This window comes from Lagenorhynchus albirostris, chromosome 14 (genome assembly GCF_949774975.1).
Source record: "Lagenorhynchus albirostris chromosome 14, mLagAlb1.1, whole genome shotgun sequence".
In the NCBI taxonomy this organism is placed as follows: Eukaryota; Metazoa; Chordata; class Mammalia; order Artiodactyla; family Delphinidae; genus Lagenorhynchus; species Lagenorhynchus albirostris.
The window spans coordinates 204,268-348,446 of record NC_083108.1 but is presented as its reverse complement, the minus strand read 5'-3'; the positions used below and the strand labels follow the sequence as shown (position 1 = coordinate 348,446).

At 48.2% G+C, this 144,179-nt stretch overlaps 1 protein-coding gene across 1 annotated transcript; it reads right to left on the bottom strand.

Moving 5' to 3' along the window:
* Nucleotides 1-27,162: 27,162 nt before the first annotated feature.
* On the bottom strand, nt 27,163-133,530 carry PARD6G (par-6 family cell polarity regulator gamma). The gene is made up of 3 exons (XM_060122086.1): nt 133,317-133,530; nt 97,064-97,286; nt 27,163-28,121 (listed from the first exon to the last, which is right to left on the bottom strand). The coding sequence occupies exons 1-3, from the start codon at nt 133,386-133,388 to the stop codon at nt 27,301-27,303; spliced, it is 1,116 nt and encodes a 371-aa protein (XP_059978069.1). The 5' UTR covers nt 133,389-133,530; the 3' UTR covers nt 27,163-27,300.
* Nucleotides 133,531-144,179: the final 10,649 nt, after the last annotated feature.

Sequence of the window (144,179 nt, the reverse complement as noted above, 5' to 3'; positions counted from 1 at the left end):
ACAGTAATTCAGGAGTGCTCCAGAAAGCTTTTCATCCACCAAATAACAGGATAAGCACCTTCACCACCCAAACCTTTGGTTATTTCTTCTTTTGATCACTGCTCTCCCACGCATCCCTCAGCATGCTGCTTCCAGAGTGAAACTGCTAGCAAATCTCAGTCTGTCGGATTTTGCCTTAGCAACTCAGCTGAGGAGCAAGTTGGCTTTGATTTCACCTTGTCCTAAGGCCCATGAATGTTTTCTCTAGAAAGCTGCAGGCGAATGAAGTAGGAAGGGCTGAGTGTGGACCCTACAGCTCTCGAGGACAGTAGGCCTCGGAGTCCGACACAACGGCAGGAGTACCTGCCTTCAGTTTCTGTGATGTGGGCCACAGGGCTGGCATGAGGGCAGGCAGACAGCAGAGGTGGCCGTGTCGAGGACAGTGCTGGGTACAAGGGCAGTGTTGGTACCACAGTAGCTTGAAGACTACATGGTATAGGTGGTGTCCGCCCACTCTTCCCCCTTCACCCTCATCAATGAGATCAAACAAAACATAGCCAATCAGTGAAGAGGCCAGGCCGGTCCTGAGAAGCCCACAGGGGCCAGAAGACCCTCATCCACGTACCACCAGGTAACCACAGAAACTAGGCTTCTGCACCACCGCATTGGACTGGCATTCCCGGGCCAAGGAGCTCTCCCAGGAATTCCTGGTCTGGGTGGTTCTCAGGAAAGGGCTGTTGCTCATATGAGACTTGTCAGTTGGCCTCCCTGGTGTTGTGGACACATCATCCTCTCCCTCAAGCTCAGGCCGGTTCAGTCTCCCTTGCAGAAGCCATGTGGTTCTGGTTCTTCATTCAGTATTGAAATAAGACCTCTGGAAATCCTATGCTGTGCTGTAGTTGGGCAGCAGCTGGGCCAGGCCTGCAGTAGACAGTTGCTCTTCTGCCCCCGAGTTCCCGGGGGTGTGTGGCCAGGGAGGGCAGTCGCCCACCTCCTGTTACCCTTTTCCAACAGCTCTTCACATATGATGATTATGTGCAACTTTCTAAGAGTTCACTAAAGAAAGCAACAACCCCGACCAATTAAGAAAAGAAAAAACAGCCCCAAAACTAACCTAGTTTTTACATTGTTTTTAAACAGACCTTCCTAGTAGATAATAAACATTTATCCACAGTTTACTATTGCTAGGAAATGGGCTGAGTATTTTAATGACAATGATAAGGATCTATTTAGTGCTTACTCAGCTGTGCACAGCTGACATGCATTTTAACTCTCAACCATCCTACAAGGTAAATGGTAGTATCTCGTTTTGCCTAAAAGGAAACCGAGGCATGGAGAGCTTAAGTAAGTTGGCCAAGGCAGGGAGCTAGTTAGGTGAAAAGAGCTAGGGCGATACCTGAGGGCCGAGCGCCATGCTCTTAGCTGGTATGATACATTCCTATGTTCACGTATTTCCTCATTTAAGCCTCATAATACTCTTATGATGTAGGGTTTATTTTACCTGCATTTTAAAGATGAAGAAATGGGATCCAAGGTAGAGTTACCAGCTGTACCAGTTTACTCAGGACTGAGGGATTTCTCTGAACTTTCAGTACCCAAACTGGGAGCATCCAGGCAGGTGGGGATAAGTTGGTCACCCTACTCAGAGGTCAGTTCACCCCCCACGGTGAATGTCCCTTAACTGATGCAGTACTGTCTGTAATAAATCTCTGTCTGCTCTCTCTAGACGCACACGTAGCCCTTTAGGGTGTCGAGATATACAGGGCATCCTGATCCTAGATGGTTACAGCACCAACAGTAACAGTGCCCTCTGTGTGCCAGGTATTGTTCTAAATGCTTTGCGTAATGAACTCAATGACATGATGTGTTGTGAATGAAAAGTGAGAGGAGGGAAGTCCTGGTTAGAACAACAATAAAAGAAGTACACACAGATTTGCTATTTAGATATCTTATAATGTCTCCCCATGTTACTAAATAGAGTCCCTGCTGAACTATCAACTAAGGAATAAAAATTCCAACTATGAGGTACTGCCAGAAAACTTCTCTTTAGTTTTTTAATATTTATTTATTTATTTATCTATTTGGCTGGGCCAGATCTTAGTTGTGGCATGCGGGATCTTTGTAGAGGCATTTGGGATCTTCAGTTGCGGCATGCGAACTCAGTTGCAGCATGAGGGATCTAGTTCCCTGACCAGGGATTGAACTCGGCCCTCCTGCATTGGGAGCGCAGAGTTAGCCACTGGACCACTAGGGAAGTCCCACTTTTCTTTAGTCTTAAAAACTTAAACTTAATTTCATTCTCTTACTGATAGTTATAATTTTAATGTTCTCAAACCAATTCCTTTTTCATAGGTGCTGAGAGTAAATATCTAAACATGCATTCCTTAACATAAAGCTTCACCTTGTAGCACACCTGCTGATTTATACTTCTGGAATCTATTTTTTCTGTTATGCAGTTATTAAATCTCAGCTTTAGAATTTTTCTAGTTTTTGATAACCTGTCCTAATTACTACTTAGTTTTTAAAATATAAAAGTTAAAAATCAGATATCTGGGAGGGTTACCTTGTAAAGTAGATTAAAATCCAAATCCAAATCTGTTGTATCTGACAGGGATCTCTTAAGGCCACCATATTGGCAGGTGGAAAACAAACACTAACGCCATTCACTCAGATGACCTAGCTCACTTTTTTTTGTTCTAAGTCCTTATTGAATTTGTTACAACATTGCTTCTGTATTATGTTTTGGTTTTTTGGTCAGGAGGCATGTGGCATCTTAGCTCCCTGACCAGGGCTCAAACCCTTGCATTGGAAGGCAGTCTTAACTACTGGACTGCCAGGGAAGTCCCCTAGCTCACGTTTTGAGAGGGAAAATGTATATAACGCTGCTAAACAGTAGCTAACACGTTTTCCACAGCCCATTAAAGGAGGTGCTTCCCAAACCACTTTTCTTTATCCGACTCATAAAATCATGAGCAGTGTTCGTTTACTTTTAAACAAACAAAAAATTACATAAATTCCTTTTCAGAAGGAAAACTTTAACAATTAAAATTTAGAATTTTATCAATATTTAAATTATAAATCAAACCAGCTATATAGGTATGTTTGCTATGAACAAACTAAGACAGATCATGTGGTCATACTATCAAATGCAAATTCAGAATTAGTTGTCATAAATGAATATATTTTTTCAGAAATTAGTTGCTTACAGTTTACAGTCCACGATATGGAAAGTTTAATATATTAATTTACCATTTGCCTAAACATAATCTGGAGAAAATTGAATAATAGCAACGAATAATGGTTCGGTAGTTTTTCTTAAAACAATGTTTCTATATAGATCTATCTTGAGCGTTAGTTGAGTTGTAAAATCCGTAAAAACAACAGTTTTGCTAGAGTTTATAGATAAGTTGACTCATTCTGCCTCCCCAGTCCTCTGTGGAGCAGCTTTCAGAATTGTTAGACTGAAGACCCGGAAAATCCTACATTGACTATGAAATAGTGATACTGACACACATACACACACACAAACACACACACAAGTTAATATGATATCAAACTTGGACTACATCTCACAGATTCTAGAAGGAGTTTCCATGCAGACTTAGATTTAAGGTCTTCTCATTACAAGGAAAGCACCTTTGGTCCTGAAAAGGACAGGAGATTTATCCTCAGTTTGCTGTTGTCTTGTGGAAGATGACTTAAGAATTCTTAACACTGGGAAAGTCATGAGATCATTTTAAAGAAATTATGCGTTTTGCAGGGAAGGTAATTTTTGGTTATTTTTAAAATTTAATTTTGTCTAGATTTTATATGTGCTTTCAAATAACTAACTGGAGTGGCTACGTACATCAATAAGACAACTTACACAAAAGAAGGAGGGCAGCTGATGCAGGAATTTCTGAAGCTCACTGGGGAAGCCTAAGTTTAGCCGGGCCAGTGGCTCCTCCCCACTCCAGTCACATGACTCCAGGCATGTTAGCAGAGGCCTTTTCACTACGTTCAGCTCTAAGGTGAGTGCCCTTCTCATAACTAATCAGAAGATCAATAGCCTTGCACCAGAACTCACATTGTTATCACAGTAGTTCTTGGTGCCCTGTTTCCTTGTTGCCTTATATTTCACTGCTGACCTTGTTTTTCTTCACAGGTGGTGGTAATGACCATCTTGGTCCAATAAGCCACTAATTTAGAAGTAAGCAGGATACACATATATCAACACCCAGTATGTAGAGTTTTCTAACCATATCCTAGCTATTGGCATTGCCAATTTTTTGGCCTCTACATAACATTCTGTGTTAGATGATTTGATGACTAAAGGTGAAGCTGGGATACTGAAAGTAGATGTATTGTTACAACATGGAATCAACTAAGAATTTTAAAAACGAAAATGGAAAATCTTGGTAAATTCATTATGAGATCTATTCAGTAATCAAAGTAGATTGACATTACTGTGATTACAGGTTCTTATCTGAATCCCACTTAGAAATGAATCTTTAAATATATGTTTAGAACTGCACACTTTTTTTTTTTTGGCTGTGCCGCGCGGCTTGTGGGATCTTAGTTCCCCGACCAGGGATTGAACCTGCGCCCTCCGCAGTGAAAGCCACTGTACTGCCGGGGAATTCCCAGAATTGTACACTGTTGTCCAAATGAAACATATCTTATTTCCAGGATCAAAATACCCATAATGTCTGAGGGTTGCAGTGTAATTAAATGATATCCTCAATCTAATTTCTCAACACTTAAGAAGTTCAGGGTGTGAACTACTTAACCTTACTCTGCCATCTGAGAAGCTACGCCGGTTCTGGCTGTACTTTGCTTGTTTTTCCATTCACAAAATGGCAGGTGGGGAGAGGTGATTCCTTCTGTGTTTCATAAGAAATGGCCTCAGTATAATCATATGTTTTATTTTCAATGCACTAGAAATAGAGAATGGGTCTTTGCCAATTCCTGGACAGTTAATTAGTAATTAACTGCTTCCTTGCAATGACTTGTGTAAGAATAGATTATTAGTTTGGCATCAATGCATTCCTGCCCTACAGGGTTGCCAAAGTGTCTACAAGAAAAACACTAGACACCCAATATCTTGTAATAACCTATAATGGAATATAATCTGCAAAAAAGCCTAGTCACTGTGCTGTATGCCTAAAACTAACACAGTGTTGTAAATCAACTATACTTCAATTAAAAAAAAGACTAGACAGATTCAAAGAGTTCAGAACACAGTATATTCTTGAGGGTAACCATAAGAGTCTTTTGCCTTCTGATATAAAGTCCACCTCAATCTAGGTCATTTGGTTGTAACTCAAACTATGTAGACTAGCATAAAAGTCTAAGAGATTGTCTTTCATTACATTTCTCCACGCACCCCGCATGGTCAGGACCTTTTGCCCATGAGGATAAGCAATGTGAAGGAAGACAGTGCCAGAATGATTAATTTTCTTTGATTTAAAATTTAATATTCATTTATTTAAAAAATTAAGCTGCTACCTACATTTGGTAATGTTATATTCTTCCAGTAGTGGTTTCTCACTGCTAAGACACTATTTGTGTGCATAGTCTAAGATTATCAGCAACATTATTTTATAAGTATTTCACTATCGGGATAATATTGCAGACTTTTCTTCCTAAAGCAGTAAAGTACCTTTGGACCAGGTTTTCCTGGGTATGTGCTATATATATCTGTCTGCCTATCATAGTTTATATCGATTGAGATGATATGTCCAGTAGTAGAAAGATGCTAATAAAAATGCAAAGGGCAACTTGAGTCGCAGTAAAACAAGGTGAAGTGCTTTGACTGTTGAGTTCATCTGAAGCTGTCAGAATATGTTACACACATCAAGTGTGTCTGCCTCACTTCAGGGGCTTTAGGGAAGTGGGAGGTGCACTTTCACGTACAAGACGTGCAGAGTCCCTACAAACCTAAAATCTAAAAGAAAAGGGTGAGGCTAGAACAAGTTACTCTGATGACATGATCTTGGATAAATGTGGTCTTCATTACTGTATAACGTACTATAGGTTTCCAAAATTTGTCAAAATCAGCCTTTCATGTTGGACCTTTTGAGTTCAGTGGTTCAGTCCCTCGTCACTGGAGGCTCTGGGAGTTTGTACAAGCGTGTGTGACTTGGGTCTGTGTTTACATTGCTTCAGCCCCTTCCCCCTGATTCGTTCTCATATTTTCACCTGAGCCCACCTGTGAGTTGGCGTTAAATTGCCACAGACTGAAGCGTGAACTGCCCTAGAGATTTAAATCCTAACATTGATTCCTTGCCAGGTGCTAGTTACAAAATCATAACCTGAAATGAAAAGATGGTAAATAGATCAAAGAGCTTTTTTTTTCTGTTGCAAATTCGGTTGGCATCTGAATATTTGGATAGATTAGTTAAAAATCCAAATATCTTGGTAATTTAATCACTATATCTTAGTGTTTAAATCACAGCAATGTCTGAGATATAATCCAACATACCCGCAAACTCATCAACTGTCCTTAGAAGTCTTCAAGACTCCTGTCTGAATCTTCGTTCTGTAATAAAGAAACATTAGTTTAGGATTAACTGAATTTGTGCATTTGATTTATGAATAAAATTTATTTTTAAGTTTTTAACGACTGTGCAAAGAATAGTGTTGGTTATTAACTTGGTAATTTGAATTGCAAAACTATTTTTACATGGAATGCTTATGTTTTTAAGTTGATAGCGTTGCTTAATAGAAGTAACTGTTTATTCAATTTGATTAACTTCTTGTTTCCATTATCGCCATTTGTAAAACCTGACAGGAATTTTACAAATGAGCAGGGGCTGAGGTGCTTTCTGACTTGTATTAATTTTAAAGGATACATATTCAAAACCTCTTGATCACGTGCAATGGTGGCATGCTAAGTATGCAATGCAGCCACTGAAGATGGCGACCAGTGTGGTTGTAGACGGGCACTTGTAGCCACGAGGTACCTCACTCATCCATTCGTCATTCCCAGCTACCTCAGTGGTGATGCCAGAGGGAGCAGACTTGCCTCAGGTGTGACCTGAGCCCGAATCCAGCACCTGTGCCCTGTCGACTAAGAAACGTGCCTTCCTGAGCTGCTTCCTTAACAAAGGTTCATACTCCTTGTGCCTTATACGTTGTTTGATGGTAAATGAGGCTTTCTTTAAAGGCAAGTTTTGAGAGTTGCAATAAGAAATAGGTGTGATTTTTTTTGGATGTTTCAGTAGAAAATGTTTCTGAGAGTATGTATTTTGCATTTGCTTAGTACCTGCAGTTTGCTCACCTGAGTCTGACAATCCTGTGGAAGAGATAAGTTAGGCTTTGCTTCTTGCTGATGAGCAAACCGGCCCAGAGAGGTAAATGACTTTTCTTAGGCCATATGATACAGTGGTTGGCAGAGCCAGATCTAAGTTGGAGTTACTGACTTATTTTCTAGCATACAGTACCTCTCCATGAAGATAAGTCTTTAAAAAATGTTTTAACGTGGGATAACAGATGACCTCAGTGAGAGAGAAATGGGGAAGCTGCTCAATCAACCCAAGTGCAGCCGAGGTTGCCCACTGGTGGAGGGGAGGGAGAAGAGGCCGGCAACACCTGCAAGCACTTGAAGCAGCACCTGAAAGTGGGGTCCTTGTAACAGGAATCCCACAGGCCTGCTGCTTTAAACTGATGTGATTCCCACAAATTGAAGGAAGCGGCAAACTGACGCAACTTATGTTTGACTTTCAGATTCTCCAGCAGCGTTTTTCAACCTGGGAAGGGCCGAACACCCTACAAAGGTTAAGGAGCGTGAGAAAGAAACACTTTCAAAGCTGGACAGCCCTAAAGCCCAAGCGAATCGCAAGCTGCTAACAGCAGTGCACGTGACGGCGCTATCTCCACCCCCGGCCCTGACGTCAGCAGACCTTCCCGTGGGCTTCAGCGAGGACGGATTCTGCTCTGGACAGCCCAGAACTTACTTGAAGAAAGCGTTCTGCTGTTTGAAGAGGTCAGGATAAGTGTTGTCTGAGAGGACGTGAGTGATTCCATGGCCCTGGAGCCTGCCTGCTCTGACACCTCGGCCTTACCTCATTTCAGGTTCAGAGAAAATTAAAGTCTCCGGCTCCACCAAAACCCTAGGACACTAGCCGCACCCCTTCAGCAGAGGCACAGCCCAGAGGCGAGGACGAACACCTCCAGGGCGGCTGGAGCACCTTCTTCTGACACTGGCTGCCCTTCCAAGGTGGGTGGTGGTATCTCACTCATCGCCGTGCCAGCTGGGCTTGTGCAGGGCGGTGCAAAAAGCTTCGTTCTTTAGAACCTGTAGAGCCTGAGGGGCACGTGAGTCCTGTCTTTGCTGCAAGGGTCTGGGGTTCATTCCGTGCTTTTCCTTTGGGTACTGAATTCTGCATTCAGTTAGGGATGCATCACATTCAAGTTATTCCTTGTCCCCAGACCTCACTGCCCTCACCTTTCTGCCTGGAACGCTCCAAACCACGCTTAAAGCAGCTACTCCTTTTGTTCCTCAAACTAAGACCAGCATGATCCTTAGATGCATTGTCGAGAAATTAATGTAATCTGGGAACGTGTCATGTGACCTTTAAGGCCCGTTCATACACGGACCCCAAAATGGTTCATTGCTCCACATATTCTTGGCTATCAGACCACAGGTCAACAGGGCAGTGTGTGTGTGCAAAAGGATGTTTGTACACAGGCACCTGAAGAGAGAGGGAAGGAGCCTGGATGAACAAATCAGCTAAGAATCCAAAGCGTTATTTCTAGACTGCTTATGACCAGAAATTTGTACTCGTTTCCTTTTTTCCCCCAATTTAAAAAATTGTTAGAATACACGTAATATAAAATTTACCATCTTAACCATTCTTAAGTGTACAGTTTGGTGGCATTTAAATACATTCACATTGTTGTGGAACCGTCACCACCATCCATCCAGGGAACATTTTTATCTTCCCAAATTGAAACGCTGTCTCTATTCAACACTAACTCCCATATTTCCCCTCCCCCAGCCCCTGGAACCCAGCGTTCTACTTTCTGTCTCTATGTATGATTTTGCCAACTCTAGTGATCTCCTTTAAATGGAATCATTCAGGATTTGTCCTTTTGTGACTGGCTCATTTCACTCAGCATAATTCCTCCAGTTTCATCCATGTTGTAGTGTGTGTCAGAGTGTCCTTCCTCTTAAAGGCTGAATAATATTTGGTCATATGTATTTCCATTTTTTGTTTATCTGTTCATCCTTTGATGGACACTGGGGTTACTTCCACGGTTTACCTATTGTGAACAAAGCTGCTGTGAACATGGGTGCCAAGATGCCATGCTCATTTGCTTTCAGTTAACGCTCAGCATGTCTGGGCTCCCGTGAGGCTCAGCTGTGACCTCTACATGTCCGGGGAGATGGGCTGTGAAGCCCTTGCTGCACCTGGTGCAGGACGAGATGTGACTCCCTTCTTTGTGTTTTTCTGTATTTTACAAGTTTTCTAAAATTAAAGTGTGTTTATTTAGTTCTTTAAAAATACAAGGAGTGTATCATCGAACAGTGCTACCAGTTGGGAAAGGTGATTAAATCCAATCGACCCACACATAAGTGAGATCACTGTATTTGTCTTTCTCTGACTTACTTCACTTAGCGCGATGCCTTCAAGGTCCATCCATGTTGTCGCAAATGGCAAGAGTTTATTCTTTTTTATGGCTGAGTAGTATTCCATTGTGTGCATGTATGTGTGTGTATTTATGTAAATATGTATTAATGAAAATTATATGTATATAATTACACTAGGCCTGTCAATATTTTCTTTATATACTTAGGAGCTCCTGTGTTGGCTGCATAAATATTTACAAATGTTATATCCTGTTGTGGATTGAGCCCTTTATCACTATGTAATGCCCTTTTTGTCTCTTATTGCAGACTTTGCTTTAAAGTCTCTTTTGTCCGATATAAGGATAGCAGCCACAGCTTTCTTTTGGTTTCCATTTGCATGGAACATCTTTTTCCATCCCTTCACTTTCAGTCTGTGTGTAATGGAGACAGCATATAGATGGGTCTGTTTTTTTAATCCATCAGCCACTCTGTCTTTTGGTTGGAAAATTTAATCCATTTAAATTTAAAGTTATTATTGGTAGGTATGTACTTATTCCCATTTTGTTAACTGGTTTCTGGCTGTTCTGTAGTTCCTCTGTTTCTTCGTCTCTTGCTCTCTCCCTTGTGGTTTGATTACTTTCTTTAGTGCTGTTCTTAGAGTCCTTTCTCATTATCTTTTGTGTGTCTGCTATAGGTTTTTGTTTTGTGGTCACCCTGAGGCTCACATCTAACAATCTGTATTTACGACAGTCTACTTTAAGTAGATAACAACCTAACTTTGAACACATTCTAAAGCTCTACATTTTAATTGCCCCCCAACATTTTATGTTGTTGGGGGTCACATTTTACACCTTTCATCTTGTATATCCCTTAATATTATTGTAGTTATCGTTACTTTTACTACTTTTGTCTTTTAACATTCATATTAGCTTTGTAAGTGATTAATGCAATACCCTTACCTTTATCAGTGAGAATTACACTTTCATATGTTTTCTTCTTAATAATTAGAGCTTAAAGTCATCCTTTTAACATTTCTTGTAAGGCCGGTTTAGTGCTGATGAACTGCATTAGCTTTTGCTTGTCTGGAAAACTCTATCTCTCTTTCAATTCTGATTGATAACTTTGCCAGGTAGAGTATTCTTGGTTAGAAATTTTTTTCTTTCAGCACTTTGAATATATTGTGCTACTCCTTACTGGACTGCAAAGTTTCTGCTGAAAATACTGCTGATAGTGTTATGGGGGTCTCTTGTATGTAATAAGTTGTTTTTCTCTTGCTGCTTTTTTTGGAAGTGTAGTAGATGTACAATATTGCATTAGTTTCAGGTGTACAGCATAGTGAATACATATTTTTATAGATTATACTCCATTAAAAATTATTACAAAATCATGATTATAATTCCCTGTACAATATATCCTTGTTGCTTATCTATTTTACACATAGTATTCAATAGTTTCTATAACTTAATCCCATCCCCCTAACATGCTCCTCCCCACTTCCCTCTCCCCAGTGGTAACCACTAGTTTGTTTTCTATATCTGTGAACCTGTTTCTGTTTTGATATATACATTCATTAGTTTTATTGTTTAGATTCCACAAATAAATGACATCATACAGTATGTGTCTTTCTCCGTCTGATTTATTTCACTAACATAATATTCTCTAGGTCCATCCACATTGCTGCAAATGGCAGTGTTTCATTTTTTGCTTATGGCTGAGTAATATTCCGTGTGTGTATCGTTTATCCATTTGTCTCTTGATGGACACTTAGGTTGCTCCCATATCCTGGCAATTGTAAATAATGCTGCTCTGAATGTTGGGGTGCATGTATCTTTTCAAATTAGTGCTTTGATTTTTTTCTGGATAATACCCAGGAGTGGAATTGCCAGGTCATATGATAGTTCTATTTTTAGGTTTTTGAGGAAGCTCTGTACTATTTTCCACAGTGGCTGCACCAATTTAAATTCTCACCAGTATGAGTTCCCCTTTCTCCACATCCTTGCCAACATTTGTTATTTGTAGACTTTTTGATGATAGCCATTCTGACAGGTGTGATGTGATATCTCACTTGTTGTTGTTTTGGTTTGCATTTCTCTAATAATTAGTGATAGCATTTTTTCATGTGCCTGTTAGCCATCTGTATGTCTTCTTCGGAAAAATACCTATTCAGGTCTTCTGCCCATTTTTTGATTGAGATGTTTGTTTTTATTGATATGGAGGTGTATGATGTGTTTATATATTTTGGATACTAACCTCTTGTCAGTCATATCATTTACAAATATTTTCTCCCATTCACAAGGTTGTCTTTTTGTTTTGTCAGTGGTTTCATTTGCTGTGCAGAAGCTTTTAGGAGCTTCTTAAAAGCTTCTTAAAAGCAAGCAAAAGCTTTCTTTTGCCTTAGGAGACAGGTCCAAAAAATACTGTTATGATTTATGTCAAAGGATGTTCTGCATATATTCTCTTCTAGGAGTTGTATGGTTTCAGGTCTTATATTTAGGTCTTTAATTCATGTGAGTTTATTTTTGTATATGATATGAGGAAATATTCTAATCTCATTCTTTTACATGTAGCTGTCCAACTTTCCCAGCACCACTTATTGAAGAGACTGTCTTTTTTCCATTGTATATTATTGCCTCCTTTGTCATAGATTAATTGACCATAGTAAGTGGTTTTATTTCTGGGCTCTCTATTCTGTTCTATTGATCAATGTGTCTGTTTTTGTGCCAGTACCATACTATTTTTTTTTTTTTTTTTTGTGGTACGCGGGCCTCTCACTGTTGCGGCCTCTCCCGTTGCGGAGCACAGGCTCTGGATGCGCAGGCTCAGCAGCCATGGCTCACGGGCCCAGCCGCTCCGCAGCATGTGGGATCTTCCCGGACCGGGGCACGAACCTGTGTCCCCTCCATCGGCAGGCGGACTCGCAACCACTGTTCCACCAGGGAAGCCCTATCATTCCATTTTGATTACTGTAGCTTTGTAGTATAGTCTGAAGCCAGGGAGCATGACACCGCCAGCTCTGTTTTTCTTTCTCAAGATTTTTTTGTTATTTGGGGTCTTTTGTGTTTCTGTGTAAATTTTAGGATTATTTGTTGTAGTTATGTGAAAAATGTCATGGGTATTTTGATAGGGATTGCATTAAATCTGTAGCTTGCTTTGGGTAGTATGGCCATTTATTTATTTTTATAGCTGTTTCAGCTTTTTAAAAAATTTTTTAAAATTTATTTTATTTATTTTTGGCTGCGTTGTGTCTTAGTCGCAGCATGCAGGATCTTCGTTGAGGCATGTGAGATCTTTTGTTGCAGCACGTGAGCTTTTCGTTGCGGTGCGCGGGCTTCTCTCTAGTTGTGGCGTGTGGGTTTTCTCTTCTCTAGTTGTGGTGCGCAGGCTCCAGAGTGCGTGGGCTCTGTAGTTTGCGGCACACAGGCTTTCTAGTAGAGGCGCATGAGCTCAGTAGTTGTGGTGCGCGGGCTTAGTTGCCCTGCAGCATGTGGCATCGTAGTTCCCTGACCAGGGATCGAACCCGTGTCCCCTGCATTGTAAGGCGGATTCTTTACCACTGGACCACCAGGGAAGTCCCAGTAGGATGGCCATTTTAACAATATTAATTGTTCCAATCCAAGAGCACAGGGTATCTTTCCATTCCTTTGTATCATTGTATCATCTTCAGTTTTCTTCATCAGTGTTTTATAGTTTTCAGAGTATAGGTCTTTCACCTCCTTGGTTAAGTTTATTCCTAGGTATTTTATTCTTTTTGATGCAATTTTAAATGGGATTTTTCTTGGCTTTCTCTTTCTGATAGTTCATCATTAATGTATAGAAAAGCAACAGACTTCTGTATATTAATCTTGTAACCTGTAACTTCACTGAAATCATTTAGTGGTGGAGACTTTAGGGTTTCCTATGGATAGTATCATATCTTCTGAAAATACTGACAGTTTTACTTCTTCCCTTCCAATTTGGTTACCTTTTATTTCTTTTTTTTGGTCAGATTGCTGTGGCTAGGGCTTCCAGTACTATGTTAAATATCAGGGGTGAGAGTGGGCATCCTTGTCTTCTTCCTGATTTTAGAGGAAAAGCTCTTAGCTTTTCATCATTGAGTGTGATGTTAGCTGTGGGTTTGTTGTAATGGCCTTTATTATGTTGAGATATATGCTATCTGCTGCAACTTTGATGAGAGATCATGAATGCATGTTGCACTTTGTCAAATGCTTTTTCTGTGTGTATTGAGATGATCATGTGATGTTGATCCTTCCTTTTATTAATGTGGTGCATCTCATTGATTGATTTGTGGATGTTGAACCATTCTTAGGTCCCTGGAATAAATCCCACTTGATCATGGTATATGATCCTTTTATATATTGTTGTATTCAGTTTGCTAATACTTTGTTGGGAATTTTTGCATCTATATTCATCAAAGATACTGGCCTGTAATTTTCTTTTTTTGTATTGTCTTTGTCTGGTTCTAGTGTCAGGGTGATGGTGGCCTTGCAGAATGAATTTGGGAGTGTTCTGTCTTCAGTTTTTTGGAATAGTTTGAGAAGGATGTGTATTAGCTCTTGTTTATATGTTTGGTAGAATTCCTCTGTGCCACTGTCTGGTCCTGACTTTTGTTTGTTGGCAGGTTTTTTTTTTTTTTTTTTTTTTTTTTTTACTACAAACTCAATTTCACTATTAGTGTTTCACAGATTGTCTATTTCTTCCCCATTCAGTCTTGGAAGATTGTATATTTCTAGAAATGTATCCATTTCTTCTAAGTTGTCTTACTTGTTGGCATGTAAGTATTCTTAGTGTTCTTTTATGAATTTTTGTATCTCTGTGTTATTGGTTGTTATTTCTCTTCTTTTGTTTGTTTGTTTCTTTTTTTAGCCTCTATTTTTATTTGTTTCCTCTCTGATCTTTATTATTTCCTTCCTTCTGCTGACTTTGGTCTTTGTTTGTTCTTCTTTTTCTAATTCCTTTCACTGGTAGGTTAGGTTGTTTATTTGAGATTTTTGTTTGTTTCTGTATCACTTTAAACTTCCCTTTTAGAACTGCCCTTTTGCTGCATCCCATAGATTTTGGAAAGTTGTGTTTTTATTTCCATTTGTCTTGAGGTATTTTCTGAATTCCTCTTTGATTTCTTCATTGACCCAATGTTTTTTTAGTAGCATGTTGTTTAATCTCCACATGTTTGTGCTTTTCCTATTTTTTGTCCTGTGATTGATTTCTAGTTTTATACTGTTGTGGTCCAAAAAAAAATGTTGATATAATTTCTATCCTTTTAAATTTGTGAGGCTTTTTTGTGGCCTAGCATGTGATCTGTCCTCAAAAACGTTCCATTTGCACTTGAAAACAATGTGTATTTTTCTGTTTTTGGATGGAATGTCCTGTAGATATCTATTAAGTTCAACTGGTCTATTGTGTCATATAACCACTGTTTACTTACTGATTCTCTGTTTGGATGAAATATTCATTGATGTAAGTGGGGTGTTAAAGTACACTATTATTATTTTATTATTGTCAGTTTCTCCTTTTATGTATTTCAGTATTTGCTTTATATATCTAGAAGCTCCTATATTAGGTGCATTTATGTTAACAAATGTTATATCCTCTTCTTTTTTTATAAATTTATTTATTTTATTTTTGGCTGCGTTGGGTCTTCGTTGCTGCGTACAGGCTTTCTCTAGTTGTGGCGAGCGTGGGCTACTCTTCGTTGTGATGCGCGGGCTTCTCATTGCAGTGGTTTCTCTTGTTGTGGAGCACAGGCTCTAGGCGCGCGGGCTTCAGTAGTTGTGGCAGTCGGGCTCAGTAGTTGTGGCTCGCAGGCTCTAGAGCGCAGGCTCAGTAGTTGTGGTGCACAGGCTTAGTTGCTCCGCGGCATGTGGGATCTTCCCAGACCAGGGCTCGAACCCATGTCCCCTGCATTGGCAGGCGGATTCTTAACCACTGTGCCACCAGGGAAGTCCCTATATCCTCTTCTTGTGTTGATTCCTTTATCATTATAAAATGCCCTTCTTTGTCTTTTGTATAGACATGGTTTTAAAGTCTGTTTTGCCTGATATGAGTATTGTTACCCCAGCTTTCTTGACATTTCCATTTGCATGCAGTATCTTTTTCTATCCCTTACTTTCAGTCTGTGTGTGTCTTTAGCTCTGAAATGAGTCTTTTGTAAGCAGCATACATATGGGTCTTTGTTTTTTTGGCTGTGCTGTGTGGCATGTGGTATCTTAGTTCCCAGACCAGGGATCAAACCTATGCCCCCTGCAATGGAAGCGTGGAGTCTTAACCACTGGACTGCCAGGAAGTCCCTAGCCAACCTATGACTTTTGATTGGTGCGTTTAGTCCATTGACATTTAAAGTGATTACTGATAGGAATGTACTTATTGCCATTTTGTTACTTGTTTGCTGATTGTTTTTGTAGTTCTTCTCTGTCTTCCTTTAGTTTCTTCTCTTGTGGTTTGATGATTTGCTTTAGTGTTCCTTTCTCTCTAGTTCTTCTGTATCTATTGTAGGTTTTTGATTTGTGGTTACCATGGGGTTCATATATTTCGACCTATAACTATATCTACCTGTTTTTTTTTTTTACCTGTTTTAAACTTGTAGTCATTTAAGTTCAAAAAGATCTAAAAGATTCTTCTAAAAGAGCTACATTTTTCTTACTTTCACATGTTACGAGTTTTTGATGTCATATTTTACATCTTCATGTTTATCCCTTAACTGTTTATTATAGTTCATTTTATAATTTTTTGCTTTTTAATTTTTGTACTAGCTTACTGAAGTGGTCAATCACAGCCTTTAATATACATTTGACTTTACTAGCGGGATTTTTCCTTTCCTATGGATTCTTTGTTCTTGTAGCCTTTTGTTTTCCGCTTTAGCATTTCTTTTAGGGTCAGTTTAGTATTGATGAACTCTTTTTGTTTTTGCTTATCTGAGAAATTCTTGATCTCTCCCTCAATTCTGACTGGTTATTTTGCTGGGTAGAGTATCCTAGTTTGTAGATTTTTCCCTTTCAGCACTTTATATCATGCCCTTCCATTCTGGCCTGCAAAGTTTCTGCAGAAAAATCAGCTGCTAGCCTTTTGGGAGTTCCCTTGTATGTGACTCTTGGTTTTTCTCTTGCTGCCATTAGAATTCTCTCTTTAACTTCTGCTGTTTTCATTATGACATGTCTTTGTGTGGGTGTCTTTGGGTTCATCTTGTTTGGGACTCTTCTTCCTGTACCTGAATATCTGTTTCCTTCTGCAGTTTGGGAAGTTTTCAGCCATAATTTCATCAAATACATTTTGACTCCTTTTTCTCTCTTCTCCTTCTGGGACCCCTATAATTCAAATGTTGGTATGCTTGATGTTGTCCCAAAGGTTCCTTAAACTGTTTTCTTTTTTATGTTTCTCTTTTAGCTGTTCTGAATGAGTGATTTCCATTACTCTATCTTCCAGATCACTTAGTATTCTTCTGTATCACCTAGTCTGCTGTTAATTCCTCTTGTGTATTTTTCATGTCAGTTATTGTATTCTTCAGTTCTGAGGGGTTCTTTTAATATTTTCTAGTTCCTTGTTAAATCTGTCATGTGTTCATCTCTTTTTTTTCAGTCAGTATTCTTATTCCCAGTGCTGTGAACTCTTCATCTGGTAAATTGTTTTTCTGTGTTACATTAGTTGTTCTCACAAGGGTTTTTGTGTTCTTTCATTTGAAACAAATTCCTTCTCATTTTGCTTATCTTTCTCTGTCTCTGTGAAACTAGATGAAGCAGCCACCGACCCAGCCTTGGAGGGGTGGCCCGGGGTGGGGATGGCCCGGCACAGCCTGCGTGTGCCGGCTGCTGTGCTGGGAGAGCTGGATCTGGCGTGAGCGTGACTCACCTCTTCCCCCAGGGTGTGCTGGCTCCTACCACCTGGGTAGGAGGTGGGGCTGGGTGTGGAGGTGGCAGAGTCAGGTGTGAGCTGGGTTCTCAGACCCTGAGGGTCAGTCTGAGCTGGTTCGTTCCCTGTAGGTGTGTGCCCTCCCTCCGAGCGTCAGCACCTTTGCTCCAGAGGGGAGTGCACTGGAGCGGGCGCCCAGGGCTTGCTGGGGGGTGCCTGAGCAGCACGGGCACCAGTCACAGTTGCAGCCAATCCTGGCCTGCTATGAATGCCAGTAATAGCCATCCTCGCCCTGTTCAGGTGCCGTGCTGGGTTGAGTCAGCTCTGGCTCCTCAACCAAGCACTCTCCTCAGCTGCAGCGGCCTTCACCCTCCTGAGTGCGGTGCGGGCTGCACCACAGAGCGAGAGGGGCCACAGGGGGTGCTCAGTGTGGGCCGGGCCATGGCCCGGGTTGGTGTGGAAACTGACCAGAGCCCGGGCAGTTTCTGTCTGCTTCCTCCCCTTGGCCCGGGAGTGAGCAGGCATGTGCCCACTCTTCACGAGTAGAGTCTGGGTTTGTCACATCCCCACTGCTGGTTCCACTGGTTTTCAAACCAGCTAAGGGGACTTGGCCTCCTCGTGTTGGACCCCAGGGCCGGGGTGCCCAGAGGTGGTTCCAACTGCTCACTCCCCAGGGAGGGTCTCCCGAGTCAGTGTCATCCCCCTCCTTTGTGACCCCTCCCAGGGGTGCAGGTCCCGACCTGATCGCTTCTCCCCCCTTCCTACTCAGCCCTGTAGGGCTCTGTCTTACAGCCTTGGTTATAGAGGAATCCTTCTGCCAGTTTCCAGTGAGAATTGCTCCACATGTAGATATATTTTGATGTGTTTGTGGGGGTAGGTGAGCCCCGTGTCCTCTTCCTCTTCCATCTTGATGTCCTCTGGAAAAAGCTTTTTTAAAAAATTGTATTGAGGTATAGTTAATTTACAATGTTGTGTTTAATTTCTGCTGTACAGCAAAGTGACTCAGTTATACATATATATATTGTTTTTCAGTTCTTTTCCATTATGGTTTGACATGGGATTTTGAATATAGTTCCCTGTGCTCTACAGTAGGACCTTGTTGTGTATCTGTGGCAGTAGCTTTTACAGTATAGAAATATGTAGTCCTGTGGGACTGCTGTGGAGGCCTTGCTGGCCACCAGACGGGCGATCTGAGGTGTCCCCTGGGCAATAGTTGCAAAAACTGGGGCTCTAGACGAGTTTATAAGCTGCTTTCTGGAAGATACCACTGAGCGGGAGTGTGAGGCAGAGGGGGCGCATAGGATGGTGTCCCAGCCCGCGTTCCCTGAGAGCACCTCTGTTCCAGGGCCTCGGGCTGAGCCACACCTGGAGCCTGACCCTCAGGCCGAAGCTCCGGGACAGGAAGTAGGCCTCTTTCACGGAGAGAGTCGGGGTGTGTTCCGGTGTGGTGTCTGTGTGGTGTCCTGGGGTGGGACCCTGCCAAGAGCTGTCTCTGACCGTCACAGTCCTGTGGGCCCAGGAGCACAAGCCCACTGGCCGCCAGAGCCGGGTGTTCACGGGCATCCCGGGGCAGCAACAGTGGGACACCAGCGGTGTGTAGGAGCTCCCCCCGAGCCGTGGGCTCTGGACGTGCTGGAGCGAGGATGCAAACACCCAGCTCTCGAGGTCTCTGGAAAGGTCTGCGCTCAGCCCTTAGATGTTGTGTGTCAGCCTGCTCCTCAGGCTTCTGCCTTGCTGGTGAGCCAGTAGGGCCTCTTTCACGGGAAGACTGAGCTCCTGGGCCTGCTGCCTCTTGTTGTGCCCTGAGGGTGGCAGCTGTCTGAGACTCCGCCTCCACTGGTTATGGTGCTGTGGGGCCTGTCCGTGTGAGGCCCACTGGCAACTGGAGCCGGGTGACGCGGAGGTGTCGCCTGGCAGCAGCTGCAAAAATCAGGGCGCCAGAGGGTATAAACTCCTCTCTGGGAGATACCAGTGAGGTGCAGCAAGGCAGGGGGTGGGCAGGAAGATTGCATCCACCAGCCTCCATTCCCTGGAGCACCTCTTGGGCCCCTGCAAGCCTGCCATTTCAGAGGCCTGCCCCTCAGGCCAAAGCCCCTGGACAGCAAATAGGCCTCTATCTCACAAAGACGGGCGAATGTTTTGGTCTGTTATCTGTGCAGCGCCCTGGGTTGTAGCCTGCCAAGAACTCTCTCCAATGTTACAGTCCCAGGGGACCCAGAAACGCAAGCCCTCGGTGTTCAGAGCCAGGTGATCAAGGGGCATCCCCTGGGCCGAAGCCTCAAAAACCAGGCACCTGACGTAAGAACCGGGGCACTGGTGTGTGTAAGAGCTCCCCTCCCAGAGGTGCTGGTGCTGTGGGCGTGGCAGAGAGAGCGGTGAAGACATGCACCCTCCCAGGAGACAGGAAAAATGATGGGGCTTGCCGGCCCTCACGAGGCAGAGAGAGAGCCAGGATGGCTCCACAGAGACAAAAGGAGAAAGGTCTCAGTTAACCAACAGGCCACCCCCAGCTTTAGCAAGAGGGAGCACAGTGGCAGCGCCAGCGCCCTGTCCCTGGAGAGTGTCCCACCAGGCCTGGCTCCTCGGGCCGAGGCTCTGAGATCAGCCAGTGAGCCTCTGCCGTCAAGTCTGGGCCCTGGGCTGAGTGAGCCTGCGTGTCAGGGCGCCTCTGGGCCTCCTGAAGCCTGCTGGGTCTCGCGGATGCGGGGCTGGGTGGGCTGCAAGCCAGATGTTTTGGGGGCCCGTCTCTCGCCGGGGCGCCCTTTGTGGGGTGCAACCTCTGGCTCCTCAGGGAGAAGCTCCAGGTTTGTGATTCCCTCCTTGTGGTGGGCAGCTGTGCCAGGGGTGGGTTTATGGGGAGACTGCGTCAGCCTCTCCTACCCGCTTCCACGTGGCTCTTGTCTCGTTTGTCAACGTGAGGTAGCTGCTCGGCGAGTTGAAGGTCTTTTTCAGAGGAGATGGTCGCACCTGCAGCTGTAGACGTGTGTCTGGAGGAGGGGAGTTCAGGGTCTTCCTGAGTCACCCCACTCTGGGTCCCGATGGCTGCAGTTTGGGGCATCAGTTTGGCAGCGTTTCAGCTTTCTTTTTCCTGCTGTGCTTGCAACTTTTCCGTGAGATTGTTTCCAAAGAGAAAGAGAACTTCAAAAATGTTCATACCCTTTGATTCAGTGATTTCATCTAGGAATCTATCCTAGAGAAATAATCAGAAATCTAAGCCACGATTGATGTATAAAGCTTCCACACTTTTTGTAATATAAACACTGTAAATAACCCAGTGTCTCAGGGCCTTTGTGCTTTTCGTGTGTCTACGCTTTGTTACTTCAGTGCTGAACTGTCTAGACGCCTACGGGGCCATCTTTCTTCAGGGGTTATATTTTTGAGAGTCACACTCTGTGAAGCACCTTGTGGATAGTTTGGGTTGGTACACTTGAAGACAAGGCGGAAGGAAATGGCTCTGTGGGTAGAGATCTAGGTTCAGTATTTGAAGGTGTCTGATGTGCACTTCTGAATGGGCTCAGATACTTGTGGCGTTTCAGGGCTCCCGCCTGAACACCCAAAGAGCCCGAGTGGAAACAGGTGCAGCAGAGGCTTCCGATAGCACCAGGTCTGTGCAGGGGCAGGAATATGGACGTTGAGCCGGAAGCCTCGACTTAGTCTCGGTTGGCCTTGCACAGCCGGCGACTGGCCTCGCTCAGCCGGGCACTGAGGGAGGCGTCGTGAGGGCCGCGAGGGGTGCCGCTGTCGGCTGTGAAGCTGCTAAGGGGAGTGGGGATGAAGCGTCTGTACGGACGGAGCAGCTGCAGTGGGCAGGCGGAGGCTTGTCCCGGGGTCACAGTGTTTCTCAGTGGAGCGGCGCTGGCAGTGCAGTCCCAGCAGCACCATTTCCGCGCTCCCAGCACGGCGTCATCCACGGGGGTCTCACTCGTTGCCAGCAGCCCCGGGAGGCACTGTTTCCGTCACCCCCACCCCACCGCCAGCCTGAGGGTCCACAGGGACCTCCAGGTTCCCTGCCAAAGTGTCTTCACTCTGCCAGGCATTTCAAACAGAGGAGGTTTCACGTGGGGAACTGATTACAGCTGCCCCCCAACCCACCGCCAGCCGGGGCTGGTGGAATAGAACAGGGGTGATGACCAGTTTGGCTATAGAGGCAGGAAGCCAGGTGACGAGGACGGGAATGCTGGAGAGGCTGCCCTCCCTCCCACCTGCCAGAGACCGCGTGGAGGCCGGTGTCTTGGGGGCCGGCGCTGTGGCTGGTACACTTCTCCCCCGGCACCGCAGAGCGTGGGAGGGCGGGCCTGCATCCGAAGAGCGGAAGGCCAGCCACTAGCAACTTGAGGTGTTGTCAGCTCACCTCAGATTGTGGCACTGCTGCCAGGCAGCCGGTGTGATACGTCCCTCTTCGCTGCCAAAGCCCCAGTTTTGTCTGGGTGGCCATTCCTCCCATCGTGGTGAAGATGGGCTCCACATCCAGGGTCCACGCCCACTGCCCTGGCTAGTGCTGGATTTGGAGCGTCACGTGGCCTGGAGCTCCACTATCTACCCGTGTGGACAGAGCTGGCCTTTTCTCACGTCTAGTGAGGTGTCGCCAGTCCTGGCGGGTGAGCGTCCTAAGTCAGGAGCAGTAAGGTACTGCCGACCCCACATATGCGTTCTCATTTACTGTGTTTATTTAATGCATATGTGTTCTTTGATCTTAATTTGTACCTGAACCTGGATTTATAGTCTGAGAACTTTCACGTTGCACAAGGGCGGGGCTGGGAAAATCGGGCTCTGCGTGGTTCACCCGCAAGGTCAGACTGATCCCAGCCCCGAGCTGTGGCCGCAGTGGGATGATGTTTCGTCAGCACTAAACATCCTGACCACGAACGTAGCCTTTTCTGCGTTTTGAACCCGAGTTCAACCTGGGATACTGACAAGGGGCCGGGATGGTGGGAGTGGAAACCATGCAGCCCCTGAGGGAGCAAAGAGAATATGAGCACACAAATTAGGAACAACGTACAGGAGTCCAGGGAGTGCACTTTGTTCCTGTCTAAGAAAGTTCTCACTAATAAACACACCTGTCCCATGCCGGGGAGCCTGACCCCTGACCCCTGACCCTGGGGCATGAGGAGGAGCTGGGGTGAGTGAGCCAGAGGAAAACGGGCTGTGGTTAGGGTAAGCTGGCTGCTGCTGAGCACGGCTGGGTCTCCCAAATAGGCTACCATTCTAGCAGCATTCAGTTCTCTAAGGTGCTTTTAAACACAGAAATCATGATTCTGAAGAAAGGAAGAGAAAGGATGTTTAGGGTCAGTGGCCCAGAACGGGGAAGTTTCCCTTTGATATTTTCTACCTGAGTGATCCTGGTATGAGCAGCCCTTCAGTGTATATTCTTGATGTCATTTATGCTGGATGACAAATCCTGGAACCACTATTGTTAGATGGACTGGAGGTTTATGGCTCAGTCCAGAATAATTCAAGGAGGAGACTGGTGTTTTTCCTTAGTGGGAACTGTGTGGATGAATGTTGCATTTCTTTTTTTTATAAATTTACTTATTTATTTTTTGGCTGCATTGGGTCTTCGTTGCTGTGCTCGGGCTTTTTCTAGTTGCGTTGAGCGGGGGCGACTCTTGGTTGTGGTGCACGGGCTTCTCACCGTGGTGGCTTCTCTTGTTGCGGAGCACGGGCTCTAGGTGCGTGGGCTTCAGTAGCTGTGGCACACAGGCTCAGGAGTCGTGGCTTGTGGGCTCTAGAGCACAGGCTCAGTAGTTGTGGCACACGGGCTTAGTTACTCCGCGGCATGTGGGATCTTCCCAGACCAAGGCTCGAACCCATGTCCCCTGAATTGGCAGGTGGATTCTCAACCACTGCATCACCAGGGAAGCCCCGAATGTTGCATTTCTGGAAGCAGATAGATGGGGCGGGAAAAGTACTGGATGTCAAAAAATATGGGTGTGAATTATGGCTCTGCAAATTACCATGTGATCCCGGAAATATCAGTCTACCTTTACTTCTTCGTTTTATAAAGTAATGGTAAAAATTTACAATATCCTCCTTCTGGTTTTGTTTTTATTCATAGCAGTTACTGGCAAACAAAATATTACATCTTATACTCATTTTTTATTATCTGTTTCTAAAGTACAAGGTCCATGGAAACATTTGTATGCTCCCACTCACTAAATAAAAAAACTAAGAGAATATAACAACCTCTGAACAAAGAGCTTATGCTGGTTTAGGAGACAAAACACATAAAACCAAAACAGCAACCTGAGGATATTGAGTAGGGTTTGCAGTGCTTCCCTGAGTCCCTGGAAGCTGGTCTATGGAAGCTGCTTCTCACCTGTGCTCTGGGCTTCGGGTGGGGTTCATATGAAAAATGTAACTCGGGGGGCTTCCCTGGTGGCGCAGTGGTTGAGAGTCCGCCTGCCGATGCAGGGGACACGGGTTCGTGCCCCGGTCCGGGAGGATCCCGCGTGCCGCGGAGCGTCTGGGCCCGGGAGCCATGGCCGCTGAGCCTGCGTGTCTGGAGCCTGTGCTCCGCAGCGGGAGAAGCCACAGCAGTGAGAGGCCCGCGTACCGCAAAAAAAAAAAAGTAACTTGGTCCTGGAGCAATCAGGCAGACGACTCAGTTTGCCGTGAAACACCTGTAGTCTCGCTCAACAGATCACTGGGGTCCCTACTAGAAGTAAAACTTGTGTGCAAAGAGCTCTTCCCCCGGCACGCTGGCTTGGGGTCAAGAGCGTTCAGGTTAAGAAATGTGTTTCCTGTCAAAGCTCCCTCGGGAGGGAGCGTGGAAAATGGCACTGGTTTCCTGGGCTGGGGACACCAATGGTGAATCATTCTGTTTGCTTTTTAGTAACATAGGAACAGTTGATGCCACTCCTTGGAAATGTTGTTCAGTAACGCAATGTTCTCAATCCCTGAAAGTTATCTTTTTGTGAAGGTAAAGAAGAAAACAAAATAAGTGAGGAAACGTAAGAGGGTAAAAGAATTTGTATGTTGACTTGGGATGTGTTTGGGATACGAAATACTTAGCAGACTGATGTCAGAGGCAGACAGGAGGAACAGGTGTAGCTGGAATAAAAAGTAAACCACAGAACAGTATTGCTGCCCATCAGGAAATACTTTTTGCAGGCTACCTGATATTAGGGTCTCAGTACCAGCATTATCCAGGTATCTTTGCGACTTGCAACAAGACCCCGCTCCCTGTCTCTGGCTACTTTGTGTAAAACTGTGAGATACTATATAACCTCACTGATTCGTGGACAGGGTCTCCCTATCAGCTGAAAGGTTGGCCCTCCTGAGATGTCACAGGCTCTGGGGCTGGCAACGTGCATTACTACGAGGTCAAGTGACCTGCGCTCCCTGGCAGGTTAGCCAGGTATCTGCCCCTGCATCTCCGACTCCATCACAGGAGCTAACTCAGAGCATGTATCCAGCTTCAGTACCTGCCTGCCTCAGCTCCACCTCACAGGCTGCGGGGGTGACTGTCCCAATGCTCGAGTCCCCCCAACTCTAAATGGAAAAGGGCTGCCTGCAGCTCAGCGTCAGTGAGGGGATTCAGCGAGGTGGTGCACACTGGTAAAGCTGAGATAGTTGCGCCTCTTTCTTCCAGGAGTTATTGGTGTTTGCTGCTGTCGTCACCTTGACATTTGTAATTTACTGAATGAGATCTTGATGTATTATACATTTAGTAATGTCCATGATGATAAAGTGTTAATGGAGGTTTTGCAAACCAGGGTATATTTTGAAAAAGCTGTATAGTAAGTATTCAGAAAAGCTTTTTCAAAAGAAGGACTTCAAAAGAAGGTTCTGGACCTACAACACATCTATCTCCTATCAAATACGAGTATAATTTGGTTACCTGAAATGCCTTACTACCTGCTTGAGTTTGAGCCCATTTTTCCCATCTGTAAAATGGGGCTACTACTACTTGCCTGTGGAGGAAGTGTGAGGATTACGTGAAAAAAAAAAAAAATAAGGCACACAAGAGGCACTTGGTAAATATTAGGTATTTCATCCTGAGGCTGAGTTTCTCTGCTGATCGTTAACCGACATTCTCTCCAGTATTTAGAACACAGCTGAAAGCAGCAAAGAAAAAGTTTTATTCTTTGATATAAAAGAAAACTTTAATGTGTATACAACATAGTTTTTTTTGTCCTTTTTTTTTTAAAAAAAGAAAATCGCAGAAATATAGACCTGGATAGAAAAATACACTCAAGCAGCTGCTCAAGACAATTCATAACTCCTAAAATAATGAACAATCGCACACAAATCTCAGCGTAAGCCTTTTTTTCCTTTAAAAAAGTATTCACATTTACTTAAAAACACACCTAGTTATTTGACAAGATATTCAATAACCAGCAATAACTTAATAAAAGAACATTTCCTTTGTGATAGTAAGTTAGCATAAGAGTTTTGGTTCTACAATACTTGTCATAGTAAAAAAACACTTCTGACTCCTGGTGCCCAAAAATGCTCATACAGTTCATTGGAGCCCATAAATTTGGGGGTCCTAGACCTCAAAGGGGAGCATCTTTGGTCTTCCCTGTACTTAGGACCAAAACAGACAGTGATCCTGGCATACAAATAACAAAAACAAAGGTGCAGGAGACCACAACTACTCAATAAAAGCTATTTATGCCCAATAAATAGTTTCCAAAAGAAAACTAATTTGCTTTTCACTGAATGAATTCAGGAGAAATGAATTCAGGAGAAATGAACACATTGAGATACACTGTTTTCCACCTGTTATCAACCTGCCATCCATAAAGTCAGTTCTGCCACTACCAGCAGGGGGTGCCTGACCACAGGAGAAACAGCCACATAGTTTCCCAAAAGGCAACCTACAAAAATACGTTTACCTGTATTTACATGAAAACTTCTTTGGGTGAAAGTTTAGTTTTCGAAGTACAAGTGTAACATTTTCTCCTCGACACTGGATTCAAGTAGAAAATACAGGTCATATAAAGTTTGATTGGCTGAAACATGAATAAACCTTTAAAATTACTAAATATGTGAATATTGCTAGAATACCAAAGGAAGTGACAATGAATTTAATCTGTGTTAGAAATCTTTACATTCCATGTGACTTGTTATTTAAAATCAAAGATAACAGAACCCATACATCCAAATGACTGACCTTTCAAAGGCCTGTGTGAAGTGTTGGAAACACTTCAGAAACTGCCCTCAGAGTCACAATCCACAGGAAAAGACTGGTTTTTACCTCAGAGTAAATGCTGGCTTTTGATCACAGACGGTACTGGTGAGCTGTGCCTTCCACTCTCTTCCCAAAATTGAATTCACCTCAAAGGCTAAACAGGGCACCTCTGACGGCCTCACAAAACTGCCTGTCGGGGCCAGTCCACCACTGCGGCCACCACGACCACTTCACGCTATGTGAGACAGGACTGCAAACAGTGCAACGTTCTGAAATTCATCCTCTACCGCCATGCTTATTATTCCAGGTGTGGGTGCATTTGCTCTTGAAAACCAGCCTCTACCTTCCTGCCACGTCCCATCTTCATAGCCTCTGGCCCGTCAGCAGAATCAGTGCAAGTCGGCAGGAAGCACAGTGAAAACATGAATTTGACTATTTTAAAAAAGTAATTTTAAAGCTTCATTTTAAAAAGTATATTTTTAAAATTTAAAAACGAAGTATTTTCTGCACTTGGTCGGATTCTTTCTACCACTTGACAAAGGTGCTAGACCCTCACCCAGCCTCGTACAGACGGTGCAGGTATTTCATGTTCTGTGGAGAAATTCTACAAAAATACAATATGCTTTTCTCTCCATAAGTTGGAATAAAGAGTAGGGTGGTGGGAGAAAAGGGAGGGATAAGTAAAAACAACAAAAAGGAGGCGTGCAGTATACAATTTTTTCTTATTTTAAGACTGGAATAAAACTTGAAGAAGTATTTCCCCTCGGGAAACTGACCTGTCTGACGCCTGGCCCTACAGGGTGACTGCCGGCCCGTGCTCTTCCACCCCTCCGGGGGGCAGGGCCAGGCTGTGGCGGGGGTCAGACCGGAGGGAGCTGAGCAGCCGCTGGACACTGCCCTCCCGCCCAGGGCTGTGCAGGCCGGGCGCCAGGCCAGCGCCGTTGACCCGAGCGAGGCTGCCTGGTGGCGGCCTGGGTACCAGCCGGGGCTCCAGGACGCCCTCGAGGACCACGTCGGCCTCTTCGTCGCTCTCCATCTCGTCAGGGGGCAAGTTCTGCAGGACGTGGGCTGTAGGCAGGCTGTGGCGGCTGGCCGTGCTGTCCGAGGAGCGGCCGGAGCTGCCCAACGCACGGCTGCCACGCACCACGTTGTTCCTCTGGTTGGCCGGCTTGACCGTGACGATGAGGTTGTGGCTGTTGGCGATCATCATGTCCGTGACCTGGTCCAGTGTCTTCCCGGCCACCTCAATCCCGTTCACCTCCAAGACCTCATCGTCCACGGCCAGCAGCCCAGTGCTCTCGGCCAGGCCGCCAGGCACCATACGGGAGATGAAGATGCCGGGCACCTTCTCCAGCCCCTGTGGGGCCACGCGCACGCTCGTGCCGTCGCGGATGTAGAAGCCCAGTGGCTTCTGGCAGCCATGCCGGTACAGCCTCACACGGCGGTGTGTCTCGGGGAGGATGTCCACGTCGATGATGGAGGACACGGGGCGGAAGTCATGGGGCAGGCCAATGTGCAGGTGTGTGCGCCGGCGAGGGCCGTCCTCCCGCAGGGCCAGGGGGCGCCGCCGCCTGGACAGTGAACCCACCCCGAAGCTGCAGCGCTCGGCCTCTTCTGGAAGAGCACAGAGGAGTCAGTCAGAGGAGAGACCCGCGGGCAATGGGGAAGCACAAGTCGAACAGCATCGAACACCCAGAGCCTGAGGCTGGCCGTCCAGGTAAGGCCTGGCCTCCTGCAGCTCCCTTCCCACCACTTCTCTGACTTGTGGTGTGACCCCAGGGAAGTCTGAGGCAATGGGCAAATCAAACCGTATAGAGAACTGACTGAAACACAAGTCTCCCACACAGGCCCAGGAGCTGAATGATCGATTCATTTTGTCACACTTCAGTTTTGGGGAAAGTCTCAACCTCCTGGATGATATGCAAACACAATGCAGTAACTTTATGGGTTGTTTTGCTGAGCCCACAGCAATCCTGGCCTCAGGTGAGCTGGCCCAACAGTATTCACCAGGCAAAGGTTTGATGCCGAGTTCAAGCACAATCACCTCCTTAACATTAGCTCTCCGGGCAACCAACAGAATGGTTGAAAGGTTAAGAGGATTAACGATAGATGAAAGGTTTAAAAGTGCCTGACTGGATTCTGCAATGACAGTGGAGCGGGAAGCACCAGGAACGTCTTCCAACCTGGACCACAACTGCAGGGGCAGAATCTGTCTGATGTAACTAATTTGGAACTTGAGAGTCTGTTGAAGGCTCAACTTCCAGGGGAAGAACTGGATGGTAATTGCAGTCAATTTTGCTCAGTTTCAACTCTCAGCACAGTAGCAGCTGCCTAGCCCACCCCCCAGCACCCTGGGAGGCAGCTGTGCACTGTTCCTGGAGAGTATGTGGGCCAGGGTGGGCAAAAAGGACCCTGCTCTCCAAACATCAGGCGTCTGTGCCCTGATTACGGACTGCTACTTCTGATCACAAAGGTGTAGACAGAGGTGGGTGGCTATTGTACCTCCCTGCATTGTTGCAAGCCCCTCTCCTCCTACCTGAAGGAACGTCCAGGAGAGTTAATGGACTGGCACCCTTTCTCTCCCTTCATTTTTCACCTTTTTTCATTTTGGGAGCCAGACCTTAAAGTCTAGGACAGTAAAAACAACTGCATATATGGGGAAAGTTAGAAGTGACTGTGCATGCTCAAGGAAAGACTCAAAGGACCTTAGAAAACCTTAAGTTCACACCTTAATGTTGATACTCAGCAAAGAGCCTCCAACAATTAAAAAAAAAAACACCCCAAAACAGTAACAAAAACCCAGCAAACCCTGGGGAAGGGGTAGAATCTGATTTCTAGAGCTACCATGTTATTAGCTTAATCTCCAGTGTTCAACAACAACAAAAAAAGTCACAAGACATACAAAGAAACGAGAGTGTGCCCCAAAGGAAAACAGTAATAGAAACTGTCCCTGAAGCAACCTGACGGCAGATTTACTAGACAAAGACTTTAAAACAATGGCCTAGACATGATCAAAAAACTAAAAAAAAAAAAAAAAGAGATGTGGGTAAAGCCAAGAAAACAATGTATGAACAAAATGGAAACATCGACAGAAAACCTAAAAGGAAACTAAATAGAAATTTTGGAGATGAAAAGTACAATAATGGAAATTATTGAACAGGGGACTCAAAGGCAGATTTGAGCAGGCAGAAGAAGGAATCAGTGAACTTGAAGACAGGACAGTAGAAATGATCATATCTGAGGAACAACAAAAACAAAAGGTTAAAGAAAAGAGAACAGAGTGTAAACAATCACTGGGACACCATTAAGCAAACTGATATATGCCTTGTGAGAGTCTGAAAAGGAGAAGAGAAAGGGGTGGAGGGAATATGGGAAGAAATAATGGCTGAAAACTCCCAGACTTGAGGAAGTGTGCAAATGCAAACATCCAAGCTCAACAATCTCTATGTAAGATGAAGTCAAAGAGACACAAGATTACAAAATAATCAAACTTAATAAAGACACAATATAGGGGGCAGAGTCAAGATGGTGGCATGAGAAGATGCCAAGTTAGCATCTCCCCACAACTAGGGCTCCTGCCTGCCACTGATGGGGGACCCTGATGCCCAAGGAGACGGGAGGAATCCTCAAGTAAACCGGTAGGAGGTGGGGGGACTGGGGGGGAGGAGAAGTGGAAGCCAGACAGGATGGGGCCCCTGAGGCCGGGGAGATCAGGAGAGGCAGGGGGAGGGGCCCTGTGAGAGGAGCAGGAGAGGAGTGGAGGGCAAGTGCCCACCCACTCAGGCCTGGGGAGCCTGCTGGGCTCCCAGGCTGATCCCCGCCCTCCAGGACAACCCCCCCACCGGCAGCATTCGTCCTGGAGGCATAGGAAGGAGGCCGAGAGGAGAACAGGAGAGGCAGGTGGGAGGGGCCCTGTGGGAGGAGCAGGAGAGGAGGGGAGGGTGTTTGCCCTGCCCACTCAAGCCCGGGAAGCTTGCTGTGCTCCAAGGTGAAGTCCCCCGCCCTCTGAGACCAGGAGTGGGGGGCACGCCTTGGCCCCTTCTGTTCCGTTGAGCCTAAGCCCCACCCTGCACAGCCCCCAGGGCCTTTTCCAGCCCTGTGGGTCCTAAGCATAGGCCCCGCCCACCACCCAAACCTCGCTCTTGCTTAGGCCCCGCCCTCCACAGCCGGGGCCTTTTCCCCCCTTTTTTCCTCCTCTTTTTTTTTTTTTTTTACTATTGTGGTACTGTTGTACCCTCTGGTTGTTGATCCATCTATATTTTTACTCATATGATTTCTAACATATCTGTTAGGTTCCTAGTCTAATTCTATTTTGGGCTTTGTTACTGTCCTCTTTTTTTGTTTCGCCACCCCACATGGCTTGCAGGCTCTTGGTTCTTGAGCTGGGGGTCGGGCCGAAGCTCCTGCAGTGGGAGCTCCAAGTCTGAACCACTGGACTAACAGAGAACCTCAGACCCCAGGGAATATTCATCGGAGTGAGGTCTCAGAGTTCCTCATCTCAGCACCAAGACCCAGCTCTACCCAACAGCCTACAAACTCCAGTGTTGGAAGCCTCAGGCCAAACAACCAGTAAGAAAGGAACACAATCCCACTCATAAAAACAACAACAACAACAAAAAACATGGGACAGCAAAAAAATATTTCCAGATGAAGGAGCAAGGTAAAAACCTACAAGACCAAATAAATGAAGAGGAAATAGGCAGTCTACCTGAAAAAGAATTCAGAGTAATGATAATAAAGATGATCCGGAATCTCGGAAATAGAATGGAGGCACAGATTGAGAAAATACAAGAAATGTTTAACAAAGATCTAGAAGAACTAAAGAGCAAACAGAGATGAACAACACTATAACTGAAATGAAGAATACACTAGAAGGAATCAATAACAGAATAACTGAGGCAGAAGAACAAATAAGTGACCTGGAAGATAAAATGGTGGAAATAACTGCCGAGGAGCAGAATAAAGAAAAAAGAATGAGAAGAATTGAGGACAGTCTCAGAGACCCCTGGGACAACATTAAACACACCAACATTTGAATTACAGGGGTCCCAGAAGAAGAGAAAAAGAAAGGGTCTGAGAAAATATGTGAAGAGATTATAGTTGAAAACTTCCCTAACATGGGAAAGGAAATAATCACCCAAGTCCAGAAAGCACAGAGTCTCCCATACAGGATAAACCCTAGGAAAAACACACCAAGACACATACTAATCAAACTAACAAAAATTAAATTCAAAGAAAAAATATTAAAAGCAGCAAGGGAAAAACAAAAAATAACATACAAAGGAATCCCCATAAGGTTATCAGCTGATTTTTTAGCAGAAACTCTGCAGGCCAGAAGGGAGTGGCAGGATATACTTAAAGTGATGAAGGAGTAAAACCTACAACCAAGATTACTCTACCCAGCGAGGATCTCATTCAGATTAGATGGAGAAATCAAAAACTTTTCAAACAAGCAAAAGCGAAGAGGATTCCGCACCACCAAACCAACTTTACAACAAATGCTAAAGAAACTTCCCTAGGTGGGAAACACAAGAGAAGAAAAATACCCACAAAAACAAACCCAAAACAATTAAAAGAATGGTAATAGGAACATACATATCGATAATAACCTTGAATGTAAATGGATTAAATGCCCCAACCAAAAGACACAGACTGGCTGAATGGATACAAAAACAAGACCCATATATATGCTGTATACAAGACACCCATTTCAGACCTGCGGACATATACAGACTGAAAGTGAAGGGATGGAAAAAAGATATTCCATACAAATGGAAATCAAAAGAAGTTGAGTAGCAATACTCGTATCAGATAAAATAGACTTTAAAATGAAAACTGTTATAAGAGATAAGGAGGGACGCTACATAATGATCAAAGGATCAATCCAAGAAGATATAACAATTATAAATGTTTATGCATCCAACATAGGAGCACCTCAATACATAAGGCAAATGCTAACAACCATGAAAGGAGAAATCGACAGTAACACAATAATAGTAGGGGACTTTAACACCCCACTTACACCAATGGACAGATCATCCAAAATGAAATAGATAAGGAAACACAAGCTTTAAATGACACAATAGATGAGATGGACTTAACTGATTATTTATAGAACATTCCACCCAAAAGTGGCAGAATACACTTTCTTTTCAAGTGCACACGGAACATTCTCCAGGACAGATCCCATCTTGGGTCACAAATCAAGCCTCAGAAAATTTAAGAAAATTGAAATCATATCAAGCATCTTTTCTGACCACAACGCTATGAGATTGAAAATCACTTACAGGGAAAAAAACCTGTAAATAAACACAAGTACGTGGAGGCTAATCAGTGAGCTACTAAATAACCAAGAGATGATTGAAGAAATCAAAGAAGAAATTAAAAAATACATAGAAACAAATGACAACGAAAACATGACGACCCAAAACCTATGGGACACAGCAAAAGCAGTTCTAAGAGGGAAGTTTACAGCAATTCAGTCTCACCTCAACAAACAAGAAAAATCTCAAATAAACAATCTAACCCTACACTTAGAACAACTAGAGAAAGAAGAACAAAGATAACCCAAAATCAGTAGAAGCAAAGTAATCATAAAGATCAGAGCAGAAATAAATGAAATAGAAATGAAGAAAACAATAACAAAGATCAATAAAACTAAAAGCTGGTTCTTTGAGAAGATGAACAAAATTGATAAACCCTTTTCCAGACTCATCAAGAAAAAAGGGAGAGGATGCAAATCAATAAAATTAGAAATGAAAAAAGGAGAAATCACAACTGACACTGCAGAAATACAAAGCATAATAAGAGAGTACTACAAACAACTATATGCCAATAAAATGGACAACCTGGAAGAAATGGACAAATTCTTAGAAAGGTACAATATTCCAAGACTGAACAAGGAAGAATTAGAAAATATAAACAGACCTATCACAAGTAATGAAATTGAAACCGTAATTAAAAATCTTCCAACAAACAAAAGTCCGGGACCAGACAGCTTCACAGGCAAATTCTCTCAGATATTTAGAGAAGAGCTAACACCAATCCTTCTCAAACTCTTCCAAAAAATTGCAGAGGGAAAAACACTCCCAAATTCATTCTACGAAACCACCATCACCCTGATACCAAAACCAGAAAAAGATACCACAAAAAAATTATAGACCAGTATCACTGATGAACATAGATGCAAAAATCCTCAACCAAATACTAGCAAACAGAATCCAACAGCACATTAAAAGGATCATACACCACGATCAAGTGGGATTTATCCCAGGGATGCAAGGATTCTTCAATATACGCAAGTCGATCAATGAGATACACCATATGATCATTGAAATAGATGCAGAAAAAGCTTTCAACAAAATTCAACACCGATTTATGATTAAAAACTCTCCAGAAAACGGGCATGGAGGGAACCTACCTCAACATAATAAAGGCCATATATGACAAACCCATTCAAGCATCATACTCAATGGTGAAAAACTGAAAGCATTTCCACTAAGATCAGGAATAAGGATGTCCACTCTTGCTACTCTTATTCCATGGCAATCAGAGAAGAAAAATAAAAGGAATGCAAATTGGAAAAGAAGAAGTAAAACTCTCACTGTTTGCAGATGCCATGATACTATACATAGAAAATCCTAAAGATGCCACCAGAAAACTACTAGAATTAATCAATCAGTGAATTTGGTAAGGTTGCAGGATACAAAATTAACGCACAGAAATCTCTGGCATACCTATACACCAACAACAAAAACTCAGAAAGAGAAATTAAGGAAACAATCCCATCTACTATTGCAACAAAAAGAATAAAATACTTAGGAATAAACCTGCCTAAGAAGGTAGAAGACTTGTACTCAGAAGACTATAAAACACTGATGAAAGAAATCAAAGATGACATAAACAGATGGAGAAATATACCATGTTCTTGGATTGGAAGAATCAATATTGTGAAAACGACTGTACTACCCAAAGCAATCTACACATTCAGTTCAATCACTATCAAACTACCAATGGCATTCTTCACCATTGAATTAGAACAAAAAATTTTACAGTTTGTATGGAAACACAAAAGACCCCAAACAGCCAAAGCAATCTTGAGAAAGAAAAACGGAGTTGGAGCAATCAGGCTCCCCGACTTCAAGCTATGCCACAAAGCTACCGTAATTAAGACAGTATGGTACTGGCACTAAAACAGAACTATAGATCAATGGAACAGGACAGAAAGCCCAGAGATAAACCCACGCACATATGGTCACCTTATCTTTGATCAAGGAGGCAAGAATACGCAATGGAGAAAAGACCGCCTCTTCAATAAGTGGTGCTGGGAAAACTGGACAGCTACATGTAAAAGAATGAAATTAGAACACTCCCTAACACCATACACAAAAATAAACTCCAAATGGATTAAAGACTTAAATGTCAGACCAGACGCTATAAAACTCTTACAGGAGAACATAGGAAAAACACTCTTTGACATAAACCACAGCAAGATTTTTTTTGACCCACCTCTTAGAGTAACGGAAATAAAAACAAACAAATGGGACTTAATGAAACTTAAAAGCTTTTGCACAGCAAGGGAAACCTTAAACAAGACGAAAAGACAACCCTCAGAATGGGAGAAGATATTTGCAAATGAAGCAACTGACAAAGGATTAATCTCTAAAATATACAAGCAGCTCATGCAGCTCAATATCAAAAAAACAAACAACCCAATCCAAAAACAGGCAGAAGACCTAAATAAACATTTCTCCAAGGAAGATATACAGATTGCCAACAAACACATGAAAGGGTGCTCAACATTACTAATCATTAGAGGAATGCAAATCAAAACCACCTCACACCAGTCAGAATGACCATCATCAAAAAGTCTTCAAACAACAAATGCTGGAGAGGGTGTGGAGAAAAGGGAACCCTCCTGCACTGTTGGTGGGAATGTAAATTGATACAGCCACTATGGAGAACAGTATGGAGGTTCCTTAGAAAACTAAGAATAGAACTACCATATGACCCAGCAATCCCACTACTGGGCATATACCCTGAGAAAACCATAATTCAAAAGGGTCATGTACCACAATGTTCATTGAAGTACTGTTTACAATAGCCAGGACATGGAACCAACCTAAGTGTCCATAAACAGATGAATGGATGAAGAAGATGTGGCACATATATACAATGGAATGTTACTCAGCCATAAAAAGAAACGAAACTGAGTTATTTGTAGTGAGGTGGATGGACTCAGAGTCTGTCATACAGAGTGAAGTAAGTCAGAAAGAGAAAAACAAATACCGTATGGTAACGCATATATATGGAATCTAAAAAAAAAAGAAAAAGAAAAAAATGGTACTGATGAACCTAGCTGCAGGGCAGGAATAAGGATGTAGACGTAGAAAATGGACTTGAGGACACGGGGAGGGGGAAGGGTAAGCTGGGACGAAGTTAGAGAGTGGCATGGACATAAAAACACTACCGAATGTAAAACAGCTAGCTAGTGGGAAGCAGCCACATAGCACAGGGAGATCAGCTCGGTGCTTTGTGACCACCTAGAGGGGTGGGATAGGGAGGGTGGGAGGGAGGCTCCAGAGGGAGGGGATATGGGGACATGTGTATGCATATGGCTGATTTGCTTTGGTGTACAACAGAAAGTCCACACCATTGTGATCAATTATACTCCAATAAAGATGTATCAAAAAAAAAATACTAGACTCAGTATAATCTTACATGCTCCAGGACACAGGGCAGGAGCAGTAATTTGAAAGGAGGCTGGGTCACACCCACCTGCTGATCTCAGAGCGCCCCCTGGAGTGGCAGGAGGCATCTGCAGCTCACCCTGGGGACACAGACGCTGGTGGCAGCCACCTTGGGGAACTCATCCTACCACATGGACACCCGTGATGGAAAGTGCTGTTTTTGAATTCTCCCTATAGCTTATCAGCTTCAGGACCCAGCCCTGCCCCGCCCAGCAGCCTGCAGGCACCAGTACTGGGAGGCCTCAGGATAAGCGACTAGCCAGGCAGGGACACAGCCCCACCCCCACCAGCAGGCAGGCTGCCTTAAGACCCCCCCCAGCCCCCAGCCACTCCTGCCGACAGCCCCGCCCACCAGAGGGCCTAGGCCCTGGCACCACACCCTGGAACTAGATGCAAGACCCCCACGGCCTTGCCAGAGGGGGTCTTTGGATCTAGCCAGAGACTAGAGACTAGATCCACAGCCAGAGACTGCAGGACCCAGCTCTGCCTACCAGTGGGTAAGTACCAGCCCCAGAACCCCCTGGGCCCCCAGCCCTGACCAGAAGCAGGCAGACACCAGCCCCAGGACCACTGCAGCCAGAGACTCCAGGACCAAGCTTCACCCACCAGTGGGTGGTCGCTGGCCCGAGGATCCCTGCCGCTTGCCTTTTCAGGTGTCAGGCGACATGTCAGCAGGCTGGCAACAGTATCAGGACACCCCAGGACTCAGCCCCGCCCACCAGTGGGACGACACCAGCTGTAGGACCCCAAGGACCCTTCAGCCAGAGGCCTCGGGACCTGGCTTCACCAAGCAGTGAGCTGGAACTAGCCCATGGACCCCCCAGTCCCCAGAATCACCCACCAGAAAGCCAGACCAGCTCTGAGATAACCCTAGAATCCTCAGCTAGCTGCCCAGGGATACAGTGGGCCAGCACCAGCCTTGGGATACTGTAGAACCCACAGCCAGCCATGTCAGGAGCAGGACCCACCCACCAACAGGCCAACACTAGATCCAGGAACCCCGGTTCCGCAGCCATCTGTGCCAGGACCAGGCTCTGCCCAACGGTGAGCACCAGATCTGGGACCACCCTGGGTTCTGCAGCCAGCCACCTTGTGACCTTGTCCTGCCAACCAGGGGCCAGCAGCCTCCGCACAAGGCAGGGCCTGCAAACAACCAGACGGGGCCCGCTGCACCTACCAGACTGCCCACAATAGTCATCCTGCCACAACAGAAGGACCAGCGCAGCCCTCATATAGCCCTAGAGCAAACAGCTCTGGTGACTAGAGGGCAGTGTGCCGCAGGGAACATAGGACATCTCCTAAAAAAGACTACTTCTCTAAGATCAGGAAATGCAACCAACATATGAGACACACAGAAATAAAAACAGCAAATTAGGTAAAATGAGGCAACAGAGGAACATGTTCCAAATGAAAAACCCCCGAAGAACCAAGAGAAGTGGAGATAAGCAATCTACCCAATAAATAGATCAAGGTAATGATCATAAAGATAATCAGAGAACTTGGGATAAGAATGGATGAGCAGAGTAAAAAGTTAGAAGTTTTTAACAAAGAGTAAAAAAACAGAAGGACCAGAGACAAAGAATACGATATCTAAAATGAAAAATACACTAGAAGGAATCAATAGCAGATTAAATGATGCAGAAGAATGGATCAGCTAGCTGGAAGATAGAGTAGTGGAAACCACTGAAGCTGAACAGAAAAAAAGAATGAAAAGAAATGAGGACAGTTTAAGAGACCTCTGGGACAACATCAAGTATACTAGCTTTCTCATTATAGGGGTCCCAGAAAGAGGAGAGAGAGAGAAAGGGGGCAGAGAACATATTTGAAGACATACTAGCTGAAAACTTCCGTAACCTAGGAAAGGAAACAGACGTCCAGGTCCAGGAGGTAGAGAGTCCTAAGCAGGATCAATGCAAATAGGACCACACCAAGATACATTGTAATTAAAATGGCAGAAATTAAGATAAAGAGAGAATATTAACTGCAGCAAGGGAAAAGCAACAAGTTACATACAAGGGAACTCCAGTAAGGCTAACAGCTGACTTTTCAGCAGAAACTCTGCAAACCAGAAGGGAGTGGCACCATATATTTAAGGTGATGAAAGGCAAAAACCTACAACCAAGAATACTCTATTTGGCAAGGCTCGTTCAGATCTGATGGAGAGGTCAGAAGTTTTACAGCTAAGCAAAAGCTAAAAGAGTTCAGCACCATGAAACCAGCCTTACAAGAAATGTTAAAGGGGGGGCCTCCTTGGTGGCGCAGTGGTCGAGAGTCCGCCTGCCGATGCGGGGGGCGTGGGTTCGTGCCCCGGTCCGGGAAGATCCCACATGCCACGGAGCAGCTGGGCCCGTGAGTCATGGCCGCTGGGCCTGCGTGTCTGGAGCCTGTGCTCCGCAACGGGAGAGGCCACAACAGTGAGAGGCCCGCGTACCGCAAAAAAAAAAAAAAAAAATGTTAAAGGGACTTCGTTAAGCAAAGAAGAAAAGGCCACAACTGGAAACATGGAAACTATGAAAGGAAAAAGCTCATCAGTAAAAGCAAGTACACAGTAAAGGTAGCAAACCTACCATGTACAGAGGTAGTAAGAAGGTTACAAGACAAAAGTAGTAAATCACCTATATCTGCAATAAGTAGTTAAGGGCTACAAAAACAAAACAAAATGTAAAATATAATATCAAAACAGTTAATTGTGAAGGGAGGGGAGTAAAAATGCAGGGTTGTTTAAATGTGTTTGAAATTACGAGATCAGCAACTTACCATCCCTCATGGTAACAACAAACCAAAAATCTATAATAGATACACACAAAAGAGAGAAGTTTCTAAACATAACACTAAAGATAGTCATCAAATCACAAGACAAGAACAAAAGAAGAAAGTATCAAAAAAGAACTACAAAACAAACAACTAAAATGGCAATAAGTATGTACCTATCAATAATTACTCTCAATGTAAATGGACTAAATGCTCCAATCAAAAGATACAGAATGGCTGTATATGGATACAAAAACAAGAGCCATGTATATGCTGCCTACAAGAGACTCACTTCAGATCTAAAGAGACACACAGATTGAAAGTCAGGGGATGGACAAAAGTTATTCCATGCAAATGGAAATGAAAATAAAGCCAGGGTAACAATACTTACATCAGACAAAACAGACTTTAAAACGAAGACTGTAACAAGTAACAAAGGACTTTACATATTGATCAAGAGATCACCCAAGAAAAAGATATAACAACTGTAGATATATATGTACCCAACAGAGCAGCACCTCAATACATAAAGCAAATATTAACAGATATAAAGGGAGAAATTGACAGTAGCACAATAATAGTGAGGGACTTGAACATCCCACTACCATCAACAAACAGATCATCCAGACAGAAAATCAATAAGGAAACTGGTCTTAAATGACACATTAGACCAGATGGACTTATATATGTGTGTGTGTGTGTATATATATATATATATATATATATATATATATATATATATATATATATTCCATCCACAAGCATCAGAATATACATTCTTTTCAAGTGCACGTGGAACATTCTTCAGGATAGATCACATGCTGGGCCACAAAGAAGTCTCGGTAAGTTTAAGAAATCATATCGAGCATCTTTTCCAACCACGATGCTGTGAGACGAGAAAATCAACTACAAGAAAAAAAGTGCAAAAAACAAAACCATGTGGAGGCTAAACGATACTAAACAACAAATGGATCACTGAAAAAAATCAAAGAAGAAATGAAAACATATCTGGAGATAAATGGAAACGAAAAAACAATGACCCAAAATCTATGGGACATGGCAAACACAGGTCTAAGAGGGAAGTTTACAGTGATACAAGCCTACCTCAGGAAACAAGAAAAATCTCAAACAAACAGCCTAACCGTACATCTAAAGGAACTAGAAAAAGAACAAACAAAACCCAAAGTTAGTAGAAGAAATAATAAAGATCAGAAGAAATAAGCGAAATAGAGACTTAAAAAAATAGAAAAGATCAATCAAACTAGGAGCTGCTTCTCTGAAAAGATAAACAAAATTGGTAAAACCTTCAGCAAGACTCATCAGGAAAAAGAGAGGACCCAAATCAATGATATCAGAAATGAAAAAGTTACAACTGACACCAGAGAAAAACAAAGGATCATAAAGAGATTACTATGAACAGCTGTATGCAAAGAAAATGGACAGCCAAGAATAAATGGACAAATTCCTAGAAGTGTACAATCTGCAAAGACTGAACCAGGAAGAAACAGAAAATATGAACAGACCAATTACCAGTAATGGAATTGTTGGGAGGTTTTTTGATTACTAATTCAAACAAAAGTCCAGGACCAGATGGCTTCACAGGTGAATTCTACCAAACCTTTAGAGAAGAGTTAACACCTATCATTCTCAAACTGTTCCAAAAAATTGCAGAGGAAGGAACACTTTCAAATTTGTCCTATAAGGGCAGCATCACCCTGATACCAAAATCAAAACCAGACAGAGCTATCAAACAAAAAAGAAATGTATAGGCCAATATCACTGATGAACATAGACACAAAAATTCTCAACAAATTATTAGCAAACCAAATCCAACAATGTGTTAAAAGGATCATACACCATGATTAAATGGGGTACATAGGATGGTTCAACACCCACAAATCAATCAGTGTGATATACCACTTTCACAAATTGAAGAATAAAAATCATATGATCGTCTCAATAGATGCAGAAAAAGCTTTTGACAAAACTCAACAGCCATTTATGATAAAAACTCTCTACAGTGGGTATAAAGAGAACCTACCTCAACATAAGCAAGGTCATATAGGATAAGCCCACCGCTAACATCTTACTCAACGGTGAAAAGCTCAAAGCATTTTCACTAAGATTAGGTGCAAGACACCATCGCCAATTCTCACCGCTTATATTCAGCACAGTACTGGATGTCCTGCCCACATCAATCAGACCAGAAAAAGGAAGAAAAGGAATCCAAATTGGAGAAGAAATAAAACTGTCACTACTTACAGATGACATGATACTATACATAGAAAATCCTACAGATGCCACCAAAAGACTACTAGAGCTCATCAACTAATTCAGTAAAGGTGTAGGATACAGTTAATAGACAGAAATCTGTTGCATGTCTATACACTAACAATGAACTATCAGAAAGAGAAGTTAAGCAAACAATCCCATTTATAATCATATGAAAAAAGAATAAATTACATAGGAATAAATCTAACTAAGGAGGTAAAAGACCCGTGCTTGGAAAATTAGAAGACACTAATGAAAGAAACTGAAGATGACACAAAGAGAAGGAAAGATATACTGTGCTCTGGATTAGATTAGTATTATTAAAATGACCATACTGCTCAAGGCAATCTACGGATTTAATGCAATCCCTACCAAAATACCCATGAGACTTTTCACAGAACTAGAACAAATAATTTAAAACTATATATGGAGGGACTTCCCCGGTGGTCCAGTGGGCAAGACTCTGCACTCCCAATGCAGGGGGCCTGGGTTTGATCCCTGGTCAGGGAACTAGATCCCACATGCATGCTGCAACTAAGATCCTGCCTGCCACGACTAAAGATCCCACGTGCTGCAACTAAAGATCCCATGTGCTGCAACTAAGACCTGGTGCAGCCAAATACATATGTATGTATGTGTATTTGTGTGTGTGTGTGTGTGTGTGTGTGTGTGTGTGCGTGTATATATATATATATATAAACACGAAAGACCCTGAACAGCCAAAACAATCTTGAGGAAGAACAGAGCTGGAGGAATCAGGCTCCTGACTTCAGACTATTATAACCTACAGTCATCAAAACAGTATGGTAGGGGCACAAAAACAGACACATAGAGCAGTGAAACAGAATAAAAAGCTCAGAAATAAACCCATATGCTTATGGTCAATTTATCTATAACAAAGGAGGCAAGAATACACAATGGGGAAAAGACAGTCTCTTCAGTAAGCAGTGCTGGGAAACCTGGACAGCTACACGTGTAAAAGAACGAAAGTAGAACATTTTCTCACACTATATAAAAAAATAAACTCAAAATGGATTAAAGACCCAGATGTAAGACCAGAAACCATAAAAATCTTGGAAGAAAACATAGGTAGAACACTCCTTGACATAAATTGTAGCAATAATTTTTTGGATCTGTCCCCTAAGGCAAAGGAAAGAAAAGCAAAAACAAAGAAATGGGACACCATTAAACTACAAGGGTTTTGCACCGCAAAGAAAACCATTGACAAAATAAAAAGACAGCCGACTGAACAGGAGAAAATATTTGCAAATGATATGATTGATAAGGGGTTAATATCCAAAATATATAAACAGCTCACACAACTCAATAAAAAACAAACAACCTTTTAAAAAATGGGCATCAGACCTGCATAGGCACTTTTCCAAAGAAGACATACCGATGGCCAACAGGCACGTGAATAGATGCTCAACATCACTTATCATCAGAGAAATGCAAATCAAAACCACGATAAGAGAGCACCTCACACTTGTCAGAATGGCTATCGTCAAAAAAATCGCAAATAACAAATGTTGGTGAGGATGTGGAGAAAAGGGAACCAGTGTTCACTGTTGGTGGGAATGTATATTGGTGCAGCCACTGAGCAAAACACTATGGATTTTCCTCAATAAACTAAAAATAGAACTACCATGTGATCCAGCAATTCAACTCCCAGGCATATATCCGAAGAAAACAAAAATATTAACTTGAAAAGATACGTGCATCCCAATGTTCATTGCAGCATTATTTACAATAGTCACAATATGGAAGCAACCTAAGTGTCCATCAACAGATGAATGGATAAACAAGATGTGGTATATATATTCAATGGAATATTACTCAGCCACAAAAAGAATGAACATTTGCCATTTGCAACCACATGAAGGGATGTAGAGAATATTATGCTTAGTGAAATAAGTCAGACAGAGAAAGACAAATACTGTATGTTCTCACTTTATGTGGAATCTAAAGAATGAAACAAACTAATGTATATAACAAAACAGAAACAGACTTACAGAGTCTGACTTACAGAGAACAAAATAGTCGTTACCAGTGAGGAGGAAGAGGGGCAAGATGGGAGAGGGGATTAAGAGGCGCAAATGACTATGCATGAAATAAACTACAAGGATATATTGTAAAACACAGGGAAAATATCCGGTATTTTATAATAACTTTAAATGGAGTATAACCTATAAAAATTTTGAATCACTATGTTGTGTACCTGAAACTAATATAATTTTGTAAATCAACCATGTAAAAAATATATTTACATATACATGAAGCAAAAGCTGACAGAATTCAAGGGAGAAAGAGACAGTTCTTAGGAGTAGTTGGACTTCAGTACCCCACTCCTAAAAGTGGATACAATGACTGGACAGAAGTAAGGAACTAGAGGACGTAACACAATAAACCAATGAGATCTAACAGACACACACAGAGCACTCCACCCAACAGCATAGAGAGTCTTTTCAAGTACACACGGGACTTTTTCCAGGGTAGACCATATACTAGGCCACAAATTAATTCTCAGTAGATTGAATAAGACAGATATCACAGAAATTATCTTCTCTGATAACAAGAGGATGAAGTTAGAAATCAGTAACATAAAGAAAACTGAAAAATTCACAAAAATGTGTACCTAAACAGCACAGTTTTAAACAAGAAATGGATCAAAGAAGAAACTACATGGGAAATTAGAAAATACTTAGAGATGAATAAAAATGAAAACACAACATACCAAAACTTAAGGGTCACAGCAAAGGCAGTGCTAAGGGGAAAATTTATAGTTATATGCTTGCATTAAAAACCAAGAGATCTCAAATCTACAACCTAATTTTACAACTAGGAACTAGAAGAATAAGGACAAAATAAACCCAAAGCTAGCAGAAGGAAGGAAATAATAAAGATTAGAGCAGAGATAAATGCAACAGAGAACAGAAAAACAATAGAGAAAAATCAATACAACAAAAAATTTGTTCTTCAAAAAGCTTAACGAAATTGACAAACCCTTAGCTAGGTGAACTAGGAAAAAAGACAGAAGATTCAAATTATTAAAATCAGAAACGACTGTGGGGCATTACAACCATTTCTACAGGAAAAAAAAAAAGGATTTTAAGAGAGTATTATAACTGCACACCAACAAATTGGAAAACCTAGATGAAATGGACAAATTCCTAGAAACACAAAACCTACCCAGACTAAATTATGAAGAGATGGAAAATCTGAATAGTCCTATAACTAGTAAGGAGATTATACCAGTAGTCCAATTTCTTCCCACAAGGAAAAGCCCTGGACTTGATGTGTTCACTGGTGAATTCTACTAAACATTTAAAGAAGAACTAATACCCAATCCTTCTCAAACTTCTCCCAAAATTCAAGAGGAGGGAACCTTTCCACCTCATTCTATGAGGACTGCATACCCCTGACAAAGCCAGACAAACACACTAAGAGGAAAGAAAACTACAGACCAATATCCCTCATGAACATCCTGGGCAATTCCAAGTGTGAAGGATTTGGGGTGGGGTGAGGGGGCGGGCGGATGCTCTGAGCGGCAGCATCCGGTCCTCCACAGCCCAGAGCATCCGCCCAGAGCATCCTCTCCCCGGACTCAGGACCTGCGCTGTGATTCCATCAGAGCCGCTGGCCTTCCAGCCACCCCATTCCCCCAGGCTCCCTTCCCCGCGTCCCCAGGCTGGGTGGCCCCAGGGCAGTGGGCACTCCAGGCGCGGTCACCGGACGGAGGCCCAAGGGCTGCGTCCCTGTGCGTCCACCCAGGACTCGGGGGACAGAGGACAGCAGGGCTCCCCACATACACAGGTGGACGAGGCCCCCGCACGAGACGGGGTGGGCTTCTGCCTCCCGGGGGGGGGGAATGCCCACCTGCCCACCCTACTCCGGGTTCACCGACGTCACACAAACCGCAGGACGACCCCGAGGGTGGTGAGCGGAAGGCGGCCCCAGGACCGTGGCCCCAGGGACCACTTGCTGTCCAGTGCCTGGGTTTTCTGTTTCCAAGGCCGCAGCCTGAGACGCCAGTGTGCACAGACCCCGAAGCCTAGCAAAACCGCTCTTTCCACCCGAAGCACCACGAAGGGGCAGCCTGAAGAGACAGCACTTTTAGGAATCTCTTCCCAGTCCAAGTCCAACAGCGAAAAACGCCGCTTTACCCGCATCCGACAGCAAAGGCGGAGGGAGGAGCCCCCCCAGCCCCCAGGCCGGAGAAGCCCCCGCAGGTCGGTGAAGGCCGAGCCCGGAGGCTGGATGTCCACCCTGGGCGGGGGCGTCAGAACAGGACCCGCCCAGGGTCAGCTGCAAGTCCAATCCAATGTCCTAATGTAGGCGGGTTAAAAGGACGGAGGAGCCCCTCAGACATAAATCAGAGGAAAGCAGAAGCTGCGCTGATAGGTAACGTATACCTCGGGCAGAGGGACAGACGGGCCACACGCAAGACGGTCCACCCGGGAAGCCCCAAGTGCCCCAGCGGGGCCGCAGCGGGGCGGAGCAAACCAACAGAACGAAAACCGAGCAAAACGCCCTAGAAGAGCTGCAGGAGAAACCGACAAGTCCCGTCACAGCTGGAGACTCGCCCTCAACGCTCCTGACCCAGCACAGGACCCAGCAGGACAGCCTCTGGGGACAGCCCACGCGGGGACACCCACGCTTCCAAGCGCCCAAGAGCTCCGTGCCGGGACGGCCGCGCCCCGACCTCAACAAACTCTTCACACCTGGAGTCACACCGAGTGTGCGATCAAAGCAGAGATCAGCACTGGGGAGGCCACGGGAGGGTCTCCAAACGCTGGGGAGATAATCCAAGGTAAATGGCCGTCTCTAAGGAGAAAACCCGGCACTGGCTGGAGTGGAAAGGAAGCGCAGCCGTCCAAGCACATGAGACGGGGCGGCTGGGATGGCCTGGGGGGAGAGGAGTGCGGGGTGCAGGGACGGGAGAGGCACCCAGAACACGTCAGACAAGGGGAGCAGCCTCTGGTCAGCAGTCAGGGCCCACACCGGAAGGAAGGAAGGAAGGGATAAAGAGAAGAAGTGACTCAACAAGCCTGAAAACAACAGAGAAAATCCATGACGCTAGGAGCCGAGTCCGTCACAGTCTGATGGGGGCGCTGTCACCCTGTGGTCCTGGGCCCTTGCCCTGGGCCGCGTCCCCATGTGCGCTCCAGGCCTGCTGGGGCTCACGCACCATCGCGCCGCACCCCCCCCCCGCCCCCCAGCGCTCAGCTGCCTGAGCGGGTCCTCCACAGCTCTCCTCCCTACCTGCCTTACATGCTCTTGACACGTTCACCCCACCGTCATGCCAAGTCCAAACTACAGCAACCGCACGTCCCCCCTCCTCTGGAACCCAAACCCTTCAGACTCCAAGGGCATCCCCTCCATGACGTGTTCCCTTCTGGTCTAGAGGGCTCCAGCTTTCCACTTTCCTGTCCGAGTGTTTTTTGAAGGGTCCGTACTGTCCCCACTAGTGTCGTGTGTGAGTGTTGTTCAGCGTCAGAGCACAGAACCACTGGTCCTGGGCCTCCCCAGACCCTAACAGAGAGGACAGGTATGAGGGGGCCTCGCTGGCCCACAGACAACAATATAAAAATCCCAGCCAACTTCACGTTGATAAATGTTTTTAATGGTGTTGAATGACTAACCTCTAGGAAGTTGCCAGAAACCATCATTTATCATTGCTACTTACTTCCTGAGTGAAAAAGCTACCCCTGTCACCATCTGGACGTGGAAACAAATGCTGTGACGCTTCCGCTTGTATTTTTCCTTCTGAAATGAAGGCAGGCCCGCCTGCAATGCTGCCCACACAACACAGCCTCGCTACCTGAGGCTGTACGGCCAGGGGGGCACTAGGCCACACGCCGCCCAAGCGTCACCGCTGTGCCCCTCCACCCAGGGGCGCCCACCCCAAACGAAACAAGCCCAGGAGCGCGACTGCGAGGTCTTTCCGCAGCAGTCCTGGCCCCGTGCCCTGGATCACCCAAGGAGGCAACACAGCCTGGGCCACCTGTGTGCGGACGGACGCCCCTGCTGATCTGACCTGCATCCCCAGCCTGCAGGCATGAGGAGGACTCCTCAGCTTGGTGGAATGTTCTGGAATTAGATATTTTTTGAGAAGGGCGGAGCGCTGGCAGGAAGGCCTCAGAGCTGCACCCTCTCGGCATGGGTGAACTATTAGTGTGTTCAGGGCTGGAAGTCGTAGCTGGCGTGCTCAGTCACTGATGAAAACGTAGTTCAGGAAATGGGAGATTTTCCCATTTGTTGTTAAGTATTTCTCATATTTGCCTAACCATAAGTCAGAAAGTTCCTGTAAGAAAAAGCAGCCCTTACTTCCAAATAATACGCCACAGGTTTTTTGTTCAAATCGCTGGTAATTCCATCCGGGAAGCGTATCAGCCGGGTACGGTTACTTCCTTAATGACCCTGACATTTTGGACACAGTTTTTGTTTTGACACCTTCCCGTGAACATGTTACTGTTATACACTAGTTTTTCAACATTAAGGTTGTCAGTCTGTTTCAAATGATAAAATTCTCACGCTGAACCAGATGAACGTTTGAAACTGAATCTCGGTGTTATCAAACTGAAGGCACATAGCTACACATACCACCCCCTCCTTCAGAATCCAAAGAGTTCAATACGTTTATGGTAAGCAATTAATTACAATCTCCCTGGTCAGGGCAGGGCCTGGAACCACGCTTCCACCGTGAGGTTTAATTAGCTGCCAGATGAGAAAACACAGCTGCTCAGTGGCCGCTTATTATTTACAAACAAAACAGTATTTTCCATTTTCTGCTAAATGTCCTCAGTAGAGATCATCAGACAAGTGGGAGGAAACTTGCTTATTTCAGCCCATTCCTGCTTCTTGCAGCCACATGTGATGATTTACAAGCCTGTTCCCATCTTCTTGGTGACCTTGGAGAAGCGACCAGGAGTGTGAGGTGAGGGCTGCAGGCCCACGGCCAGAGGGGGCGGCCGCCTCGTGGGTCCTGATCACACTGTTAGCCAGACCGGGTCCCGGCTGCAGCACCTTCTTGCCTTTCTCCATCTGCTGGCGAGGAGGCCTGCTCACCTCTGGGGATGGCAGGGGAAGCGGGAAGGGGGTTAGCCGGTGGGGCTGGAGCCTGGAGGCTGACCCGGTCCCCTCTCTACCACTTGGCCTCCTTCCTTTGAGGAGCCTCTGAACACAGACACTGGAAGGCCCAGCATCTGACCCTGATCATGCTGGCTGAGAGCTGACACTCCATGCTGACCCTACCCTGTGTGCCCAGCTGCCCTGGTTTATTTAGCAGTGCCTCCAAAGGAGTGTCAGCAAATCTAAAGGGGACCAAGGCACCATACCGGGTGCTCAGTCCTTCCAGCGAAGACCCTGTCCAAAGTGAGCAGCTACATCTGGGGACCTCATGGGCCCTGTGGGTGTCAAGGAGCAGAGGACATTCTGTTGTGTGGTTCCCATCCTGGGAGTGCCCTGTCTACCGGGAAACACGTATGAACACGCATGGAAGCACGAAGACACGGGGACCTGGGGGCAGGGCAGTAAGCCTGGGTCCAGGGGCCCTGAGAAGTGCCCCCTGGAGGGTGGGACGGGGTCCAGAAAGGCCTGGGGGAGGCGGGTCCTGAGTGGAGCCTTCACCACATTCCCGGGGGCTGGGAGAGGATGCTGGTGAGAATCGGGTAGGAGTGACCCTGTCCTTTGCTTTGTCCAGCACAGATCCCCTCTCTGGAAGGGAGGCGTCTCAGATCCCTGAAACTATAGTGGCTCAGGCAATTATGGAGACCGAGAAGTCGCACCATCTGCTGTCTGCAAGCTGGAGGCCCAGGTGAGCCAGCAGTGACCCAGGAGCACTGATGTCAAAGGGCAAAGAGGACGATGCCCCAGCCCAGCAGAAAGAGGGAGAATTCTCCCTCCTCCACCGTTTTGTTCCATCCAGGCCTCCGGGGACTGAATGCAGCCCAGCCTACTTCACTCAGTCTATTGACTCGAATGCTCACCTTTTCCGGAAACGCTCCGAAATGCCCACCCTCTGGGCGCCGTGGCCTGGCCAGGCTGCCACATGCAGCCAGCCGTCGACGTTTCCTCCAGGCTCGGGGACCCCTGTCCTCCTTTCTCAGGTGTGGCTGGCGGGGACTCGCAGCGAGAGGTGAGGTGGTCCGGGCCCGACCCCGGGTGAGCGCGTTCGGGGTCCTGGGGACCTGCTGTTCAGGCAGGTTGACGCTGGGACTTGTGCCAGGCAGGTTCTGTCCCTGGCCTGGGACGCAGCCCGAGAGCCTCAGGTGATGCACGCGGTTCACGGCTGCTTCTGAACGACGAGGGGGCTGGCGCCAGGCCGGCAAACAGCGGTTTGAACGGAAAGGCAAACGAGTCTCGGCGGCGGCGGCATCAGAGCAGGCGGCTCAAGGGGGAAAGAGCCGACGCCCTCACGAGGAGGCGGGGCGCCCAGGCTTCACCGCGAGTCCCGAGGCCAGCGGCCCCGCGCCCGGGTCCCAGGCAGCTTCCCTCCGTCCTCCCACGTCCTAAGCAGCGCGGCAAAGCTCCGGCCAGACGCCCGGTGCCGACACCGGCGGGGCAGCCCTGCGGCTCCGGTCGTTTCACACAGAAGCCGTCGCACGGGGACCAGGACCTCAAAAACGAAACTTGGTGTCTAGAATGTCCCACTCCTAAGATCCCGGCTTTGGTTCCTGGAATTCCTTTCCGCAAGAGCAGCACGGTCACGGCTTCTTTATCCCGCAACGTGTTCGATCTTGTTTTCCACGAAGTCAAGCATGAAGGGAGGCCCCCGTTTTCTGGGCGCATGGCCACCGCCCTCTCCCGTTTCACCTTTCCACTCACGTGAAACTATGTTCCCTTCCCCACCTCTGCTTCCAGACGCCCTCGGCAGGAGGGGAGACAAGCCTGCCCGCTTCCCGAGCGCGTCTCCCTCCTCGGCCCAGGTCCAGCCGGGGGAGGGCAGGCCGACCGCTCCGCAGTCCTTCCTCACGGGCGACAAGGCCGCTCAGCGCGCCGCGCGTGACACACGTTCGTGGCGCGAGGGGGCTCCTTGGGGCCGTCCTGGGTCCGAGGGCCGGCTGACCGGCCTGTTTGCCAGCAAGCAGGCGCCGGAGGGCCGCCACCTGCACGTGCTCCACTTCTGCCCATGTGGAGCGCGCTCAGGCCCCGAGGGCCTGGCGGATGCGAGGACACGGGTAGGTGGGCGCGGGCCCCGTCGGGAGCACTCGTCAGGCGGCGGAGAGGAGACGGGCAGGGCGAGGGAGAGCCGTGACCTGAAGTGCCTCTGGGCGCTGGGTTAGGGACCGGCCCTCCCCCGCGAGGAGGGAGCCGTGTCCAGGAGACGCGGGGGCGCAGGCCAGCTGAGGGGAGGCTGGGCAGGGGCTGACGGGGGGCCCAGGCGGAGGGCTGCGCGCCCCCCGGGGCAGGGTCAGTAGGAGGAAGGGGGGCCGGGCGGAGGGAGGGAAGCGGCAAGGCGCCCGCGGCTGGGGAAGGCGCCGTGTCGTGGGCCGCTCCGCTGGCTCAGGTCTACTCTGGAAAATCGACCAAGTTACATGAAAGGAACTTTAAAATTTTTAAACTTGAAACTTTTAAATTTGGAAAACGCAGAATCACGTAGGGTATCCGTGATATTTTCCATGTTATAAACACGGGAACTTGTGGACGGATAGTACTCCCTTTCAAGCAAATTGTTTTTTGGCAATTCACTAGAAACTGGACATTGAATTGAAATTTTATTTTAAAAATTCCCTGAGAATTTTTTTAATCCAGATGACCAGTAAAAATGCTTAAAAAACAATCCCGGAGTTCATAAAGATTAGCGGCTCCCCCTGCCAAAGCCCCAAACCCTCTGATTCTGAAGAACAGGAAACAACGTCTTGAAGTGTAAAAGGCTAAATCTTCATGGGGTGCATACGTCAAACCAAGTTACTCCCTTAGTGTAAGTAAACATTTTACTGTGTGGATGTCAACAAACCGATTTAAAGTTTACACAGAAAGCAAAAGGACCCTGAATAGCCCGTGAAATACTGAAGGAGGAGAACAGGGTCGGAGGACCGACGCCCTCGACTTTAAGACTCACCGTAAGGTTGTGGTGAAGGGACAGAGACACAGCAACTGAACAGAATAGAGCGCTCAGAACAGACCCGCATAAAGACACTCAACTGATTTTTCTGACAAAGGGGCAAAGGTGATTCAACGGAGAAAGGACAGTCTGTTCAACAGACGGAACAGCTGGATGTTCACACGCAGAAGGTGAATTCAGACCCAGACCTCACAACCCTCAAAAAACTAACTCAAAAGGGGCCACGGACCTAAATGTAAATGTGAAACCGTAAAAGCCCTAGAAGCTGACAGCGCAGAAAATCTAGGTGACTCTGGGCTGGCAGCAAGTTTTTAAATACGACACCAAACATGATCCAGGAGAGGAAGAATGCATAAATGGGACCTTATGGAAATAAAAACTGTTCTGTGAAAGACACAGAGAATGGAAAAAAAAAAAAAGAGGAGCCGCACACTGGGAGAAAATATTTTCAAAACACACATCTGATAAAGGACTTGTTTCTAAAAAACACAAAGAGCTCTCAAAACTCAACAATAAGAAAACAAACAACCCAATTAAAAAAATGGGCAAAAAGTGTGAACAGATACCTCGCCCAATACACAAATGACAAATCAGCACTGAAAAATGCTCCACGTCACATCATCAGGGAGACAGAAGGTAAAACAACGAGATACCACCACACCCCTATTAGTTCGGCCATTCTAACAGAAGAGCCAAACTCCAGAACACTGACAACACCAAGTGCCCATGAGGACGCGGAGCAACAGGAACGCTCACGCGCCGTTGGTGGGAACGCAAAATGGTGCAGCCATCGCAAGACGACAGTTCAGTGGTTTCTAACGAAGTTAAACACAATCTAACTGTATGATCCAGCAAGCGCACTCCTTGGCATTTGCCCAAATGAACCGAAAACTTATGTCCTCACAAAAACTGACCCGTGATGTTTACAGCAGCTTTATTCGTAATTGCCGAAACTTGGAAGCAACCAAACTGTGAGGAGATCACCCGTGGTAAAGCCAGACAATGGAGAATCATCCAGCAATAAAACGAAACGACCTATCCAGCCATGAAAAGAGCAGAAGGAACTTTAAAAAGGTCTATAACTACGTGAAAGAAACCAATCCGAAAAGGCTGCGCACTGTGTGATTCCCACTAGATGACACTCGGAAAAAGACAGAACTGTGGAGACACTGAAGAGACGGACCCGTGGCTGCCCAGGATGGAGTGGGCGAGGGGGGGCGGGGGAGAAACAGAGCACAGATCTTCAGCACAGTGAAAATACTCTGCATGATACTGTTGTGATGGACACGGGTCACTGTGCACGAGGCAAACTCACTGAACACCACAGCACCAAGAGGGGGCCCTGATGTAAACTACGGACTTTAATTAACAGTACCATATCAATACTGCTCATCGGCTGTAAAAGTGTAACGCGTTAATGTGGGATGCTATCAGCAGGGAGAGAGGGCGATGGGAATTCTCTGTACTTCCTGCTGCATTTTTCTATAAGTCTAAAGCTGCTCTAAAAAATAAAGTCTGTTCATTTTTAAAAATGCCTTAAAGCATAAAAGGCTAGAAATCAGTCTATGGTTCCTACACAAAACAAACTACTCCCTCAGTAGCACTGACCGTTTTCTTTAAAAGTAAACTAGGTATTAGTGGTCGAAAAGCCATCAAAGCAGCTAGAACTGCCTGGAACCATCTCCCCTTGGCCCTCGCAGCCCCGACTCGAGGGCCAGCCCTGGCCAGCTGGCCGGGCGAGCACCCCAGACACAGAGCTCAGATGGGGGCTCAGCCTGGCAGGTTGAGGAGACCTCAGGTTGCCCCAGAGGCCGGGGCATGGTACCTCACTCCCCGCCACCTGCCCGCACCTGTGACCACAGGACAGACAGACAGAAGCTCTGTGTCACAGAGCCCCAGTCCAGCGTCGGAGTCAGGAGAACAAGCAGCCGGCAGCAACATCCAGCAACTGTGCCAGGAAGAAAACAGGCCCGGGGGAGGGTCCGGAGCAGCCTCTGTGACGGGCGGGACAGGCCGGCAGCCTAGGCAGTGCCAGGAGGCTGCAAGTCACTGTGCTGTAAGCAGTGGCACAGTTAAAGGCCTGCTTTCCCTTTAAGGGAACGCACGGCGGGTGGGCAGGGGACCCCCAAGAGACAGACGGAAGCTGGGTGGGAGTCCAGGAGTCAGCACACACGCCTCCTCCGTCCCCTCTCCCACAAAGAGTTCCCACCCAACCTCCCCCCTCCCTGGGTCTGGCTTTGCAGGCCGCTTGCTAACACTCTTCACCTGGAGAAGGGGCCTGTGCGTGGGGGGCCGGCACTCGGCGCCCGGAACCCCGTCCCCTCTGGGAAGCACAGGGCGCCCCCGGGTCTGCTCCACCTCCCTGGGTCTGTGTGTCCTCCTGCTGCCTCGTGTGGGCCCTCGAGGTCAGTCCACGGTGGCCCCGAGAAGCTCCAGCCCATCCTCAGTCCACACTGCCCAGCACCCTGGACACAGCTTGAGGCGAACCACAACCTGCCGGATCACGGTGCCGAGCGGTCATGCCTTGTCCATGCCCAGGGGCCCCACTGACCGAGACTGGACGGGGGGCGGCGGTGAACTACCACCACTGCCACGGCTGCCCCTTGCAGCCCGGTCCAGGCGCGAGCTGCTACGAGCCGGCTGCGTGGCCCCCAGAGGCAGCCAGCAGAGGCCAGGCGTGCGGTCCCACCCCAGGCCGAGTCTGGGGGATCCCTGTCTAGAAGGACACCCGTTTTCCCTACCACTGCTCTTCCGGGTGTTGGCTGTGCTTTAAATAACACATTTTCGTCTGATTTCAGAAGCAATACATGCTCACTGCTACACTTCCCAGGCTGCGCACACGCGGCATCATAATCGCGTGGCCGCCGGTGTTGGGATGCTCTCTGTGCCCTTCGGCTGCTGCCTCCCTGTGTGCGGCTCGTGCGGTGTCCCTGTTGTTCACTGCTACACTTCCCAGGCTGCTCACACGCGGCATCATAATCGCGTGGCCCCTGGTGTTGGGATGCTCTCTGTGCCCTTTGGCTGCTGCCTCCCTGTGTGTGATGCTTTCCCCATTAATGCTGTGCGTTAGGAGTCTGTTCAGTAACTGTTCTGCTTTTAAAGACTACATAAGACACCAGGACATGGATTTGCCCGCAGCTGTCTAACCTACCCCTCACAACTGGATATTTGGTTTGACATCACTTTGCAGTCCTACAAATAACAACGAGGTGGCCGTACATTCCTCCATTTCCTTAAGGCAGATGCCCGGACGTGAGTCGCCAGGTCAGCGGGCCAGCGCATCACCAGGACTCCCAGTCTGAATGCACTCAACCAGGGCATCACAATGGAAGCACAAACGTGAGAAAACACCACCCATGCCGCTCTAATTTGCAGTTCCAGGAATGGTCTTGCGTGTCTGCAGGTGGTACAAGGAAACAGCTCGGGGTGCACTTTCCGCAGAGCCGGGCTGTGTCCAGAGAAGGCAAGCTGGGCGGGCCGAGGGCAGGAGGCCGGGGGCGCGGCCTCGGCCAGGCTGTGCTGGACCTCAGCGCCCAGACGCCTCGAGCCTGCAGGCCACGCTCCACCCACAGCTCCCTGACGTTCCTGTAACTGCTCAAGGGGGGACGCACCAGACAGATGCAGAAACCTCTGGCAGAAACCCTGTGCCCCATCGGGCGCTCAGTGGCGCTCTTCCTCCAGGATCAGACAGACCAGGCCTGTGGGGAGGGGAAGGCCTCTGCAGGCGCCCTGCCTTCTGTCCAATAAGCTGTCCCCACTGTCCTCCATCCTGCTGCTGCTGACTCAGCTTCTCGAGACACAAGCTGAGGAGGCCTCCTTCCCTCCCAGGACAGTTACCCGACTTTAAAGCACCTCGAGGAGAAGAAGGAACAGCTCCCCAACGAGCCCGATTTGCCACCAGTTTCACAAGAGCTGCTGCGAGTCGGCTGCGTGGCCACCAAGGAGCATCCTGGGCCCCGCGGTGCAGGAAGCAGGGCCAGCAGACAGCTGCTGGCTTCTGTGTAAAAGGATTCTAGAAACAAAAAGTGAGAGGAGGGAGAGGGATGGAGGGAAGCGGGGAGGCGGGAGGAGGCCGGAGAACAGGCCGCAGAGAGCTGGAGGCCCTTGCGGTGACGTACCACACGGGATGGGAGGCTCACACGGGGGACTTTAATCAGCCGTCAGCCTGGCTGCACGGAAACACCTCCTCCAGGCTTGGCTTGTCCAAGGGTGGTTAAGGCCAAACAGCTCCCCTTCCCACAATTAAGCAAACACTGCAGACACATACAGAAAACATCCCGGAAGAACCGCACCACTGGATCAAAACACAAGTCAGAGCAAGATGTTATTCCTAGAGACACTGGAAATGTCAACATTTTAAAAGTCTGCCACATACGCCGAAGAACAAAATATGCCACATATTACAAAGGAAGCCGGAAGCCCCGCAGTTTTCTCCCTCCCCACAAACTCTGTCGTGCAGGCTTGGGACCTGTCTCCTTGCTCTATTTCCCCCCAGCGCCCCCAGATGAACTCGCGGAGCGGAACTCCCTGGAGCCCCCGCCACGCACCCAGCTCTCTCGCCACTCCCGGCTCATCCGATTTGCTGGGCTGAGGGACTCAGTTGGGCCACTCCCGGATGCCCCCCACCCCCCTGAGTTTTCCTCAAAGGACGCCATCCCGGTTAGTCCCCCATCTTCCCCAGGAGTGCAGTCCTCTGGGTTTGGGACGGCTCCACGGGGCACCCGGGGGCCCACAGCTCAGGAACCAGCTGAACGTGCTCTGAGCGTCGGTCCTGGCATCACGGTTGCTTCTGTCGGGGCTGGTTCCAGCTTCAAAGGAAGTTTAAAGAGCATTTCTAAGAAATGACTGGAAATGGATGCAGAATCAGGCCTAGGGCGGTGAGCCCTTTAGGGCCTCTGGCAGTAAACAGCTCCGAGGATCTGGGATCGAGGAACGCGTGGCTTGGGAGCGGAAAACTCTAGCCCGTCACCCGTCAGTGTGTCAGTCTGTGCCCTTCTGGAAACAAGGACTTGGGCGGGGCTGGGCTGGGCTCAGGCCAATCAGGGCCCCCTGGAGCTGCGGTGCTAGGACCCCTCCCCAAAGGTAAACATGCGCTTCAGTCCTTCTGGGAAGAGGCTGTGAGGCCCTGCTTCAGGGCAAGACGCCGCCTGACAGCTTCGGGGCCCCTCTCGGAGTCGTGGTCCTAGGAGCCCTGCCGACAGCAGACACAGACCTGTCCTCCAGGGGCTGCACGCAGGCTCTGGGGCGCTCGGCACGGCCACTCGCACGTGTCTTGAGCGTCTGCTACTCACCCAGCAGAGGAATTCGGGTAGGTCTGGGTCACCGAGGCCCACCTAGGGGACGAGGAGCAGCAGATCCTTGCTGCGACGCCACAGACGGCCCCGGCCGCGGTGACCCCCAGGCCAGTGTCAGGAGGCTTGGAGGGAGGGCACCCAGCGGCGGGGCCTGGGCATCACTCACAGGGCTCCTGGGGTGGGGCCTTCTCAGTGGCTGTGAGCTCCCCGACACCCCAGGGCAGGGTGTGTCCATGATCTAGAGTCGGCTTCTGGGCCTTGTGCTCAGGTGACGAGATCTCTTCTAACGGGCACAGAGGTGTCCGCTGTGCTTGTCTTCCGTTCCCAGGCGCTGTTTCTTCTTGGGATTTGCCTCTGTCCACGGCAGAGCCCCCACCCTCCTGCCCCAGCTTCACCGGGACGAGCTCTACCGTGCGTCTCACGCGGAGGCTGGCTGTGGCTTGGCCGAGCTGCGGACGGTGGTCGGCAGTGCACCCCAGCCCGGGAGCCACTGGCACTGGGAGGCAGGCCGGTGACCCTGAGCGGCTCCCAGCGCCTCCGTCCCCACCTGGGCCAGGCCTGGGAGGGCTGTAAGCCTCCCCCAAGAGCTGGCTGACCGACACAGTTTCCTTAGAATCTTATCTGTGGGCCCACCCTTTCTGGTAAACTCTAAACATCTTCAGTCTTTGTTCTTAGCAGTACTAACTTATTTGTAACCCAGCTCAACGTAGACTAGGACCCTGGGTCCTGCATAGAAGGATGCCATGCGGTACTCAGGTAAGGACGAGCTCCCAGCAGGTGGGCTGAGGCACACCTGTCTGCTAGGTGTGCACAGAGAGCCTAAGAACGCTGAAAACAGGCAGGGACTCCGGTGCCACTGAGAGCTGGAAGGTGGGGGAAGAGGGGCGCCTCGGACTCGCCACAGACGGAGGAAGGGAAACAGGCAAGAGCAAGCAGCCAGGGACCCCTCGGGGAGAAAACCTCCCTAGTAACACGGCCAGTCCTCCAGCCCTCCTTCCCTCTCACTTTAAAACACATTCTTTCAAAATAAACTCTCCTCACATGAGCTTCAGAGAGCCTGGGTGCTTGACAACAAGCTTTCTTTTGACAAAAAACCAAAAAACAAAACACAGTACAGTCATTCCTCAGTATCCGAGGGGCACTGCCCCCAGGGCCCCCCGTGGACACCAAAATCTGCGATGTTCAAGCCCCTTACATAAAATGGCCCAGTGTGGTCGGCCCTCCGTATCCGTGGGTTCTGCATCTGTATCCCCTTCGATCCTCGGCTGGTTCAATCCATGGATGTGAAACCCGTGGATACACAGGGTCAACTGTACTAGTTTTCCCCTGGGTAGTGTCTTCTGTAACTAGGGCATGGAATTCTTAACTTACTTAGGGTGCTGTTTCTGGAAGGCCCCCCACCCCAAGTCCAGGGCAAGGAAAGGAAGAGAGTTTATGTTTTCTTTTGCTTCTGGGCGTCTAGTATCTCATTCTATTAAAAAGTTAACCCAGTTCATCCATATTCATTATAGGAAAAATGGAAGCAAAGAATAATCAGAAAACCCCCAGAGCTGTAGCCCCACTCCTAGGTCACCAGCGTCAGCGTCCCCACTAGAACTATCTAGGAAAAGACTCAGCCGCCCACCTGCTCCCCTGTGAACCTCCAGCAGGTGACCATGGACACAGCTAGAGGGCATCGTCATCCCAGGTGGGTGTTTCCACACGCCACCCCCCAGCCCCCTGACCCCACCCAAGAAAACCTCTTAAGACAGAGGAGCTTCCAGGCTCCCACCTCTGCCCCAGTCCATGGGGGCGGTGTCAGCAGCGAGCACCAAGTGGTCCATGCAACAGGCACCGCCCAGCTGTTCACTTCACCAGCCCACGTTTGCTCCCTGTGCATCTGGCTCACGGAAAGGTGTTTTTTTAAAAAAATTGAGATAAAATTCATGTAACATAAAATTCACCATTTAGATCATTTAAAAATGTACAGTCCGGGGCTTCCCTGGTGGCGCAGTGGTTGAGAGTCCACCTGCCGATGCCGGGGACACGGGTTCGTGCCCCGGTCCGGGAGGATCCCACGTGCCGCGGAGCGGCTGGGCCCGTGAGCCGTGGCCGCTGAGCCTGCGCGTCCGGAGCCTGTGCTCCGCAACGGGAGAGGCCACAGCAGTGAGAGGCCCGCGTACCGCAAAAAAAAAAAAAAAAAAACTTTTCCTTTAAGATATTTCCCAACAACAGTGAGAGGCCCGCATACCGAAAAAAAAAAAACAAACTGTACAGTCCAGAAGTTTTTAGTAAATTCACAGTGTTGTGGAAGCATCACCCCTGCCTAATTCTGGAGCATTTTCATCACCCCAGAAAGAAACACCGCCTTCAAAATGGCTCCCTCCCTCCAACCCCGAGCAAATACTAACCTGCCTTCTCTCTCTATAGATTTGCCAATTCCGGACACTTCCTATAAGTGGAATCATACCGTATGTGGCTTTTTGTGTCTGACTTCTTTCATGGAGCATAATATTTTCAAGTTCATCTACACTGTAGCATTTATCAGTGCTTCATTTCTTTCTATGGCTGAGAAATATACCACTGTGTGGATGGGCCACATTTTAAAAATCCATGCCTCCTTGATGGACACTTGGGTTGTTTCCACTTTTTGGCTATTGTGAATAATGCGGCTACGTATGTTTTTGTGTGGACATATATGGTCATTTCTCTTGCGTAGGTGGCTAGGAGTGAAATCGCTGGGTCGTATGCTAACTATACTTTCACCTTTTTGAGGACTCGCCGAATGGTTTTCCACAGCGGCTGCACTATTTTTTATTTCCATCAGCAGTGCCCGAAAGTTCTAGTTTCTCCGTATTTGTTTTTACCTGTCTTTCATCGTTTCCCGTGCTTATTGGCCATCTGAATATCTTCTCTGGAGAAACATCTTTTCAGAGCCTTTGCCAAATCTGACACATTCAGGTTTCAATTTGTCTTTTTATCATTGATGAGAATGTTCTTTATATTCTAGACACAAATCTCTTAATAAGATACAAGACTTTAGAATATTCTGTTCTGTGGGTTATCTTTTCATTTTCTTGATATTGACACACAAAAGTTTTAAATTTTGATGAAGTCCAATTTATCTATTTTTTCTTTTGTTGCGTGTGCTTTTTTTTTTTTTTTTGTGGTACACGGGCCTCTCACTGCTGTGGCCTCTCCTGCCGCGGAGCACAGGCTCCGGATGCACAGTCTCAGTGGCCATGGCTCACGGACCCAGCCGCTCCGTGGCATGTGGGATCCTCCCGGACCAGGGCACGAACCCCCGTCCCCTGCATCGGCAGGCGGACTCCCAACCACCGCACCACCAGGGAAGCCCCTGTTGTTTGTACTTTTGATATTATATTTAGGAAACCATTGCCTAACCCACGGTCACGTGCTTGTACTTTTGATATTATATTTAGGAAACCATTGCCTAACCCACGGTCACGTCCCTTTTGATATTATATTTAGGAAACCATTGCCTAACCCACGGTCACGTCCCTGTGCATTTCTAAGTAGAGCAGCAAACAAAAGTAGCTGTGGCCCTGGTTTTAAAAAACAGAAGCATAAATAACACCCTGTGTGTGGGGTCTGGTCTTAGGAGCTCTTTTCTGGCTTCCCGGGAGAAGAGGCCCAACACAAAATACCAGGCGTTAATAGAAGCTGTCTGGAACCAGCATGAGGTAAACATGAACAAGCCAACCACACAATGTAGAAAGTCCTAATTTGAGAGGCTACGTGTGGCGCTCAGCTCCCCGTTTCCCAGCCTCATGTGAGGGTGGTGAACACCGGGAGCCTGAACAAGTTCACCAGGAAAACAAGACTCAGACCAACACTTGGTGTTTTCTGTTAAAAGCTGCCGCAAACAATGGATCGGGTCTTGAAAGCCACCTCAGAGTAAAAATAAAGTCAACTCTGAAATACCTTTCTCTGCCAAAGGAAGCCATGCCCGAGGTGGGAGATGTTTGGACCACTCCCCGAAGGGTCTGCTGAGATGCTTTCAAAGCCCACAGTGAAGAGTGCTGGGTCCAGTGTGGCAGCACTCGAAATTCTCCACCGGGATTCAGGGTCCAGGCTGCTGGCAGAACCACTGAGGTCAGTGACAAGTGAAGCTTTATGTCGTCAGGACACGGGAGAAGCCCCGGCTGAGGCTCAGCCCGGTCAGCCCTGAGAGCTGTTTGCCGTTGCTGAGCCACGCTCGACCTCCCCCAGGGCTCCAGAGGAAGAACGCGAAGGCGCCTGCAGCCAGGAAGTGGAAGCCGTCCTCTCCAACCCTCTGTGGGTGCTCAGAGCCCACCCTTCAGGCCCACAGACACGGGAGCCACTCGGGCGGCTTTCCTGAGGCCCGGAGAGGCCGGCTCAGCCGGGAACAAACCTTCCTGGAGGCCGAGCCGACTAAGAGCTTCCCAGCCCGTCCTCCTCGGTCCTCACAGTTCCTGAGGCCCAGGGTACCTTCCTTTGACAGATGGGGAAACTGAGGCTAGAGGCAGCCGCCAATAGGCACGGGACCCAGGTGCTCGCCTGCGGCACCGCGCCGGTGGCCGGGAGGAGTGTGAGCCCCTCAGCAGGGGTAAAGGTGGCATCGTGAAAAGTCGCTACCTCCTGCTGGTGCATTCATTTAAACAGCGTGCAGAGAAAGCGCTCGGCACGCGCTGGGGGCAGAACAGCCCAGACTGGATCACGGCTTAAATACACAAAACAGAAAGAAAATGCCCCGATGCCCTCCTTCCTAATAACTGTCTCGCGCACACTTTCCCAGGCTGTTTAGCGCGACTAAAACGCATCTGTACTCTTGGGGTTCTCAGCGGCATGGAGCTGACAGGACACATACAGACACAGACGTAGGAGGAGACTTCTCACGGGAAGCGGCTCCGGCGGTTACAGCGCCAAGGCAGCCCCCAGCCGTAGGCGAGCTGGGGACCCAGGAGCTCCATGTCCGAGGGCAAAGACAGGGAGATGCCCCAGCTCCAGGAGAGAGAATTTGCCCTTCCTTCACCTTTGGTCCCATTTGGGCCCCTAACCGACTGCAGGGGGCCGGGGGTGACCTGCTTTACTCAGTCCACTGATGGAAATGCTCATCTCTCCTGCAAACACCCTGACAGACACACCCGGAAATAATGTTTTATCCGCTTTCCGGGCATCCCTTACGCCAATCAGGTTGACACAAAATTAACCATCATGATACCACAAACAGAAAATACATAAAACAGCACTTTAGTAACTGGGAACTTCCTACGCTAGCTCGAGCTGGGTGGTTTAAACGGAAGACATTTACTTCGCACAGTCCTGGGGACTGGAGTCTGCCCTCGGGGCGCCGCGTGGGGGGTTCTAATGAGGCCTCTTCGTGGTGGAGGGGGAGCTCTGGTGTCCTCTCCTCTTCTTAGAAGGACACAGGCCCCCTCCCATGACCTCATTTAACCTTAATCACCTCCTGAAGACCCTCGCGTTGGGGTGAGGGCTTCGGCGTGTGGCTTCGGGACATAGCTCGGTCCGTGTTGCTGGGTGCCCGGTTCACAGCTGGCTCCTTCATTTACCGTACCCTGGGCGCTCTCCAGGTAGGACAGGTCTCTCTCTGTCATAGTTATCAGGTGCACACTGCAGGGAGAGGCCTCCGCGTGCCCACCTGGACGCTCGAACCACTCTACGATGACCCTAAGACCGTCACTGTGCCTCCGAGTGGGCTCTTCCCGGAAGCGGGGCTGCGAGCTTTGGGTCAACGTGCACGATGAGCCACGCCGGGCCTGCTGCTGTGACGCCGCCGCAGGCAGCGCCTCTAAATCCGATGACCCCAACGGTCCACCAGCGCCAGCGACACTGTGACGTCTTTCCGGTCAGAGGACAGTAAATCCTGAGAGGCTTCCTGGAGGAGGAGCTTTGCAAGGAGAGGAGAGGTTTGTGGTTTATGAGGACCAGCCTTGAAGGCGGACGAGGAGAGAAGAGCTACGGTCATGATGAACAGAGAAAGCGGTGAGGGGGTGGAGTTCACATTTTACCTGGAAAGGATTGGCGACAGAAGCAAGTGTGTAGAAGAGGAGGGAATATCGGCTTAAAGGGACAGGTGAGAAACAGAAATCAGAGCAGATACCCGACCACTCTTAAAGTAGCTGATACCTGCTTTTTATTTGTTTCTCCATTTTGAATTGTATTTATATTTTTATACATCAGGTTCTCATTAGTTACCTGTTTTATACATATTAGTGTCTACATGTCAATCCCAATCTCCCAATTCATCCCACCATCACCACCACCCCCAACCTGCTTTCCCCACTTGGTGTCCGTACGTTTGTTCTCTATATCGGTGTCTCTATTTCTGCCCTGCAAACCGGTTCACCTGTACCATTTTTCTAGGTTCCACATATATGCGTTAATATACGGTATTTGTTTTTCTCTTTCTGACTTACTTCACTCTGTATGACTGTCTCTAGGTCCATCCACGTCTCTACAAATGACCCAATTTCGTTCCTTTTTATGGCTGAGTAATATTCCATTGTATACAGGTACCACATCTTCTTTATCCATTTGCCTGTCGATGGGCATTTAGGTTGCTTCCATGACCTGGCTATTGTAAATAGTGCTGCAATGCACATTGGGGTGCGTGTGTCTTTTTGAATTATGGTTTTCTCTGGGTATATGCCCAGTAGTGGGATTGCTGGGTCCTATGGTAATTCTAATTTTAGTTTTTTAAGGAACCTCCGTATTGTTCTCCATAGTGGCTGTATCAATTTACATTCCCACCAACAGTGCGAGAGGGTTCCCTTTTCGCCACACCCTCTCCAGCATTTGTAGTTTGCAGATTTTCTGACGATGCCCATTCTATCTGGTGTGAGGTGGTACCTCATTGTAGTTTCGATTTGCATTTCTCTAATAATGAGTGATGTTGAGCAGCTTTTCATGTGCTTCTTGGCCAGCTGTATGTCTTCTTTGGAGAAATGTCTATTTAGGTCTTCTGGCCATTTTTGGATTGGGTGGTTTTTTTTTTAATATTGAGCTGCATGAGCATACCTGCTTTTTAATAAAGTCTTTCCTAGTGTCTCTACCCAGAAAACTTCATGCCCTGAGAAAAGACTGATGGGTATACCTGTAAGTTACGTTTAAACTTCGAACACGTTAAGTGTTTTTCAGAACCAGTTATCCTACTTATAATGTGTATTTCCCACTTCCTTCAAAGCTGAAAAAATGCCCCCAAACCCCAGAGAAAAAAGCCAGCACCTGCTCTGGGATCTCAGCGCCCACGCTGAGAGCGGGCACAGCAGGTAACCCGGGCTGGGGAGCAGGGTAAGGGGCGGTGGTTGTGTGACGGGGGTGAGGGGTCGGCAGGGAGAACGGGAAGGAGTGAAGCACACTCGGCCTTACAGCTGCCGCCTGCCTGCTTTCGGAGGGCTGCTTCTGCAGCTTGCTGTGGGATGCAGGCCCCAGGACAGCTCCACGGGGGAGGAAAGCGCTCTTGGGAGGCCGTGGCCGCGAGGGCTGACAGGTAGCAGGCATGGCCCACAGACAAACACTGCTGCTGTGAGTAGCCCGTGACCGAGCCCTAAGAGGTAGGAAGCACTCGTCAATCGCCGTCTGATGGGGCAGAACGTCCTGCCACAGATGGGAAGTGGCTCGTCTTTGTGTGTTCAGTCTTACCAGACACTGCTGTGATTTGCTCTTAAAAATCATGCCAGCACCCACAACTGGGTGCCAAGTAAAGTTAGGCAAACCTGAACAAGGCGCGGGTGTGTCACGTGTGACACTTGTGACAGTTTCGTAAACTACCACCACAGGGGGGAACTGGGCAAAGTACACTGGGATCTCTGTATTATTTCTGAAAACTGCAACCATCTCAATAAAAACCTCAATAAAAACCCCATGCCGGCGGGGGGGAGGGTCCCGCATGCCCAGCCCCCCACTCCGGCTGAGGCTCTGCAAACTCAGTGTCTTCGGGAGAGTCGGGTGCTGCCATGAGGGACCCTGGGCCCCCACTGCAAGGCCCCAGCACCGCACTCCTGGCTGCATTCACGGCAGGAAAACTTCTCCCAAACCTTCTGCTCTCTCTGCAATGCAAAGATGAGCAGAGACGCCCAGAGCCCACGGGGATCTTCCTGGAGAATTCCTAACGTGTCCTGCTGGCCAGCTCCCAGCTCCCCCCACCCCGCACCCGGGCCAACACACACACACACACACACAGGCTCCTGCCAGACTCCCGGGTCATCTCTGCTCTAGGGCTGCCCCGCTCACTGGAGCGGGGTGGAGGCCCTCAGAGTGTGACGGAGCGTCACCTTCAGCACAACCCGCTTATCCAGCCCTTGTGGGAAACCAGTCTTTATGTACATAACACAGGGCACGAAGCAAACGTCAACAAATCTGGGTGAGTGGAGACCCAGCCCTGGGGAGGGGTACGTGGGAGGGGCTGGGGCTGACTGCCCTGCGTTGCTTCGAGAGGACGCGGATCTAAGGCAGAAGGGGTGAGGAACAGCGTTTGGGGGCATCCAGCATGGTTTCCTTGAATGTCTCTGCCCGAGCCAAGCCTGCAAATGCTGAGAATCAGGCGTCCTCTCTCCCCTTCCTCGGCCCCAGTCCCTTCCTGCCACCTACGGGACCATGTCTCCTCGGGAAGGAGCGGGGGAGGACGCACCCAACCTGGGCAGACAGCTAATAAAGAACACGCCGAGTCAAGCGGAGACACAGCCAAACACCCGAATCCTTACATTTTTGCAGAAGCCACGAAGGGGGGCTGATCACAAAGCACCAATCGGAACCCGGCGTTCCCGCCTCAAGCCCACGTGGGGGGACGTCTCGCCAAACCTCCCGGCCTCGTGCCGTGGCCCGGCCCCCGCGGGAGGGGCCAGGAGGAGGACTGCAGTCATGGTTTTAACTAGAGGGGAACATTTTCACTCGGAAATCCCGGGAACTGAAGTCACTCAGGTGTGTCTCGGTGAAGCAGCCTCAGACGCACGTCGAGGCCGGGGCCGGACGACGTCGCCCCTCTGCAAGCAGGCTCGCGTGCCCCCAACTGCGGCAGCACGCCCCCCGGCTCCTTGGCCGTCGCAGGGGAGTACCCCTTTCCTCGCCAGGACTGCGTCCTGCCCTCCACAGGCCACTGCCAAAGGGCTGACAGGGGTGGGAGCCCCCAGTGAATGCCCCGCTCCCCCATCCCCAGCTCCCCAGGCAGGTCTCGTCTGAGGTCTCCTGCCTCTGCGCCTGAGGCACTGCACCAACCATGGCACCCTGGGAGCCACTCCGGCCCCAAGGCCGCGTTTTCTCATTGGGTACGTGAGCACGGCGACAAACACCAATGCCGTGGGCTACCTGAGTGTTCGGAATACGTGGCACCCCGACACTGTCTCATCAGAGCAAATGGCCTGGGTAACGCAAATTTCAGAACGAGCCTCCACGGCCTGCGTGCTGGCTCGGAACACAGCTGACACAGATGCTCCTGTGGTCTGAGGGCCAAGGAAGCTGCCCCGAGGCTCCGAGAGACAAGGAGAAAGCAGGCTGCGGGGGCCTCTGCGAAGGCGTGACGAGGCGGCGGCAGCAGTAGGCGTGTGCCTGGCTGGCAGAGCTGCACTCCGCTGGTCCTCTCTCCCCGCGGACAGAGGCAGAGGTAACGAAGTCCAGCGCCCTCCCGAGAGACGCAGAAAGGGGACTGAGGTGCCCCGTGCGTAAGTGACCGGAAGGCCTGGTCTGGCAGCCCCGGATTCAGGGCTTGGAGCTCACTTTGCCTGAAGGTACGGTCCTGGCAGCCCTACCGGCCTGAGCTCCTGCTGGGGGAGTTCGCAGCAGGGCCCGTGGTGCAGCGCTTGGCTCTCACCCTGGGGGGGTGGGACGCTCGGCCCACACGGGCTCCCCGGCAGCCCTGCGAGGGGGAGGGACCCCTGCCCACGTCTGTGCCCACGTCTTTGGAAACGTGGGCTCCAGGCTCTCCTCGGACCAGTCCCCGAGTGGGGACCAGAGCTCACTTCCCTCCAAGCTCCCTGGTCACGTTCACCTGCAGCTCAGCTGGGAGCCGCCCGTAGCCGGGCAGGCAGCTGCCCCCAGAAGTTTCCAGCAGGACCGTCTCACGTTAAGCTTGCTTGTCTCTGTCACACCACAGTGACGGGGTGCCCAGTGTGACGGGGCCGCTCCATCTCTGTAGGAAGCAGGCCTGGCCCAGCTCCTAGCACTTCAGTACACACTCCACACGCCCCAGACCCCAGGGCCAGCCTTTCCTGGGGAGGCCAGACCCTCAGCCTGAGAGCACAGCGCCTTCCTCATGACCGCAGCACAGAAAGTGACACCCAACGCAGGGAACGGCCACGAGGGTCCCGACCCCCAGGGGACGTGTGGCGACGGTGGAGACGCCTGTGGTTGTCATCAGCCGGGTGCTACTGGCGCCGTGCAGGTGAGGGCCAGGAGCGCCGCCACGTGCCCGCAAAGCACAGACACCCTGCAGCAAAGGCTTATCTGGCCCAAGCGTCAGCAGTGCCGCAGGGGAGAACACCCGCCACGCACACGTCTCCGGCAGGTGGGAGGGGCCCCCGCAGAGTCAGGCCGTCTAAGGCGCGTGGCAACACACGAGTGGTCGCGACGTGGAAACGTGGGTCACAGGAGACAGCCGGCCTGGGCGGGCGGGGGGCAGGTGCAGCCTAGAGGGTCCATCTGTGGTCAGGACGCTGTGAGGACCAGCCGTGGTGCTGCCACCGGGGCCTGCAGGGCAGGCCGAGCATCCCAGGCCAGGCACAGGGAGGCATCCCCACTGGGGCTCTGCACTGCCCCTGGTTTCCCGGTGCTGTGGCCTCAGTGCCCCCGACTGGCATGGCCTGCACACGCCCGAGGTGGACATCAGGCCTGGGGCGCACGTGCGCGTTACACACACTCGGGCACCAGGAACTGGCCGGAACGGGGCCGTAAGCACCCGGGGGTCCGCGGGCCTTTGCTCCCGCCCCCTCCCCGGATTTAGCAGTCTCACCAAAGCTGCGTCCGGAGACCCCCTCTCCTCTGCACACTCCCTGAAGGGTAGCTCTTGCCGTGTCCGCTCACAGCTCCCTGCCGCCAGGACCCCAAACAGCGAGAGGGCCGGGGGGCCCCCGGGCTGCCGTTAGCGCTGGGAACCGGGGGCACCGTATCCGTGTGATGGAGAAGACTGGGCCAGCGGGTGGCCCTGCTGGCGGGACCTGAGGCCAAGGGCGCTTGGGGGCAAACCTGGAAGCCGCCTGCGGTGGGCGAGCCGGCACAGACGGGCGGCCAGCACGTGGCCGTCCTCTGCCCGGTGCGCTCTCCGCCTGGCGGCACACACGGGACACACGGGGGCAGCGCTCGGGTGCCTGTGAGCCCGGGCCACCCTCTGAGGACCTGCGCCCCAGCTGTGCTGGGTCGTGACTGGGGACACAGGGGCCACCTCCCAGCCCGGTGCCCCACCCAGTGTCAGAGCTGCTCGCCACAGCCTGGGGCCGTGGCAGGCTGAGACAGGGGCGCCTGGCCTTTTGCCTGCCGGGAGTCGCCTCCTTCCTGGCGGGGGCCTGGTCCGGCACCCTCCTCGTGCGGAATGAACGCGGGAAGCAGGCCCTGGGTCTGCTGAGCGGGCTGGGCCGTGGAGCTGCCCCAGAGATCAGACCAGGCCCCGCCCGGCGGAACCCGCATTTAACCAGACCCGGGAGCACACATGCGTGGCCGTGGGAAGCCGGGCGCCTGGCTCCGCCCCCTCTGCCCCTCGTCAGGGGGAACCTGAGGCTGGAAGCGGGCACCCAGAGCACTTACAGCCCTCCTGTGTCTGCAACTTGACAGCTGCCCTGGACCTCGAGCCACTGCGTCCCTCTCCTGAAACGCCCAGGCCGCCTCTGCTGAGGGCCTCGGAGAAACGGCAGCCCCGCCTTCCCTTCGGTGCCCCGACGTCCCCACGAGCAGACGTACGCCAGGCAAGGGAAGGTGGCCAAAGGACAGGTTCTGTGTCTAATTCTGTGTGTTTCTTTTACTGTAGCCAGCAGAAGCTGGCGAGGGTGTGTGTTGAGGTCAAGGGCAGGCAGTGTGGGTAGAGGCTAGGGTGGCTGTGAGGCTGAGCAAGGGACCTGGGCTCCCTCCCGCTAAGCTGAGCTAGCCATGGCTCCAGCTCGCCCATGGGTGGCACCCCGGGGAGTCAGCGGCGGGGGCCTGCCGGTGGCTGGGTGGTCACCGGTCCTCACAGCTTGGCGGACTCCCTGGTCGTGCCCTTGTCCCTGAAGGTGGTGGCGGCTTTGTGGTGGGTCTGCAGTGGCTCGTCTCCCCCTCTCCCCTCCTTCTACTTGCAAAGTAGTGGCTGTGCAGACTCTGGAACTGCACTTACAAAGCTATTAGCTTTTCTAAACGTCTTTGTCTTCGTTCATGGCTGAGGAATCAATCTTCCACGTTTAGACACCCCAACTCTGAATTTATTTCCAACGATATCTGAAAATACACACTAAAAATTAATTCACACTTTAAGGTCATGATTTCGGCCAATGTGTTCTGAGAACAAACGGACACTGCATAAAGACAGCTTTCACAGGGAAAAAAAGGTGCTAATCCAACACTTTCTCCAATTCCCTGGAAATCACCTGGGAGGTACAGCCTGAAGCCGATTCCACATCAGCAGTGCCTCAGACAAAGCACGTTCTCAGCGCTTACAAAGCTCGTGTTAACTCTTTAAAAACGCACACTTATTGTTTAGGCCGGACAAACTTCCAAGAAGACAGCTGTACGCTTTAGCTCTGGGGCAGGGCTAGACACTCGGCTGAAGGTGGCACGCGCCCCGAAGCCAAAGGCGCTCCTGCCGCGTGCCCCTGCCGCGTGCGGCTGGACCTCCCGGACGGGCTGGCCGGGGGGCAGTTGGCAGGGGTCTGGGGGGGGGTCACAGGCGTCCTCCCCTGGAGGTGGCAGGATGCGCTCAAGGGTTGCACCCAGCCCACCCTCGTGAGCTCCGTCTGAAGGAGCACCTGCGGGGAAACTGAGGAAGGAGCGGGAGCTGAGGACGACAGAGACACACAGGCTGGGGGACGATGCTGTGAAACAGCACAAAGGGCTCAGGGAAAGCCGCTCACGGGCAGAGTGGAGAAGCACGCCGCTCTTCCCACGGGTTCTTCTAAAAACGAAGACAAAGCCACCCAGAAGACAAAATCCCCAGCACCATTCTCCTTTCTTTGCAGTCAGACAAGCCTCACCGGCCCCGAGGGCACACGCTGGTCAGAGAGGCAGCGCAGGCTCCCGAGGTGAGGGCGGCCCCAGCTGAGCCCACTTGCAGGATGCAACGGCAGGGCAGGGCCGTCTCTCCCCTCCAGCTCTGTGCTGGGAGAAACCCCGCATTTGTTTCTGCAAACATTCCTAGGCTTGAGCACAGCACGTTCCCAAGACCACAAAGATCTGCATTTAGCCAAGCCAGGCATAACGACCTTTCCATATCAAACCCAGCCCGAACGACCTTTCACACAACGTTTAAATAAAAGCGAATGGAAAATACAACAAAATGAATCCTCTAAATGGAGCTGCGGTATAAAGTTTCAATGCCCTAACTCAGGAAATCAACTCAGTTTTCCTAGGCTGAGCTGAGAGCCCGTGGCACACAATGAAACCACAAGTACAGATACACACTGAACTGTAACTCTGACGACGTGTGTGCCGTGAATGCTGACGCTGATAAAAGTGCTTTAACTCTCGTTTTTATGGGTTTTCTTCTTATAAATATGTTAGTAGTCAAGTAGCTCTATTCTCTTTGGTCGTTTTCATGAAGAAGATGAAATTAAGAACCCACTCGCAGATGCATCTGCCCCGATATAAAAGGAAACACTAGGTCTTCAGCCTGATAAAGGGCATTCATGAAAAAGCCACCACAACCTCACACTCAGGTGACAGGCTGGGTGCTTGTCTCTAACCTCAGGAACAAGAGTGTCTACTCTTTACTCAATGCAGCACCTGGAGGTTCTAGCCGGGCGATTAGGCAAGAAGAAGAAATAACAGGCATTCATTCAGGCGGGAAAATGTGAAGTACAACCATCATTAGAAGTAGGGCCGCTGGGTCCCGTGGTAATGCCACGCTAAACCTTTTGAGGAGGCACCGAACTGAACTGAATACATACGTCTACACAGACACGTGTACAGGAATGTTCACAGCAGCCAAACGGGGGAAACGACCCCAGTGTCCATCCACTGAGGGATGGATGCGTCCATACATGGAATGTCATTCAGCCATAAGGAAGGACCGAAGTACTGACACAGGACACAGCACGGATGTGTCTCAAGAACACGATGTCAAGTGAAGGAAGCCAGTCACAAAAGACCACACGTGATGCGAGACGCCCAGGATGGCAAATCTGGGGGGACAGATCAGGGTGTCAGGGGCTGGGAAGAAGCCGTTTTCTGGGTTCAGGGCTCTTTTTGGGGTGATGGAAATGTTCTACAATCGCTGTGATGGCTGCACAATTCTGTGAACACCCTAAAAGCCAGTGAACTGCACGCTTTAAATGGGTGAATTACATGATACAGGAATTACATCTCAGTAAAGTTTTTATTAAAACAAAGAAATAAAATTGTTCCTTCCAGCTCTGGGGGAAGAAAAAGAAATACTAGATACAGCCCAGCGCTTCCTAGTTGTTGCATCCTCAGAATGCCTTTTAAGAAGAAGACGTTTGTGAGACATTCTCATCTTCTCCCTACTTTTAACCTACTCTCCTTCCCCCAGTTAGACTACAATCAACACTAACGAATTAAAACCTGAACATTTTTGCCTTTAACTGGTTTTGCATTTTATCGGGTCCACACCTTGCTTGTCCACATTCTCCGCTTCCAAACAGGCTCACCTGCACCCGTGTCCCAGGACGGGGCCTTGCGAGGGCAGGGCCAGGAGACCGCTGGGGAGGCTCCACGCGCCACAACTGGACGGCTCTGCAACGCCCGTGAACATGGCGGCCGTTCATTTCCGCTGAGGCTCTTTTTCCTCCTGACTAATCTGGACTGCTTCTATTTGTGCTACAAACCTGGAGCTTTGGGTCCTTCTGGCTTCTGTGCAGGGCTCTGAGGAGGCAACGGTAAGGACCGCAGGCTTTGCAGAAGGAAGGAGCAGCAATTTGAGGGGTGGCCCCAAACGTCTGCCTTTGTTTGCAGTCCCCGGGAAGAGAGGCGGGTGAAAGGAACCTGCTCCCTACTGCAGCTTCAGTGACGCTTCACGCGGACACAGAGCCTCGCCGCTCAGAAGCTTGCCGTGATTTGCCAACGTTACTTCATTAACTCTAACACCACCTTTATCAGATGAGCAACTGACAAGTAAAATAATCCTCATTCTGTTGAAGACAAAAATTAAGACTTGACACAGGCCAGACGATGATTGGCAAACAAGTGGCCAGTGCCTCCTTCACTCCGAATTCCCCGCTTCAGTGAAGTCCTGCCCCCTTGGGCAGCCCCGAGAGCCCGAGCCCACTCCTCGCGCCTTGGAAAGCAGCCCGCACTCGGCCTTGCCCCCCACGGGGGCAGGGCTCAGCTGGTACCCCTGCTGCCCACCTCGGCACAGCCCTCTGGGAAGCTGAGAATGAGCAGAGCCGATCAGACAGCGACTGGCCTGCCGGCGCGGTGGGGAAACAGGCAAACGCCAGGGAGACACTCCCGGGGGACCGGGGCCAGGCTTGCTGTCGGGCTACTTCCTCACGTCGCCTGTGCTGGGCGGCCTGGAAGTGCATGGCGGGTCCGGGTCGAGCTCAGGATCTGACGTGAGACGGTGCGTGTGTCTGAACCAGGGCGTCTCGTCCTCCCAGGTCCTGCTTGGGGCCCAAGGAGACTGTTCTTTCGGGTGTATTATCGGAAGATCAGGTCGTCACTGAATTGGGAGGTCCCGCCCTCTTCAGCGTCTTTTCCAGCAACTGATCTTGATGAACAGAAGTCTAGTCAATGCTGCTTCGCTTTGCTGACGTCAGTAATCAGTTCCCCTGAGCACACAGGTGGCAAAGTCTCTACTTACAAATGCATTTTGAATGGCCAATTATATCCTCAGAAGGTGATTCAAGGTTCAGCGTGTTAGGAATAAGTGATTTTAAAACTAATTTTAATGAAGGTAAATTAACTTTCACTGTCTTTCCTATCTAGCTACACTTGGGCCCAAAGGTACCTAAGTGTCACACCACCGGGGTGCAAAATCATTCCAGGCACACAACCAAAGACCTTGAGACACAACAGGACACACACACACGGGCACGTGCACACACAGGCACACGCCAACCGCTGGCTGTGATCAAGCGCTAATAAGCATTTCTTCTGTGGCCGCTCGTCTTCCAACTGTTTCAGAAGTTAACGTGTAAAATGTTATCCTCCATCCCTAAAGTCTGTTTCGTGCCAAGTGGCTTTTCATCTTTTCTGGTCTTCAGAACCAGCTTAAGCAATGGGGGAAGAATCCAACAGGAGTCACTCTAATGCCCCTGAAGCCCAATTAGAACGCGTCCCACGGTGGGGTTGCTGGCTGACAGCTCAGGACGCAGGACTCCCCCAGGCTCCAACCTGGCTTCTGGGAGGAACCGGCAACACACGGGTGCGTTCTGCTCAATGCGCCCCTTCCTAGAGAGCCCTGGGTGTGCGACACCGGCCCTGACCACTCTTAACTTGTGCCCCAGAGTGGAGGGAACTGTGTCCCGTGGGCAGGACACGGAAGACGGGTGGTGTGAGAGCCACGTACCCCTCGGGCCGAACGACCAGCTTCTCGAAGGGGAGGCTCACTGCTGCCCTGCACTCAGGGAGGTGCTGGGCAGCGGCTGGGCTACTGTGGGTCTGAAGGACACCCAGTCCCGCCCCCGATGCTCAAGGACCGGGACCCCTGGGCCCACACCCCGTCACACACACCCCGTCATCACTCACACCTCAGCCAGGTGCCATGGGAAAGGGGAGGGTGGTAACAGCTAACCCTCACAAAACGCCCTAAGGGGTCAGGCACAGTTCTGAAGATTTAATCCTCCCAAACTGAGGCTTCACAGATGAGGAAACTGACGCACAAGAGGGGTGAAGTGATTTGCCCGAGGCCACGTGGCTGGTGGGGTGAGGAACGGGGACTCACTATCATCACTGCCATGTCCGAGGAGCACGACTGACCCAGGAGGGAGAGCACGCTGGTGGTCCTAAGGGAGTCAGACTGAAGAAACTCCAACTTCTGGGGGTTGATCTCAGACAAGAAGCTTAACGGAAAGACCTCGGCGCCAGAAGTGAGAGACGGCTTGGACTCGGTCAGTCCCACTCACTTTGCAGGACTTCTGCCCCTCCCGAGTCTGCAGTGCAGTGTAATTAAGATCCAGACTCAGTAACCACTGAGAAGTGGGCCGTGAGCAGGCCCTCCTGTAACCCACCACATCTCTGGACATCCAGGGGACAGAGCTGGTGTCTCTCCCAAGCAGAGCACTTTCAGAAACCTAGAATCGAGGGGCACTGATGCCAGCCGTTCTGAGGCTCCACCCTCAAGTCCACCCTCACCTCCAAGCGGGGCCGCTGTGCTGACCCGCGGCCCAGACACGATCAGCAGTAACGGCCTGGCCTCACCAGCCCCAGGGCGGCGCGCTGGCGGCTAAGCCCGGCTCGGGCCCCCGGCGGGTAGTCCTTCCCGGTCCCTCTGCCTCGCGGAGGTCGGCCGAGGAAGAGCTCTCCCCGTTCCCCACCCTCTCATACTTAACCTTTGTTATGACGTAGGAGAAAGGAGATCAGATAAAAAGCAAGGAAATATGAACCCCCAAGTTCCAAGGAAAACACTGGGCCTCTCACAGCCTGTCTCAGGAGCAGGGTTGGATCGCCGGGGGCAGAACTGGGTCAGGCATTTCCGAAAAGCCAGCTCTCCGACGCCCATCAGAGTCGGTGGCTCTGCCCCCAGCTCACAGCGGGTTCCTGAACACAAGGTGATTTCAGGTGCTGAGCAGAGGGTGTGGGAAGAATAGCACGATCGAATCAGAGAGAAGGGGCGCCGTTCACTGGCTTCCCTTCCTCCGAGCGGCCACTTAAAAGCCCCACGGGGTCGCCGTCCCCTCCAGGAGGAGCGGGGCCATCCACGTGTCCACCCTCCCCCGCTGTCTCCACAGCCGGGGGCTGTGATTCGGCCTGTATTTACGGGATGCTACAGCGGTTACCAGAGGGGACAACTGTAATTGAAACAGCCGAAAATAACTGCTGGCAGGAAAGCCTGTACTTAGAGCAGACCTCCTCCAGCAGTTCCCATGGCCAGCCCTCCACGCTGCAGGCCAGGCCAGCACAGCACAGGGCGTCACGGAAGCTCCACGGGAGCCTGGAGGAGGGTCACAGGTCCCCAGCCCTGCCCTCAGCGGCCAGGTCTCTGCGCCACCCGGCACTACAAGCCTCACAGCACCCCGTCAGCTGAGTCCCACCCACGGCAGCTGCGCCTCCGCAGCAGAGGCCGCTGGGCAGTGGCGACGATGGGGAGAGGTCTCTGTTCTGCGAGCCCACAGCCAAGGCCGCCGGCTCCAGCCGCCTCTCTCACCAACAGCTCCTGAGCGTGAATCCCAGGGAGCAGTTCCCGGGACCCTACGACAGAGCACCCAGGGGCCAGCCCTGCCCTGGGTCCTCCGCCTGCTTCACCCCGAAGACGCTGCGAGAGACACAGCCTCACGGGCCCTCAGTCCACGAATCCAGAGATGGGGCGAAGACCAGTGCAGCTCCGCTAGCATTAAACACTTGGCTCAATGAGGCTCGGAGCCGAGCGAGATGCCTGCTTCAGGAAGATGCTTTAACCGCAGGACTGAGCTACACGCCACGTGACTGGCTTCCACAGTGCCCCTCGTTAAGGGGTACAGTTCATCGGGTTTGGCGCGCTCGGCTGGGCAACCATCGCCACTGCCTAATTCCAGAACACTTGCATCACCCCGAAAGGAAACCCCAGACACGTCAGCAGTCACTCCCCACCCCGTACTCGAGGTTGTGACTTTTGCTAGTTTATCAATCACTCCAGGTCTATTTATGCAACTACAAGCAAATATGAACGAAGATTCGTACTCCCTCATTTTGTTTCAGGGGATGACGAATTATACACACAATTTTGCACCTAGGTTTTCCACTTAATACATCTTGAAGACCCTGGATTTTAAGAGCTGAACAAGTCGTCTTCCTGCTGTTTCTACGGAGCTGCCCAGTCCACCAGCGACAGTCTGGGTCAGGAGAGGGTCCTGACCGGCAGGATTGTCCAAGATGGGCAAACCACGGCGACCAGGAACCACAGTGCGTGTCTTTCTCCCGTCCAGAGGAATCTGTGGTCCGTCCGGGGGGCACTTCCTGAGGCCCCCCCACCTCAGGCCAGTGGACACTGCAGCCTGCGGGCTGGGCTTGTACCAGCGCCTCGGTCCTCTGCTGGCCGCTCGGGAGCGCTGCGGCCTCCTCCCTCCCCACTTCAGCCACGGGAGGAAACCAGAGACACCTGCACAGCCGTGTGGACCTCTCTGGGACTCAGGTTCGTCCTCTGTACAAGGGACAGGTCACCCCCCTCGGGGAGACCATGGACTTGAGGACGCCTGCCTCGACCATGAGCGCTCCGCAGCCCTCGGAGTCTTCACTGGCGCCAGCGGCCCACGCGCCACACCGCCATCTTGACGCAGAAAACGGGGCTCGTTAAGTTCCCGCTGTAACAACAGACCCTGACGCCGTGCTCCCAAGCCCCTGTGAAACACACACCACTTCTGCAGCTCCCTTCACTCACTGCCCCGGGAACGCCCGCCCGTTACAAGGGGGCCGGCAGAGCAACGCAGGCGGCACACAGCACAAGAGGACCAACTGGGTCGGGGGTGCCAGGTGGATGAGGGTTTAAAGGCACACAGGGTAAGAAGGACGCATTTTCATTTCAGAAGCACCTCGCCATAGTTTGCGGTCAGCAGGAATTGCCCGGGAACTCGAGGAGGGTCCACAGCTAAAGGGTCTGGAAACCTCCTTGTGTGAAGCCCTGGAGCCTGCAGCACGAAGTACACGGTCCTCCTCGCCTGTCCGTGAGCGCCTGCACCAGAGAGCTTGTCAAGCTTTGGCAACTGCTCTGATCGACTCTGAGAGCGCAGGAGGCCCGCCAGGGTTCACTAGCTAAGTGTGCCCCCACGCTCGACAGTGAGGGCCGCCAGAAAGAGCTGCTGGAGGGAGGGTTGAGGAGGGTCAGGTCCTCGGGCGGACACACCCCAAATCTACACGTGGGCCGGTCTCAGGCTCTGCCCTCTGATGAGCCTGAGCGTCAGAACCGTGCTTCCAGCGTCAACCACACGAAGAACTTCCATCCGCTAAATGATGCTCAGAAAGATTGGGATGGTTCCAAGGTCAAAGGCGACATCAGGAGACGAGGCGCCCTCTGCCTGGCGCCTGCTCCCAAAGGCCAGCACACCTTTTCGTGGTGTCTGAAGCTGGCAGGAGATGGGCAGGGGCCACGTGGGGCAGATCTGTGTTGGAGCCCCCCTCCCCCCGAGGGGCCTCAACCAAACGTCCACCCCACCCGAAGCCCACCCGAGAGCGAGCCAAGGCCAGCGCTGGGAGCACACCCAAGGCTGCGGACAGTGGCTCTTGGGGCTGGGAGTGAGGACGTGCTCGCACACCGCCCGGCGTCCACCACCGCCAGGACAGGCTGGAAGACGCGACCAGCACACCGGCCTGGGCAAGGAGGGCCGCCAGCCTCAGCCTCCCCATTCTCCTGCTATTCTGTCCGCCAGAAGAGAGTCCCAGGCCTGTTAGCCACAGGAGGAGCCACGGGGGCCCGGCCACCTCCAGGCTCCCCTCACCGGAGTCCGGGAGGCGCGGGGAGAAAGGTCTGCAGGCAAGCAGATTTGCCACACTGCCGCAGCCGCCCTGGCAGAGGGCCTCCCGCCCCCAGCACACAGACACCCGTCACGCTGCATGCTGCACTTCCCCGCTCAGAGGGGTCCCAAGCAGGAGGAGGACAAGTGAGGCTGGCTGACCCTTCTGAGTCACTGCCGATGCCCTGACGTGTCCAGAGGAGCTGGATTAATTTAACCTGAGACTCTCCACGTGCGACCTGAAGTCCAAGAAGCCCGGCCCTCACTGCCAGCCTCCGGTCCAGGCGTGGTCAGCGCACGGGAACCAGAGGGATGAGGGTGGGCCGCAGACACAGCCCCCAGGGAAGGCCTGGGGTCTCTGCAGGGACACGATGACGCCACTAGTAAGTGACAATTATTTCCTAAGCGATTTGCTCTTTGCAAAAGTATAATCCCTCACCCTTTGATCTGAAATTCTGAGAAGACCACAGACACTGTCAGTTATAAATGTGCCCCATGGGCGTTTTATAGGAATTCATACTTACACGGACGGAGGTACTTCTTGGCGTTTGACTTTAACTCACCAAAACACGTAACGTTTTAGTGGGTACAGTTTCAGCTGGGAGATGCAACAGGTCGGGAGGTGGACGGTGGCTGCATGACCACGTGAACGTCCTGAACACCCCTGCACTGCACACTCCTAACGGTTAAAATGGTAAATGTCATGGTACGTATGTTTTACCACAATCAAAACAGCCTTTCTTAGTTGGTATGTACTGTATCAACTCTCTCCTCTACAGTTTAACAAGGTACAGAACTCCCAGCCGCAGCCTCTCCCCGTCCGTGGTTCTAGCGGGCTGTTGGAATACGGGGGGCGGGGGGCAGGGCCTAGAGGGCGTATCCTGCTGCATTCACGTCCCCACAGAAAACAGCACAGGAGCAAACAGCTCCAAATCCAACTGTCAGTCTAATCCTAATTCTCCGCCTGCATTTGTTAAATGCTACAAAGTGGCTCGGGGCTTTACGAGAGTCCGGGTGCAGGTGGAGTCCGCTAGAGATGGTGGCCTCTGTGCTGAATCACTTTCCCACAGGAGAGGATGGAAACTACAGAGATACAGGGCAAAAACAGGAAGACAAATCACTATGCAAGAGGAAATCCAAATCTTGCTTACGCTTCTGGAAAAAAAAAAAGTTCATGATGGAAATTTTAATCTCTGGACTCCAAACTAGTACAGGTAAATCATTTGTACAGTAAACTACTTGGCACTGAGGTACCTCTGAAGTTTACTGTATTCTAAATAACGACTCTCCTGGCTATGGGAAGACAGTACGGTCTTTAATGTGGTCTTAATTCCAGTTCCCAAGGCTGACTGCTTGTTCTGAGCTGCGGACCGTCGCATGTCACACCCATTGCAGTGAAATGGTTGGATGTCACCGGCTCTACATCCTTTGTTGAAAGGTGCCGGATAAGCCCTCCCCAGGGGGTATTTTAAATAAATTCCAAACAACTTCAGTTGAGAACTATATTTGGAATGTCTAACCTTTCCTGAAGCTTCAGTTTCAAAACGAGAACAATTATACAACTTGGTTTGTTGTGACAGTCACATGATAGCTTCAAAGCCCTCAGTCAACAGCAAACTGCTAAATGAGCGTTCGTCTTGAGAGTAGAAGGGATATATGTGTTCTGAGGCTGTGTGCGTGAGTCACTGGAGAAGCCACCTCTGACCTTCACCCCAGAGGTTCTGGTTCCTGGGGTGGGACGAGCTCCAGAAACTGCGTCTCACAAGCTTCCTCCCCTTCCTGGGGTTCTGATGAAGGTGGTCCCCAGGCCACACGGGAATTACTTTTAAGGACTCCTCAAGTAGGATGGTAACAGCGGTGGAACTTAGGAAGGAATGGATGTTAAAGGGAAACAAGCGGGCTATGACTGAGCCGGGGAATGACATAAACAAACACAGAAGCCAACATGCGAGATGCTGGCGTGAGAAGCCATGAGGCGCGGTAACGAAAAATGTGACGAGGATGCTCGCAGCTGCTGTGGGGCGTGAGCTGTACGTCAGGGGCCAGTCCAGCCTCTAAGCTGCTGAACCAGGTGTCCGGGCAGAAGGAGGGAGTGACAGGCAGGAGGCCAGCTCAGCCCACCGGGGGTGCCACAGAGACCAAGAGGAGGGGTCAGGCAGGCAGAACATGGAGAAGGAGTCAGCAGAGCTGGAAGACAGGCCAGAGTTTGGGAAGAAAGGAGAAAGAAAGTTAAAAAGGAACAAACCAGCAAGCAAACGTCTCCAGAGCTGTGAGTTTAAGGGCCTTGGACGAAGGTGGCACCAAAGCAATTTCACTCAGGGCTTTGGAACCATTTTTCTAAAACAGAGCGTCCTCTTCCCCCCCAGCTGCCTGTTTAGAATGATTCCCTCCTCTTCACTGGTGAATTCCACTGAGGACAGATCACAGCGGATGGGTGGGCTTCAGACGAGCCCGCCCGGACTGCCACCAGCTTCCGGTCTCCACAGCCGTCCTGTGCAATGAGAAGCCCTTTTAAGCAGAAATGGCCGCGCAGAACTAGCGGAACCTGTCACAAGAGTGTCCTTGAGCTTCTCCATGGGCTGTGCTTTCCTGGGAGCTGCACCCGGGGTCCAGTCTCCTCCCTGGGGCTTCCATGGGGCCCACACCAACTGCAGGCTCTCCTCCAGCCGTCTTCATTCTCTCCCCAAAAGAATTTCTTCCAAATGGAGTGGCATTTAATTGGACTGAAAATGACTACTAACGGGAACATAAACAGCTTCCCAGCCCAGCGGCCCTAAGGACACAGGTAGGTGTAGGTTAGATGGGCTGGCCTTTAGCTAAGAGGGAAGACGTCACTGTTTTGAGTAACCTGGAGCTTTTATCTAGCAAAAACGTGTCAAATGCAAAATGCTTAAAAGAACACAATTTACGATTAATACCGGGCTTCCCTGGTGGCGCAGTGGTTGAGAATCCGCCTGCCAAGGCAGGGAACACGGGTTCGAGCCCTGGTCCGGGAAGATCCCACGTGCCGTGGAGCAACTAAGCCCGTGCGCCACAGCTACTGAGGCCCGCGCGCCTGGAGCCTGTGAGCCACAACAAGAGAAGCCGCTGCCATGAGGGGCCCGCACACCGCAACAAACAGTGGCTCCCGTTCGCCGCAACTAGAGAAAGCCTGCGCGCAGCACCGAAGACCCACTGCAGCCAAAAATAAAATAAAAATAAAAAAAGATTAATACCGATCAACTACTTCTCACCTATGCAAAAGATGTTTTAGCCGGCCACTTTGTAAACACGCTAAAAAGAAAGGTCTCGACTGAAGGCAACTGGAATATAGATCTCCCAAGGGATGTGCGATTGGTCCCCAGATCTTATCAAGACCTTGAAGGGCTTCTCCTGTGTGCCCCCTCCTCTCATCTGCAAGCTCTGAGGGGGATCTGTCATCTGACCGCATCCTCGGCCAGAAGCTCGCTAACGTAGCCACCAGCTCACGAGTGAGCTCCTCCTGTTTGCAGGTGGGGATACGCAATCCCCAGGCTCTCCTGGAGCTCAGAGACCCCTGGTCACCTCCCACCATTTCCTCCCGTCACAGACTTCAGCCTGGCGCTGCGAAACGGAGCCCCCCCCCCGCAACTTCCTGCTTCTCCCGCGGCCCCGCACACGCTTTTTAGTCGCCACTCAGCCCTGGCACCGCCTCGTCACAAAGCCCTCCTGGTCTCTCCACCTAACGCGGCTCTTCCCAGTTCCCGAAGCACAATCCGCGGAGTGGTCGCCGTTTTCACGGCAGACTGTGGGGCTGCAGGCCCCTGTTAGCGCAGGGGCCACGACCTGACCTTGTGCCCCAGGGCTTGGCAGTGCTGAGCACAGGGCAGGCGCCCATCAGCGAGGTGAGCCTGTCAGTAGATCATGCTAGCCGAATGAGTAAGTCAGCAAAGAGCTGGCAGTTCTGTGGCCATTACGAATGATGGCCGAGAAGCCACATCTTTAGTAGGGGCTCTGCATTTTCCAGTGCAGAGTTAGGGCTGGCTGACCTAGGAACCATTACCCGGATCAAAGGGGAATGAAGCAAGGACCTGACTTTTGGAAGCTGCCCGAGGCCAGGTCACCTCTCCAAGATCCCTGTGCTGACACCTGTGGACACCCATCCCCAACAAGGGCCAGGAAAGCTCAGCCTTAACCCCTTGCTTACAAAGGCCCACGGGGGCTGGCGCTTCTCGATCTGCTGGCCTTCAGAAACACTCGGCAAAACCCGGTTTTAACGCCAGGCACAGGGCCCTCCCCCAAAGCTGCACACCTGCTGCGGGGACGCTGCAGCCTGCTCGGCAAAGCAGGCCTTCCGGACGGAAAGGAGCGGGGCCCCAGCTCACGGAGAGTGTGGCCCAGGACACGCAGCGGGCACGGGTTCCCTCGGGCCGAGGGGAAGCAGGTGCGGTGGGCAAGGCACCACCCACAGGGCACCTCGGCCCCTTCACACAGGGCGCCTGCTTCAACCTCCCCACGGCTCTCCATCAGCCTTGGAGCAACCCGCACGGCCCTGCAGCAGCGGGCCCAACCCTGGGGCTACAGTGCCTCCCTGCAACATGCCTCCCAGTAGAACCTGCACCCAGAGAGCAGGAACACGACCCAACCTGCGTGCCGCAGCGCTGGGGGCCGGGGGGGCGTGAGGTTCAGCGAGCCCAAGAAGGAATGACCACTTGCCGGCCTGAACGCAGGTAGGCCCCACGGGAGGTGCCTGAGCGCCAGGCCCTGAGCGCCTCCAAGGCCTCAGGCACACATGGGAGGCTGGGGCGCGGGTGCAGAGTTTACAGGCTGGGATGCTTCAGAAGGCCAAAGAATCCCTCCCTTCTAAAAGCAGGTGACACCACATAACCCTCACCCGCTCTGGAAACAGAAACACAGCCCTGTTACATTACCTGAGGAGTATGTTGCTTTACATTTAAAAAGAGTTTTCAAAGAGAAATACTATGGAGAACAGCATGGAGGTGCCTTAAAAAACTAAAAATAGAACTACCATACGACCCAGCAATCCCACTACTGGGCATAAACCCTGAGAAAACCGTAATTCAAAAAGAGTCACAATGCTCATTGCAGCTCTATTTACGATAGTCAGGACATGGAAGCAACCTAAGTGTCCATGGACAGATGAATGGACGAAGAAGATGTGGCACATATATACAATGGAATATTACTCAGCCATAAAAAGAAACGAAACTGAGTTATTTGTAGTGAGATGGATGGACCTAGAGTCTGTCATACAAAGTGAAGTAAGTCAGAAAGAAAAACAAATACCGTATGGTAAGGCATATATATGGAATCTAAGAAAAAAAAAAGGTCACAAAGAACCTAGGGGCAAGAAGGGAATAAAGACACCGACCTACTAGAGCATGGACTTGAGGATATGGGGAGGGGGAAGGGTGAGCTGTGACAAAGTGAGAGAGAGGCATGGACATATAAACACTACCAAACGTAAAATAGGTAGCTAGTAGGAAGCAGCCACATAGCACAGGGAGGTCAGCTCGGTGCTTTGTGACCACCTAGAGCGGTGGGATAGGGAGGGTGGGAGGGAGGGAGACGCGAGAGGGAAGAGATATGGGAACCTATGTATATGTATAACTGATTCACTTTGTTATAAAGCAGAAACTAACACACCATTGTAAAGCAATTATACTCCAATAAAGATGCTAAAAAAAAAAAAAAAAAAAAGAAATCCTACTAACACAGGCAGCTGACAACCAGGATTATCAGCTGAAACATGAAAAGAAAGCCCCAAACGGTGCCTCCGTTCCTGGCCTTATTTCCCATCAAAGCAGAACTCCTTGAGCTCGTCCTCACTGAGAACCGGCTTAAATACACGTGTTGATCGTCACAAACGAGCCACTCTGATATCGAAGACAGGAAAGAAACGATACGACGCCCACGTTCAGCCACACGGTCCTTTGGCCTCCGTGGAAGCAAACGGCTTCAGCTGGTACCGTCCGCCCCCCTGGGCGGCTTCCCCCCAGGAGCTCACGTCCTGCGGGTCTTCAGCTCCCACCCAGGGAGGCCAGGTTGGGAGGGGCTCCCTGAGCTCAGGAGCCCGGAGCAGGATAATCAGCTCGCGGGGGCAGGCTGGGACCTGCAAGGCACCGGACTCAGGAGTCCACGGCGGCTGCCATCCTAGCAGCAGGGCAGCCCTCCCCCCACGCCACTCGCCAGCCCCTCACTGGCCTTTGCTGCAGCGTTCAAGACGGTAAATCCAAAGCTCACGAGCTTCCATGCCACACAAGAACGGCCTTCAAAGATGTGTTTTAAAAAGACCCGATTCAAAAGTCATTCTAATGCCCTGCTAAAGAGAGGTCCACTGGCAAAAATATCCTTTAGTTAAAGATACGCATGCCTTTTAATCCAGCAAGAACATTTCTACCAATTAATCCTGAATCTGACATGCACATAAAAAGGTACTACAGTTAATTATAATGAAAAATTGGAACAGTTTAAATATAAATTATTACGGGATTGGCTACATTTTGTTAAATTCATACAACTGCTATGTCTGTTAGAAAGATGGTGTATATCTATGTATCTACAAGGAGTCAAAAATATGATGCTAGGGGCTTCCCTGGTGGCGCAGTGGTTGAGAGTCCGCCTGCCGATGCAGGGGACACGGGTTCGTGCCCCGGTCCGGGAAGATCCCACATGCCGTGGGGCGGCTGGGCCCGTGAGCCATGGCCGCTGAGCCTGCACGTCCGGAGCCTGTGCTCCGCAACGGGAGAGGCCACGACAGCGAGAGACCCGCGTACCGAAAAAAAAAAAAAAAAAAGATGCTAGGCTAAAATAATCTCTACAGTATGTGTATTATGACCCTGTTTATGTGAAACTATATCCAACTAGTTGTATCTACAGCAAGGGGTGTGGAGGGGGGCTCACCAAACTGCTAACAATGGTCACCTCAGGGCGGTGAAGTTATTTCCATGTTGTTTGAATTTTCTTTTACAAATACGTTATAAACAGAAAAAACATCTTTTAAAACAAAAGTTTCACAAAGGGTTTAATGACATAGGATATGTTTATGATACGTAAGGATTTCAAAAAGAATCCAAATTGTTAGTATACTATGGGCTTGAATACATAAAAAGTACATATGACTCTCAAATAAATAAGGGAAGAGGAGAATGCAAAATTCCATCCGTGTAAACTCTCACGGTTTATACGCAAGGTGTTCTGTGGGGCAGTGAGAGAATGAAATCACCATCTGATGTTCTCCCCTCCCTCCCAGAGGCCCAACTGGAGGGGAAGTTGCAGACCCAGCGACATGGGTGGAGTGAGCCACGTCCAGGACACGGCGAGGCCCGGGCTGCCCGGCAGCGCCTGCACAGAGTGGCCAGCTTCTCCAGGACAAGCTCTTTCTGGGCGGTGGGCGGCTCTGGCTTTGTTTGCTTTTTAATGAGCTACATCAGCACATTCTCTCCCCCCATCCACTCCCACTCCAGGGGTGAACACCGGCTTCAGGCATTTTGTTTTCTGCATGTTCCCACGGTAGAGCAGTGGCAGAGTTTTTGCCCTTTTTCACAGTTGGAAAAAAAAAAAGGAAATTCTCCGAACACACGAACTTCCAGGAATCAGTGACAATTAAAACAGCAAATGTGTCTCGTGAAAAAGACCCCAGAGCAGAGGGGTGGTTAACTGCAGGTTCTCCTCACACACTTGTTCCTATATGTGTGGGCGCATAGATGAAGCTAATTCAGCCAAACTACATCTTTACCCTGCCCTCAACACCCAGCCTCAAAACCTTAGGCAGCATCTGAGGAAAGAGAGTAAAACGGGGAGAGAAACAGAGAGATTCGGCTGCGGCAGCTAAACTGTTAGACCCGCTGAGCGCTTCCTGCTAAGCAGTAAGCCACCAACGTAAGAGCCAAACACGCCTCCTGCTAATTAATGACGAATCCAAGGAAAGCCTTTATAAGCAGAATTTGCAGGCCTGATACTTTTAAGAGTCTGCCAGTGTCTATAACCAAATTTTCAATGATTCTATACGTTTTACTTTGAAGAACTTCCCTTAATTACTTTTTCCGGCAACACGCTTAAGTGACATCACAAGCAAATACCCCTACCTCCCCACCCTGCCCCAGTCATGCAACTTTCTGATAAGTCAAAAGTTTTAAAATGTGTCTTCCTCATTCTAGAAACCCCAAAGAATGCTAGAATGCCAAGAGCAGTTAACAGACACATGTAAATGAGCAATATTTACGCTTATTTTAAAAGTAAATAGTTGAGAGCGCTCTAATTGTGCTGGAAATCTTTTGGTATAATTGTCTTCAACAAGCCTCCTCGACACCCTGGGAGGCCCCTTACCCCAGGGACAGAAAGCAACTGAAATTCCATCAGGGTTCCTCCCCTGGTCCTGGGCTGGGACCTGGGGGTAAAGGGCATCTCTTAAGTGATGAGAACACAGGGGTTGCTAGTATTGGGAGGGTTTATTTGATGGGTAAGTGGTGACAAGTGAGTGTCTGCACTTCCTGTTTATTCTGCTAAAAATAGACTCCCAGCTCCTTTGCTGGTCTCCTCCTGCATTCCCTCTGACTTGGGCCGGTTTCCCCAGTGTTCCTGCAAGCTCGGGGAGGACAGGAGTATGCAGGGGATGGAGAGGATCTGTGGTCCAGGTTCCCCCACTGTGACTACTTCATCCTGGTAACGGCTCTTCTTCTTCCCTTAAATGGGCAAAGCATTAAAGTGAAAGGCATAATGACATCTTTTATTCACCCAAGGGAAAAACCCCACAGCTGGTAACAGTAGCCAGCCCAGGACAGAGGACTGACAAAGTCTACTAAACGCAGAAGGAAAGAAGTCTGCAGATGTGAAGGCCAAAGGCGTGGTTCTCTGCCCCCTGTGGACACAAATGCCCCTGACTGGGTCCCAGGAGGGCAAAATCCCAGTCATCGCTGGCCTGTTGTCTGAGCGCCCAAATGCAGACTATCTACAGCTGGGTTCTTAACTCTGCGTCCCAAGAACCCTCAGCAATCTGATGAGGTCTGGGAACTCCTCCTCAGAATAATGTTCTTAAATGCATAAACTAAGAGACATGGGATGACAAAAGAAAGAAATTACTTTGAAGGCAATGATCAAAGCAAGTGTGGGATACAACACTACATATGCTTTCTCACTAATGCATTCAATAACAATCTGCACTATTTAAAACTAATGATTACTGTAAATGATATTCAAGATCTCTGGCTGATATGATCACATGATATGAAAATGCTATCTGTGATTTCTACTGGTAACAATGTTGCAGGTCCTGCTAATTTTACTGTGCCTGCCACTGACATTCCCAATGAGTTCAAGGATGGCAGCCAGGGAAGCCCCTTGGGAGCCACTTGGGTGTCCTGAGCGCTGCCTTGAGTCCCAAAGCCCGTGCGTCAGGACAGCAGGTGGTGCTTACAGCTGAGGCCACAGCGAAGAACAGAAAGTCCCTATTACCAGGGGAAAAGACGATCTAAAAAAAAAAACTGTACAAATAAATGAGTTAAAAAGTCAAAGTATTCACACGGATTGAGGATGGCTGAAGTTTGGAAATAAAGGCTGGAGACGAGCCCAGATGACTTCACTCAGGGCCAGACTCAGATCCAGGAGAGTCTGGTTTGGATCTCATACTTTTAATTTTTAACAACTTTACTGGGATATAATTTACATCCCATAAAGTTCACCCATTTAAAGAGTATAATTCAATGGTTATTAGTATATCTACAGAGCTGTGCAACCGGCACCACTATCGAATTTCAGAATATTTCCATGATCCAGCAAAGAAACCCTGTACCTCCCACCCTCATGAATGTGCCTTCTGTCTCTACAGACTGCCCATTCTAGACTTTTCACATACAGTTGATTCTCGTTATTCACAGTAGTTACGTTTCACAGAGTCTCCATGAACACTGCATTACTGAACACTGAACCACAGCTGCCAGGAAATACAGGGTCCTGTGAGCCTCTGATCACAACGTTTTCATCCACCGGGCAATAAACTTGCATTAGTGTGTTTCTGGTTGAGACGCCTGATTTCATATATACTATTGATTCACTAACATCAAACACGTGGCCAAGAGCGTTTTCTAAGTAAAGCGCATCCCATGCACCCCGGGCTCAGAGAGGCCCTACAGCACTCTGGCGCTACGCTTGGGGCAATGTTAAACAGTGAGATCACACGCACACACAGGAGAATTCTGGGATGACGGTAGAGACGGGAGCACAGGGACACCCCCCACCTGGACAACAATGGCAGGACCTGTCTGGGGTAACTAATTTGGAAATATGAGGCCTGTTGAAGGCTCACGACTTCAAGGGGAAGAACTAGAAGGTTACTGCCCTCAACTCTGGTTCATTCAGGTCTTAGCACCCACCCATCGCACCCCCAGCCACACAGCAGGCAGCTCTGCATGTGTGTCTAGAGCAGCTTGCAGGAGCCAGGGTGGGCAAAGAGGACTCTGCCCTGCAAATACCAGGAATCTGTGCTCTGATGCCGACTGCTGCGTCTGATCGCAAAGGTGCAGCCAGAGGCAGGTGACCATTGTCGTCACACTTTCCCCCACTGTTGCAAACCCCTCCCCAAGAAGCTGAAGTGACCTGAAGGGGATTTCAAAAGTGAGTGCCCTTTTATCCCCCCTTTTTCTCTTTTCCCCTTTCATGAACCAGACATTAAAGACTAGGACATTGAAAAACAACTGCGAAAACCAGAAAGTGACTGTGCGTGCCCAAGGAAGTCTCAGAAAAGACCTCAGAAGTTATTAATTTTACACCTCATGCTGATGGCTTAGCAGAGAAAACCTACAACAATAATTTTAAAAAACCAAAAAAACAAAAACAAAAAAAACCCCCCGAGCAAACCCTGGGGGAGGGGTAGAATCTGATTTCCAGAGTTGCCATGTTATTAGATTAAAATGTCCAGTGTTCAACAAAAAATCACAAGGCATACAAAGAAATAAGAGAGAATGGCCCATTCACAGGAGAAAATAATTCAACCGAATCTGTCCCTGAAAAGACTTAATGGCAGATATATTAGACAAAGACTTTAAAACAGCAGTCCTAAAAATGCTCAAAGAACTTTAGGAATATGTGGAGAAAGTAAAGAAAAAGTATGAACAAAATGGAAATATCAATAAATATACAGAAAACCTAAGAATAAACCAAAAAGAAATCCTGGAGCTGAAAAGTACAATAACTGAACTGAAAGATGCCCTCGAGGGATTCAAAGGCAGATCTGAGCAGGTAGAAGAAAGAATCAGTGAACTTGAAGATAGGGAAATGTAAATTATCAAGGCTGAGGACTAGAAAGCAAAAGATTGGGAGGGGGAAAAGAAAATACCCTAAGGGGCCTGTGGTACACCATCAAGAGGACCAACATATGTATTATGGGAGTCCCAGAAGAGGAAGAGAGATAGAAAAGAGCAGACTATCTGAAGAAGAATGGCTGAAAACTTTCCAAATTTGAATAAAGACATGAATATAAAATTCAAGAAGCACAGCAAATTCCAAATAAGATGAACTCAAAAAGACCCACATTGAGACAAATTTTAATCAAACTTTCAAAAGCCAAGAACAAATAGAGAATCTTGAAAGCAGCAAGAGAGAAGCAAAATCATCACGTGCAGGCCATCCTCAATAAGATTATCTGCACATTTCTCATCAGAAACTTTGGAGGCAAGTAGACAAAGGGCAATGTATTGAAAACGTGGAAAGAAAAAACCCTGTCAATGAATAATCCTATACCCGGTAAAGCTGTTCTTCAAAAGTGAGGGAGAAATCAAGACATTTCAACATATACAAAAGCTGAGGGAGTTCATTACCACTAGACCTGCCCTGCAAAAAATGCTCAAGGGAGTCCTGCTGATGAAATGAGAGGACAGTAGACAGAATTTCAAAGCCAACTGGAGAAATAAAGATCTCTATAAAATTAAATATATGGGTAATTATAAATGCTATAGTATTGTAACAACGTTTTAGACTGGACTTTTTTTTTTTTTGTGGCTATACGCGGGCCTCTCACTGCTGCGGCCCCTCCCATTGCAGAGCACAGGCTCCAGACGTGCAGGCCCAGCAGCCATGGCTCACGGGCCCAGCCGCTCCGCGGCATGTGGGATCCTCCCAGACCGGGGCACGAACCCGTGTCCCCTGCAGCGGCAGGCGGACTCTCAACCACTGTGCCATCAGGGAAGCCCCAGACTGGACTTTTTGTTTTCTACATGGTTCAAAACATTAACACATCTTTAAAAAAAGAAAACAATTATAAGTGTAAAGCCAATATTAAGGTAACTTTGATTTGTAACTCCAAATCTTCTTTTCTACATAATTTAGGAGTCTAATGCACTTAAAAGAATTATTAATTTACGTCTGGGGGCACACAATGTAAAAAGATGTAATTTTGTGACATCAAAAACAAAAGTAGTAGGGATAGAGCTGTAAAAGAACAGAGTTTCTGTATGTTACTAAAGGTAAGATGGTATGAATTCAAATTACAGTGTTATAACTTTAGGATGTTAAATGTAATTATCACGGTAGCCAAAAAGAAAATAGCTGTATAATATACACAAAAGGAAATGAGAAGTGAAGTTAAACATTTCACAACCAATAAAACCCACAAAAGAAGACAGGATTACAGAAAATGAGTAACATAAAAGACAGTCTTATATGTTACTATAAGACATATACTAAACAAATAGCACAATGGCAGAAGTAAGCCCCTCTTATCAGTAATCACCTTATATGAAAACAGATTAAACTCTTCAATCAAAAGACAGAGATTGGCAGAACGGATAAAAACATATGTTCCACCCATAGGCTGTCTGCAAGAGACTCACCTCAGACCCAAGGACACAAACAGGTTGAAAGTGAAAAGATGAAAAATGATATTCTATGCAAAGAGTAATCAAAATAGAGCAGGGGTAGCTATACTTACATCAAATAAAATGGATGTTAAATCAGAAAAGATTACAAGAGACAAAGTATAACACTATATACTAATAAAAGGTTCATACAGCAAGAAGATATAACAACTATAAACATTTATAAACCAAATGACAGATCATCAAAATATATGAAGCAAAGCCTGACAGAACTGAAGAAACAGTTCTACAAGAATAGTTGGAGACTGAAATACCCGTCTCACAATAATGGATACAAAAGCCAGACAGAAGATAACTAAGGAAATAGAGGACTTAATACAATAAACCAAATAGATCTGACACACACGGAACACTCCACCAAACAACGACCACATACACAGTCTTCTCAAGTGCACATGGGACATCTTCCAGGACAGACCATATGTTAGGCCACAATGTAAGTCACAGAAGATTTAAAAAAGACATCATACAAAGAATCTTCTCTGTTTACAATGGGATGAAGTTACAAACCAAACAGAAAACTGGAAAATTCACAAAACTGTGGAAAGTAAACAACACACCTTTAAACAACCAATGGGTCAAAGAGGAACTCACATGGGAAGAAAGAAAATACTTAAAGACAAATGAAAATGAAAATAAACATACCAAAACTTATGGGATGCAGCAAAAGTAGTGCTAAGGGTAAATTTATAGCTATAATGTTTGCATTAAAAACCAAGAAAAGCCTCAAATCAACAACCTAACTTACAACTTAAGGAACTAGAAAAATAAGAACAAACTAAACTGAAAGCTAGCAGAAGGAAGGAAAGAGTAGAGCAAAAATAAAAGAAATGGAGTATAGAGAAACAGTAGAACACATCATTGAAACTAAATGTTGGTTCTTCAAAAAGATCAAGAAAATCAGCAAATCTTTAGCTAGATAAACTAAGAAAAAAGAGTGAAGACTCAAATTACTAAAATAAGAAATGACAGTGGAGACATTACTACCATTTCTACAGAAATAAAGATTATAAGAGAGTACTATAAACAATTTTACACCAACAAATTGGATAACCCTGATGAAATGGACAAATTCCTAGAAATACAAAACCTACCAAGACTAAGTCAAGAAGAAACAGAAAATCTAAATAGACCTATAACTAGTAATGAGATTGAATAAGTAACCAAAAATCTCCCAACAAACAAAAGCTCTGGACCTGATGGCTTCAGTGGTGAATTCTACCAAACATTTAAAGAAGAACTAATACCAATCCTTCTCAAACTTTCCCCAAAACTGAAGAGGAGTGAACACTTCCCACCTCATTGTAGGAGGCCAGCATACCTCTGTTGCCAAAGCCAGACAAAGATACCACAAGAGAAGAAAATTACAGACCAACATTCCTTATGAACATTGATGCAAAAATACTCAACAAAATATTAGGATACAGAATTCAGCAGCAAAGTAAAAGGATTGTACACCATGACCTAGTGGGATTTTTTCCTGCAATTCAAGGATGGTTAAACACAAAAATCAATCAATCAACAACATGAAGGGAGAAAAAAATCACATGATCATCTCAAATGATGCAGAAAAAGCATCTGACAAAATTCAACATCCTTTCATTATAAAAACACTTCACAAAATCAGAAATAGAAGGAAACTACCTCCAGATAATAAACTATATGTGAAAAACCCACAGCAGACATATACTCAATGGTGAAAGACTGAAAGCTTTTCCTCTAAAATCAGGAAGAAGGCATAGATGCCTGCTTTCACCACTTCTATTCAACAAAGCACAGGAAGTCTAGCCATAGCAATTAGGCAACAGAAAGAAATAAAAGGCATCCAAACTGAAAAGGAAGAAGTAAAATAATCTCTGTTTACAGATGATATGACCTTATATGCAGAAAATCCTAAAGATTCCACAGAGAAGCTGTTAGATCTAATAAATGAATTCATCAAAGTAGCAAGATTCAAAGTCAACACATAAAATCAGTGGCATTTCTATTTATAAGCAAGGAACAATCTGAAAAGGATATTACAATAACAATTCCAGTTATAAGAGCATCAAAATTTATAAAATATTTAGAAATTAACAACCAAGGAGGTGAAAGTCTTATACAATGAAACCTTAAAACACTACTGAAAAAAATTAAAGACATAAATAAATGGAAATATATCCTATGTTCATGGATTGGACGACTTAATATTGTTATAATGCCAAGATTACCCAAAACAATCTTACAGATTCAAAGTGATCCCTATCAAAATCCCAATGCTATTTTTTTTCTTGCAGGAATAGAAAAACCATCCTAAAATTCATATGAAATCTCAAAGGACTCTGAGTAGCCAAAACAATCTTAAAAAAGAGACTAAAACTGGAGGACTCACACTTCCTGATTCTAAAACTTACTACAAAGCTACAGTAATCAAAACAGTGTGATACTGAGATAAAGACAGACATAGAGACTGATGGGATAGAATAGAGAGCCTGGAAATAGACGCTCACATATAGTCAAATGATTTTTTACAAGGGTGACAGGACCACTAAATGTTTAAAGGACACTCTTTTCAACAAATGGTGTTGGAAAATAGGATATCCACATGCAAAAGCATAAAGTTGAACCCTTACCTAACATCGTACACAAAAATTAACTCAAAATGGATCAAGAACCTACACTGAAGACCTAAAACTATAAAACTCTTACAAGAATACGTAGGACAAATGTCTTATGACTTTGGATTTGGCAATGATTTCTTGGATATGAGACCACGGGCACAGGTAACAAAAGAAAAATTAGACAAATTGGACCTTGGGAAAAATTTAAAATTTTGTACATCAAAAGACACAATCCACAGAGTAAAAGGCAACCCACAGAATGGGAGAAAATGTTTGCAAATAATATATCTGATGAGGGATCAATATCCAGATGAATACAGAACTCCTAAAACTCAACAACCAAAAACAAACAACCTAGTACAAAATGGGCAAAAGACTTGAATAGACATTTCTCCAAAGAATACATATGAATGGCCATTAGGCAAGTGAAAAGATGCTGAACACCACTAGTAATCAAGGAAACACTAATCAAAACTACAATGAGCTACCACCTCACACCCATCAGGATGGCTATTATCCAAAAACCAGAAAGCAATGAGTGCTGGTGTGGATGTGGGGAAACTGGAACCGTTACACACTGTTGGTGGGGACGTAAAATGGAACAGCCACTGTGGGAAACAGCATGCGGGTTCCTCAAAAAGAATCAAAAATAGAATTACCACGTGACCCAGAAATTCCACTTCTGGGTTTATACTCAAAGAGGGTCTCAAAGAGATATCTGTCACTCATGTTCACAGCAGCATTATTCACGATAGCGTAAATGTGGATGAAACTCACGTGTTCATCAACGGATGAGTGGATAAGCACAATGTGGTATCATCATAGAATGGAAGGAGGACTAAATCGTGACACAGGCTACAACATGGATGAGCCTGAAGGACGTGATGCTCAGTGACATGAGCTAGCACAAAAGGACAAATCTTGTATGACTTCACTTACAGGAGGTACTCAGAGTTGTCAAAATCCTAGAGACGGAGAGCGGAGTGGTGGTTGCCGGGTTTGGGGGAGGGGAAATGGGGAGTTACTGTTTAAAAGTCAGAGTGGTTCAGTTTTACAAGATGAAAAGGGGACGGATGGCGGCGGCTGCACAGCGCTGTGAATGTATTTAACGCCACTGAGCTGAACACTTAAGAATGGCTATGATGCTAAATTTTATGTTGTATGTATTTTAATACAATTTCACAAAACAAAGCAGTACAAAAATGTGGAAAATGTGGCATTAAATAGACCATGAAAAGCACGCTTGTTCACAGCGTGAGCTGAAACAAGCAGGCAGAGCAGTGCCTACTTAGCCTCGTCTGGAACATGCGTTGGCAACCTGTGCACGTCTGCAAACGATTGTGAAAGGGCCCCGCGTACTGATGTTGGGTTACAAACAAACTGGACTGAGTTCACAAACACAGAATCTGCACAGGGTGAGGACAGATCATAAATGGAATCCTATAACCCATGGCTGTTTCATCCACTTGGCATTCTTTCCCATCCATACTGCAGTCTGGACCCTTTAGTACTTTGTTCCTTTTTATGGCTGAATAATATCTCATTGGATGTATATACCACATTCTGTTTATCTATTCATCCACCACGGAAACATGTGTTCCATATCCTAGTATTTTGCTGAGGGGTTTTTACATCTATATTCATAAGGGGTGTTGGTCTGTAGTTTTACTGTGGTGTCTTTGTGTGGTTTGGGGAGGGGATTAGTAAGTGGCAAACAAATTCATTTTCCTAAACATCACTGTGGGTCTATTTCAACATCTATTAGAAGAATGACTCTTCATTTGTGATGGTCAAACAATTTCCTCTTACAATACACATCAATGTACAGAAAGTTATTAAGTAAACTACAGACCAGGTGTGGTTACAGTAAGATCATGAGAATGGCATTACTGTGACCCAAATCTCAGGACCCACGCTGTAGGAAAAGGACATGGGACTTGAGTGTCACCTCCAGAGGAACCTCATCTCTGCCCCACCCGTGACAGACAGCCCCTCTCACACGGTTAGCGAGTCCTTCCTGAACACGCAGGACGCCAGGATGACTCCTGCTTGCCGCCGTCCACAGAAACACAACTGCCCTCGCCTCTCCCCCTGGGATGCAGTCTTTACAGTTGGACTCCATTGAGGAGAGTGAGAGGAGAGCCCCAGTCTCCCCAGTGATGGAGCGAGGGGCCAGGCTTTGGGACCATCAGGAACATTTTCCTCTCGAAGCCTGACAATAACCTGAGGTAGGTTCTCCCCCTGTACAGATGAGAACATTAGGGTGAGGGGTCGTAGAGCCAGCGAGAAAGTGCTGGGGGCAGGGTATGAATGCGGCTCCCTGCCGTCACCTAACAGAGAAAGGCAGGGGCTGGAGGCGAAGCCTGCACCCTTACAACACAGGACGGCTAGAAACCCTAAGGCAGCTAGTTAAACTCTGGGCTGTTCCTCTGAGGCCAAGGGAAAGAGAAAAAGAAAATAATAAAGACAGGGGGCAGGGCCTGAGCCAGCAAGCTGAGCAGCAAAGCCATCCGAGCGACCCGCGGAAGCTGGTACATCCCCGCCTGCGGCTTCCCGCCTCACCTGAGCTTCGGTGACTCGACAGCACAGGCCGCCAAGTGTCCCTAGGGCTGCCCTCACAAAGGGCACGAGTGCCTGTGGCGGTGCTCCCAACGCAGCAGTACAGAGACGCCTGCTGCCTACACAGGTGGCAGAGCCCGCGTGCACATCCGTCACTCACAGGGCTTCACACCCACTACTCACCCTTCCGCACCCTGTGAGACAACGCCGCGACCTGGGATGGCCAGGGCACAGCTGTGTACGTGGGATCTGGACCACGCGCCAGCCCTGGGAGCAACTGATGATACAACACAGAGAGAGCAGAATAGAGACAAGGGGATGGGGGCGGGGGGGGGACACAGGCCAATTGAGACCAGGCCTCGCCGAGAGGGTGGACGGACGAGAAGAGGCACCCAAACGACGTGAGGAGCGGCAGGCTCCCTGCGGCCCCAGCCGCTCCACAGGAGAGCGAAAGCCAGTTCCCCCAGGCCACCGTGAGGAAGTGACAGCTGTGTTGACTTTCGGTACCATCAGCAGGACACCCAGGCTAAACCAGGGCTGCAGACGCACAGCTTTCTGATCTAGTGCCAGGGAACCAGCCCGAAGTGAGGTCAGCAGATCCCCTGCCGTTCCCTGCCACACACTCCCTTCCAACTCCACAGACGAGAGGACAGCAGCAGCCAGTGTTCAGAGCACGGGCTGCCGGCCAGCACGCTCTGAGCACTCGGCATGTGCGGCCTCCCAACCTCGGGACGGCTTGGCGGGCGAGCACGCTTCGAACGCCGTCATGCAAAGGGCGGGACTCGGGCGGAGGAGAGAGAGCCAGGCACCTGGGCCCGCACTTCGGCCTCCTGCAGTCTCACGCTTACCAAGCCTGGCTCCGGCTCCCGCAGCCTGGAGGGCGCCCCAACCAGCACGCTGTGCTGCGGCTTCTAGTGTCCGTGAAGCTGCCCCACTGCCCCAGAGGCTAAGACCGTTCTCTCTCCTGCGCTACGCCGGAAGTCCACAACGGCGAGTACGGTGTCCCCACCGCCATGCTGCTCCCCCGGGGTGGTCAGCACTTGCTGCGGGCACAGAGGTCTGCTCAGGGAAGGAGGGACGGTCGTGACCAGGGCAATCATAAGGTGCCTCTTTCTTTAACCTCAGGCCTCGCCTGCAGGTGGCTCTTTTCTTCAGTACGTTATGTAGAATGTTAGGGTTCTCCCAAGTTCAGAGACAATGAAACAAATCTAACACGCAGCTCTGAGAAGTGACTCCACAGCAGGGTGCCCCACCTTTCAGCCGTTAATCTGTGTTAGTGACTTATTCTCACATAAAATGGTATTGTTCTTACTTACAGCAAAGCTAGGCCTTCAGAGCTAAAAGTTAACTAAAGTTATAATCTAAAGCTAACATTTTTTTCAACCCTAAGAAGACAGTGGAAAACATATACTAACAACCTTAAGTTTCACTCTTGGGTTACTGGCTAATGCATCCAGTTAAAATACTGAAAATATCGAGATTATTTTTCCTCGGTATTTACAAATCATAAGTCAACACGATTTCAGGTGGAAAATGCAGCTTAAATATTGTTAAGCCTTTCTAAGAAATTAACGTCGACCAAACAGATGTTAATTTCTTTAGTCTCCCACCAAAGGCTAGAAAGCAGAATAACATGGTTCTGAAATTACAGACAAAATAGAAAACTGTATTTATTTCTTAAACGAGTGCCAAGCAAGAGCACGAGCTCAGCCTCCTCGGTACCTCGTTTCTGGATGAAGACCCTGAGCAGGGGGTTTGCGCTGGAGACCGCTTTGCAGAAGTTGTCATCGTTGTTGATGGGCAGCAGGTCGCCATGCACGTCCGCGTAGCCGATGGTCACCTCGGTGTTGGAGATGTGATGGGTGTGCACAACCAGCTTGTAGAAGTCTTCGAACTTTCCAGGCTTTTGTCGGTCCAAGGAGAACCTTCGGAACTCGGCTCCAAACTACAACGAAATAGACAGCGGGTCCGCGGACAGCAGGGAAAGGGCAGCAGCGCTGTGGCTCGTTCGCCTGACAAAGGAGCACTTACAGGGCCTCCAGGAGGCCTGGGACACAGCTGCGAACGGCACCCCAGTCCTTGGGGCTATGCGAGCCCTGAGGGGAGGGACCGGCTCGCTTGAGTGCAGGACAGGCGCTGGAGCTCAGTTTGTGGGGAACCCTCACCTCCTCTGAGGACGCTGGGGCGCATCTCCAGGCCCAGGCAACAGCACAAGCCCGGGGCAGCCTTAGACACACTCAAAGGTGGGAGGGAAGCAAAGGCCAGCTGCAACTTCTGCACTCTTTCCTAAGGGCAATGGGAAGTCCTGGAACAATTGTAATATTAAGGAAGGAAACGACTTGATATGATTTGCATTTTTAAAAAGACCAAACGGCTGCACTTCAAAAGGATCAGATGCTTCACAAATCTCTGGGGCAGGAGCATGGGTTCTGGACTGGCCAAAAGGACAGAGCAGGTCTTTTCAAAAGAGATGCTATTCACTCTCCTGTTGTAGGAAACATGCAGGGCCCACCTCCTTCCTGTCAGCCCCTGGCTCTGGCTCAGATGCCCACAGAGTTGCCTGCAGACCTCCAGGCCACCTGCCAGGGGAGGACCCTGGGTCAGCTCCCATAGGCCGACTGTCCCGCGATTTCAGGAGAGGACCCTGGGTCAGCTCCCATGGCCGGACTGTCCAGTGATCTCAGGAGAGGACCCTGGGTCAGCTCCCATGGCCGACTGTCCCACGATCTCAGGAGAGGACCCTGGGTCAGCTCCCATGGGCCGACTGTCCCGCGATCTCAGGAGAGGACCCTGGGTCAGCTCCCATGGCCGACTGTCCCGCGATCTCAGGAGAGGACCCTGGGTCAGCTCCCATGGCCGGACTGTCCCGCGATCTCAGGAGAGGACCCTGGGTCAGCTCCCATGGCCGGACTGTCCCGCGATCTCAGGAGAGGACCCTGGGTCAGCTCCCATGGCCGGACCGTCCCGCGATCTCAGGACACCGCCTGTTTGTTTGGCCTGGGGCTGCTGGCTTAGGACATGCTGTTGTCCCGCACTTGCCAAAGGGACCTTTATTCATCAGGCAGGACAGATTCTGTGCCCTTGTACATAATTGACAACTAATTATATTGGTTCCAAAATACGCAAAAATGAAATGTCTAATGTTTACACAAACTAATAGTTACATCATCTAGACATTATGCCAACTACTCAAGGGCAATGCGACTCAAACCATACAGGTGTGAGTGGTTCTGAACTTTGGGGAGGCATCAGAGTCACCTGGAGGACCCCAGAGTTCTGGAATTGCCTGATTTGGAATGCAGCCCAGGAATGTGCATTTTAACAAGTTCCCAGGAGAAGCTGATGGTGCTGGTCTGCAAAGCACACAGACAAAACCACAGGTTTAAAGGGTTAGTCTTCAGACCTCAACCTCCACAGATCTTTTAGAAACAGAGCCTCAGATCCCATTTCCCTTTTAAAAAGCAAAGGACAACACCCATCCTGCACTGCCCCAGGAACGAAAAACTTCAAGTTTGGGAAAACCACCTTCAATGGCTAATCCAAACTGAAGCCTGGCTCCGCAAGCCAGGGCCCAGGGGAGCACTCTCCTTCATCCCCTGCTGCTGCCAGAGATGCCTCCCCTTGAGACGGGGTCCCTCTCCCCTTTACTTAAAAGACAAGCCCCATTCTCCTTCTCAGTATTTTCTCCAAGCGCTCACAAGAGCAGGCTCACAGTGAGCAGGGCGCACCCCACGCTTTACACACAGGGGAGACACCCCGGCCGGCAAAACTTCCAGACACAAGAGACGAGCAGACAACACAAGGTTAATGGGATTCTTCATCATCAGTTATCCAGTCACATCACGAATGTTTATTTCAACAGCGGTCAACCACCATCCTTCCAGTCTCATATATCTCACACATGCTGACTTCCAGAGCAATTAGTTTTCATCAGTCTATGCCTTATTCACTAAATACACAAGAAGAGCTTCATCATGTCTAATGAAACCGGGTATTTTTGACTTTTATATATAATTCCCAGTTGAATATTCCCCCAAACTGGACACAACACACTCACTTTCATCCAAAGGACACCAGGGAACTCTCATTCTTCTCCCTCACGCTAGACTTATGCCGCATCCTGCAACTTAAGTAATGAGGAACAGCATGCATTAAATAAGTCAGTTCTGCAATGTTTTAGTCCTAACTGCACTTGGTAATTAATTTCAGATGAAGTTTCATTTGTTTCTCAGTTCTTTTAATAATTTTCCTCAAAGTACATGTTAATTTGAAGTGCAAATGAGTTCTGGCTTTTTCCTGACAGAAAGTCTGATTTCTGTTGGATAAAGAGGCTGGCTTTGTCAGTCCAACTATATGTTGAATATGCTTTATATGCTGAATGAGTTCCACAGTTGGGCAAAGAGAGGTGTGAAATGATAAAAGCATTTTTTTCACACTTTCTTTTATTGTGGCAAAATATACATAACATTCACCCTCTTAACCATTCTTAAGTGTACAGTTCCGTGGCATTAAGTACATTCACACTGTTTTACAACCATCACCACCGTCCATCCGCCGTAACTCTTTATCTTGTAAAACTGAAAGCCTATACCCGTCAAGCAATAACTACACATCTCCCTGCCCCCCAGACCCTGGCAACCACCACTGTGCTTCCACTGTGCTTCCTCTCTCCCTCCCTCTCTCTCTCTCCCTCCCTCTCTCTCTCTCTCTCCCCCTCTCTCTCTCTCTCCCTCTCTCTCTCTCTCTCTCTATACACACACACACACACACACACACACACACACACACACATATATGCATATAATTCTTTATCAGATACATGCTTTGTAAACATTTTCTCCCATTCTGTCTTTTACTCCGTGGATCTGGGTCCTTTAAGTAACCAGGGTGCTGGGAGGGAAAGCTGGACTTTTTTTTTTTTTTTTTTTTAAAGCTGGACTTTTGATACAGTTCTGTAACTTACTTCCTAACCTAGGTCAGGCACATTTAAGGCAAGTTTTTCTTAAAACTTTCCTTAGTAAGTATTGAACTTCATTTGAAATTGTTAATGGAGTGAGCCATTTTATGGGTCTGATTATCGGATAATAGGTGAAGCTCTGCGGTCACCCTTTCGTGAGTCCTGCCGTGGGAACACAGTCCAGTGAGATGCTAAACACCTTAAAGGGGTGGTGAGTCTCCAGTGAAATTCACTGTTGGTTCAGGCATTTCATAGGGATCCCTCTACCCTAATGCAGTGGTCTCCAAATGTCACATATCCCCTCAAGAATTTTGGAAAACCTACCACTATGAAGAGGATAATATACTTTTAAGTTGGCATCTAAATTCTTCATAATAAAAATAAATAGTTGCAAAGGATATAATTTCCAGCATGCTGTAAATATTTCATTTAAAAATATTTTATCATATGATCTTTTAAATATAGTCAGTGAACTCTAAATGCCATAGTGATTTGATACTACTGTCACGCATTTTAAAATAGAATGAACAAGCTCTTTTATAACAATCAGAAATTCAACAAGGATGAGAAACCCCTGCTCACCACTAGAGAAAAGGAAGCCCATGCACCGCAACGAAGACCCAACGCAGCCAAAAAAAAAAAAAAGAAAGAAATTCAACAAGGTTCCTTTTTCTCTTTGATCTCGTTTCCATTACACTGCTCCAAGAGAATTTAACCCCGATATTTTATCCTCATAATTTATGCTTGATTACCCTATCACTCTTCTCTACAACAAAGTTAGATAAATTGAAATTAAACATTTTCCCCAAGGCCATAAGGCTCTCTTTGTGAAAAGTATTTCCAAGTTGTTTCTAATGGGTGTAGAGTTTTAGTTTTGAAAAATGGAAAATGTTCTGGAGTGGATGCACAACAATGTGAATGTAATTAACACTACTAAAGTGTACAATAAAAAATGGCTGAGACGGTAAACTTTATGTATGTGTATTTTATCACATTTATAAATCAAGTAATATAAAATAAACAAAAATAGATTTTTACAGTAAAAAAGTTTCTAGATTGAGTCATTACAATTATTAAATCAAGTTGAACACATTTATAAAACTTGACAAATAATTATTAGCCTTCCAAAGTAAACATTTAAAAAATCTTTTAACAGAAAGTATTTATTGCTAAATGAGGCAAGGGTAGCATCGATTCATCTGCTGTTTCTTGTTGTTGTGGTGTTGGCACTGAGAAGCCTTTTCACATGAAGCAGGAGATAGGCACAAAGATGCTCAGCCCTGTGAGTCTCGCCAAGTTTTGGGCCAGAAGTAACCACAGAGCAGCCTATCATTAGAATTATTTCAGACAAACTATTCGCTGACAATTCAATTAGGACCACTTTCAAGTCTTTTGAAAACAAAGAATTGGAAAATACTTGACTTGGAAGATTTATTGCCCAGTCATTAGAGCCATTCACTTTTTCAATTTCTGGTAACTATACCAAGAATTATACGACAACGAATTGTGCCGGCTAATTCCTTCATTTAGAGGCAACCTGTCTGATCTGATAGAACAGGGAAGTAAAAATATAAAATTAGTACCACATGCCAATATTTTTAAAAAATAAAATAGTTTTGTCATAGTAAAATTGGACCCTTACCTAACATCATTACAAAGATTAACTCGAAATGGATCCATGACCTAAATGTAAGGCCTAAAACTATAAAATTCTTAGACAAAAACATAGGGCAAAAGTTTCAGTCCATGAGGTTTGATAATGAGTTCTCGATATGACACCAAAGGCACAGGTAACAGAATTAAAAACATAGACATTGGACTTCTTAAAAACTAAATTCTGTGCATCAAAGGACAGTATCCACAGAGTAAAAAGGCTTTAAACAGTGATAAATACAGTCGTACCTCTGTATCAGCAGAATCCTAAGAAGCCCAAGTCCCTTATAAAATGCCACACTGTATGCATATAACCTACGCACATGCCCCACCCCCACACTTTAAATCAACTCTAGATGACATATAATACCTAATACAATGTAAACACTAGGTAAATAGTTGTTAATACAATGTAAATAGTGGCCAGTGCACGCCAAATTCAAGTTTTACTTTTTGAAAATTTCTGTAACTTTTATTCTGAATATTTTCTATCCACAGTTGGTTGAATCCAGGGATGCAGAACCTGTGGACACTGAGGGTCCACTGTATTCAGAATATATACAGAATTCCTAAGCAAAATGTTATTCAGCCTTAAAGAGGAAAATTCTGGCATCTGCTACAGCATGGGGCCTTGAGGACACTATGCTCGATGAAATAAGTCAGCCATAAAGGACGATACTGTAGGACTCCACTATATGAGGTACTCAGAGTCGTCAGAATCATAGAAAGTCCCATGGTGGTAGCCATGCGCTTAGGAGGAGGGGAAAATGGTTAGTTATTGTTTAATGGGTATAGAGTTTCAATTTTATAAGATAAAAAGAGTTACGGGGATGAATGGTGATGGCTGCACAATAATGTGAATGTATTTAATATCACTAAATGTAAAAATGATTAAGATGGCAAATTTTATATTCTGTGTATTTTTAAAATTTATTTATTTATTTGTTTATTTATTTAGTTAGTTTTGGCTGCGTTGGGTCTTCATTGCTGCACGCAGGCTTTCTCTAGCTGCGGCGAGTGGGGGGGAGACGCTTCATCGTGGTGCGAGGACTTCTCATTGCGGTTGCTTCTCTTGCTGCAGAGCATGGGCTCTAGGCGTGCGGGCTTCAGTAGTTGTGGCACCCGGGCTCATGGGCTTAGTTGCTCCGTGGCATGTGGGATCTTCCCGGACCAGGGCTCAAACCCGTGTCCCCTGCATTGGCAGGCAGACACTCAACCACTGCGCCACCAGGGAAGTCCCTGTTCTGTGCATTTTAACACAAATTAAAAAAAAAAAAGATCTAGGGTTCCTTGTCAAAATGGCTAATTCTAGATATGAGTCAAAAACTTTATATGACCCCGTGAATCTCATCCTTCTAAGAAGCAAGGAATTATCAAAGACTGTTAGGGTCATATCAAAAGGACTCAGGAACTAGTTTGAATGATCTCCCGACAGCTGAAGATGGGACATTTGTGCATTTATCATCTATAAGGATAATAACTGCTATGGATTGGAACACATCCAATACACATAAATAATGCATATTTGTTTATAATGAGAACCAAAATTTTGTTTATTTGTTTATAATGAGAACCAAAATTTTATTTTTTACTTTTTGGAGGGTGCCAGGGAACCAACCTACTACTTTGAAATAAGTAAATAAAAGGAAAGAATCAAGCACTTTCCCCAAAGAAACAACATTAATTATTGGGAAATTAACAGATGTAACAACTCCTTATTTCCCAAAGCTTGCAGATAAATAAACTGTCATTCCATTATTATCTTGATAATATTTATTGAATTTGACAGCTGACCCCACCTGTTATTCCCACAATAGGACAGTAAAAATGGGGGAGGGGGTTCACCTCTTTAAATTTTTTAGTTATCTCAAATATGAAATAATTAAGTCAGTAATCAAAAATGAATCGGCCTCTAAATGAAATGTACTTTTATCTCCTTTAAAAATATTACATAAATAATAAAATGATCATTATAATTAGAAAACAAAGATTTACCTACACATCTATTTTGACCCTCTTTCCCTTCAGGAAGAAGGGATACTTCTGACAAATGCTTGTTGAATGAATAACACCTAGAACTTAGTTGCTACAAAAGTAATATGCTATTGAGTACACTATGTTACTGATAAAGTCCTTTGTCAACAAGAAGCTTTTCCTTGGTCAAGAAGCAAGGAGACAAAAAAGAGTGGTAGAAACCCAAGATAGCTAAGAGCTGGGGAAGTACAAGTTATTTGTTGTTCTAAATGAATCTTGAAGTACTTCTAGAGCAGTGGAGTCATGATCTGCAAAACTCTGTTCCTCCATAAAAGCAATGAGAACCCTGGCAAAGGTCGTGAAAAGTCAACTTTTTGAGAATTCTGGAAATTAACCAAAGGTTTGCAAGCAATAATCCACGGTGCATTTATTCCAGAAAAGCAGCTGAATCTCGGAACAGCAAGTTTTACGGTGTTTGAACTTCCCCTGTTCCTCAGCTTTGAAAACAAGCAGCCAAATAGCTTTACAGGGGGCAGAACCGGCTTGGAGCTCACCCAAAAGCCCCATACTTAGAGAACTGTCATCTTTAAACGTGTCTCACAAGTCCCTGGAAAAGCCCTGTTCACAGGGCTTGTCTCTATGTGACCTGAGTCAGAGATCACTCATCGGGAAAAGCCCTTTCCTCAGGACATTTGTTGAGAACAACCAGCAGCAACTGTTTAATGATTAAAGATTATAAAATAAAAGTTCCAGTTTTAAATGGAATTTTTACAACATGAAGGAAATTATATTCTTTCTAACTATATTTATTACAAGAAAACTTAGATGTAAACTTCAAAATATGTTATCTGTTCTATAGAGGTAATTCTCAAAATTCTTTTAGGGGGTTGTAACATATGAAGATTACTGCATTAGTGTATAGGAATCTCTACAAAAGTACCTGAGTCAAGTACCAGCTGGGACAAACACAATAAAAAGAAATGCTGGGGATTCCCACCTGTTAGGATGACTACTGTCAAGAAACAGAAAACAAGTAGTCGTGAGGATATGGGGAAAGTGGAACCCTTGTGCACTGTTGTTAGCAATGTAAAATGATACATCCACTGTAGAAAATAGTATGGAGGTTCCTCAAAAAATTAAGAATTACCATACGGCCCAGCAATTCAAATTCTGAGTATACCTCCAAAATAACTGAAAGCAGGGTCTCAAAGAGATATTTGTACACTCACGTTCATAGCAGCATTATTCACAACAGGTTAAATGTAGAACCAACCCAAGTTTCTATCAACAGATGAATGAATAAGCAAAATGTGCTCTATCCATGCAATGGAATGTCATTCAGCCTTAAAAAAGGCAGGCAATTCTGGCATATGCTACAACATGGACGAACCTGGGAGACAGTATGCTCAGTGAAATGAGCCAGTCACAGGAAGACTAACACTGTATGACTCCACTTGCATGATGTACTTAGAGTTATCACAAGCACAGAGACAGAAAGTAGAACGGTAATGGCAGGGGTTGGGGGAGGGGGAAACTGGAAGTTACTGTTTTTTCTTTTTTTGAAGGGAGGTCACTTAGTACACCTTCTTATTTGTTGTTGTTGTTTTTTGGCTGCGCCATGCGTCATGCAGGATCTTAGTTTCCCAAGCAGGAATTGAGCCCGTGCCCCCTGCCCTAATCACTGGACCGCCAGGGAATTCCCAGAAGTTATTGTTTAACAGGTATAAAGTTTCAGTTTAACAAGATGAAAAGAGTTACGAGGATAAATACTGGCATGATTGCACAACAATGTGAATGCATTTAATACCATTAAACTGTACACCTAAAAATGGCTAAGATGGTAAATTTTATGTTATGTGTATTTTACTACAATAGAAAAATGGAGGAAAATTTTTAAAATGCTGGGGAATGAGGTATCCATAGAAGGCTTTGATAAGCTCTGATATATTCCTGGAAATATAAGGGCGCATTCATGTGCAGGACTGTGTGCATGGTCAGGAAAGACATGAGAAGGTTGTAATCTCTCATATCTGGCTGACTTTGAGATTCTGTGCAATCAGGAAGTGAAGGTTAAAGCAAAGTTGTAAGCTACTGAAGTGTTGACTGTGTGCCCCAATACGTGCCCCTTTTGGTACGTATAACCAAAAGGACTGGAAACTTACTGGTTAAAATCACTTGAGGAAATCTGTGTCCTATCATCAGATGACCATGAAGCTAACTAAGCAGAGCTTCAGTGGTCATCACATAAGAGAAAGAATACACTTTTTTACAGCATTAGTCCAGGAAAAGTCACTCAACAAACCAACAGCAGCAACAACCACAAACCCCTGAGGGAAGAGTCTGGCTTTCAGAGTTATCATGTCATGTTATTTAAAATGTTTAGTTTTCAACAAAATTATGAGATATACAAAGAAATAGGAAAAAATGGCCAGAGTTAAATAAAACAGTCAATGCAAACTGTCCCTGAGGGTGCCCAGAAGTTGCACTTACTAGACAAAGATTTTTAGATAAGCTACTATAAATATGTTCAAATTAAAGGAAACCATGTATAAAGACTAAAGGAAACCATAAAACAATGTCTCACCACTAGAAAATAATAGAGACTAAAATCATTTTTTAAAAAAGAACCAAACAGAAATTCTAGAGTTGAAAATTATAATAACTGAAATGAAAAATTCCCTAGAGGGACTCAGTAGTAGATTAGAGGTGGCAGAGAAAGAACCAGCAAACTTGAAGATAGGTCAATTTAGAGTATCCAGTCTGAGAAGCAAAAGAAAAAGGAATGAAGGAAAATGAACAGAGCCTCAGAGACATACTATCTGTGCCATACTATCAAGCATACCAAGAAACACATCTTGGAGAAATCCTAGAGGAGAAGAGAGAGAGAGAAAAAGGCGAAAGGATATCTGAAGAGATAGTGGCCCCAAACTTCCCAAATCTGATGAAAAAGTTTAATCTACATACCCAAAAGTCCAACAAATTACAAGTAGAATAAACTCAGTGAGACCCACATCTAGATGCATCATAGTCAAACTACCAAACTCAAAACCAAACAGAGAATCTTGAAAGCAGCAAGAGAATAACAATTTGTCATGTCCGAATGATCCTCAATAAATTAACAACTGACTTCTCATCAGAAACCACGGAGGCTAAAATGCTGCGGAATGACATGTTCCAACTTGTGGGTGGAAAAAAGAATGTCAACCAAGAATTCTATATCCAGCAAAACTATCCTTCAAAATGAAGGAGAAATGAGACATTCTTAAATAAACAAAAACTGGGAGAATTTGTCACTAGCAGAACTGCCTTACAAAATACTAAAGCCATCCTTTAGGCTGACATGAAAGGACACTCTACATTAACTTAAATTCACATGATGAAATAAAGAGCACTGTTAAAAGTAACTACATAGGGAAAAAAATAACTACATAGGTATGTACAAATGTGTTGTTGTTTGCTTGTAACTTTTTCTTCTCTCTGATTAAAAGACAAGTGCAAGGACTTCCCTGGTGGCGCAGCGGTTAAGAATCCGCCTGCCAGCCTCTTCAATAAGTGGTGCTGGGAAAACTGGACAGCTACATGTAAAAGAATGAGATTAGAACACTCCCTAGCACCATACACAAAAATAAACTCAAAATGGATTAAAGACTTAAATGTAAGGCCAGAAACTATGAAACTCTTAGAGGAAAACATAGGCAGAACACTCTATGACATAAATTACAGCAAGATCCTTTTTGACCCACCTCCCAGAGAAATGGAAATAAAAACAAAAATAAACAAATGGGACCTAATGAAACTTCAAAGCTTTTGCACAGCAAAGGAAACCATAAACAAGACCAAAAGACAACCCTCAGAATGGGAGAAAATATTTGCAAATGAAGCAACTGACAAAGGATTAATCTCCAAACTTTGCAAGCAGCTCAATAACAAAACAAACAACCCAATCCAAAAATGGGCAGAAGACCTAAATAGACATTTCTTCAAAGAAGATATACCGATTGGCAACAACCACATGAAAGGATGCTCAACATCATTCATCATTAGAGAAATGCAAATCAAAACTACAATGAGGTATCACCTCACACCAGTCAGGATGGCCATCATCAAAAAATCTAGAAACAATAAATGCTGGAGAGGGTGTGGAGAAAAGGGAACACTCTTACACCGCTGATGGGAATGTGAATTGGTACAGCCACTATGGAGAACAGTATGGAGGTTCCTTAATAAACTACAAATAGAAGTACCATATGACCCAGCAATCCCACTACTGGGCATATACCCTGAGAAAACCATAATTCAAAGAGTCATGTACCAAAATGTTCATTGCAGCTCTATTTACAATAGCCAGGAGAAGGAAACAACCTAAGTGTCCATCATCGGATGAATGGATAAAGAAGATGTGGCACATATATACAATGGAGTATTACTCAGCCATAAAAAGAGACGAAATTGAGTTATTTGTAGTGAGGTGGATGGACCTAGAGACTGTCATACAGAGTGAAGTAAGTCAGAAAGAGAAAGACAAATACCGTATGCTAACACATATATATGGAATCTAAGAAAAAAAAATGTCATGAAGAGCCTAGGGGTAAGACAGGAATAAAGACACAGACCTACTAGAGAATGGACTTGAGGATACGGGGTGGGGGAAGGGTAAGCTGGGACTAAGTCAGAGAGTGGCATGAACATATATACACTACCAAACGTAAGGTAGATAGCTAGTGGGAAGCAGCCGCATAGCACAGGGAGATCAGCTCGGTGCTTTGTGACCACCTAGAGGGGTGGGATAGGGAGGGTGGGAGGGAGGGAGACGCAAGAGGGAGGGGATATGGGAACATATGTATAGGTATAACTGATTCACTCTGTTATAAAGCAGAAACTAACACACCATTGTAAAGCAATTATACTCCAATAAAGATGTAAAAAATAAAAATAAAAAATTTGAAACCAAAAAAACGATGAATGTTGGAAACTTCAATATTCCACTTTCATTACAAAATAAAACTAGACAGAAGATCAAAAAGGAAATAGAGGACAATACTAGACCTAACAGTCTATACAATATGACACCAAACAACTATGGAATGCACATTCTTCTCAAGTGAACATAGAACATTCTCCAGGATGGACCACATTTTAGACCCTAAAACAAGTCTTAATAAATTTAAAAGGATTGAAATTATACAAAAATATGTCTTCCAACCAGAATGGAATGAAATTAGAAATCAATAATAGAAGGAAATTGGGGAAATTCACAAATATGTGGAAATTAAACAACACACTCCTAAATAACCAATGGGTTAAAGAAGAAATCACAAGGGATATTAGCAAATACAGAGAGATTGAAGAAAATGAAAACATACCATAGCAAAATTTATGGTAATCAGCTAAAGCAGTGCTTAGAGGAAATTCACAGCTATAAACACCCATAGTAATAGAAGAAGAAAGATATCAAAACAATAACCTAAATTACCACCATTAGAAACTAAAAAAGCACAAAAAGAACCCAGTGCAAGCAGAAAGTAAGAAATTATAGAGATTAGAACAGAATGAATGTGATAGAGAATAGAAAAAATATAGAAAATAACAAAACCAACACTTGGTTCTTTGAAAAGATCAAAGATCAACAAAAGTGACAAATCTTTAAGTAGGTGGACCAAGAAAAAAAGAAGATTCAAACTACTAAAATCAGGAGTGAAAGAGGAAACATTACTATTGAGCTTAAGGAATTAAGAAGGATCATAGGCATCCCAGTAGTAACAATCACACCTAACACCCAAGAAACTCCTTGAAGAATCGACTGGTCCTAGAACTGGTACACAAAATACATAAGATGAGCCTAGGAAATTTTATAACACCAGAAAGTAAGAAAGTGCTGAAAACAGAAACAAAACACATCATCATGGAGGTATGTCAAAGGAAACAGGAACCAACTGAAAAAGCTCCCAATTGCTGAAGCTGGAACCATATGAGCAACAAGATCAATAAAGTATATTGGATTATAACTCAGCATACAAAATAAATGTCCATGTGTCCATAATGACATAATAAATGGTGAATAAATAAATGGGAGAGAAGAGACAGATCTCCCATGCAGGAGAACACCAAATAATTTACGTAGATACACCAACTTCAAGGAGGTAGAACATAACTCCTTAAGTGTAGGCTGCACACAGAGTTCATTCCAAAGAATACAGTATGGAAAGGGAGAGAAAGAGTAACTTTAAGTGGAGCAATCTGGCAAACATTCTCAGCCAGGTCATCAAGGTCAACATCGACAGTGATAAGCCATGTTGACGGCATGTGCCCTTGATGTGGTGTGATGAAAATGACACTTCCTATAACCCCAGTATAATCACGAGAAACACAGCAGGCAAATCCCAACTGAAGGATAATCCACAAAGGATCTGACCATTACTCCTTCAAAGTGCTGAGGTCGCTGCTTGAGCTGCTACAACAAAATACCGTAGACTGGGCAGTTTAAACGACAAATATTTCTTCCTCACAGTTCTGGAGGCTGGGAAGTCCAGAATCAAGGTGCTGGCAGATTCAGTATCTGGTGAGAGCTCTCTTCCTCATTTGCTGATGGCCGCCTTCTTACTGTGTGTCCTCACATGATGGAGAGCTCATGCATCTTTTCCTCTTTTTATAAGGACATTAATTCCATCATGAGGCTTCTACCCTGATAACCTAATCTAACCCTAATTACCTCCCAAAGGCCTCATACCTCCAAATACCTACAGTCAAATTGGGGATTAGGGTTTCAACATATGAACTGAATTCAACATTCAATTCATAGAGGTAATAAAAAACAATTAAAGTCAGAGAAATTGTCATGGTCAAGAGGAGCCTAAGGAGACATCACACAAATATGATGTGGTATCCTGTACAGGATTTTGAAACATTAGGCTAAAAAGAATACTAGGTGAGAACTAAGGAAAAATAAAGTATGTATTTCATTTAAATGTATCAATATTTACAGACTATAACAAATGTACCATTAGATTTTATTTTATTAACATTAGACGTTAATAACAGAGGAAACTAGATGTGGCACATATATGGAAACTCTCTGTACTATCTTTGCAACTTCTCTGTAAATCTAAAGCTGTCCTAAAATTAAAAGTTTATTTTTTAAAAGTATGACAAGGGAATACTACTAATAACTGTGTGTCAACAAATTTGATAACCGAGATGAAAAGGACAAATTGCTAGAAATACACAGATTACCAAAACTGACTCGAGAATAAATAGACAATCTGATTAAACTTATTGCAAGGTATTTATTTAATTTTCAAACTGCCCACAAAGAAAAGCCAATGCCCATATGGCTTCACTGGAGAATTCTAGTAAACATTTAAAAAAATAATACCAATCCTTCACAAATCTTCTAAAAAGTAAAAGAGGAAGGAACATTTTCCAACTTATTCTATGAAGTCAGTATTACCCTGGCAAAGCCAGAAAAAGACATTACAGGAAAAGAAAACAACAAATCAATATCCACTGTGAACAGAAACACAGAAATTCTCAACAAAATACTAGCCAGCTATATCCAGCAAAGGACTATATAGAAAGGACAATACATCATGACCAGTGAGATTTATCACAGGAACACAAGGTCAGTTTAACACCTAAAAATCAATGTAGTATATAATAGTAATAAAGAGCAAAGCCACGTGATCATCTCAAAAGATGCAGAAAGAGCATTTGACAAAATCTAACACCTCTTAATGATCTAAAATACTCAATGAATTAGGAATATAAGGGGACTTCTCCACCCTGATAGAGGGCATCTAAGAAAACTCACATGTAACCTCTGGAAATTAATAAAGGAGACCTCAACTAAAATTAGAGTCAGGAATGACCTGTAGAGGGAGCTCTCACGCATTCTCATTCACCATCATTTGCATGCCCTGAATTTCATGTGTATGCCCCACAGGAAGAAGCATACCTTGCACTCCCAGACAGGAAGTGACTACATTACTATCCCAAAGGAAGAATTTCTCCTTGCTCAGCAACAGATCAGCCAATGAGAAACATCACAGCTCGACCAAGGAGAAGCCATCACCATCCTGAACTTCTACCTACCTCCAATGAACTTTCATTTAGAACAACCCCTGCAGCTTCCCCATTTTCCCCATAAAAGCAGACTCCCTTTGTTCTCTGGACATGCCTGTGGTTTGCCATAGACTGCATGTCTCAAATTGCAATTTTTTTGCTGTTCCCAAACAAACCCTATTTGTTGGTAAAGTAACTGCTTGTTTTAGGTTAACACCTCACACTTAACGGTTAAAGACAGAATGATTTCACCCTGAGATGAGGAACAAGAAAAGAATTTCCACTTTCACATCTACTATTTAACACTGTTCTACAGGTTCTACCAAGGGCACTTAGGGAAGACAATAAAGGACATCCAGATTGGAAAGGAAGAATTAAAAATACGTCTGTCCCCATCTGATATGTCCTTACATGTAGAAAGTCCTAAGGAATCTGGAAGAATTAATTATTAGACCTAATAGATGAGTTCAGCATGGTTGCAGGATACAGTATCAACACACAAATATAAATTTATTTCTGTACACTACCAATGAACAATCTGAAAATGAAATTAAGAAAATTTCACTTACAATAGCATCAAAAAGGATTAAAGTATTTAGGAATAAATCTAATAAAAGAAGTGAAAGACTGGTACACTGAAAACTACAGAATAGTGTACAGAATACTGTTGAAAAATTAAAGAAGACCTAAATAGTGTGAGCACATATATGGACATCTAAAAAGGACAAAACAGAACAGCTTTTAATTCATAAAGTAAGACGACTAATACATTAACAACAATTCCCTGATGAGTTCCCATTTTGTCAAATATTTTTCTCAAAGTTATTGGCAGGTGTCTCCAGGGAGCAGATGGCTACCTATGGCATGAAAGGAAGGGGGGGGGAGGGAAAAAGATATTCAATGCTTATGAAGTGCAAGACTTAAGACTGTTAAGATGGCAACAATCCCCAACTTGACTGCAAATTCATTTCAAGCCCTATGAAAATCCTAGCCTCCCTTTTGCAGTAACTGGCAAGCTGTTCCTAAAACTTATGTGGAAATGCAAGGGACCCAGAAAATCCAAAAGATCCTTGAAAAAGAAGAACAGGGAGGACTCACACTTCTTAATTTCAAAACTTACAGACTAATGCTGGCAAAGAAGTAGACATATAATCAACATTATAGAATTGGGAGTCCAGGAAAGTAACCCTTATATTCGTGATCAATTGAGTTTTGACAAGAATGCTAAAGCAATTCAGTAGTGGAAGAGAACAGTCTTTTCAACAAATGGTGCTGAGGCAATCTGATACTCACAGGCAAAACAATGAAGTTGGACTCCTACCTCATGTCATATACAGCTAAACTAAAATTGGATCACAGATGTAAATGTGAGAGCTAAAATTATAAAACTCTTAGAAGAATACATAGGATTAAATTTATTACTTCACTTAGGCAATGATTTCTTCGCTATCATACTAAAAGCATAAGCAACAAAAGAATAAATTAGATAAACTGGCCTTCATCAAAACTGAAAGTGCTGTGCATCAACAGAGTGAAAAGATAATCTACAGGCCGGGAGGAAAATGCTGCAAATCATATATAATGTACTTGTACCAAAAATATATAAAGACCCCTTAAAACTCAACAATGAAAAGACAAACAACCCTATTAAAATGGGCAAAGGACTTGAACAGACATTTCTCCAAAGAAGATATACACATAGCCAATAAACACATGAAAAGAGCTCAACATCATAAGTCATTAGGAAAATGCAAATCAAAACTGTAATAAGCCACCATTTCATCCACTATGATGACTACAATCAAAGAGATAGATGACAGGGACTTCCCTGGCGGTCCAGTGGTTAAGACTCCACGTTTCCACTGCAGGGGGCATGTGTTAGATCCCTGGTCAGGGAACTAAGATCCCACATGCCATGAGGTGCAGCCAGAAAAAAAAAGAGAGATAGATGACAATGTGTTGGTAAGAATGTGAAGGAGTCTGAACTCTCTCATACATTTCTGGTAGGAATATAAAATATGTGTCTGTTTTGGTAATCAGTTTGGCTCCTAAAAATGTTGAACAAAGAAGTGTCCAGAAGTGTCACCCCCAGGTATGTACCCAAGATTAATGAACACATAAAAACTTGCACACGAATGTTCACAGCAGCATCGTTCACAACAGCCAAAGAGTGAAAAGTATCCCCATGTCCATCAACTGATAAACGGATAAACAAAAAGTGGTATATACCCTATTAGTGAATATTACGCAGCCGTAATAAGGAATGAAGTATGACACATGCTGCGACAAATTTGAACCTTGAAAACATTATGGTTAATGAAAGACGTCAGACACGTAAGACCACATACCGTATGATTCTATTCATATGAAATGTACAGAATAAGCAAATTCATAAAGAAAGTAGACTCGTGGTTTCTAGGGACTAGAAAGGAATTGAGAATGGCTGCTAATCGGTATGGGGTTTCTTTTTGGGGTGAAGAAAACGTTCTAAAATTAAATAATGGTAATGATTGCACAACTCTGTGAAAATACCAAAAACTACTGAATTTACACTTGAAAGGTATGAATTTTATTTCATATAAATTACAGCTTATAGAGCTGTTTTTGTAACTTTCACTTCAAAGAATAAGTTTTTTAAACCGCCAATTGAAGGCTTATTGGCGGCTGCGTTGAGAAATATGGAAACCCCGGAAGACGGTGGTGGACTGGCTGGTGCACACGGAGGCTCGGCTTTTGCCCCAGGAAATCCCAAGAGACCAAGGGTCCAAGCATCGGCTGCCGGCACACCTCAGCTTAGAAGACGAAGACTTACAAAGAACTCAGGGAAGCCCGCCCCCCGCCCCGCCGCCATTGCTGCTGGCCCTTGCAGAGGAGAACGGGATGTGAGACTTCGTCCAAGCTGGTAGGGCAAGCTTTTCCAGTTCGAATTGGTCCAACAGCGTAGAGCTGGTAAGGAAGACAGAGGGCAGGCACTCTGAACAGGGCAGAACTTGCCTCCTTCACACGCCCATCTCCACCCTGACCCCAAACTGCAAAAGGCCCTCAGTCCCTCTCATCCAATTTAGAAGCTAAAACTCCGTATGAATGACGTTTTTGGAGCCACAAGGCTCTGGCAATACAAATGTATTTTCATCATTCAATGTCACGTGACTCCAAGGTTAGTTCATTACCATTACCTTACTTTCCAGGTTAAAAATATTAAAAATGTAGAATTTTCTTTTTCTTGATACCTAAGGAGTTCTCTCTACAGTTATCCACATGTTTAAACAAATCCTTTTTGTATGGAAACATATTTAATTCAGAGCGTGAAAGGCTCATTTGGTGTGCACTGCAAGTCTTGTTAGCTGTCTTCACGCCCACAATTAAATCATAAGCTTCCCCAGTGGAAGTGCACTTCCAAGCTCCTATGCTGAGGGTCTCAGAGAGAGAGATTTGCCCAAGGCCATAGAGCTACTTGGCCCCAGGCTGGAAATAAAGCCCATTTTCTGACGCTGCCCCTGTGTTCCCTCTGCAGCAGCGAGCTGCTGCCACTTCAAGCCGGCCAAGAAGTTCATTCTTTTCACGACGGAAATCATGGTCCCAGGTTTCATCTTAAACTCACTTAGCTACTCTTTGCTTAAAAACTCTAAAATGGCACATTTTTGATAATTAAGATGCAGCTCTGGCGTAATACCATTCCCAGAGAAACTGAGTGAGTCAAGCAGCTGCCGTCCTCCTGTGGTCTAACACCAAAGGCAAGGGTAGGAGAATGATAAATGGTATTGTCTTCTCACCTAGGTCCTTTCCCACTGTCGTCTTTCTAACTAGGGAGGGCTCCTAGGGCCTGAGCCCCACGTGATGTCCCTCGACGGCCCCCGGTGGGGGGCAACCAATCACCATTTCCATCAGTTGGGGGAAGGCTGTGGGAGGTAAAGGTGCACCCGTGGCTGTGTCTCTAACAGCTATATGGGGGCAGGAAACGCACCACACTACTGTTACTTTCAAGCTGCCCCCTCCTAGATGTAGGCAGCTAAAACCCAGAGGCAAAGGGGCACTTGGTCACTCTTTGCCACAGCGTCTGAGTCAACCACCCCCAAGCCCCAGCTCACCTCCCCTTTCAGGTTGCCTTTCACAAAAAAGGGGAATTGAACTTTAAGGACAAAGGTCTGTAACTCTGAATTTCTATCCTCCTTCATCATTTCCTTAAGATACTCTGCTGTTTTTAAAAAAGCATCCTTTCCTCTCCTGCATGCAACTCACGGTAATCTTCGCCTCAGAGGCAGTCAGAAAAGCCGACCGCATGTGCCTGTGAACACAGTCACTCTGGAGAAACCAGCAAGATTCATGCTGGACCGAAAAAGGGGCGGAAACGCCAAGGGCTGGTGTCTGGTATGACACTTGAGGTGCCACTGGAGCCCAGGGCTCACTGTCCTGCGGCCGTTCCAGTCCTGCCTGGGCCAGGAGGGACAGCTGACTGAGAGAGCTCTGCGCTCGGGAGAGGACGCTCCTCCAGGCTTCTCCAACATGTGTGCTTTTTAAACAATTAGGATCACACAGTTTGGTACATTTATCTTTATGGTTTGAATGGGATAGAACCATACAGCTCAAAATTCAGAAGGAATCCCAGCCACCCAGTGTCCCCTGCACAGGAACCAATGATTTCAGTTGTAGTGCCTTCAAAAGGCATCTCCTGCATGTAAGAGCAATATCTGTGGCTTGTATCCATATTCCCTCTTCTTTAAACAGGAGCATACTGTATGCACTGGTCTACTCTATGCATTTTCCACTTATCTGCTGTACTTGAAAAACATTCTTTTACTGAACGCTTGTGGTCCTATGAGGTAGGTATCTCAAACTTGCACGTCATCTGGCTCCTGGCTTGTAAGGTGCCCACAAGGTGCCCACAGGGGCGTGATGAGGTATTGTCAGACTCACCAGGCAAGGCCAGAGGAGCCAGGCATCAAGGAGGAGTCTTTACCTGTTGAAATCTGCTTAGTGACTGAGTCACTTATAAGCTACCCCCCAAACCCCAAGCAGCCACAGACTTTCAATTACCGTATGAGCGAAAGCAGGAACCTGCCACCAGACCACAAGCCCGTGAGGGCAGGGTCTGTCTGCTGCAGCCTAGCACGGTCCCTGCTAGACGGTAGGCACTCAAATCTTTATTGAATTAATGAAATAAACCTGTGTTAACCAGCGTCAAAATAAAAGTCTATAAGCTGACACTACCGGACAAAACAGGAATGCGGCAGATGTGAGCACGGAGTCAGCAAGCAGGCCCCGCGCCTCAGGCCAGCCCTGCCACATCCCAGCAACCTGAAGCTGAACGCCAGCCCGCCCCTGCCCGCCACGTGTCAGCACGAAAGTGAAGACACCTTCACCAGCAAAGGCACTGTTTCAATGAATATTTGCAAAGGGGTGTGACCCGGCAGGTGTAACACACTCCGGCTGTGCCTCTGCTTCCGAGGGCACAGCTCAACATCAAGTACCAGCTTTAGGACACAGAGGCTCAGGGGGTCTCAGTCAGACCCAGTGGCTGCCTGAAGGTGTGCCCTCCGCTGGAGACCACGCGGTGGGCACCCTGCATTTGCGGCAGGAAGGTAGACCCCGAGCCTCTAGGCCGCTCCCACCACTGCCCGCCCCACACCCTCCCTGCAGCAGAACTGACCCTAGAAAGAGGAGAACATCCGAGAAGCATCGTTTGCTTTTGCCGCTCCCTTTCACAAGAGAGGCCCCAAGAACCACCAGGACACTTTTACCAAAGTGTCGTTTCACGTGACATGTGTCTCTTCATTCATGTGAACTCACTCCTCCAAACTACCAAGTAGGAACTTTTTTTTTTTGATGTGGACCATTTTTAAAGTCTTTATTGAATTTGTTACAATGTTGTTTCTGTCTTATGTGTTGGTTTTTTTGACCTCGAAGCATGTGGATTTTAGCTCCCCGACCAGGGATAGAACCCGCACCCCCTGCACTGCAAGGCGAAGCCTTAACCACTGGACCGCCAGGGAAGTACCCCAAGGAGGAACTTATTCATTGAAAAAATATTTCCATGAGCTGGACTTTATAGCTTCAAAAAGCAAACTACGGTCTCCATTTTATCCCCACTGACCCTGGCATCGAGCAGGCACTCAAAGTACATCTGCTGAGTGGACAGCTAGTAATGAGGTATGGCCGCTGCTCTCACTCACGCAGAGAATATCCACGGAGAGGTTCCAAGAAGCAGGTACGGCCCCTCACACTGGGGCACGCGAGTGAACAAAACAGGAAAAATGTCTGCCCCCATGAGACTTACATACTAGTGGGGAGGACAGGCAGCAAACAGTAAAAATAGTGAATAAGCAGATCCTATAGCGTGTAGGAAAGCGGTAGGTGCCACGGGGAGAAGGAGAGAATGTAAGGAGATGGGCTGATGGAAGCCACGCGTTTTCCATAACCTGCCGGACGCTACACAGGAGCACAGACCATGGCAGCTCAAAGGCCTGCTGGATCCCTTCCACAGGGCCTGGACAGGTCGCCCCGGCGCTACAGCTCTCTGGGCTTCAGTTATCCCATCTGTAGGATGGGGCTACCTTAAGGTTTTATGCACACAGAGCAGGTTAGCTGCTTCTGACCACTGTAACAATTTAACCATTACTGTGAAAGGAGTACATTCCTTCCAAAATCTTCAGGGCTGGACTCTTCCCAGTGATCCTGAGACTCTGCCCTAATCTTGAGGGACCAAGGAGGATGCTAGATGCTAAATCTTCTCATTCCAATCCCCACTGACTGCTCCCTGGCAGCGGCCTGGGGCTGAAGCAACCAGGATTCCTCTGCTCATTTTCCTACTGTAAAATGTGTTTCTCTTGAAGATACCCGAGGGTTATCCAGGGGGCTACTATGTTCTTCCACACACGAACGACCCCTTATAAGTAAAGGCTGTCTTACAACCCAGGCTTCAAACGACGCACACACGTTACCCAGCCTTCTCACTGCAGGAAGCGACCCGGCCCAGCACCCTGGATCCTGCGGTAGAGGCTCCGCCCCCAGGCGACCCCACCCCGGGGCACCACCCCATACCAAGGCCACCACCCCCGGCCTCTCAGGTGAGAGCAAACACAGGAAGAGAAGCACAGGTAGATTCTGATAGAAAATCTTCATCAAAATACGGTGAAAAACGGAAACTGTAGAAGCTCGTCAAACAGACGAAGCACGCGCGCGGGATGAAACACGATGAAGCCAACACGCGTGGGATGAAACACGATGAAGCCAGCAGAGGTGCTGCTTTAGTGCTCAAGGAAGCCTTTACAATATGGACAGTGAAAGAAAACACAACCCAACGGTAAATCCACAGTGTGATCCCAATCAGGTTGAAAATTACTTGGGTGCAACACAGAACAAAGCAGCAAGGCCCCCCCGGGCCTGGGACTCCTGCCTAGGCCAAGAGCCCAGGGAGCTGTGTACACCCGGCCCACCTTCGGCCAGTGAAACCAGGCTCTCTGGGCTGGGCCCAGGCACAGGGAATCAGAATCTGCATTCTAACAAGGTTCCCAGTGACCCAGGTGCACACTAAAGTCTCAAAAGCAGTGTCATAAACATCCCAGTAAGCATCTTGTCAGTAACCACTATGGGGTACTTTTTATTTTTTTGCGGTACGCGGGCCTCTCACTGCTGTGGCCTCTCCCATTGCGGAACACAGGCTCCGGACGCGCAGGCTCAGCGGCCATGGCTCATGGGCCCAGCCGCTCCGCGGCATGTGGGATCTTCCCTGACCGGGGCACGAACCCGTGTCCCCTGCATCGGCAGGCGGACTCCCAACCACTGCGCCACCAGGGAAGCCCTGGGCTACTTTTTAGTACTCATTCATTCATTCAACAAGATTTCACTGAACGCTCAATACGGGCCAGGCCCTGCGCCAGTGATGAGCGTCTTCGTGAGGCTGATGGTTTAGCTTGAGAGCCCAACACTGAGACGCTGAACAGTAATCACATGTGCAAATGTGTAATGACAAACTGAGAAACGTAAACGAAGAAGCGGCATGACACAGGCCCTGGTTTAAACTGTGCGCGCGAGGAAAGCAACAAACAGATGGAGAAGGAGCTGCAGCCCATCACCCCCGTGTGGCCCGAAGGAGCTCCCAACAGCCCAGGCACCGGGGGGCAGGACCTCACTGTGTGCACCAGGAGGCTGCTGGGGCAGTCCTGTGGGCTGTGACCTATGGCCTGCTCTTCATCAGGGTGGGTCCTGGAGTCACAATCAACACGACATTCCAACCATAAAAGATCTCAGGAGTGTACATTCATAGGGTAAACGCCAGCACCTCGGGACCATTTCAGGACGGGGCCAAGGAACATGTGTACACAGCATGCCACGTGGAAAACTGTGGAGAGACCTCCGTTTATGGGATGATCAGGTAGCACAGGCTGTCGTCCTAACGAGGCATCTGTCAGAGCGTGGGACCTGCCATGGGACGACCTCCTGGGCTGACACGCTGGGACAGTTTAAAATCGGGCCACAGACCTGTGAGTCAGATGGAGCGGAGCCTGGCCCCTTGCTGTGCCCCGTCCACCCACCTCAATCCACAGCAATGGTGGTACAGCTGTCAGCACCTGCACAACTGCTCAGACAAGCACCAATTCCTGCATGAGGCTGCCAGACAGCTGCTGGGGACTGAGAACCCACTGCACTTGTGGTCACCTCTACGAGCCCCACGTGTGCTCCAGACAGGTGGGCACACACTCCTCTGCTCACGAATGCGTGACCGGCACCCGTGGACCCAGTACTGCTAAATGTAGCGGTGGGGCAGGGCTGAGAATGGAGGAGAGATTTAGGAATATGGCCTGTGGTCCCTGCCTGGCAGGGGTTTCCACTGTGGTAGAGGAGGTGTGGTGGGCGCCAAGCTTTGCGTGCATGCTCTACGTGACCCTGACGGCGACCCTGAGGTGTCACTGTTCCCATTTTACAGACCAGGAGACTGAGGCCTGGAAGGATTCCATAACAGTGCACGGGTACAAGGCTAGTAAATGAAGGAACTGAGGCTAATACAGGGGAGAATTTAGACAAGACCTAAAGAGCGCCCATGGTGTGGGTGAGAATTCCAAGGGACAGGGACGCCCTACGTGGGAAGGGATGGCACCCAGACCAGCTGACAGCGTGGACAAAGGGGGGCCATGGTGGGGTTAGCAGCATGAACCAGAGTCGGGCTGCTCTAGAAGCTGGGGGTAAACATGCAGGGAGACCCTGGTGTTGAGGTGGGGCTGGCGGACTGGAAGGTCCACCTGGGCCAGAGTGTGGAGGCAAATGCCAGGGTGCTCATCTGTCTTTGCCTTCACAGAACTTTCCTGGAACAGAAATCCGCTCAGGCAGAGGACTGGAGCCCCAGCCTGAGTGGGGAGGCAAGGTCACGTTCGGACATGAGCTCAGGGTGCATGGAAAACCGTCAGTGTCCAGGGAGGGGATGGGCTGAGGCGGGACGCTGCCTGGGCCAGTGGTAGCTTATCACACAAAAGGCAGAGTCACCAAGAGCAAAGGCTCCGGACCAGTGTACTAGGTTCAAAGTCCTGACTCACCTTGACTGGCTGGGTGACTCGATAATTTCAACTTCTCCAAGCCTATCTCCTCCTTTGTAAAAGAGGGACAAAGCATATTCCTCGTAGGGTTGTTGTGAGAACTGGATACACATCCATGTGCTGCTCGGAGTGAGATTCCAGCAAACAGCAGCTGGTCACCAGCTCGCACTCGATCAGCTTTGCTCCCGGAGTTTTTGCTCTTCTTGGCCAAGCACGCATGGAGAAGTTTTGCACTGAGCTAGACCTTCCACACGCATTCCCAGGGCTGTACTGAGCCCTTCTCAAAGAGTCAGACTTGCCAGCATCATAAAGTGAGGCCTTTTGCCGGTGTGAGTTTATAAATGACAGAGCAGGAAGCTCGTGGGCCCCCAACAGCAGCGTTCCCTCCTTCAGCTGAGCCACCTTCCTGATTTCCGAATGCGAGTCACGGCTTCCATAGGCCCTGTCCCTTCCGCCACTGGCAGGCAGCTGTTGTTCAGGGCATTTTTCACAACGAAACCACCTCTTTATAACTCTGTGAGAGAAAAGCTGTGCTCAGGAGTGTGACCCTAACCCCGATCTCTCCATGGGGACTCAGAGCTAAGCTGAGCTGGCGCTGCCCACCCCAGCCTTGCAATCCAAGGGGCCTCCACTGAGTCACATGTCCAGTGCGCTAGGGACCTGGGAGGTCACCGCTAACACTGACCACAGTTGCAAAGAGCCTCTGCAGTGCTACAGAGGAAAAGCTCTCCCTGTACCCTCCCCATCTCCCTCCAGTCAGACTGTACACAGGCCAGAGCTCATGGGGCTGCCGAGGAGAGGGGATTTCACAGGATGCAGGAGGGATATTTAAGAAGCAGCGCAGCCCTGAGCTGGTGTCCAGGAGGTGCTGGGGAGGAAGGTGGAGAGACACGTGCTGTGACTTCAGAGCACGTCTGGACCAGGTAGGTGTTGTCTGTCCTCCATGAGGTGGAACCAGGGGATAATAACTAGATGGGAAGCAGGACGGCACAGCAATTGAGGGTTTAAGGTCTGATTCTGCCACTTGGCTGGGGCCTTGTCTGGGCGAGCTAACAGCCTGGTCAAGACCGCAGGTCCTCCCCTCTACAGCCCATGTATAAGGTGTGAGGAGCGTCAAGGAAAACATCTGTGACGAGCACCCGGCAGAAGGGCCGGCAGGAAGCTGGTACACAGCCAATGCTCCGAGAAGGGAAGCTGCAACCATGAGACACCACTGAAACTGACGAGAGGTCACACCTGCCCGGACTCTCCTCCAGGTGAGGTGACCTGGGTGGCAACTGCTCCCACCAGTCTGGACCTAGCTCCTAGGGCAGGGAGGGAGCCCAGAGACTGTGCGTTCCCCAGAACCTCACTCCAGGAAGGACTGCAGGGCAACCCCGATAGCACATGCTTGCTCACTCTCAAGGGCTGGTCCCTGCGGATCCTCGGCCTGGCGGTGACCAGAGTCTGTGACCCACCACCGGGTGGGCTGAGAGGAGGCACCACTGACCAGCAGTGTGGTCGCATTCCTGGGAAACTGCTCCCAGTTCGGGGCGGCGGTGCACAGGACCGGTGACTCCGAGCTCGAGACGAGCAGGGACAAAGCTGCTCCAGGGCAGCTCCTCTCCGGAGAACCCGACACACTGCTGCCCACAAGAGCGTCCAGACGTACGGGCTTCTGCATCCCCTTCCAGGCCAAAGGAGCACGTTCTTGTGCAGTCCGGGTGCCCCGCGCGTCCTGCACCTGTAGCTGCTACCAGGAGCCAGGGGCCACCTCCTGCTCTGTGTGAAGGACCTTCGTGCAGGCAGAGTAGTTTGCCCCACAGCAGCAGCCCGTCATTATTCCAGGCCAGCGAGGGAAGTAAGGGCAGGGCTTGTGGGTGGGGAAGCAGTCGCTCAGGCCCCCAAGCGTGGAAAACAGGACGCGAACATTCCTTTAGTCTCCCAGTTCCTCTAGCATAGCTGACCATGGAAAGACAGCCGCTTAATGGTCCTCACAGGTCTTTTCCACAGCCCTTAACCGGGGACCCCAGGGTCCTCCCACGGCAACACGCACCCCCAAAGGAGGCCGTCGGGGGCGCTTTCTGCCCCTGTGCATCAGTGCCCCACGTCCTGTCTCGGAAGCAAAGGCACAGAGAGATCTGCTCTGTAGACTGACGGACATACAATCCAGCTTTCGACAGGCACACTCACGCCGTGAAACGGAAAATAAACATGCCGGATCACTAGGCAGGACTTTCAGGGAGAGCGAAGTAATTCCCGAAGGCAAAGGGTGCAGCTCACCAACATCCTCAGGTGTGCGAGTGGTGAGCTGCAAGGCGACACAGGGACACCCCTAGGTGAAGGCCACGTGAAGCTCCTGGCTCCACAGCCCGCCACGGTCAAGGCCGCCGTGGGGGTCTTCGTTCCGCGTGGGAAACTCAGACAGTTTTCAAAAGGACAACTGTGCACCGTCACCAAAGAGACTGTGGCAGAGGTAGAGAACAAGCGTACGGACACCAAGGGGGGAAGTGGCGGGGGGGGGGCGGTGGTGGGCTGAACTGGGAGATTGGGATTGACATGTACACACTGATGGGTATGAAACAGATGACTAATAAGAACCTGCTGTATAAAAAATAAATAAAATTCAAAAAAAGAAAGAGACCGTGGCACGAGCTATCCTGGACCCGTCAAGCAGCACCAGGCCCGTCCTTGTTCATGTCGTGTCTCAGTTTCTCCCCGAGCACTTGGCCCACCAGAAGGGCCCACGCAAGGTAGTACGGGGTAAAGCGGGGCAGAGGAAGGCAGGACAGCAGCAACTCAAACTGCAGAATTAAATGAAAGACCAGGTCGGGGTTTGGGGGGGCTTCCCTGGCAGGCCAGTGGGTAGGACTCCACGCTCCCGATGCAGGGGGCCCGGGTTCCATCCCTGGTCGGGGAACTAGATCCCGCGTGCGTGCCGCATCTCAGAGCCTGCGTGCCACAACTGAGAGTCTGCGTGCTGCATCTCAGAGCCTGCGTGCCACAACTGACAGTCTGCGTGTCGCATCTCAGAGCCTGCGTGCCACAACTGACAGTCTGCATGCTGCATCTCAGAGTCTGCGTGCTGCAACTAAAGATCCCACGCGCTGCAACTAAGACCTGGCACAACCCAAATAAATAAATACATAAATATTTTTTTAAATAAATAAAGGAAGGACTAGGAAGGCCCTTCAATTCTGTAAGACAAATTCCTCATTTGTTTGGATTCAGTAATCAACAACCTATTAATAAGCTGTGGCTCAAGGCCTTCGGGAACTCCTTAACCCTCAGAACCCTACAACAGCTGCTCCATCCAAATCCACCCAAGTCCAGGATCGGAGCCCGCACACCTGACGCTCCAGAAGAGCCACAGTGGGCTGTGCGCTAGCCTGACCAGGGCCTCCGCCAGCCGGCCCCCAGCAGCATCGAGAATGGCTAGTGAAACTCACAAGCACGCTGAAGGGAAGCTCACGGGAGGCTTTGGCCGCCTGGACCTCCAGCAACACAGACGGATGCATAAGAATACTTTTTTTTTTAGCATCTTTATTGGAGTATAATTGCTTTACAATGGTGTGTTAGTTTCTGCTGTATAACAAAGTGAATCAGTTATACATATACATATGTTCCCATATCCCCTCCCTCTTGCGTCTCCCTCCCACCCTCCCTATCCCACCCCTCTAGGTGGTCACAAAGCACCGAGCTGATCTCCCTGTGCTATGCGGCTGCTTCCCACTAGCTATCTATTTTACGTTTGGTAGTGTATATATGTCCATGGCACTCTCTCACTTCGTCCCAGCTTACCCTTCCCCCTCCCCGTGTCCTCAAGTCCATTCTCTACGTCTGCCTCTTTATCCCCGTCCTGCCCCTAGGTTCTTCAGAACCATTTTTTTTTAGATTCCATGTATATGTGTTAGCATACAGTATTTGTTTTTCTCTTTCTGACTTACTTCACTCTGTATGACAGTCTCTAGGTCCATCCACCTCAATACAAATAACTTAATTTCGTTTCTTTCTATGGCTGAGTAAAATTCCATTGTATGTATGTGCCACATCTTCTGCACAAAGGAATACTTTGAATCCATAAAAAGCAGATCTCTGGATGCACACAACACGGATGGACCCTGCGGACACAGACTGCATTGTGACATCGCGCCTGACGACCAGCACGCTCATCTCTGGTGATAGAGACCCTGCTGGCGGTTACACTGGGGATGGGGGCTGACTATACAGCGCACGAAGGCACTTCCTGAAAGCCGAAATGTCCCACACTGTGTGCACAGTGCTCACCGGGTGTGCAAACATGTAAAATTTCATCAAGCCACACGCCTGAGATTAGTGTACTTCACTGTCACACACACCGCACTCCACACAGGAGAGATTCCCTGGTGTGAGGCGGGGCTGGAACAGTTTCCTGAAAAGGCAGCTGTTTCAGCCTTGAGGCATGGCAGAGCTTCCTGCATAAGTGTAGGAGACGATCGGGTTGCAGACGGTCAGCCTGTGGACCTGGGGAGGGTGACAAGCCCGTGGACCTGGGGAGGGTGACAAGCCCGTGGACCTGGGGAGGGTGACAAGCTAAGAACTTAACAGGGATGGGCCATGCAGGAGGCTCTGGGTGCTTTTCACACTCCTTAAGCGACAAAAGCTTTTTTTTTACGTCCCTCAAGTAAAAAGCTACACATATACCCCAAAATACAGAGCGCATGCTCTGGCTGGGGATGGTGAGAGGAGCCCACCCGCTTGGTCTCCTCTGCCAGCAAGCATCTTTGCAGAGCCCCAGAGGAACACAGTCTTGGCGAGTCGGAGAGACGGATGGTGGGGTGCGGGACACATGTCCCTGGCCCCCAGGAACCTGGGAAGCACTGAACTTAGGGGACAGGGAAAGGAGGCATCGAAGGTAACTGCTGTCCCAGCTGTAACAGTGAGAGCCCTGTCCTGCTACCCCTATCCTATGCGTAACACAGGGCTGCCCAGGCAGCTCTGGCAGAGGAAGCAGGTAGGGCCAATGGGGTTTACAGGGAAGAGGGGTGGGCAGCGCTCGTGGAGGTGCACAGGAGCTGGTTCTGACGACATGCCCCGAGCTGGGCCCCTGCAGCTCTCAGCCTACAATTTAGCACTAAGGAAATAAGGAGACACTAACAACAGCAGCGGTGTCCACATGGACTTTTAAATCAGCTTCCTTTGAACTTCCAAATTTTCTCTTCTTTGTTCAGCTCATCTGCTACCCCGTTTTCTCCCTTCCCCTCTGGGGCACTAGCAGGCAGATGACAAGGCCCCTGACCCCTCTCAGAGATGCCCTGGGAATAAGTCAATTGGTGAATCCAGCTTTGGTCACCTGCCCCAAAAAGCAGTTCTTTTTGAAAGTACCCTGACAGACCACTTCTGAACTAGCAGCTATCAGGAAAATCATCTGATTTCAACTCAACTAACATTTATTGGGTACCTACTGCATGCAAAGCACTGCTTGTCACATTTTAGCCGCTGAATGTTTTCCCTGGAGCGTGCTACTGAGAAAGGCAGCACAGGGAGAGAGCTAGAGTCCCCAGATGCATACAAGTGGGGACCAGAGCCCAGCTGCTTCTGGAAGCAAGGAGGGGAGAAGACGCTCTGACTCATCTCAAAGCAACCCGTGGGGGCACCGCTGTTGCTGACGCCAGAGAAGATAAGAGCAGCTCCTGGATGCCCGAGCACCGACTGCTCTTGCTATGTGGGCAAGACAGCCAGGATGCACCGAAACCTCTGGTCTCAAGATGTGAAACTGTGGATTTGGTGATACTTCGGATATCAGAATGAAGGACCCCCGCATCCACCCACTCCGATATGCCCATCAGTGACTGATCCTTCATTGGATCATACGTTTTTTAAGGTGAGGATACTGGCTGTCTTGGTTACCTTTGTACCGCAGCACGAACCCCACACCTGTCACACTGTAGTTGCTCAGTAAATGAATACATCAATGGATGACAGGCTTTTAAGAATGACTACTGAACACTGGACTTCCCTCAAGGCCACACGGCTAGAAACTGCTCCCGGATGGAAGAAAAGTAGAGCTTCCTCCCCGCAAAGCACTAGGCCTAACCCTTCCAAACTCCAGATCCAGACAGCCCGAGAGGGACTGCCTCATTCTACACGGGGTGAGCTGTGAACACTTGCGTCAGTATCCGGACCTGGACGTGAGGGCTTATCAGAGGGAGAGGGGCAGCAGTCCTCCTCCAACAGGGCCACAGAGCGTTCATGGTAAAGAGCATGGGGTCTGGAGCCGAACTGCCTGAGCTCCCTGACCTGGGCCAGGTTAGTGGAGCCACCTTGACGTTTCAGTGTTCTCTCGTGTAAGGGAGGTTATAACAGAACCCATCCGGCAAGGCTGTGATGGGGACTAATGAATGATTATTTGTAATGTATTTAGAATATATATGTATGTGGTTAACCAAATACTAATACTTCTGAATGCAACCTGTACACAGAGGGCAGCACCCAGCCTGGACCATCTCTCTACCCCTCGTGTGTTCAGGGCAGCCTCAGAGGAGGGCTACCAGGTGTGTGTTGGGGCTAGAAAGGGGCACAGCACCTCACACTGCTCCCCAGGTTCACAGCTGAGGAGAAATCTGCCGAGAGGAAGTAGGGAGCCTATAAACATGGAAACAGCTAGTGGACCAAATGCAACCCCCAGAGCCCTGAGGCCCCTTTCACAGACGCCTCTGCCATCGTCATTCCAAGCTCCTTCCTTGCTTGCCTCTAAAAGTCCAGGAGGCCCCTTCATGGGAAAGGGGCAGGATGCCTCTCTATTTTCGCCGATTCAGGATGTGATTCACAAACATTAGAGCTTCTGACACCTAGAAGCAACCTTGAATGGTTGCATCTCCCAGGCCCTGACGCTCCTTTCCTTCCCTAAAATTGGAAGAGCCCTCTATCTGAAATGTCATGGGTCCTAGGAAAGGGCTTGAACCCCTGCTAACTGGGGTGCCCCTAGGAATGCCCATAGGGCTTTCTGCTGCTCACGGGTCACAGACCCACAGGAGGTGGGCCGCAACACCATCCATGCCCACCAGGCTGACACTCCCCACCTGGGTCCCTGATGAGAGTCTCCTCTAGATGCAACTCCCCAAATCAAGTTACCGAACCTGTTTAAACACAGACATGCATGGATACAACAAAACCGGAATCTTAAAAGGGTGTAGCCAAACACAGAGGTGAGTCAAACTGTCAGGCGGTTCTCAACTGGCCCACAGGAGGCAAGTGCCCAGCCACCCCATGGGGAGGGCCTGGCCCAGGCTCCAGCCCCCAGATGGAAGGGCATGGCCAGGCAGCCGACAACCTCGGCAGAGACAAGATCTGGGACCACAGGGAACACTGTCACCTAGCACCATCTGCACTGACTGGAAAATCTCCTGGGACGAGCAGCTCCATCACTCAGTAGAAAATAAGAACACTAATCAAAAAAAAGAAGGGTGGAAGGAGACAGGCAGCTAAAAATAGACATAAAATAGCTAACAAATATAAGAATTTTCTATTCACTAATAACCCAAGAAAACAAATTAAATGGGGTAGTGTTTCACTTATCTAAATGGGATAGAATAAGAAAATACCCAGGACTGGAGGGAGGGAGGGGGCTAGATATGCAACAAGGTACACATGTATAGAAGAGACTTTCTGGAAGGAAATTCAGCAATATGTACTCAAAGCCTTAAAAATGTGCAGACTTTTCACTTAGTAATTTCACTTCTAGGAATCTGTCCTAAAGACATAATAAAAGTTCTGCACTGAATTAAGGGAATCAGTATTCTTTGTATACTTTTTATGATATACATTCTATATGTACTCTTTATGTAAAGATTTAAATGCAAAGTTGTTATTCACAGCATTGTTTATTCTAGGACAAAACTGGAACCCAAAGGATATTAGTTAGATTAATTATGGTTACACATAAGATGGAATACTACGTAGTCATTTCGAAAATATGTTTTCTAAAATTATTAATGACATGAGAAAACACTTCACTGTTAAGTTCAAGGCGGAAACTTGAAGGCTACAGAATAATATACCTATAAAATATGCCTCTGATTCTGTGAAACAAAGACATCTGCATGTACACATGCAGACTAAAGGGTCAGAAGGACACGCGACCACACTTTGGATGTGCGAATTCCCCCTTGTGCCTGTTATGGTTTCTACATTTTCTACAATGATAATGTATTTGTTTAGAATGCAGAAAAGTCTCCAACATTATCTAAACCAAGCAGCCAAAACTGGATTAAAACCTTTAGAGGTGTTACTCTCCCCTCACACAATGAACACAACAAGCCATGGGGGTGTAAACACAGTCCTGGGTTCCTGTCACCAGCACCGTGACAAAGGCCATAAGATGAGAGAAACACGGGGAAGGGGTCAGAGGATGCAGAAGGCTTGGCCTGGTGAAGACATCAGATGGGCCTTGTAGGAGACGGTGGTCAGGATAGGGCAGATTCTTCGAGAAAACATTTCAGGTGGGGGGAAAGCCACATAAACGGGACCCAGAGGCTGAAGAGAACACGGATGAGGCCTGAGGGGTAAGGAAACCGGGACAACACGGGCCTCATTTAACACAGGGGCCTCCAGCCAGAGGGTGAGGGCTCAGTGAACAGCAGCTTGCGGACATGGGTAGCTGTGCTCCTCTAGGCTTTTCAGGCCTGTGGCTTGCAATGGCCCCGGGCGGCCTTCTGCCTTCTCCTCAAACAAGTCATCCCCAATTACTCTGCCCCTGCAGACCCCTCCCCCAGTACTGGCCTTCCTGCTGCCCCTCTGATGGGCCAAGACTTGCTCCCCTCGGCCTGAAACATGCTCCCGCAGACAGCTGCACAGCCCCTCCCCACTGCAGGTCTTACAGGGAGAGAGGAAAAAGAGTGAGTGTGAAATGGCGGCCCCATGAACCAGAACTGGGGAGTCAGAAGTGCGTGCACCTAGAGGGGTGGGATAGGGAAGGTGGGAGGGAGACACAGAGGGAGGGGATACGGGGATATATGCATACATACAGCTGATTCACTTTGTTATAAGGCAGAAACTAACACACCATTGTAAAGCAGTTATACTCCAAAGTGCAGAGAAATGCAGCTGGTGGGGAGAGAAATAGATGCATCAAGGTATTAAAACAGAAATACTGGGGGAGAGCCAGGGGCTAGACGATGGGGAAGACCCACCAGGTCAAGATAATGTCTCTGCCTCCGATGCTTTGGGAACTGACCAGCTGTGGCAGATGGCTAATGCCAAAAATTCTGAGAGGATCAGATTTTCAGACCTGATATCCTGAAATGCCACAGAATCCTGACCTGCAGTGCTTAACTCTTACAATTGTGGGTGCTCTGCGGTTTAAAAGTACTTCACATTCATTACCTCATTTGATCCTGGGGGGCTAGCGGAATAGGTACAATGACCATTTTACAGATGAAATAACTAAGGCTCAGAACAGTTAAATAACTTGCCTGAAAACTCCAAAGGGTAGGTGGCAGAACCGGCCGGACTCAGCTCCTGGGCACCACTTTCTCCACATACAAACCCAGGTGTTACGGTGCTACCTTTAGATGGTGGAAAGACATCACTGTCGTAACGTCTGGCCTCCCATATTTTGACATCAGCAGCTGGACTAACGCTCCCTGCACAGATGGACTCAATGCGTGCAAGTATTCACTACCAAGTGGGTGGGTGGGAGGGCGTGTACAGACGCACGAGCCGCGTGGACCCTCTGGACAAACAGTAAGGCAAGCCCCCTCTTCCAAAAGGGCGGGGGTCAGTCGTGGTGCTGTGTGTATAACCAGCCAGCCCAGCAGGGCCCAGGCTGGTGTGGCCTGCCAGGGGTGCTCCCAAATTCAACCAAAACTCTCGCTCTGCCACTCACCCCCGGTGGAGCATTCAATGCATCTGAACTTGAACCCAGGCTTGGGCCATGGGGCAGTGCCCCTTCTTCACTGGGGAGTCAAGAAGGTGGGGCAGCCTGAGGCAACCCGCTGGGCCACCCGAACGCCCACAGCCCCCAGTTCCCCAGGAGAGGCAAAGGCAGATGCCTACTCTCCAGTCCCCAGGGGTCCTCACAGTGTCCACAGTGCAGAACTGCAAGATAAGGCCTGGTGAGGGCATTTCCTCCAGGGCTATACCTCTGGACAGACCCTCTGGAGTTGAATCTGGTCAGGCAGCTGCAAGCCGCCCGTGGCTACTGAGCACAGGGGATGTGGCCAGTGAGACTCAGGAACAGCATGTGATGTTAATCACTTAGAACCAAACTGCCACTGTGAAAGGGCAGCAGGAGGTACCCTTGCGTTCGAAGTGGTCTGTGTTGTGACCGTGCTGGGTCTCAGGAATGAGCACACGACAAAAGTGTGTGACCCAAAAACACCCCGTGAACAAGTCTGATGATCGATACAAGATGTTACCTTTGGGGAAGTCTCTGTATTCTTTTCCACAACTGCCTGTTAATCTATGATGATCTCAAAATAAACAGTTAAAACGAAACACCACACGGGCTCAGTGGCTACTGCAGGCGACAATGAGCTCCACAAAGCCACCTTCCCACTGAGTTGAAGAAACGTCAATTATTTGGGGCTCCCACTCACGCCTGTCAGTTCTTCTCCCCCACGCAACTCACAGCGGGCACTTCTGATTCCGGGGTGTGGGCACTCTGGGGCTAAAAGCGGGGAGGAGTGCAGGGCGAGGGTCCCAGAATTAGCACACGGGGTCGTTAGAGATGAGGGGTTCCTAAAAAGACTGTCCAACAAGATGGTGATGAAATGCCGCAACTCACTGCAGTGGGGTTCCCGCAGAGAATCCCCCATCCTCGGAGGAAGCCCTGGAACTCCTACGCCAAAGCACTCCCCTTGCCCGGCAGGGGCAACCCAGGCAGGGGGCCGCCGGGTTCGTCTTCCCAGAGACCGGACCGGGGCACACACGCCCCGCGACCCAAGCGTGCGCAGAGTTGGAGGTCAGAGCCCACCCTCGGGTCCGGCCCCCTCCCACCAACCACTCAGTTGCCTCTGCCTTGCTTGATCGAGGCGGGGGGCGCGCAGAGAACGGGCGAGAGCCGGATCCCAGGCAGCGGTAAGCTGGGCCCCCTCCCTCCAGGACCCTGAACAACTGCAACTCCTCCTCCGCCGCGGGGTCCACCACTGAGACCCTCGCAGACAAAAGCGTCTGCCGCGAAGTAGCCGCCCCCGCAAAGGGCAGAAGCGCCAGATCCTATCAGCCAATTACCCAAACGCGCACAGCAACCCGCAAGTTCGGGCACGCTGGGGCCGGGGCGCGGGCAGCGGGAGGGGCCGCCGGCCCGGCGCGCCCGGGCAATCTGGGCCTGGGGCGCGCCGGGAGGCTGAGGGACTGGTACAGAGGGCCGGGCCGGGGGCTGGGGGTCCGGTCCGGGGATCGGGGACCGGCTGCCCGTCTCCCCTCACCGATTCCGAGACTCCTCCGCAATGAAGGAAGCGGCGCGGCCAGGGCCCTCCCCTGGCCCGGGCCCCCGAGGCCCCTCCACGGCCCCGAATCCGAGCAGCCCCTGGGTCGCCCCGGAAATGTCGCCCCTCCACCGTGCGGCGCGCCGGGTCGCCGCCAGCTTGTGGAACAAAAGAGCCGCTCTCGCGAAGGGTCAGGCGGCCGCGCGGCCCTCCGAGCGCCGGGGCTCCAGCTGAACCCTATCGGGCTGCCGGGCTTTGTGCGCGCGCAGGGGCGGGAAGGATTGCGGGACCCCTGCACATCCCACGGACGGCGCCGCGTTCCAAAGTTGGCGCCGGCCCGTCTCGCACCTCCCAGTCCCCTTCGGGGTGCCCATTCATTCGCGGGGGTGGGGGGCGCAGACCGCCGGTCCCCGGCTCACCTTGCTCTTGACTTCCACCGCGCTGCAGTCGTAGAAGCGCAGGGTCTGAGACTTGTGGAAACTCCGGTTCATGGTTCCGGCCCCGCTTAGCCTCGTCTTCGCCCTCGCTCCTCGCTACGGGGGCTGCAGAAGGACCCTGGGTGCAATACCCACCGCCGCGGCCCCGACCCCGGCCCGCGCTCGCTCGGCCGCGGGGCAACTCGAGTGCAGCGGCCCGAGCAGGGCTGGCCGCGCGCCTTGGGCACTCCAGGGGCCGCGCGCGGGAGGAGCAGGGGAAGCCGGCGCGCGCCGCCCCGAGGACCCGCCCCCCGAGCCCCTAGAACCTAGGTCCCGCCCCGAGCCCAGAGTATCCGCCACCAATCCCCGCCCCGCGCCCAGAGCATCCGCCGCCAATCCCCGCCCCGTACCCAGAGAACCCGGCCCCACGCCCCGCCCCGTGCGCCGACGACCTGCCCCGCGTCGCCAGCACTCGTACCCCGAGGACACGCCCGGAGCTCGGAGGGCACGCCCTGACGAGCCCCAAGGGCCCACGTCCTGCTCCGCGCCCCCTGGATCAGTCGCCTGTCCCCGCCCCGCGTCCCGAGGACCTGTTCCCCGAGGACACGCCCCACGCCGAGAAAACCGGCTCACGTTCCCGAGGACCCGCCCCACGAGCCTCAAGGCCCAGACTCGCGCCCTGAGGATCCACCTCCCGAGTCTGGAGGACACGCCCCCTGCCCCCGAGGACTCACCCAACGCCCCGCCCAGGGCTCGCCGACCCGGCCCCCCGAACCCGCCGTCAATCCCCGCCCTGTGCCCCGAAGACCCTCCCCCAGCCCCGCCCCGCGGGCCCGCCCCCAAAGACGCCGCGACCGGGTAGGTGCGCGCTCCAGTCCGCAAAATCAAGAGCGGGGAAGAGACGCCGCGCTGACCCACGCGGGGCGCCTCATTCCCACCTCGGCGCCCACGCTTTTTCTACCTTGCTCGCTCCCGCCAAGATTTTGTTTACCTCCACCAGTCGGCCAGGGAAGGGGGCTGATCTGGGGTGATCTTTAACGTTGTCTTGGATAATAGGGGAATCATCGGAGGCGTGACGCCCTTGGGTCCACGTGTCCGTAGGAGCTGCCAGGTGGTAGATGGTCTGGGCGAAGGTTCTGCCGGAGGCAAACTCCTAAGGCATGGTCTAGCATAGGCCGAAGTAAAGGGATAGGGAATGGTCAGAAGCATCGTATAGGCCTGTCTGATGAGAAGGAAGACTTCTGCCAAGGCTGGTAGAAAAAAGAACATGTTAGGAGAAAGAGGTCATCAGTTGTTAGCAATGACATGAGTACTTATTATCTAGAGAGCTGGGGAAGTGGGGCTGCCAAAACCAACATCCTCGCTCTTGAGGAATTTGTAATGAAGTTAAGAACACAGGGCAAATAGGTGTTTCAAAATTATTATAAAGTATACTATACGAGTTTACAATCCAATTTTAGTTTATTATATAACTTTTCTTAGTGTAAATTCATAGGAGGAAAAGGAAGAGGAAATACAAACATGCTAATTTAATTATTATACATACAGAAGGGTGTGTTAGTTAAATCTATGGTTTTATATGTAATCAAGGACTTCCCTGGTAGCGCAGTGGTTAAGAATTCGCCTGCCAATGCAGGGGACACCGGTTCCATCCCTGGTCCGGTAAGACTCCCACATGCCGCGGAGCAACTAAGCCCATGCCCCACAACTACTGAGCCTGCGCTCTAGAGCCCGTGAGCCACAACTACTGAGCCCGCGTGCCACGACTACTGAAGCCTGTGCGCCTAGAGCCAGTGCTCCACGACAAGAGAAGCCACGGCAATGAGAAGCCTACGCACCGCAACGAAGAGTAGCCCCGGCTCGCCGCAACTAGAGAAAGCCCACGTGCAGCAACGAAGACCCAACGCAGCCAAAAATAAATAAATAAAAAATAAATTTCTAAAAAAAAATTAAACTACGTTAAAAAAAATAAATGTAATCAAGAACAAATTTAGAAAACAATATAACCCCTCAAATTTTCAGAACATTTTATGTATATATACATATATATATAGAGAGAGAGAGAGAGAGGGGTGTGAAACGAATGCAAGCACGTTGTGAAATACTTATTAAATTCTATAGACAGAAAAAATAACACAGTAAATAGGAACTGTGAGTATATATATATATATATATATATATATATATACATCTGTCATGCCTATAAATGTGAGTGAGATAAAATTCACCTATTTTAAGACTTTCAGATTTGTTCACTAAGTAATACCCAGTCAAAAACAGCAAACAAGAGGGGCCCTCCCTGACGGTCCAGTGACTCAGACTCCACGCTCCCAATGCAGGGGGCCCATGTTTGATCCCTGGTCAGGGCACTGGATCCCGCACGCCGCAACGAAGATCCCCAAGGGGCAACGAAGATCCCCGCGTGCAGCAACTAAGACCCGACGCAGCCAAATAAATATTTTTTTAAAAAACGGTAAACAAGAGACATAACTACAACAAAGTGACATAGAAAGGATGAAATTTAAAATATCAGTAAAAGGGAGAAAATGGGGGTTCTTAATTTAAGATTATGTTGCTTTAGGGACAAAGGCATTACCTCATTTAATGAAAATGAGCCTTCAGATACCACAGATGACAGGAGTTTTTTTTTTTTAAGGAAAACAAGTCATATGGGCAAAATTTTTCTTTAGGAATAGTTATTCCTTACTCCTGTTATATTAAGCTTACTCAGTCATTGTACAGACTTTAGACATCTCTTACATGATATTTAAATAAAAGGCTCTATATTTTGGACACACACACAAAAGGAAATGATCCTTCATAATGAAAATGGTCCTTCATAATGAAAAATGGTATGCCAACATGAAGATCTAATATATATGAACACTACACGGCTCAGCATTCATAAAATAAAATGGAAGGAAATAGAATGAGAAGTTAACTAATGTACCTTTGTTAAAATGCACAGTAATAGGTAAAGAATAGTAAACTTAGTCATTGAACTTATATAACTATTGAATTCTGCCTAAATACAGACAATGGTCCTTTTGCAGTTTTCAAAGAACATCCACAAGATAACTGTGTATCAGGACATATGTTAGGACAGGGCCACACGCTACGGCCCATGTGCCAAATCTGCTCTGCTGCTTGACTTTGTAAATAAGGTTTTATTGGAACACAGGGATGCTCGTTCTTTCATGTCTGTGGCTGGCTTTGTGCTCCAGGTGCAAAGCTGAATAGCTGAGAGGGAGATTGCATGGGTCACAAACTCAAAAACTCTTGCAGTCTTGCCCATTAGACAAAAAGTTTGCTGATCCCTAAATTAGTTTGTAAACACTAATAATTCCAAAGTATAAAAAGAGTATTAATATATATGTATCAATATATAGATAGATATTGATATGTATATGTGGTCACAATGTTTTAAAAATAGGAATGAAAGAAAAAATTAGAAAATAAACACCACAACAAAAATCCTTACTGTCTGGAAGCTAATTTTATGAACTCAAACTGTTATGAAAATACACACACCTTGAATAAATGAGTAAATAAAAATCAGATTAAAATATCTAAAGTAATAATGAAAAACCATAGATCGGAGTGTATATGATATAGTTCAAGTAGTGCTCAGAGGAAAATGTTATAGTAAGTAATTATACTAATAAATAAGTGAGAATGAAAATAAATGAATAAAAGATCAAGTGTAAAAATTTAAAACAATAACAATAAAATAAAATTGTAGAATGGGAAGTAGAAAGATTGAATTAGGAAAAGAATAATAGAATCAATAAATAAACGCAGGAGGTGGCTTTTTGAAAAAAACAAATAAATATTAGGTAACCTAACCAATTAAAACATTATTATCAAATATACCATAAATGACTATAATTTATAAGTTATGTAATTATAAATGTACCATAAGTTCATTGTAAAAGAAATATGGAGAATACAAACACATAATAGAAAGAAGTTAAAATCACCCATAATCAAACTACTCAGCAATCAACTGTATTTATTACCTTTTTGGTATATTTTACCTGTATTTCATTTTTCTGCATTTATATTTATATATTTCACAAAATTTTGATCATGCTGTTTAACCAGCTTTGCAACCTGCTTCTTTTTTTAACCTCATGTTATATAAAAAACATTTTCATTAAATGTTCTTAGAAAATACAGTTTTTAATAACTGCATATATGAATACAGGTATAATTTTTAATCATTCCATTATTGAATATTTAGAATGTTTCCAATGTTTAGGTTTTATATAATGCTGTGTTTATTGAATTCTCTGATTTCATTAGAATCAACTCCTAAAAATGGAATTACTAGGCCATAAAGCACACCTATCCCTAAACCCTTCAATATAGATTGACAAACTGCAGTAGGCACAATTTAATTTTCATTTCCTTTTACTACATATGCTGTTACATGCCAGGGACTACAATCAGAGAGGCAGCGATTCACGGTCCCTGCCCTTAAGAGAAGGGTGGCCAGTGGTCCAGACATGTAGACAGAGTTCCACAACAAGGCACAAGTGAAGTAAGCAGGCAGACAAAATGCTGAGAAATTTCCACAGAGAGCCAGGAGAAGACTGTTCCAGACAGCAGGCTGAGGATGTCCGCTTGTCTGAAAGCTACAAAGGACCTGGTATATTAGTTTGCCATCTATGCAAAACTTAATAAATTCCAGGTAGAACAAAAAAATGTCAGAGAGATACACAGTGGGCAAGTGGGAGAGTAAACTGTGTACAGAGGTGCTGACTTTCTCTCAAAGGGAAATTTCCTAATCTGAATGCAGGTCTTTGGCTCCAAGGAGAGTCACAGGTTATGGCTGACAGTGGGCACCTTCGTCTGGTGTGGGTAGGAGAGGCTCCGGGCATGCTCACAGTGAGCTCCCACCCAGATGTTTTAAGAAGGAGGGCTAGAGGCAGAGGGAGGATGAACAGCGCCCTTGGGGCAGAAGAGAGGAAAGGCTGGAAGCCACAGGATTCCAGGCTTGGCGGAGGAAAGATCGCCTCTGCCACGTTTGTGGCCCGTGTGGTCCGAGGCCCCATAACACGTGTTCCCGTGGCACTTGTTAGGGATCCCCCAGGCCCGCTGCAGCGCGATCTGCACCTGAACATCTGCACCCTTTCTCACCCATCTCTCTTCTCTTCTCTCTTCTGTTGCCGGTCACTTGTTGGTCGGCGTGGTCCGCAGGAGGGAAGGCTGGGAAAGCTGCCTGTCTGCATGTGGGGCCTGAGTGTCCAGCTGAGACTTGAACAGGATCCTTCAGGGCTTCAAGGCTGTGGGTGGGTTGGGTGTAGACAAACCAACTTGCCTAGTGGAGCCTTCAGGTGGAAAAATCTCTTCGACGTTCAGAAGCATAATTGAAAAGCTCTCCACAGGTCCCGGCCTGACGCACACCGTGGGGTCACAGAGCCCTGGGAGGCCTCGTTGGGAGGCTCTCTATGGCTGGAAGGTGCATGCTTGCCCCACAGGCCAGACACAAGATGTTGATTGCTGTTCCGTTAGTTGTCTCTGAGCTAGCTGCCTAGTCAGGTATCCAGAGATTTAAATGAAGTTAAATTTGGGGTCTCTCAGCAGAAGTGTTGGGAGTGTGTGGAGGCCTCATATTTCCATTGTGCAGCCTGCAGGCATCTTATGAAGGACCTGGATCTAGGTCAACTTGGACAAGTCACTTAACTGAGCTTCAGCGTTCTTCCTTCATAAGGTAGGCACCGCCGTGCTTCCCTCGCCTACTTCAAGGCGATATCCTGGCAACAAGAGCACACCATGTGGGCCCACTTTGAAGTCTTTAAAGCGGTCTGCCAATAAAAGTGGCTGGAGGTTGCACCTTCCCAGCAATGCCTCACCTGGTCTGGGGTGGAGAGGGTGTCAGGAGTGAGCACACTGTCCTTGAGATGAACGAACACAGCCCAGCCAGAGGTGTTCCTTCACTGAGGCCCGGGCTGCAGAGGTTCACGCTTCCCATGTACACAGGCTAGTTTCAGATGGAGACTGGAAAATAGGCAGGTGTAAGGGTGCAGTCCTCCTCAAATCTTTGGCTTCAAACAATCCATCCCAAACTGGTACCCGAGCCCGCCAGTATCAAAAAGGAAACATGCTATAGACCCCGAAAATCTGTTTCCCAAAAGGCCTAGATTTGCTCTCACAGTCATCAGTATCTAAGATGGAAGTAGCCGTAGGCTTAAAATCTTAAACTTCTAGGTACTCGGGGACCAAAGGCACTTTCATCGGAAAAAAAGGGATTTAATAATGAAAATGCAGAGAGATAAGTTGTTTTCAAACCCTGAAAAGAGAGAAGAGAAATGTCAACCTCATGGGAGTGGCAGAATCAGCAGTTAGGATGATTTTCGGATGTCAACTCTGGTGGAGAAGAGACTCCAGCCTGTACCCTCCCTGCCCACCCTCCCCGGTATGCCTGGTTAGGAGGTGAGTCCTGCATGCATGGTGGCCCCTGGGCTGGCCAGAGCAGCAGGGTAAGTGCAGGGGTTCCTGAACAGAACAGTTTTACCCTCCCTCCTCAGGGACACCTGGCAATGTCTGGAGGGTGGGCTAGTGGCAGGTGGCCAGGGACGCTGCTAAACACACCACAATGCCCAGGACGAACCCACCACAGAGAATGATTCAGCCCAGAATGTCAGCAGTGCTGAGGATGAGAAACCTATGTATGTGGTAATGCTGGCCTCCAGGAGAAGCTCAGGAGACAGCCAACCCTCTTCCTGCCCACAAGGGGGTGATGGTCCTCTCCTGTAGCTTGGTCAAATTCAAGGACCTTTTGCTGTCCACTCTTGGTGAGTGACCCACTGCCCTGGCCTTAGGATCTGGGAACTGAGGGCCTTGTTAGCTCTCCGAATTCCATGGACTCAGAGTGCACCTTACCCCACCCTCCCCTCCGTTGTAGAGCAGGGTCTGAAAAGCCAGAGGGAGTGGCTGCTGGATTTGGCACTAGCAGACTTGGTCTTGGTCTCACTGGTAATGTACAATGTATATTTGGGGTAGAAAGAGACCAATTAGGCCAATGAGTAGTGAGGTGGCGGCTGCTCTGTGGAGACTCCAGGGGCAACTGATAAGTAGCAGAGGGGTGACGAAGACACAGCCTCACACCCTACTGCACAGCCGGGGCCTTTCGGAGTTGACCCTTCAGAAGGCTCTCCAGGCTCCGACAGCCCCCTCCCCAAGCCCCAGCACGCTGCCGACTCTACACTGGACATCTGGGGTAGTGCGGGGTGTGGTGTCCATGCCAGACTGAAGTCCAGGCCCGAGGGGCTCAGCCTGAGGCTGCAAGGGGACGGGTGGAGCGGTAGGTTAGTGGCGCGTATCTCTTGGGAGGGAATCACAGGGAGCTTTGACTTCTTCTCAGTTATCTTCTGCCGTAGGTGTGCATTTCTGCAATCAAAACCTTACTAGAGGGGAAGCTTAGTGGGGCAGCTCTGCAAAAGGACCCTGCCTGACTCCCGCCCCACCTGTGTGCCTAAAAGCACGTGAAGCTGGGGCTTGGTCGGCAGCGGTGGCCTCCCGAAACTATTTACAGCCCGTAAACGGTGCGCGCTCCTCCACGGGAGACTTCAGTTCTGTGATTCTCAGGTTCTTCATCTGTGCGGAGAAAGGGCAGATATGTTCTACAAATGTCCACAGTCCCCCGTGGAGAATGTGCCTCTGGGCATGAACATGTGCTGGAGTGCAGTGATGCTGGCGTCTGCCCCTCACAGCTCGATCTCAAACACTCCAAGCAGAGCTACGTATTTTATACTTTTCTTCCCTTCTGAAGACATTGGCTGGCACTTGGCCTTGGTCCAGGTTGTACGCCTTCTTCAGGACGGGGCTTTGAGAGGGTACACACGCCCCTCCTTCCCAGCCACACACCTTCTTTTCCTTGAAGAAAGCTTGTAGAAGCTCTCCCGTCTCCTACTTTGCCAGCGAAGCAGCTGCTTCGTCCTCTTCTGTAACCTGGGCTCTCCCATCTGTCTTCAGTTTTTCACGTGCTCATAGCTGGCTAGAAACCTGCCAGGGGTGTTTTTCAGATGAACTTGTGTAACTTGCCCTTGTAGATTAGTTAAGAGCCTGTAGGTCTCGAAGGGATTTGTGGAAAAGACCCAGCAGAGTCTCCTAGAACCCAAGGTGGCTGTGGCTGGAGCCAGGTGAGCCACAGGTTAGGGGCGTCTGGGCCTCATCCTGTGTGAGGTGGATGTGCTACTGCTCTTCTCTGCCTCGGACCCTCATCTGTGAAATGGGGATACAGTGAGGACTCCCCTCCCGAGGTTGTCATGAGGCTTAATGTATGAATGCACTGACCACTCAGAGCAGCCCTCACAGCAGGGAGCAGTGCGTGTGTGTGTGTGTGTGTGTGTGTGTGTGTGTGTGTGTGTGTGTGATTGTAGCCACCGGGCTTCCCTTTTCTCCACTAACTCCTTCTTCAGGGGAAGCAAGGAGAGGCATGAGAGGGAGGGAGGGAGAAGGCTAAGGAAACTTGGCAGAGGGAGGTCCCTGGGAAGGGTTTCTGCCACTGATGCATGGGTGGCCCGGGGTCCAAACTTGGGGTTTTATACCAGGGCATGTGAGCAAGGGGCTGCAGCTAGGAGCAGAGCATTTACCGACGCGCACAGGTCTGGACAGAGCGGGAAGACACCAAGGCTCTGCTTCCTCCCAGCTGTCAAGGCCCGAGGCAATAGGTTACTCCTTCTGAGTCCCTGAGAAATTGGGAGCTGCTATAGTCCAAGGGCACAAAGTTTCAGTTATGCCAGATGAACAAGTTCTGGAGTTCTGCTGTATAATATGGTGCCTGTAGTTAACAATACCGTATTGTGTGCTTAAAATTTACTAAGAGGATGGTTCCTTTCTTAAGTGTTCTTGCCATACACACAAATGATGATAATAGGAATAATAATAAATAAAGGAATGAACAGGTCAGGAGCAAACCTTTGGAGTGACAGATATGTTTACAGTGTAGGTTGTGGTGATGGTTTCATGGGTGTAATCTGTCTCCATACTCACGAAGTTGCATATATATTAATTATGTACAGCTTTCTGGATGTCAATGATACCTTAATAAAGTGGGTTAAAAAAATAAAATAGGGGAGAATATAGTCACTCCAAGTACTGAGCACATTTCCTGTCACAGTAAATAAGCAAATAAATGTAATTATGGTTTAACCTTAGTGCAGGACTGAGAGTGGGTGCTTGGCAGGTGGTGTCTGTGGCCAGCTGCTCCACCCTGGCTCAGCACCGCTTCTGTGAAGCACAAGGGCTGCGCAAACACAGAGACCAGCTCCAGGTGCAGCTCCTGACGGAGGAGGCGGGCTGGTCGCAGACACCTTGCTTTGGTTACTTACTATTCCCTGCCCTGCACACCCTTTCACTGTCCTGGTCCTTAACCTTTAGCTCTGTAAGAAGCGGGGTTTGCAGATTCCTGAAGACATTTTGCAGTGTGCAGACCTGTTTTGCATTTGTTCCCCATCCTTGGGTCTGGAGATAAACGCGGGAAAACAGTGCTCTATGAAAGCAGCAATCGTAAACATCAGGCACGCTCACCGTCAGATGCCTCAGACTTCAAGGAAATGGCACGCTAAGCACATCACTTTATACGCGGCCCTCTTTGAGTACACGTGTATGCACATAAAACGAAACTGTACTGAACATAAATCGTATTACTGAACGTTTGCTTTCCAGAAGACACTTCGGTATAAAAGTCCCTAAGAAAATGTATTTTTTAAGGGACCAAAAATGGGGTGAATGTGTAAATGCAAAGTATGTTCCACGGGTAAAGACCTTTTTCTTAACGACGGAAGGTGAAGTGAGCAGGCTGTGCAATTTGGATTCCAGCTGCATCTCCATCACTGCACTTGGGAGTGTGCTGGAAGGACCCAGAGGCCTGGCTCGCTGGGATGAGCTTATAGACTTTGACCCCCGACTGGGAGGATGGTACGCATCCCTGCTGCTCTGGGTTCATCAAGACCCAAAGTGGGTGAGGAGGGGGCTGGGTGGGAGGTGAGCGAGGGCACAGTTTTGCCCAGAGCTGTCTTGGTGGCCTGTGTTAGAGGAACAGAAGGCCAGAGCAGGCCTGGGTGAACCCGAGGTGCCGGCTGAATGTCTTGAGCTGGGGTAGCAGTTGCCTTTTCCTGGTGCCTGGTCTTCCCCTCAGCGTCCCCTGCTGGTCATTTTCTGGTCCGGTGACCTCCCGCCAAACCAACACCAGTAGCTGTTCAAGGAAACAACTGCGTCCTTCCTCGCGGAGGCTCTCCATCCCACACCCCGGTCTGGCCGGCCCAGCACAGCCCCTTGGTCTTCCTGCTGGCTTCGTTGTTCCCCTGAATGTTCCCTGTCATAGCACTCGTCACACCATACTGTCATTTCTGTCTCTCTGTCTGTCCTTGTCTGGATACAGTTTATTCATTCTAGATTGTTACGGGTTAACCCAGCACTCTTAGAACTGGGTGGAAATCTTCCTGGAAGGTGGTGCTCCAGTACGCGATTATAAAACTCACAGTAGCGCATGAAGAAAGTGAACAAGGAACTTCCTTAGCCTAAGGAAGACAAGGTTTGGATTCAGGCAACACCCAGTTTGACACCCAGTCCTTTAACCAGAGGCCCTCTGTCCTCAATTGGCACCCACTCTAGCTGTTCTAGCATGTCCTACGAAAAACCCCAAGGACAAACTGGAAGCCCACTGGGTTCCCTCGGACTATCCTCTTCTGATCTCTGGTCCTGTTCATTTCCCCTTATCCACATGTCTGCATCCCCTTCTGGTGCCTTCTTCTCCTTGATTAGTCCTGGATCTCCCCATTTTACTGGGAGAATAACTGCTCAGACTTTCACTCACTGTGGAATCTTCACATTCCTCCAATCCTCAACGTGGTAAGC

What these genes read in the sequence shown, in the direction of transcription:
- PARD6G (XM_060122086.1), bottom strand. Translation starts at nt 133,388, where the DNA reads ATGAACCGGAGTTTCCACAAGTCTCAGACCCTGCGCTTCTACGACTGC. An exon ending in CGGTGGAAGTCAAGAGCAAG is followed by an intron (nt 97,287 to 133,316) that starts GTGAGCCGGGGA and finishes ATTTCGTTGTAG; the next exon opens with TTTGGAGCCGAGTTCCGAAG. An exon ending in GGTCTTCATCCAGAAACGAG is followed by an intron (nt 28,122 to 97,063) that starts GTACCGAGGAGG and finishes GTGCTCTTCCAG; the next exon opens with AAGAGGCCGAGCGCTGCAGC.